At 43.5% G+C, this 129,056-nt stretch overlaps 1 protein-coding gene across 2 annotated transcripts; it reads right to left on the bottom strand.

The window, feature by feature from the left end:
- Positions 1–2,129: 2,129 nt before the first annotated feature.
- Positions 2,130–118,261, bottom strand: sae1 (SUMO1 activating enzyme subunit 1). Of its 2 annotated transcripts, XM_048522570.2 has the most exons (9): positions 118,102–118,261; positions 113,878–113,989; positions 112,574–112,747; positions 84,323–84,465; positions 83,520–83,619; positions 56,244–56,349; positions 9,144–9,288; positions 7,866–7,935; positions 2,130–5,856 (listed from the first exon to the last, which is right to left on the bottom strand). In XM_048522570.2, the coding sequence occupies exons 1-9, from the start codon at positions 118,191–118,193 to the stop codon at positions 5,764–5,766; spliced, it is 1,035 nt and encodes a 344-aa protein (XP_048378527.1). In that variant the 5' UTR covers positions 118,194–118,261; the 3' UTR covers positions 2,130–5,763. The 2 variants fall into 2 exon arrangements, with proteins under 2 accessions (XP_048378527.1, XP_059496871.1); XM_059640888.1 differs by lacking the exon at positions 7,866–7,935.
- Positions 118,262–129,056: the final 10,795 nt, after the last annotated feature.

Genomic DNA, 129,056 nt, shown 5'->3' on the forward strand with positions numbered 1-129,056 from the left:
CACACCTGGAGTACTGTTTGCAGACTTGGTCTCCTTACTTAAGAGATATACTAGCACTGGAGTGGGTGCAGAGGAGATTCACTCAGTTGATTCCAGATTTGAGAGGGTTGGATTATGAGGAGAGACTGAGTAGACCGGATTATACTCATTGGAATTCAGAAGAATGAGGGGAGATCCTATAGAAACATATAAGATTATGAAGGGAATAGATAAGGTGGAGGCAGGGAGGTTGTTTCCGCTAGCAGGTGAAACTAGGACTAGATGGCATCGCCTCAAGGTAAAGAGAAGCAGATGTAGAACTGAGGTCGGGAGGAACTTCTTCACCCAAAGGGTTGTGAATCTGTGAAATTCCCTGCTCAGTGAAGTGGTTGAAGCTACCTCGCTGAATGTTTTTAAGGCAAGGCTAGATAACATTTTGAACAGTAAAGGAATTAAGGGTTATGGTGAGTGGGTGGGTAAGTGGAGCTCAGTCTCAAAAATATCAGCCATGATCTTATTAAATGGCAGGGCAGGCTCGAGGGACCGGATGGCCTACTCCTGCTCCTAGTTCTTATGGTCAGCTAGAGTGTGCTGGCTACAGTTGAACAACCTCCCCATGTTTAATGACTCTCCACCCAAATACTTGCCATTAACAAGGACCATCCCAGTCATGAAGGGGACTAGCTTACACACTCTCCCCTCAGCCCAGATTTGTGGGGTCTGGGTCTTAAACCCTCAACATTCTGGTGAATGAATCAGTGTGAACAACCAGCGGGAAAAGTTAATTTTTTTAAAAAGTGTCACGATTGTTATAAGTAGTACGTCCAGTTCTGGTCACCCTGTCACAGGAAAGATGTTATTAAGCTGGAGAGGGTTCAGAAAAGATTTACCAGGGTGTTGCTGGGAATGGAGGGTTTGAGTTATAAGGATAGGCTGGGACTTTTTCACTGGAGCGTACGAGGTTGAGGGGTGATCTTATAGAGGTTTGTAAAATCATGAGGGGCATAGATAATGTGAACAGTAGATGATTTTTCCCTAGGATGGGGAATTTCAAAACTAGGGGGGGCATTTTTTTTTAAGGAGACAGAAGTATTTAACAAAGACATGAGGGACAATTTCTTTTTAAAAACAGAGTGGTTCGTGTGTGGAATGAACTTCTAGAGGAAGTGAATCATTTATTCAATATAGAAAACAGTGCATAGGCACCGTTCGCATTAACTTAAAATAATTTTTTTAAAAAATGAAGGAAGATAACTTAGGGAATCCAACTTTTCCTTCTCTGCTGCTACAGTCCCACTCCGGCCTTCACCAGCCCACTCCACACAGGAGCTACGTTTAGTTTTCATTATTAGTTTTAGTGACTCACTTTTCCCTTAAAACTACCTGATAAAGGGAGCTCTTTGGCAGAAAAATACAAAGGGGAGAAAAGGATCCAATGAAAACAAGCACGGCCATAGGAATGCAGATACTGTCGACTCTGCCAACGCCATCCTGCCCTTGATGGAAGTGGTGGATGTGGATATGTTTAAAAGATATTTGGACAGGTACATGAATAGGAAATGTTTGGAGGGCTATGGGCCAAACACAGGCAGGTGGGACTAGTTTAGTTTGAAATTGTAGTCGATGTGGACTGGTTGGACTGAAGGATCTGTTGCTGTGCTGTATGTCTCTAATAAATACAGCAAACTAAGTTTGATTAGCTTTGAATTTCCCTACTCTCAGCAATTCTATTTGTCAGTAGGTTGGACACACGTGATTGCAGTCCTTGTTTATGACCAAAGTGGCTCATTAAATCCCTAAAAGGTGCTCAGAAGGAAGCAGAAACTGAGATTACCACATAAGAGTATCTCTCAACCTCTTCAGTTACATTTGAGTAAACATTGCTCACAGGTAAGAGGTGCGTGACAAAATAGACAGGGCATCAATTATAAACCTCGTGAACAGAGGGAAATGAGGTTTACACAAAATTGTAACTGAAATCAAACTGAACTGAAGGAGGAACTTTTCATTGAAGAGAACCACGTGATGGTTAAGAATTGATTATCACTCAGGGAAACCCTTCTCAATTTGATCTGACAGCGTAATTCAGCCACTCTGATGTAACATTATCTCCACCACAGTTTCGACACATGCATAATTAGAAAGTGCATAATGACTTTTAATTGCTTATTGAGTCAAAGGTAAAGAGAACACAGATAGCCTACAACAAACTACTTCAAGATAAAAGGAATACAATGCTGAAAATGTCACAAAATTGAAGTGTTGACTTATCAAAGCCCTCTGTGATGTATAAACTGATGCACTAACCCAGGTGCAATTAAAGGGTTAACATCTCGATTGACAGAGCGGTGACTATGAATGTTTGCACACTGACATTCTGTACAGTCGCTTGTAAGCACTTCAATGTTGAAATCAAGAATTACAACATCACTGCAGTTATACAGTACAGGGTAAAGAACTTGTTTGACATCAAAACATTCAACTCATTCGTAAAAGAAGCAGTATGACACAAGGAGTGTCTTTTTCACGGGGCCAGTGGTTAAGGTCAGGAATACGCTGTCTGAGAATCGGGTGCAGGCAAGCTCAATGGAGGGATTCCAAAGGGAATTAGACAGTTCTCGGAAGAGAAGGAACATTGCACAAAGTGGAATTGGTGGCTTACTAATAATGTCACTGAGGTAAGCAATCGGGAACTCCAGGTTAATGCTCAGGGGACCTGGAGTTGGGATTTGAATTCCACCAGGGCAGGTAGTGAAATTTGGGGGAAAAAAAATGCTAGTTTAATGGTGACCATGCAATGGCTGTTGTCATAAAATCCCATCTGGGTCACCAATGCTCTTTTGGGGAAGGAAATCTGCTGCCGTTACCCGGCCTGACCTAGATCCACGGTAATGTCTTTGATTTTGAGCTGCCCTCTGGGCCACAAATGCCAGCCATGAACAAATTAAAATATGGAGTGCTCATTTGGAGAGGCAGTGCAGACATGATGGACAGAATGGCTATAACAATTCTGTCAATTTTTTTGTTTATTCATTCATGGAATGAGTGTGTCATTGACTCAGCTAGCATTTATTGATCATCCCAGAGGATATTTAAGAGTCAGCCACATTACTGTGGGTCTGGAGTTACATGTAGGTCAGACCAGGTAAGGATGGTAGTTTCCTTCCCTGAAGGACATTAGTGGCCCAGTGAGTTTTTCCAACAACTGACAATGGATTCATGGGCTTGAAATATTAGCATCTTAATTCCAGACTTTTATTGAATTCAAATTCCACCATCTGCTGTGGGAGGTTTCGAACATTACCTGGGTCTCTAGGTTAACACTCAAGCAATATGACCACCAGGTCGTCACCTTCCCTACATGGATGCACATATCATCTCAATTCCTAGTATAACACGGAGTGAATGAGTGAAATGGCAAAGATTTCTTTAAGTAGCTCTATGTCCTTGTTAATTATTAGAAACATTTACATTGATTTTATCTTTAGCTTTCTAAAGAACATTGAATTGTTTAACAGTTTAAAATAACTTTCTTCATTTCTTCTGATTAAATCCTTGACAGTCTCTATCCTCTTTAGGGTTTTCCAAAGATAACTGGTTTGCTTGCTGGTACATTTTAAGCATCTGGTTTCCCAAAATTAACTAACAGCTTCCTGGAAAGTTCAGTGCATGGAAGCTGTCCTTTTTGTTTTCACCTATTTTTCTAATCAACCTGTTCAGAGACGTTACTGCATACCTCTGCAGCAGCTGGGATTTACAGTCCAGGGGTAGGGAAACTCTGCACCACATGAGCCCCTGGAAGCCATCCTTCGATCAGCTTTTAGGGCACAGTAAGTCGCATCCCTGCTTCTAAACCAGAAGCTCCAGGTTCAAGTCCCACACAGGACCTGATGGTCAAGGAAAATACATTCATTGTCAGCCAAAACAGGTTGATGACCAACCTACAAATCATTCTAGCAAGGCAATGGGTGGCACTAACAGTGGGAAACTTTCATGGTCAGCAACGCTTGACATAGAGTGGTGCCCCTCAAGCTATAGTCTTTGCCTTTGGACTAATGATCTGTTCCAGGCAAACCAACCCAAGAAAACCAAACATAAACTTGTGCTTTGTCTGCTTCACAGTGGTTTATTTCCAACTGTTACTCTGTCCTTTCCACCTTGGATTGCATTGAAATAACACGCCCACAACAGGTTTGAGCTCTCAAAAAAATTCCAATATTTCTTTTATTGGAAACTCAGCCTGCCTATTAACATTAAAAAGAGCATTGGATAGTGGGCTACAACATAGAGATAACTCCCTGTTGGTTCTAACTGGTGTACCAAGGACAGATTTGGGCAGCTCATTAAGTGAGTTCAACTAACAAGTTCCAGCAGATTACTCAATCAGAAATGCTCAGTTTTGTTTTCAAATTCCTCCTTGGCTTTTTCACTCCTTATCTCAGTAGCCTGCTCCAACCTTACAAGATCTTTTCACTGTTGCAAATTATGGCTTCTTGCACATCCAGGACTTTGATGGTTCTACCACTGGCAGCCATGACTGGGATCTAAGTTCTGCAATTCTGTGTCTATAGCCGTCTACCTTTCTAAATACCCTCCTCAAAAACCTACCCTCAACTGGGAACTATATCACTTCTTTCACAGTCACTGGGTCAAAATGCTGAGATTTGCTCTCCATCAGTGCTCTAGGCACATCTACACCACAATGAAGGGAGCAGCAGTTCCTAAATCATCACCTCCCCAAAAGGCAATTTATATTTGCCTCATCAGCCCCATGCGCACCCTACATAAGCAATTGGTCACCTAAGCTAATACCCCATTATGTAGCAAGTGCAAAGACGCAAAAGAATCTTCAGAGGTTTCATGTTCAGCAACATGGGTCAGTTCACGGATGGGATGGCTAAGCATTTCAAGAATGACAAAGTTATGGATCCTTGTGCAAAGGTTTAAATGAATATCGATCTTCACATTTTCAGCATCTCACTTTGATATATTTACAGCTGATGTTCTGCCAGTGGGAGCCAGAAACTGGAGAGATGAGAGATCAGTGTGGAATGGACACAACACAGGAACTAAGGACAGAGGAACAGTAGACAAGAAGGTTCGAGGTTTTTGACCGTTAACTTCCTCTTCAGTGCTGCTACTATAAGAACGGACCAGCTCTGCAATTATAATGGCATTATGATTATCAGAAATAGTAATATTCATAACAAAAACAGGAATTGCTGGAAAAGCTCAGCAGGTCAGACAGCATCTGTAAAGAGAAATCCAAGTTAATGTTTCGGGTTTGGTAATAATAGTGTTTGTCATGCTGAGTGGATCAAATGCTTCCTTTTGAATTAGACCTGCCTATAAAAACCTCAGTGATGTGAGTGAGTATATGTGTATGAATTGTGTGGCAGAAACAGCCATGCCCAGCTGTGAACTGTACGGACATGCCAGCTGCATACATCTGAGCAGGATCAACTGCTAATAACCAGATGCACAAGATAACATCAACATTACTCAAAGTGAAACGGAATATCGACAGTGACTTTAACTGCATTTATTTGGATGTGGAGATACCCAACACTGACTTCTTCATTCACTGCCCATTTAACTTGTCAATTTCAATTTTCCAGTTTCATACAAAATTATCTCGCATTATCTAAGTAACTTTGTCTGGACGCTTTTCTTTAAAAAAATGTATTGGTGTTCAACGGTGATTGCAGCCAAAGGCTGCAGGAATGGCTGGGTAGGTGCACTTTGAAGACTCAATAACCATTGCTGATCTTCTGAAGACTTTTCTCATTTAGGTCCAATGCAGTCGACAATTCCATTACTATTCAATCCATCAAAGAAGAAGAAGTTATTGTGTGGAAGATCCCGTTGAGACAAGGCCTGCGGAGAACATACAGAAAGTCATTCCTCACAACATGAGCATTAGCCAGTCCATGCTTAAAGTTATTTATAAAACTGCAGCAGATAGCAACAGCACAGCGCTGTACTTTTTGCCACCACCTTCTTCTGATGGTGCTAATTCTTGTTGCTTGGTGGGCCCACAGACTCTTTCCATTACATCACATACACACCCACTCTTCACCTTTCAGTTTACAGCGAGGGCACGGTCAGTTTATTTGATTATGTAGAGGTTCACAGTCAAGCCTGCTCCAGTCCTCATCCTGGTCCAGCTTTTCAGGCTGGATCACCAGGTGTGATATGAAACCCTTCCTGATTTTCAGACCTTACTTTTTTTCCCCAGGGCAGTGAGACCAATTGCAGCAGATATAAAATACCAGCTGGAGGACTATGTCCAATTCTAGGCGCCACACTTAAGGGAGGACATTGAGGTTAGAGAGTGAGAGCGAGTGCGTGAGAGAGAGAGAGAGAGCGCGAGAGACAGTTTAGATCAAATTTAACAGAATGCCCCAGGGATGAGGGATACTTGGATTGATAGGTATAGTTTTGCTTTGTTTGTTTTACAGCAGAAAAGGCTAAGAAGGCACAAAGGATTTGGATCAAGTAAAAGAAGAGAAATTGTTTCCAATAGGTGAGGTGCTGGTAACAGGACTGACATACAGAAATACATGTTCATGCATTGAGTGGTTAGGTTTTGGAATGCATTGCCTGATAGGATAGTGTATACAGCCTCAACTGCAGCTTCCCCCCAAAAGAGAATTGGATGAACACTTGAAGGAAAAAAAAGTTGTAGGAAACCGGAATAAGCAGGACCAATGGGATGCTCTTCAATAAGATTGGGATGTATTCAATAGGCTGAATGGCTGAATCCTCACTGCTCTGCGCTATTCTAACATCCCATTAAATCAGTTGGCAACAACAGGATAGAGCCTTCTGATGGAATATTACCAGAAGTAGTTTGTTACATGAGATTTGGTCGTGCAAGTGACAGTGCTCAAGGTGATAATTACTCACAGGGTCCTGATGGGAAAAGCAGTTTGTTGAATTACTTCTTCACAGAGTTACTCGGCAGCATCAAAATGGCTTCATCTTCACTATACAGACATTTAACCACCCTAATAAAGCAACTCTGCACACCTTACATCAACACAAGCTGTACAGCATGGTTTAGGTAGGAAGTCAATATTGAAATCAAAAGACCAATAAAGGAACAACCTGAAGGAGGCATTCATAACAGCAACAACCAGAAGTAAAACTGAAAATCTTCACTTTAATCTAAATGTCTGGTAGAAGGTGATGCACAAGTCATAAGAGCATAAAAATAATAGGAAGCAGGAGTTTTCCTCTTCTGTTCTTCAAGAAGGCGAAGTCTGATGTAGTTTTGGCCTTAACTCCATTTTCCTGTCTGTGCCTCAAACCCTTTGACTCTCAAGCCTCCACTGCTCAAGGTCAATGGCCCTCAGAGAGGAGAAAGTCCTCCATATCACCATTTTAAAAGGGGACAGCCCTTATTTCAAAATGGTGCTACCTAATTCTAGATTCCTACATGAGGAGATACATTGTCTGAAAACTGACCTCATCAAACCCCTACCCTGGTCCAGTGAATTGTTTTGAAGTCAGGCAATTCAGCCAGAAAGATCAAGTTGAGGTCTGTTCAAAGTTCTGCGGTCTAAGTTGTGAGTGTTGCACTTCCTTCATTTTATCACAACACAACAAAAAAGGTTGTGCGAATTGAACTAAGATACTCTGACCATACCAGTTGCTTTCCAGGTTTCCAATTTAATGTGGAAACATAAACTTGCTTTTTGAATGAGAGTTAGAGTTAAGCAGTTTTAAGCGACTGAAAAAGTGTGTTATGCCACAGCTTTAACATGGGGACTGGCAGGAACCGTTCCTGTGAATCACACTCAGACAAACCAGGCAGCTCCGTCACCTGAGGGAATCTGTGCATGTGCTTTAGTATTCACGGATACTTTCAGTAATGATCTTACCTTCACAATTTCCTGACTGAGCACTCCACCCACAACAGCACACACTGGTGCTAACTCTGAAAAACACGAGCTGAGGGAGGGAAGAGATAAGAGTTTGTAATCGGTATAGATTAGACCTTTGGCTCATGACATGGAATTCACCTTGAAATTAACTGATTTCATTTTTTTGTGCCCATTTTCTTCGCTCACGCTCTCCCCAGAATGTGTGGGATCTGGATTCAAAAGCATTTTGACTAGTAATCATCACTCACATAGGGACCTGGTCATAGATTTGGGTGGCTCTTCCCGAGAGGGTTTGGACGTGGGATGAAAACCACAGCAGAGCCTGGATTTCCTATACGCAGAGGCCACACATACAGGAGTGAGAATGGTATTGCAAATGGCAGTACAAACATTATATGCTCTTCCCGCTCTCCGTCATGGGCCTGAGGATTATTGTAACAATATCTGGTGCTACACTAAAATTTCATTCCTAATTTCAGTAGAACTAAAATAATAAAAAAAACTAAGGTACGGTCAAGTGACGGAAAATCTTGCAAAGTTTGAATATTTTGTAAAATGATTTGGATTATTCAATAAAAGTTAGGGGAAACAGACACCCTTAACCACCAACAATATTAAACAGACACCTGCCCTTCATGGTAGAAATGGTTTCCTCCTTGGTTTTATCTTACCATCTGTCAAAACCCTCAGCAGACTTGATATTTAAGTAATCCTTTCCGTTAATCTCTTTTTCTCCAGCACAGAAAAGTCATTTGTTTATTCCAGTCTGTACATTGCTATTTTGACAGGTTTGTTGGGGGAAATGGGGGAATACAAGTGGTTTGTGGGTGCTTGAGGACAGGACCAAGCCCGATCTCTGCCTCCTTCATGGTTACAGAGCCTGCATATTGTGATGAAGGGTTGTGGACGCAGATTGAATCTTAAGAAAGGAACTGGACAAATATCTGAAGAGGAAATATTTCCAAGGGAAAGGGCAAGAGGTGACTGGATTCACCAGACAACTCCTACAGAGGGTTAGGCACTGACATGATGGGCCGAAAGCACTCCTGCTGCCAACACAAATTGTGAGACTCAACTTCAACAGCATGTGAACTTTTCCATGAGGTACCAGAGAGCAGTTTGGAACTGCCCTATAAAGAGTTAGCAACTTTGTAAGAGTAAGGGAAATCCTGAGAAACAGGTACAAAAAGGACTTTGGTTTTTATTCGGGACAAAATTGGGTACGTGTGCGCATTTGTATACTTTACCAGTATGAGTGAAGAGATAAGTCTTTACCTGACAAATTCATCTGTAAGCAGGTCACTCTTCACCCCCAAAGAATCCAACACTTTGCTCCTCAGCTGCAGCAGTAGTTCTGAATCTTCTTCGTAGTATTCCGGCAACGGATCTCGAGCCTTCGTGCTTCGGAATTTCAACAGAACTGCCCGAATAAAATAACAGAAAAACAAAAGGCAAAAAAAATCGTGATTCATCGCCTCTTAGAAATGGTAGCTCAAGGTGCATCATTGCTGGTACATTTAAGGCATGTAAGAACAATTATGGGGTGTGCAGATGTGAAGAATTTAATTTATACTGAGCGTTACAAATGATCTAGAATCACTGCCTGAAAAAGGCTCTTGGAATCACCACTCTGATTTGCTTACCACCTCAGACACTAGGCAAAGTTCACTCACCATCACAATGCAACCAGTGTTGCATATGGAGAACCAACAGGTTGTAACCAAACAAAACACTATATTAAATAAAATCTCATTTCAGATTAGTGGAGGTTATCTACTGTGGGAAAAGAAAATCAGTCACTGGTGTGGCAATTAGAATCCTATTTGGGCTGAAAGGTGGCAAATGGAGTTTAATACAGATAAATGTGAGGTGATTCACTTTGGGAGGAATAATAGGAAGGCAGAATACCGGGTCAATAGAGAGATTCTTGGTAGTGTGGATGTGCAGAAGAATCCTGGTGTCCGTGTACATAGATCCCTGAAAGTTGCCGCACAGGTTGATAGTGCTGTTAAGAAGGGTTATGGTGTTTTAGGTTTTATTGGTAGAGGGATTGAGTTCCGGAGCCGTGATGTCATGCTGCAATTGTACAAAACGCTAGTGTGGCCTCATTTGGAATACTGTGTGCAGTTCTGGTCGCCCCATTACAGGAAGGATGTGGAAGCATTGGAAAGGGTGCAGAGGAGATTTACCAGGACGTTGCCTGGTCTGGAGCGCAGGCCCTATGAAGAAAGGCTGAGGGACTTGGGTCTGTTCTCATTGAAGAGAAGGAGGCTAAGAGGGGATTTAATAGAGACATACAAGATGATCAGAGGATTAGATAGGGTGGACAGTGAGAGTCTTTTTCCGAGGATGATGACGTCAGCTTGTACGAGGGGGCATAGCTACAAATTGAGGGGTGATAGATTTAAAACAGATGTCAGAGGCAGGTTCTTTACTCAGAGAGTGGTAAGGGTGTGGAACGCCCTGCCTGCCAATGTAGTTAACTCAGCCACATTAGGGGCATTTAAACAGTTCTTGGACAAGCATATGGATAATGATGGGATAGTGTAGGGGGAGGGGCTTAGATTAGTTCACAGGTCGGTGCAACATCGAGGGCTGAAGGGCCTGTTCTGCGCCGTATTGTTCTATGTTCCTAATGACAGTTCCAGAAATAAAATCCACAGAATTGCAGAAATGATACAGCATATATGGAAGTCATTCAACCCATTTTATTTGTGCTGACTCTCTGAATAACTAGTGCCACCCCCCACCTTCTCCCCATCACCAGGTACACACTTCCTTTCCAGGTAATAAACAAATTCCCTTTTGAATACCTTGACAGAACATGCCTCTACGACACAGTCAGGCAGTACATTCCAGATCACAGGTCTGAAAAATGGTTAGTTTTATTTTAAAATGAGAAGAAAGCAACAACAATCCTGGAATAAAGGAATCCTGTGTCGCTATCTTGAACCCAAAAGATCCCACCACAGGTCACACCAACCATTCTCAGTTTTGTTATGAAATGCTGACTCCCATGGCTGGCTGCTTAACAAACTTTCACAGTGGAAGGCCAATTATATCTGCAGCTTGTGATCCATAACAGTCTTTGTAACGCTCACAGGACAGTTACTTCCTCTTCAGATCTTTGTTTGACTGTTAAATGTTAAAAATAATCTCCAACACTCCTAGTACACGATACATATGTATGAGGTGGTTGCACTGTTGCAGACACTCAGACAGCCATTTGATAAGGGTGCATAAACAATATGAAAAAGTGACACAGTCTCTCATTGGCTGAGTTCCAACAGCTAGTTATCTAGACACTCCATCTTCTCCACTCTGTGGGAGTTGGGTCACCTGAGGCAATTGAGCACGAGTTCACTTCAGGCACAAAAAGACTGGCACCGCATTTGTCTGACTGTTGAGGTGTAATTTTAGAAAGGTAAACATAAGTATACACAGTACAGACATAATGACAGTGCAGTGCTTCCTTGACCAATTATACCGAAAGATCCAATTTTAGACTTTGCAAACGCAATATTAATTAACTTCCAATGTCTTCAATAAGATTAAAAGAAAACTAATTAAGGTTTTGCAGGATGGTGGCACTGGTGTGTGGAATCACTTGTGTAAATGTACAACTAGGTTAAATACCAACTTTCTTCGATCTGCAGATCCACATTCTATGACTAATTTGATCATTTCAGTTGTGGTTAAAGAAAAACATGTTGCTACCTGGTGTCCTTGCTGGGAAAGATTTACCTGTATTTGTTGAGGGATCCAAGACTCTAGAGAGATACCTGTACAATGATCCAGTAGGAACAAGGATTGTTAGTCAAAGCTCAAGGTGGGTGTCACTCACTTCTGGGTGTTTGGGCATTGAGAACTGCTCCAGGGACTTTGAGCTCCAAATCTTGGCTAACCGCCTGTGAGCACGCTGTGCTATCTTTCAGCTGTGATGTTAAACAGAGACACTGCCTGTCCTCCCAGGTGGGTGGAAAGCCACCCCTACATCATCTTTCTGGAAAAACAGCAGGAAGGCTATCCCAGAAGTCATAGCCTATAACTGTTACTCAACCACAAACCACATAAATAGACTAACTGGTCATGGTAATCCTGCTGCCTGCGGCAGCTTGAGTGTGTCAATTAGCTGTCTCTTTTTAAAACATGCTTACTCATGGGATGTGGATGTAACAAGCTAGGTAATGACGAAGTGATGGCTTAGTGGTTTTGTTATTGGACTAGTTATCCCAGGGATTCCAGTAATCCTTTGGGACCTGGGTTTGATACCCATTAACAGATGGTGGAATTTAAACAAGGAATAGCTAGAATGAAAAATCTAACCATGATATTGTGAATTATTGTAAAATCCCATCCAGTTCACAAATGTCCTTTAGGGAAGGAAATCTACCATCTTTACCCGGTCTGACCTACACATGACTCCAGATCCACAGCAGGGTGGTCAACTCTTTATTGATCTCTGAAATAGTTTAGCAAGCAACCCCGAAGTAAGAAACTGCTATAAAGTCTCACAAGAAGAATTAAACCAAATGAACCACCTCCTCTGCAGAGCTGCTACGCCCAGTTGTGAATGGTTGTGGTCAATTAAACAACTCACTGCAGTTCCACAAATATTCCCAATCTCAGTGATTTAGGTGCCCAGCACAAAGTGCAAAATACAAGGCTGACACATTTGCAATAATATTCAGCAAAAGTGCTGAGTGGATGAACCACCTCGGTGTCCTCCAGAGGTTCCCAGCATCACAGATCTCAGTCTTCAGCCAATTCAATTCACTCCATGCAGTATCAAGAAATAGCTGGAGGCTCTGGACACTGCCAAAGATTATGGGCCCTGACATTCATGCTCTTCTCTTCCAGTACAACTACAACACCAGCATTCCACTGACAGTGTGGACATTACACAGATATGTCCTATACAGAGAAAGCAGAAAAATCCAACCCAGTCAGTTTACACTCAATCATCAGTGAAGTGATGGAAGGGGTCATCGACAGTGGTATCAAGCCGCACTTGTTTTGCAATAACATACTTAATTGACAGTATATTTGGGTTCCGCCTGGGCCACTCAGCTCCTGACTTTATTATAGTCAATAACAGACAAAAGAGCTGAAGTGAGAGTGACAGTCCTTGATACCAAGGCTACTTTGACAGTGTGCTATCAAGAAGTCCCAGCAAAACTACTGTCAAAAGGAACCGGGGGGAAAAACCAAATCATATCTAGCACAAAGGAAGATAGATAGCTCTGGTTATTGGAAGTCAGTCATCTCAGCTCCATGACATCTGTAGGAATTTCTCAAGGGAGTGTTCTTGGCCGAACAATTATTAGCTGCTTCATCAATCACCACCCTTCCATTGTTAGGTTTGAAACAGGGATGTTCACTGATTATTGTACAATGTTCAGCACTGTTTTCAATTCCTTAGACAATGAAGCAATTTGTTTACAAATGCCCAATATCCAGATTTAGATTGACAAGTAACAAGTAACATTCATGCCACAAAATGACCATCTCCAATCAGAAAAAAAAATCTAAGTCTTTGAGTTTCAATCAATTCACTGTCACTGAATCCCCCACTATCAACATCCTGAGGGTTACCACTGACCAGAAGCTGAACTGGATTCACACTTTCCAAACCAATAACATCTAGAAGGACAAGGGCAGCGAACACACGGGAACGCTACCACTTCAAAATTCCTCTCCAAATTGCTCATTATTCTGACTTGGAAATATGTCACCATTTGTTCAGAGTCCTGGAATTTCCTCCCTAACAGCATTGTGGGTCAACCTACAAGACACTGACTGCAGCTGTTCAACACAGCAGCTTGCCACCATTTTCAAGGAAAACCAGGCACTGGCAAAAAATGCTGCTCCAGCCAAGGATGCCCATAGCCAACTAATGAATTAACAAAAGCTAACATTTAGTTCAAAATCAACTTAAAGCTTCCAGTGTGCCCATTGCCTCAAAAAACAAACACAGAAAAACTTCAATACATCTCTCTCCCCCCCACTCCTTTTCTCCTCTCCTCCACATGCCATTTCGCAATGTGATTCAGCTCCATGGGATCAGCTGCTTTGATGTGCGTTTGTCACATCTTTGCACAGTGCTGGCATCCTACTGATCTCAGAAAACTGGGAAAAACAGAGAAGAAGCATGAAGTGTGATGCCATGCTTGATCTCATCCTCACCACAATATTACCAGCTTCTGTTCAGGATTGTGTACTCTGGCCAATGTTCCTGCTCACAAAACTGAGAGTGCAGAGACTTACTGCAGACTGATCATTGGCATGCTAACTGAAATAACATTGGCCATTATGTTACATTACACCAATATCAGGAGGGGGAGGAACGATTAAACTGTTCAAGGTCACCTTTGTGATAGCACAACAAAAGATTAATCTCTATTGAGGTTTTTCGGTGTTTGGATTAAAGAGACAATACATGTCAAATACGCATCATTCCACAAAGTTAATCCTTCAGTGTGTTTTTCATCATGCAACAACTGCATGAGATGGCAGACATGGCTGCTGAATGCAACAGAAAAGAACTGAAAACTAAACAAGCTCAATCCACCATAATGTATCGAGGGAATGATTTGCAGACACACAGTTCATTTTAGAGTTCATTTGCAATTAAACAAACTAGATGTTTCAAAATTGAATACCTCTAGGAGATTGTTGTTACGTCAACAAATTTAATACAGAATATAAAACACCATCACCGCAGCAGTTTATAATGGATTAAAGCTGAACAGCAGTATGCAATCAGGATTTGGAACTTTTTAAAGCAGACATCACTATCAAGTACAAGTTATATGCCTTAGAAATGGCAAAAAAGCAATCAGTGCAGTATGGCCCCAAGTAGTTAACTGCATTTACAAAGTGCTTAAGAACTTAGATTGTATGCAATTGAAGTAGTAAATGCCAAACTAACATCTACACCCAAGGTGGTGCTGCAAATGAGGACTTTGTAAACTATTCACTACAGTCATGTGGGTGCTTGTGGCAATAAACTTCATTTTAATCCTAAATGGGCTTCAGCATGGAATAAAAAAGACTGATGCTCCAGTGCAGTAGTGAGGGTCTGTTGCACTGCTGCAGACGTTTCAAATAAGATGTTAGACCCAGAACCTGGCTGGTGGATGCGAAAGGCTCTAAATAGTGCCATGGAGTCTGAGAGCCCTGCCCAGTGTCCTAGTTAATAATTATCTCCCAATATTATCACATAAATACATTATCAGGTCATTCCTACATTAATTCATTGGCTACCACAAACCATTGGCTGTATAGTGCTTTGAGAAATCCAGTGGTTTTATAAACACAAGTGTGTCTTTATATCTTTCTAGCTGCAATCTCTTCAGCCAAAGGAACCAGCCTATCAGTATTGCTCAGAATTGGATATGTTTCAATGCCATCACTTCTCCCCCTTCTAAACTCTCGAAATGCTGAAACATTAAAAAAAAACTAATCTTCCACAGGACTTGGGCACCATCAGCAAGGTCAGAATTTATTGCACATCTCCAATTGCCCTTGAACTGAGGGGCTTGCTAGGCCATCTCAGACAGCAATTAGGATCCAACCACACTGCTGAGAGTCTGGAGTTACATGTAAGTCAGACAAGGTAAAGACCGTAGATTTCCTTCCCTAAAGGATATCAGTGAACCAGATGGGTTTTGAACATTAAACAATCATGGCCAACATTCTTTGTCTTTCATTGGTATAGAAGCTTGAGATTCGTCTATGGTAAAGAACTGGTTGGAACAGCTCTACTCCCTTTCCCCAGTGACCGTCCGAGACTCTCCATCCCATCTTAGAAAAACATGAGAACAGTCCCAAATTCACATGTTTGCTGCCCCAACCAGACTTTTCACAAGGCAAAAGTCAACTATTTTGATCAGGTTGTGTGTTTTCTTGCCTAGGATCCCAAAAGTCGTGTGAACATTTGAACTTTGGTCTTAGAAGCAGAAAAGTCAGGTTTCTACAATTTCCCCCGATACCACACAACTAAGAGAACAATCTTATGAACGCTTCTTCACCTTGTCAAACTGCCAAACTCTGGCCTCAGAAATAGTGTTTAGGCAGGCAACTGAGCTAAGGTGCGAGTAAGCCAAGTTTGAATTTCACCCATCATTTACAGCAGTGATCATTGCAGAACCATCAATCTAAGGCCTTTGGCCACTCTGTCTTTCCAAGTGTCACAGGTAAGTGATGGGGGAGGCAATGTAATCCAGAGGCTCAGGCTCAAATCCCACCACGGCAGAGATGGGAAGGCAGGCAACGAAGATGACATAGAGTCTACAGAGAGATAGACAGATTAAGCGAGTGAACAAATACTTGGTAGATGGAATATGATGTGCCAGGCAGCATTCTTGGACCCATTTGCTTACATAGTTCAGCCATGCAAAACCTTTCACATCAATGCACAACAGAATTGTCCTGCCAAAAAAAGCGCTACTGGCCCACAAACCTGTCTTTATTTACCACTGTTTCCCAGCAACAAATCATGATTACAAGACATGATCAGTCTCAACTCTGGTAGGTGTGTAACCAACCAGCACTGGTCAGCATGAAAGTAGCTCTAGTACAATTGTGAATGCTGCAACCATTTCCTGTGACTTTGTTTGGTTATCTTTTCTCTCATTTAACAAAATACTTCTTTTTTCCATAATTGATATCAGTTGAATCAGCAGCAAGGTTTAGTAAAGTTTCACACAGCTACAGCAGGGCTGTCTTAATTAATTTCCTGTACAGGTTATTCAATGCCTATTCTGCCACACGAACCTGGAGGATCTGTTCTGGTTTTGACTTGTGCCTGCCCTTTGTTGATGCTTTTCCCATTTACCAGCAATGTCATTTCCACACATGGTACTTAATTGAGTAAGTTCTCCTTGAAGGACACTGCATATTGAAGGCACAAATCACTAACACTTTCCATCTTTACCGTCTCTCCAGCAAAACCATAACAATAAGCTCTCAATAGCTCAACTAACATACTCTCTGTTCATATGCAAGATAGCTGCACTGATGGAAAGATAATTATACAGACAGGATAGACAGTTAGACCATTACATAGACTCTCCCATCAACACTGTTGTGGTCTGGATCTCTAGGTGAGCTAGTTCTCCTATCTTCACAACAGCTAATTTGGCAACCGGATCTAAGGGACAGGCGAGAGCATCACCTTACCATGGCCCATCAACCTGCTATGGTGATAAGGCAGCTGGATTTAGTGGTGCAATCACAGGCAGCAGTTATCTAGGATTGGAATTAAAACTACATTTCATTGCTCAGACTGTTGAGTACAGGAGTTGGGGCGTTCTGTTGAGGGTGTACAGTATGTTGGCAAGGATTGTGTCCAGTTCTGATCTCCCTATTATAGGAAGGATATTATTAAGCTACAGAGTGCTCAGAAAAGACTTACCAGGATGTTGCTGGGAATGGAGTGTTTGAGTTATAAGGATAGGCTGGGACTTTTTCCCTGGAGCAAAGGATGTTCAGAAGTGACGTTATAGAGGTTTATAAAATAATGAGGGATATAGATAAGGTGAATGGCAGGTGTTTTTTTCCCCTAGAGTGGGGGATTTCAAGACCAGAGGCATATTTTTAAGATGACAGGAAAAAGATTTGAAAAAGACATGAGGGACTTTTTTTTTAAATACACAAAACGGTTCACAAGTGGACTGAACTTCCAGAGGAAGTGGTGGATGCGGGTACAGTTGCAACATTTAAAAGACATTTAGAAAGTACATGGATAAGAAATGCTTGTAAGGAAATGGGCCAAACGCAGGAGGGTGGGACTAGTTTAATTTAGGATTATGGTCAGCATGGACTGAACGGATCAAAGGGTCTGTTTCCATGTTGTTTGACTATCAAATCTGGAAGGCTGCTTTTATTGCATCAGGTACTAAGACATACCACCAACAGGTCAGAAGGAGTTCAAATAAATTGCTGTTTACGTTCAAAATATTTAATGCCTATATAATTTTGTAACTGTATAGCACTGAACAAGAACAGATGATCAGTGAGCTGTGCCTGAAAGCCAAAAGTGTAGTGGCAACTGCAACCACTTGCAGTTTCAAGTCACATTTTGGTTAAACTAACAAAAATGGCTTGATTGCATTTGTTAAAAGTATACGAAAATAAACTCAGGGTTCCAAGCAATTTAAATATTAAATAATGCAGTTTCACAATTAGAGGAAAACCCCATTTATTAAAACACCAAATTATGGACAGGCAGAAATATGATCAAGCCCCTAGCTTTGCAAAAAATAAAAGTGTGAAATAGCATTTAATACAGGAACCCAAAATTAGCCATTGCTCTTTTATCTGGTTAAACTACCGAAATGGATTAGTAACCACAGACTGCTGTTCAGCTGGCTCAAAAAGTGCCCAGATTTGTGGTTATTTATCCTGTCAAAATACTGTTGGCAAGTAACTGCATTTCCATCATATGCATGCAACTAAAGAACGCACTATGGCATTTGAATGACTACACTTTGAAAGAGGTCTGCTGTGAAACTTGGTCTTATGGATGTATTCACCACATCATGTGGTGTCACAGCGTTTTAAGTTCCAACACAATGACCAAACTCCTACCAAAGCTCAGCCACACCATGCTTTCAATTAGTCAGCACAGTGTGGAGCTGGAGGAACACTGCAGGTCAGACAGCATCAGAGGTGCAGGAAAGTCGATGTTTCAGGTCAGAACCCAAAGCTCCTCTGATGCTGCTTGATCTGCTGTGTTCTTCCAGCTCCACATTGTATTGACTCTGCCTCCAGCATCTGCAGTACTTTCTGTCTCCTGCTTGTAATTAGCCTACTGACTCACTTTCCTTTCTCAATCTAAACATCCATTTCCATCCATCACCTCATTTTGACTTGAATTGTAATAAACAAATATTGGAGCATCAAAGGATGTCAACTACACAATATTCTAGTGGGACTCTGGTGGAGGCACAATGAGGGCTGGAAAGTCCTGAGTGAGACTGCAGCAGTAGAAAGGAAAGTTGTACTCTCTTAAGTCTTTTTTAATCTCATTCCAAGTTAATGTGAATGGAGCAACGTATGTATGGTGAAGGTACACACTTTTCACTGTATTTTTACATTGAATACACATGTAAATGAATGATTTGATTCGATTCAATTCAATTCAATTCAGTGTTGACGGCGCTCTCACATAGTTGCAACACACATTCTACCTGCAATCAATGACCCTGTGATTCTTCTACCGAATTTGATAGGTGATCGTATCAATTCTGTTGCTGTCAATTTTCCAGCTGAGTTGCTGCGTTCTCTCCTATCCTGGATGTCACCAGGACAGCTCCAGTTTCTCTACCCTAGGTTTTTGCTATATGAAAAGTATTTGCTGTTGTGACTTCACATCGGGAGTCAGATTCTGCATGTATACTGATAACACCCAATTACACAGAGCTTGATCTCAACTCCACACAGCTACATTACTGTTGGAATGGTTGAGTTACATTTTTGTTCAGCTAAGCTGCAGGGAAACGCCATAATGGTACTACTGGAACTACGGCTCTTACAGTTGAGAAACCATCCTGCCTCTTCAGCTAGTTCAACCAAACCATGCAAAATAAAACAAAGAACTGGGGTTGCTGGAGATTTGAAACAAACAAAAGCAGAAGTTGCTGGAGAAACTCAGCAGTCTGGCAGCGTCTGCAGAGAGACAGGAGAGTCAATGATTCAATGTCTGTGACCCTCCCTCAGAACTAGAAAATCCTGGTTCCTGAGTTATCCTGAAAATGAGAACTCTGTCCAACAAGTGCATTTCATTGTATCTCTGTACCAACTGGTCACATCTACCTTCACTGCAAGCAAAAACCTTATCTTTGCTTTTATCATGTCCAGTCTTGGTTACTTCAATATAGAAGTAAGATACTGAGAATGCTGGAAATCAATAATAAAATCAGAAAATGGTTGGAATATTCAGCAGGTTAGGCAACAACTGTGCAAAAAAAGTTTTGCTTTCAGTCGATGTTCTACTATTCCAATCTTTCCCCATATTGGGCTTACTTAACCTAGGTTTCATAAACTGCAATGTAATACAATTGTAATGGTTTACATTCTACCTCAGGCTAAACACGTCTTCTGCTTCTTGTTGTTAAGATTTGTACCAGCTGACTGTTTATTTAGAAACTCTAACCTCAAGCATACTCCCAAACTTGCTCCACCTCACTCTTTAGATCTAATATCTTCCTGCAACAAGCACTGGCCTGATTCTAGCCCCTCCATTCCCATCTGCCTCTGCAGCCCCCCAACGTCCAGGTCCTGCTTTCTGAATGCTGACCCAATTAGTTTTCAAATTCCACCGGTTCTTCCAAGCCTTATTTATCCCTTGCTAACTCTTTCACATCATTTATGGCTCAAATTTTGCCTTTGCTTCCATTCTGCAAAGTGCCCAGGGGCATTTTGCATGTTACCGGCATATTAAATGCCAAGTTGTTGTTTCACTTATTTACAGTATGCTGTGGCCTGTGCAGTTTTGCTCACTCCACTGATTCAAGTTCCTAATAACACTAAATATGCATTTTATTCAATTTCCTCTGGTTAATGTATGACCTTTTTGGCAGACAGGAGTTCAAATGATCTTAGTGATGTGGTAAATAGCAAAAATATTTTCCACGATATGAACTATAATGTTTTTTTTGTGGTGCAAGGAATAAAATTGACAGTAGGACTTTCATGCGAAACACATGAACAGTAATCAAGCTTTGTATAACTCTTTATGGTTATACTGTCACTAATGTCTATATGCATCACTGCCAATCTAGGGCAGCAATGTGGCTCATTGGTTAGCAGTGCTGCCTCACAGCACCAGGGACTTTGGTTCAATTCCAGCCTAGGGCGTGTGTGCCGAGTTTGCATGTTGTCTGGGTGGCTTTCGTCGAGTGCTCTGGTTTCCTCCCATAGTCCAAAGGCGTGCATTTTAGGGTGGAATGGTAATGCTAAATTGCCCATAGTGTCCAGGAACGTGTAGGTTAGGCAAATTAGCCATGAGAAGTTCAGGGTTACAGGGATGGTGTATGGGATTGGGTCTGGGTTGGATGATTTTCAGAGGATTGGTGAGGAATTGACAGGCCAAACATTCTGCTTCCACACTGTAGGGATTCTATGACTCAGGTTTTCCTGACCAAAGATTGTAGGTGGGTCCAAATACAGAACATGTCACTACTAATTTTAAGAATATAAAAAATCCTTAAGGACTAATTCTGTATCATCTCCAATCTCACATTTGTAATAAAGCATCTCTGATCCGGGAATGATGCCTTTCCCCAGTTGTACTTTTTAACAGAGATGCTCTGCTTCAACTGGAGACTGGATTTAAACTGTGGACAATCACCCAAGGCAAAACTGGAAACAGGCATCCCATCTTCCTTCTGTAGCCCACACTCTCCTGCCAGATGATTCAACACTAGTATCTTTGACATTTCGAGGTGATGACCTCTACCTTATATTTACCTCCTGAGGAAGTCTCCCTCATCTCATGCTGTACACAATCTTTGGCTCTCATTACGCCTCAGCTATTTACAAGAATCTTCAACTCTTTACTGCTCACGTGCCTGTAGCTGCGGGTCCAGTTAGTTAAAGTTAGCACTGGGACAATTTTTATTTAAAATTTCATGCAATCAAAAAACAAAAAGGAGTCTGCTTTTTATTTATTCTGATACTTATTTATAGAGTCCATTAAAAATGTGATGGCTAGCATGAGCCCACTTTTGCGTGTGTGTATGTATGTGTGCGCATGTGTAGGGTGGGGGTGGGGGTGGGGGTGGGGGTGGAGGTGGGAGATGGTGGAGTAGTGATAAAGTCACTGGACCAGTAATCCAGAAACCCAGGCTAATGCCCTGGAACAAACACAGAATGCTGGAGAAACTCAGCAGGTCTGGCAATATCTGTACAGAGAGAAATGAGTTAATGTTTTGAGCCCAGTTCTACTCCTTTTCATTTTTTGCTCTCAGTGAAGATGGGATTACACAATGGGTTCTCTTACACATCCACAAACTTGAGTGGCTAACTAACTATAAATGCAAATTTTTCAACTTGAAAAGTAAACTAAAGTAGTCAAAAAAGCGAATAGGTACCAACTATAACAGTTTTACGGCTTTTAGTTATCAGTAAAGACGGTGAGGTAAATCAAGGAATTATTTCATAAGATCAGGTTTGGATTTTGAGAGCTAGTAGGAAGGAGGAAAATTAACGAAAGTAAAGATTACAATAATTTTCTGATCATTGGAGATTTAATTGCATTTAGAGGCCTTAACATAGTAAAAGCATCCCAGACTCTTCATAGGAGTGCAAAGTAAATTTGACATTGAGCCACAAGAGGAGATGTACAGCAACAGGCAGATTTTAAAGCACACCTCAATGGTAGTCAGAATATTAGAGTGGTGAAGAATTTAGAATGGGAACATTACAGCCTGGGACAAACATAGCTGCATACACAGCCACAGATTAATTACTGCACAAAGATGGGGAGTTATTGAAAGGGACAGGAACCCATATCTTGGCACGTTACAGGAGTTTATGAGAAGTCATAGACCCTGATTCAGAAGACATCAGTGGGGAGGAATGGGTGTGCATGGTGGACCATGAAAGTACTGTCACCCTATGCGACCTTGCTCCTCTCTGCATTTAACGTGAAAAAGCACTATTTAGGATTTTCAAATATTCATTTCCAAAAGAGCTGCAATAATTGTTGCGATGCAGATGATAATTTGTACAATGCAGTGATTTAGTCTGTGATTGCTGAACCACCAACTGACAAGCATTACGCAGAATGGAAAACTATTTTACAACGTTTCCAGCTGAATTAGTTCAGTCTTTATTGTGCTAGTCTATTCTGCAGATTAAGCAGTTCTAAGCCCTTCAAGCTAAGCTACTTCTGCAAACACTGACCTTTACTGACTGTTAAAGGTCACGTGACAGGGAGACTTCTGCAGAGCTAAAAAGATCAGTGATTTCAGAGTATAATTTTAATCCTTGTAAACAAAAACTGCAAAAGAAAGTTCAGAAAATCTATATGCAGACACAAATTCACGACAATTAGTTGCACTTAAACACCTCACCCAAACATATTTTCAATCTTTCAATATATTGATTATATTAATGGTACTATTGAAGGAATTTGTACTTGGTGAGAGAAATATTTCAAAGTCGCACTTACAGTGAGTAATATCTCAAAAGCTCAATGATATTGCCACCTAATAACTCATTCTGGGAACGGTCTGTTCACTAATAATGGGCACTGAAATGGATTTTAAATCAGAATTAAAACTGAAAGAGCTGCGCATGCTGTAAATGAGAAATAAAACTGCAATTGCTGGAAAAGCTCAGCAAGTCTGGCAGTATTTATGAAGAGAAATCAAAGTTAATGTTTCGGGTCAAGAGGGGGTCAATCCAAAATGTTAACTATGACTTTTCTCCACAGGTCCTGCGTGAAACAAATGAACTAAAAGTGGGAGAGAAGCAGATTTCATCATTACATTCACAGGGAATTGGCTTTCTTCTTCAAGTCTTAATCAAACCATCAGGCTATCAGAAAAGAGCATTTTAAAAGAAATTCATTTGTGGGATGTGGGCGTTGCTGGTCGGCCACCAGTTATTGGCCGCCCCTAGTTGCCCCTTGAGAAAGTGGGGGTAAACTGCCTTCTTAAACCGTTGCAGTCGACCTGCTGTGGATTGGCGTACAATGCCCTTAGGGAGGGAATTCCAGGATTTGAGTGAGCAACAGTGAAGGAACAGCGATATATTTCCAACTCAGGATGGCGAGTGGCTCGGAGGAGAACTTGCAGGCGGGTGGTGCTCCCTTCTTTCTGCTGCTCTTGTCCTTCCAGATGGAAATGATTGGGGGTTTGGAAGGTGCTGTCTGAGCACCTCTGGTGAATTTCTGCAGTACACCTTGTAGATAGTACACACTGCTGCTACCATGTGTTGGTGGTGGAAGTTGGATTAACTTAACAGCTCTTTTAAGGAGCTAACACAGACATGAACAGCCTCCCTCCTTTTGTGCACTAACATCGTTTCTAGCTTTTCAAGTTCTAGAATCAGCAGACTGCTGTAGGCAGCTCTGTCAAATTCGATCCAATCATTCCTCAAGATTCTTTCATGCCTTCTCCAGGTGGGAATATGGAAGCCAATCAGAAAAGGATACCCAGAATGATTTCTCTATTCTTCAACCATGGAGGACCTAACACCAAGCATGCTCAAGCCATGGAGTGAATGTCAGTCCTTCTGGCTACATCTAGCACCGTGTCCAATCATAAGGTGTATTAAAAAATACAACACATCAGTTGAAAATTAACAAGTTGAGAAATGCAAGTGCTCTACAGCAGTGAATCACATTAAAGCAAATAATTATTCTGGTCAATGTGAAGTAAATATTTAATCTTGATTTTTAATCACCTTCCAAGGGCAGGTTCTGTAAATTTTAGTTTGTCTGTTAAGAACCAAGGTCACAGATAGTTGTGAAGTAATCTTAGCAGCAATGCTTCTAACTCAGAAGAGGTGACTTTGGCAACTGCTTCCAAGAAAGGCTGGAAGGAGAAATTCAGTGGCATGGTTCATTTTGCTCAAACTGTACATTTAACATCACAACTTCAACTCAACTCCGGTTGAAGCAAGAGATATGCCAATTCAAATTGAAGTGGTACAGAAGTGTGTTCTCTTATAAATCGATTTTCTGGAGTGCAGGGCTCCCACAGTGTTCTCTGTGCGGGGGTAGGCGCGTGCGTGCAAGAGGGAGCAGGAGGGAGGGGAGTAGGGGGTGAGGACCCAACTGGTGTTGCACGCTCCACAACAGGTCTTCTCCTCCCCCTCCCAAAACTCATGGAAAGTGTCACAGTAGTTTGAATCCTTGAATTAGGATTACAGTGGGAAATGTGGGAAGCACTGCTCCATGGGCTAAGATCTGTAAAAGAAAAGTGTTTAATTTCAGCTGTTGAACATGCATTACTTTCCAGCATAGTCTGCATCAACACAAAACCCTCTTGGAAGTTAAAGGCCCAACAAGGAATGTTGCAGGCTACAGGTTTTACCCAAGTGCTGCTGTTGGAGGTACATGTCATTTTCATGATATTCCACTTTAACTTGGTGGAAACATTTAAATTCATAGAAACGCAAGTTCTCAGTTTGGTCAACAGGTGAGAATTATGAAATTTAAAAGCAATTGTTCTGATATCAAGATCCATAAAGTATAGGGAACCACTCACTGAAACAACAGAAAGTGCAGAAAATGTACAGGTCTGTCCATAGCAACGAAAATCAAGATTATGCAGCAACTTGTTGAACATTCAGCTTCTCAGCTGTTCCATCATGTAACCCAGATCCCATTCTGCTAAATATGGCTCATTTACACCATTGCCTCAAAATTTTCTTTTTGAGTCTAAGATGGGCAGCAAGAGTCAGCCACACAAATGAATTTAACCTCTCTCGTCTTCCCCAATGCGGCAGGATGTCTCAAACAATGAAGTGGTGGCCTTTCAAGGTGGCATCTAATATCAATGGTATTTGACAAAACTAATGGAGCAATTTTATTTAAAAAGCTGAATGGAGCAATTATCACAAGCATGGCAGAGGCATGTAGTACTGAATGGGATCTTTTTGTGCTGCATAGTTCTATCTAATAAGGTAGAATGGCATGAGCTTGCTTGGTGTTAGGGCTCCTCAACTGATGAAATAGATCTATGTGGGAATTTGGCCAAACTGCGATTTTGAAAGTAATTGAACTGGGGATGCTGCACACTGCAAAAGCCCAATGAGTAGATTGTGTAGCAAAGTGAATTGAATTAGCTTTATTGTCACATGTACTCAAAAGAGTACACTAAAAAGTTTTCAAGTTGCCACTTATGGTGCCCCATCAAAGGTACAAACATACTTAGGTACAGATTCTTCAGTGCAAGTGGCAGGATCTGTAAAACTGTTATCTTTGTAAGGATACGAATAGCAAAGAAAAGATTTACTTTCGGTGGTGGTGGTGGAGGGGGGGGGGTGGAGGAAGAGTAGATTAATTGTCAATTGTTAGTTTTATTAAAAAACAGTTCTGTCTGTGGAACATCACGTGTAAATGAGAGCTACAGTCTCATCTGTTTCTTAATTGCTTATTTGCAATGTAAATAAGCGTTGATAAAATCTGGTTTGGGGAAAATAGAATTACTGCATTGTTTTAACTACACTAGCTATCCACTATCTCAAAACAATTATATATTGTTTGAGATTACTACCCCACAACATCATCACATTGACTGATTCTTCATCAGTGAGCTTCTGTGTTAACTTTCCCATCCACATAGCAAGGATCTGTGGGGAAATCAAAGTTTCGCTCTCTCTCTCTCTCTGATGGCATTAGCCCCTTGCTAAGGAATGACTCTCACCCATGTAACATTGTTCAACTGGTTCCAAATCCTTTACTTAAGCTGAGTATGATTCCATGGGTCTTTGCAATCCTCATGGTAGTTCAAGCAACCCATCTTCTGCGATGTAGACAGAGATTAGCAATATGAGATCAATTCCCCATACTGGCTGAAGTCACCATGAGGGCCTTGCCTTCTCAACCTTGCCTCTCACCTGAGGCATGGTGACCCTCAGGTTACACTCACCGGCAGCTGCCTCTCTCACAGATTAGCCCATAGTCCTCTGGGACCATGGCAATATTCAATTCACTTTGCTTTCTTCCATTCTCTCCTAGTCAGTGGTGATTTGGATAAACTATGTAACAATGGGCCTTTTGAGGACAGGTTACTGGACACCAACAGTGAATAGTGGCTAACCACCCCTTTCCTACCCGATGTGCAGAAAGAATCTTTAAACTTCAAGCAACAGAGATCACAGTCACTGGGATCTCTCCATTAAATCTTTCTTGGTGTACTTCAACCATTTGTATTTATAAAGCACTTTTACATAACAAAATGCCCCAAAGTGCCTCACAAAAGCATTCCAAAGCAAAAGCAAAAGTTCAAACTGAGCTTCTTAACAATGACATTTGGACAGATGACCAAAATTTCAATGAGGTATGTTTTAAGGAAGGTCTTAAAGGAGGCGAGAGGTGGAGGCAATGGTCTAGTGGTTTCATTGCTAGACTGTTAATTCAGGGATCCTGGAAATGTTCTGGGGACCAGAGTTTGAAGCCCATTGTGGCAGGTGGTGGAATTTGAATTCAATAAACATCTGGAATTAAGAGTCTAATGATGAACATGAAGCCATTGTCGATTGTCGTAAAAACCCATTTGGTTCACTAATGCCTTTAGGGAGGGAAACTACCATTCTTACCTGGCCTGGCCTACATGTGACTCCAGACTCACAGCAACATGGTTGACCCTTCATTAGGAATGGGCAATAAATGCTGGCCTAGCCAGTGACACCTCATCCAATGAATTATAAAAATGTTAAGGAAGAGAATTCCAAGGCATAGGACCTGAGTACTGAAGGTACGGCCAGTGATGACACTGCCATCACAACCAGTGTGTTCAAGAAGCTAGAATTAGAGACTTTTATGGATTGAGAGGCTGGAGGAGATTACAGAGATAAGGAGTGTCAAGGGATTTGAAAACAGGGATGGGAATGTTAAAATCAAGACATTGCTTAGCCATTAGCCTATGTTGATCAGCAAGATAATGGGTGAACGGGTTAGGACAGGGGGGCAGTGTTTTGAATGGCATTTAAGCCCATTTACTGCTTTTGCATCACATATAACACACTGCCAAATCTAAAAGGTGTCATGATGACAGTTTTCACAATGAATATCTGTGCTTCACTTTCCTCTCTAACTAACAAGGAAGTTTAAAACAGAAAATTCTCTTGCTAACTTCAAACGTTTTAAAAAAGCTGCAATGTAGATTAAACAAGTGAGCAAAACCATGGCAGATGAAACTTAAAAAGCATTTTTAATCAACCTGTTTGGAATATGTCATGAAACACTTCCAGTGAAAGTGGAATTTGGAAACAGGCTTTCTAGCCCAGAAGTGGGATAGTACCACTACACCATATGCTGGCTAGATTGCAGCATTCACTTTGGAACTAAAACATAAAATCTTCTGAATGACAACAAATGAGGAATTGTAAAGGTCAAAAATTTGAGGGTCCCTTTAAGTTATTTAAAGCCAGTAGACTGGTACAAGTAAAGACTTAAAAAAAAAATTTGTTCTCTACCTGTAGAATTAGACTAGATGGAAGAGAGATAACAAAGTGTAGAGCTGGATGAACACAGCAGGCCAAGCAGCATCAGAGGAGCAGGAAGGCTGACGTTTCAGGCCTAGACCCTTCTTCAGAAATGGGGGAGGAGAAGGGGGCTCTGGGATAAATAGGGAGAGAGGGGGAGGAGGATAGAAGATGGACAGAAGAGGGGATAGTTGGAGAGGAGACTCACAGGTCAAAGAGGCGGGGATGGAGCCAGTAAAGGTGAGTGTAGGTGAGGAGTTAGGGAGGAGATAGGTCAAGTCCAGGGAGGACGGACAGGTCAAGGGGGCGGAATGAAGTTAGTAGGTAGGAGATGGGGGTGGGGCTTGAAGTGCAAGTGGGAGGGATAGGTGGGAGGAAGCACAGGTTAGGGAGGCAGGGACGAGCTGGCTGGTTTTTGGGATGTGGTAGGGGAAGGGGAGATTTTGAAGATTGCAAGGTCCACACTGATACCATTGGGCTGCAGGGTTCCCAAGTGGAATATGAGTTACTGTTCCTGCAACCTTTGGGTGACATAGTTGTGGCACTGCAGGAGACCCAGGATGGACATGTCGTCTGAGGAATGGGACGGGGAGTTGAAATGGTTCGTGACTGAGAGGTGTCGTTGTTTAAGTGCAAACTAAACATAGGTGTTCTGCAAAGCAGTCCCCAAGCCTCCGCTTGGTTTCCCCGATGCAGAGGAGGCCACATGGAAACAGCGGATGAAGTATACCACATTAGCAGGTGGGGGCTTGGGATGGGGGTGAGGACGGAGGTGAAGCACTTCCTGCGGTTGCAGGGAAAAGTGCCAGGTGTGGTGGGGCTGGAGGGGACTGTGGAGCTGACAAGGGAGTCACGGAGAGAGTGGTCCCTCTGGAAAGCAGACAAGGGTGGTAAGGGAATAATGTCTTTGGTGTTGGGGTTGGATTGCAGATGGAGGAAGTGTCGGAGGATGATACGTTGGATATGGAGGTTGGTGGGGTGGCAAGGAAGGACGAGAGGGATTCTGTTTTGGTTGTTATTGCAGGGGTGGGGGTGTGAGGAATGAGTTGCAGGAAATGCAGCAGACACAGTTGAGGGCGTTCTTGATCACTGGTGGAGGGCGGGGTGGGGGTGAGTTGTGGTCTTTGAAAAACGAGGACACCTGGGATGTACGGGAGTGGAATGCTTCATCCTGGGAGCAGATGCGGCGGAGGCGAAGGAATTGGGAATTGGGGATGGCATTTTTGCAGTAAGGTGGGTGGGAGGAGGTAACTGTGGGAGTTGGGGGGCTTGAAATGGATATTGGTTTCTAGGTGGTTGCCAGAGATGGAAACAGAGGAGTCCAGGAAGGACAGAGAGGTATTAGAGATGGTCCAGGTGAACTTAAGGTTGGGTGGAAGGTGTTGGTGAAGTGGATGAACTGTTTGAGTTTAGATTTAATTATACAGAACCGCAGCCTGACAGTCTGGAGTACCATTTAGATTTTGGGCACTATAACTCAACACTTCATGCAGCTGGTCCGTCACTTTAGTTCTCCACCTCCTCAAGCTGATACATCTCTTCTGTTTACTGCACAGTTTCAGGGAGGCTCAATGCAAGCTTCAGTAACAATATTTCATCTTTTAACTTCACACATTTCTGGGCTCAGCAATGAGTTCAACAAATTCTGACCATAACTCCCTCTTCCCTGTCTTGCCATATGAAGCATGGGCTGCTTCAGTATCTGAGGAGTCACAAACAGTGCTGAACATAACAATGTTCATCCCCACTTCAGACTTTACAGCAGAGGAAAGGTCATTGACAAAGCAGCTGAAAGTCATTGGGCCTCGGACACAACCCTGAGGAGCTCCTGAGGGGACGTCCTGGGGCTGAGATGGCTGATTGACCTCCAACAACCACAACCATCTTCCTTTGTGCCGGGCAAAGTTATGTCCCCCAGTTTCTAAGGCCTCTAATTTTGGTAGGGCTCCTGGATGTCACACCTGATCAAATGAGGCCTTGATGTCAACAGTAGTCACGCTTAGCTTTCTGCTGGTTTTGGGTTTTTTCCTTTCAAGTGTTCTCTTTGGCACATTTTGTTTTCTTTCTTGTCCTATCTCAATTCTCTCCTGGCTCTGTCTCTCCCATTATTCATCTATCACAGATCTTCCTTCTTCCCTTGCTCAAAATCTATTACATGTTTAACCTTTGAGCTTTGATGAAAAGTTACAGACCTGAAACACCCTCTATTCCTCTCTCTACACAGTTGCTGCGTAACCCGAGTTCTTTTCAGCATTTTCTGTTTTTAATTGTTATTTATTGGCCTTGGAGAGGGTGCAGCACAGCTTTGCCAGAATTGTACGAAGGTTAAAAAGCATAAAAATATGAGGTAAGGATCATAAATCTGACACGCATTCCCTCAAATAAATAATATCAAGGGGTGATCTGATTCAGGCTATTTTTAACCGATTCAATAATGCAAGTAGAGAGAAACAATGATCTCTGGCAATCAGAGATATAATCTTCCAATTATTGTTGAGACATCCAGGAGCAAAAATATTTGGACACAGTCCTTCCACACACCAGACTGCAGGAATCTGGAATTCTCTCTGGCAAAATCTGCGAATACTGGAGTTAATTTTAAAAGTTTCAAATTGGCGACCAATTTTTATTATATAAGTGCTAAATGATTTGAAGCTAATGTGTGTAGATAGAATTGGGGAACAGATTATCCATGATCATACCGAATGTCAACCCACTCTGAGGGATGAATGGGCACGTCCTGCTCCAATGAAAAAAAGTAAGGGGGCACAGTGGCTCAGTGTTTAGTTCTGCTACCGCACAGCACCAGGGACCTGGGTTCAATTCCAGCCTTCGGTAACTGTCTGTGTGAAGCCTGCACATTCCCTCAATGTCTGTATGGGTTTTGTCTGTGTGCTCCGGTTTCCTCCCACAGTCCAAAGATATGCCAGTTAGGGTGAAGTGGCCATGCTAAATTGTCCATAGTATCCAGGGACAAGCAGGTTAGGTGACTTAGCCATGGGAAATGCAGGGTTACAGGGGCGAAGTGGGATGCTCATTGGAGGGTAAGTGTGGGCTCGATGGGCCAAATGGCCTGCTTCCACACTGTAGAGATCCCACAAAAGAATTTTATAACTGATCAGTAGTTCAAATACACCTGTCCTGATGAAAGAAATGTCGAATTTCAACGGGTGGCATGATAGTATAATAAATGTTAAAGGTTGCTGATTGGTTAAGGTGTTGCCATGAGGAATGCACAATGAAACAATTGTCCATCCGTTATTTCAAAAAAGACAATGCCTGGTCATGTTTCTTTTGTTTGCAAAGTGTAGGTTCCTGTGTATGAAACAGTTTTACAACAGGCTGTGCCTTGTTATTAGTTATCAACAGATGGACATGTTCATATTGTCTTTTGCTTACATTAAGTTTACCTTTACAACACAGCTAATTTATAACACACTGCCTGCCTACAACACAGAATGTAAAACCACTACCATGCCAGAAAAATCACAAGATAATTTAAGAGTGTTTCAATTAGAGCCTTCACTCCTAGCTAACATTGAATGCATATACTTCCGTGTTACATTTCTCCAGTTCTCAAGGTATTGAATGCTGCTGACAGCCAGCGTGTTCTGGACATCATGAAGCATTCTGCTCAACTGGTAACTAAACCCAGAAAGTGAGCACCGGCAGGCTATTTGACTACAAGTGGCACCACAGCCAAGGCTGACTGAAAGATGGCAACAAAGTAGGGTAGACACAAATGAACCATTGTGTGGGAGAGATAGGAGGAACTGCAGTTGCTGTAGAATCTGAGATAACAAGGTGTAGAGCTGGATGAACACAGCAGGCCAAGCAGTATCAGAGGAGCAGGAAGGCTGACATTTCGGGCCTAGAGCCTTCTTCAGAAAAATTTGAAGAAGGGTCTAGGCCTGAAATGTCAACCATAGCGTGGATTTGGATAGAGAGAACAAGCAAGACTGGTAAAACAGGTTGGAGATGGCTATCAGGAATATAGGGAGGGGTGAATAGGAAGGGATCAGTTGGGTGGGAATGGTAGAGAAGAAAAGCAGCAAAAGGAACAAAGGCCATGCTGGAAATGACTGATCCAAAATAGGAAAATACTGTGAAGTGGGACAGACTCAGGATTGTAAGAGGGGTTCAAATATGAGGCAGTCAGAAAGATTGGGACAGATTTGGAAGATGACAACATGTTCGAAGAGATTGCAGAGGAAAACTACTGGGAGAGGCAGGCTGAATGTAGACTGGTGTGTAGTTGAGAGATAATGGGAACTGCAGATGCTGGAGAATCCAAGATAACAAAGTGTGGAGCTGAATGAACACAGCAGGCCAAGCAGCATCTCAGGAGCACAAAAGCTGATGTTTCGGGCCTAGACCCTTCCAGGGCTCTGCTTGGCCTGCTGTGTTCATCCAGCTCCACACTTTGTTATCGTGGTGTGTAGTTGATGTAGTTTGTCGAGGAATGCAGCTTTAAAATTGGAATCGTTTGGAACTTTTCTCAAGAAAGGGGATGCAACAATAAAAACTAGTAATTAAAAGGAACAGCTTAGACTAATGCGAGGGCAAGGAAGGATTTGGGAAAGACTCAGTCTTGGGTAAGTCGTTTGGGTTGCTGTAGGATGCTGTCAATACCACCGAGCTCCTTGTCACATACAAAATCAATGTCTTGGTGGCACAGAACTTGAGTATTGCGGAGAAGAAGAACATGCTAGCAAAACCTTCAATCTTGATGCATCAGGGCAAATACAATTGTATTAAATTTCAAACAATCTCAAACCATTTTTACTGCCATGCTCTATATTGCCACTGAAAAACCATGTTAAACTCCCCATGCTCTTGAGTAAGTTTAAAAAAAAAGACACCAGGCTTAAACTTATTAGTTTCATTAGCAAAGAACAACAACTTTTGAGTCAATGACTTTTCTAACAGGCCCAAATAAGCCTTGCTTTCAGCTCAACTGATCATCATAAATCTATTAGTATAGTTATTAGAGCAGTCAAGATTGTTCAGCAAGTATTTTCTAACTCGAGAATCACATCCAAAACTAGATGATTGGTATTGGGTTTTACAAGCTGGGGAGGTTTAGTACAGTCCATACCCTGCCTAATGTAAATAGCCAAAGTACTGAAAAAAAGTTTATTTTTACAAGATAAGACGACATGGTACTGACAGGGAATGTGGGTATTGCCAAATGGATAACTCCACTAAGAAGGTAGCATGATTAGTCCCACTTTCTCCACAGCCCTTCGAAGTCTTCCTCATCAGGTATTTATCCAATCCCACTTTGAAAGTCACCACTGCTGACTTTGTTTCTACTGCGCTTACAGTCAGAATACTTTAAATCGCAAAAACTTGTGTTCTTTTTAAAAACAAACTCATTTTGCTAGGAATTCCTTGCCAAACATTTTAGATACAAGTTTTCAGGTAATATCTTTCTTTACTTGCTTCCTGACAGTAGAATTCCTCTTTCCCAAGCTGGAGTGAGATCACTTCAGCACAGCAGTGAATATCTCTCTACGTGCGAAGCTGGCGACACTGTTCCATTTGTTGACAGGGGACTCCATCCTGCATCCAACGTGTTATTATTCCAGAAGGGGTCACTAGATAGCAATTAGTGACAGACAAGGCTGGCTTCAGCCTTGCCTTGGCCAACTCCTGCATTAGACTTGTTGGTTGATTCAACAAGAAAATAATAAAATAGGATACAATTGTGATGCTCTCATAAATGAGCATTCAGCTAAATGCCATTTCACTGTATTTACTGGAATGGTGTCAAAGGTCAAGGACAGAGCTTAGATGGGGAACGGGACATAGAATTAAACCAACTAACAACCCAAAGGTTTGTAGACTGAATAGGGTTGTTCTGCAAAGTAGTCATCCCAATTTACATTTGCTGCCCCAGGTTTGCACTGTGTGCAGAGGCATAGGACCAAGTCAAAACCCAGCCTATCACAGATTCACCTGGAGGTAGAAGAGGTTAAAAAGAAATGTGGCAACTCTTGCACTTGCAATAATAAGGAGATGGCATTTAAAAAATGGTCCAGGCTGTTGCAGATGGAATGGCCCTTTCACAATGCAGAACGGGCGTGTTTGTAGGGAAAAGGTCTGAACGTTTGCAGGAGGCAGAATTGGCAGAGGAACATCCACTAAATATGGAAGCTGATAGTGTGGAAGGTGTCAACAAGAGGATGTGGAAGGAAAAGGAGAGAGAGCAGAAAGTGCAGAAAATGGAACAATGACAAGCAAGGGCTTTGTTAACCATGGGGAGAATCCTTGAATGAGGAAAAAGATATACGGAAAACTGTTGCATCTGTTCATGACACCTTCAGCTGTGAGAATTACTATTACAAGAGCAGGGTAGAGCAAAGTGAAGTCAAGGGAGTTATCAGTTCTGATGAAAAGATCAGTAATCAGCCTGAAACATTAATGTATTTCGCTCCTAACCAATTTTGCTAGCCTGTTGAGCATTTTCTATGTTTAATTAGTTTTTGCAAGGAATGACTGGTCCCTGCAGTTGAGCTTTTTATCAGCTCAATAGAAGTCATGGCCCATTTCACAAAAGTGCACTAGGATAAAATTGAAATAAAAAGAGAGTGGAAAGGATGAATCTGTATTTGAGAGAAATGCTGAACAGAGAATGGCTATACATTCCATTTGTTACAGTTACCTGTTGCAAACATTCAACAAGATTAGATAATGATCCACCAAACTGGTCAATGCAATGCTCTATATAAAAACAGAGCAAAATAAAATCTATGTATTATCATGTCACAAATATCTGTTATCACCACACTAAAAACAGGATATGCAAATTTGTTTACCCAATCCTTTCTTATCACACTGTAACTTTACAACTTAAGTCTGGTTAAGTACAACCCTGGTACATTGAGTTCCTGGAGTTACATGGGGAGTTTTATGACAGAATAGCTCCTATAGCACTTGTTGAATCGTGATAAAATTTGAACTTGCCCATTAGCTCAGGGAATAGACAGCATGTGAAAATATTATTTGCCCTTCAGCATGAAGTTGGGAGGGTGGCCCAGCTCTGCTATGTGAAGTGTTCAGAAATAGAACATAGAACATAGAACAGTACAGCACAGAACAGGCCCTTCAGCCCACAATGTTGTGCCGACCATTGATCCTCATGGATGCACCCTCAAATTTCTGTGACCATATGCATGTCCAGCAGTCTCTTAAATGACCCCAATGACCTTGCTTCCACAACTGCTGCTGGCAACGCATTCCATGCTCTCACAACTCTCTTTGTAACATCCCTCAATTTAATCATATTTACAAAAGTACAAAATTCTAATTTTGAATAAATTCAGAAACCTACCACTGGGCTCTGAAACTATTGCTAAATAATGACTTTATTTTCCAACTTCACAGATCACAAATGCTTCAGGTTAGTGCTGTCAGATTACTTGCATCACTGTGCAGAAGTTGTGTGACCAAATGCTGTAATCTTTCCTCAGTCCAATCCCATTTTTGCCTGGTCCAGGCGGTATCCAAGACAAAAACCACAATTCTATTGAAGAACTTCCCATTCCACTTCGGAGACACCAATCAAAAACTGGGCAGGAACATGGGCCAGACATCGGTCTGTCACTAACTGCAAGGAGCAAAGTGCATGGCTCATATATTATAGCAAACAAAAACAAGATAAATCAGGATGCAGCTGACATCAAATTTGGGTTTTTGACGGTTAAAGAGTGAAGGAGAACTGTAGAAGGTAAGCTAAGGAGCTGCACTGTTGGATTATTGGGAAATGAACTGGGTAGCAGAGAATGAGACTGCTGTTAAATAGAATCCCCAAGTGTTCACTGAGATAAGGTGGTAGATATTTTATAATTAATCTGTTCAGAGATGTTATTACACATCTCAGCATCAGGTGGAACCTGAGGTTCAGAGACAGGGCCACTATCAATGTGCAACAAGAACCACAGAGATTAGGTGATATTAGTAAACTTCGCTCAAGGCAGGTGGGAACAAACCAAAGGGGAAATATTCAGCATCTTAAATAAGCAAGTGTCTCTGATGAGTTAGTGTTCATAGGAAAAAGTCTGAGTGAACTGGATGCAGGTTTTCGCAGGAAAAACAAGAGCTAAACAAATCTCAGATAACAAAGCATGGAGCTGCATGAACACAGCAGGCCAAGCAGCATCTTAGGAGCACAAAAGCTGACGTTTCAGGCCTCGACCCTTCAAGACCCTTTTCTGATGAAGGGTCTAGGCCCGAAACGTCAGCTTTTGTGCTCCCAAGATGCTGCTGGGCCTGCTGTGTTCATGCAGCTCCATGCTTTGTTATCTCGAATTCTCCAGCATCTGCAGTTCCCATTATCACTAAACAAATCTCAAACAGGTAGAATCCAAAGCATTGACAAATTAAAAAAAACTTAATTAATTAATTCACCATGGCCCAATTACAGGATGCAATTATATAGCAATCTCTGTATATTGATTCATTCTAACCAAGGCCACTGACCTTCCATGTTCTAAACGTTCCTGAATATCTGTGATTCCATGAAATAAAAACAGGAATGAATATAACTTGTATTACAACTATAACATATGAGGGTTTTGGAAATACATGAATTAAGCTCCTCAGTCTGTTGACTGGTTTTGGAGCTGATTTTCCAAACTTTGACTAGGCATGAAATGAAAATAGGGTTGGATGCTTTGGAGTTCAAGTGAATAATTTATTCTTTTCTTTTATTTAAAATAAGTCAGACCTACTTCCTACAGATGCTACCTACTCAAAAAGTTTCCAATCAGGTAAGCTATTTGTAGATAAATAATACTAAGCAAGAGTTCACAATCAATGTGAAGTTCAGCTTCCATATATTTATGATGGGTAAACATTTGAAGCATGATTTTGTATCAATAAGCAGATTAAAATACCATCCTATTTTTAATTCCTTCCAAGTTAGATGTCACTCTTTGGTTAAAAGAAAACAGCTCTTAGACATTAGTAATATGAAGTGAGGAGGACAAGCGTGTTTTTATAAACCCAAAGCTTGCTTTGTCATCCTTGTTTTTTCCTCTCTGCTCGGATGCAAGTTCTTCCTTTCACAAAGTCTGCGGTTTCAAGACACGACGACTATGCAGATCAGCCAAGCAAGATCAGTCACAGATACAAGATATGTGGCTTTAGGTGTCGCACACATTGAAAGTAATATTTTTAAAACAACTGTGGTCAGGATTTAGTCATTTGAAAATTCACAATGATGTATCTGTTCAACTCATTTACAAAATAGCTCCTTCCCAATAGAACTCCTACCTAAAAAGAAATCACTAATCAATTGCTAATTACTTTTAACAGCCAGAAAGTAAAACATATAGTGCTCTTTCCAAACACAGTTACTAGTTTATGCCCCAACATGCTTATTATTGAGAATTGTTTCATTAGTAATTTTATTAGCTTTCCAAGCATAAACTGCTCTGGAGGGGTCAGTGGTTCACAGACTCACTTCAGTCAGCAAGTCCCACCTCGGAACACAAAATCTAGGCTGACCTCCCTGAGCAATGCTGAGGAGTTGCTGCACTGGCAAAGGGATTTTGTAGGGCGAGACATGAAATCAACTGCTCTTCCTGGTGGCCATATATGATCCTATCTGAACAGCATGAAAACTCTTCCCAGCAATCTGAAGCTAATATCAATATCTTAAAAAGAGCATCAAAAATATAGTCTCGCTGCTGTTTGTTCGATCTAATGGAATTCAAATTGGCTTCCATGTTTCCTATATTACAACAGTGGGTCAATCCAAAAGAATCGCTGTCAGGCACTTTGAGAACTTGTGAAATACGTAAGTATTTCCCATTTCTTCAATTTTCCCACACAGGTGGAGTGCTTTTTGAGGTCCTGTTAACATCCCTCAGGATTTTAACTACTTCCTTTTCATCCTATTACCTGCCTTCCAAAGAAAAACTGTTCTACTTGTATTTTAAGGACATAGAACATAGTACAGCAGAGTACAAGCCCTTTGGCCCACAATGCTGTGCCGACCTATTATCCTACTAAGATCAATCTAATCTACATTTTACTATCTTCCATGTACCTACCCAAGAGTTGCTTAAAAGTCTCTAAAGTATCTGACTCTACATCTTGAGGCTACATCTTGCTACTCATCCCCCTCCAATCACTGCTGCTCAAAACCATTCCCTGCCAATATTAGTTACAATTTAGTGAATCCATGAGTTCAATCAACTGAATTGAATCTATTTAGATTTTTGACTGGAAATTTTGCTTTCCCCTGCAGATCTCCCAAGAATGTTTTTCTACTTAATCTGCTTACTGTATTGGACCTGTCGTCTTGCCATTTAAATTTTTCATGGCTAGGGGCAACGGTATTTGCCAAGATTACCCACTGAAGAGAAAGGAACTTCTGGGGATTAGAAGTTTACTTTGTGTCTCCAAAGCCACTGGAAGCATCAATGTGATTGCCTGTAACTCAAGCCCAACATGAAAATAGCTTTGGTAACTTTGCTATATAGTTAATAAGGGTTAGGCAAGGGGATAGGAGGCTGCTGCTCCATGAAGTATCAACTAAACTATTAAAGAGTGCAGCTAACTTTGACATTACACCAAATGACCACAGAACTAACAGCTATATCTAGTGACTGATAGCTACAATGGGGCAATAAAAGAATTGATTAAAATACAAAGTGCTAAACTTCAAACGAACAAAAAAAGAGAAGTATGGCACAAGAACAGGCCCTTTGGCCCTCCAAGCCTGTGCTGATCATCATGCCTGACTAAAGGGAAACAAACCTTATGCCTTATTTGGTCCACAACCTTCTATCCCCTCCTTATTCATGTAACCATCCAGATGCCTCTTAAATGTCGCCAACGTACCTACTTTCACCACATACTCCTCTGGCATGTGCATTCCAGGCTCCCACCACACTCTGCATGAAAAACCTTCCTTGCTTATCTCCCTTCAACTTTCACCCTCTCACCTTGAACCTGTGTTCCCTTGTAATTGAAACTTCAAACACTGGGAAAAAGCCTCTGGCTATCCATCCTATCCATGCCTCTCAATTTTGTACACCTCTATCAGGCCTCTTCTCAGTTGCCATCCTTCCAATGAAAACAATCCTATTCTTTTTAACTGTCCCTGACAGTCAATGCCCTTGAGGCCAGGCAGCATCCTGGTGAATCTTCTCTGCACTCTCTCCAAAGCTTCCACATTCTTCTGGTAACGTGGAGACCAAAATTGCACACAATACTCCAAATGTTGCCTGACAAGAGTTTTATACAGCTGCAACCTGGGTTGGCAACTCTTGTACTCTACGCCCCAGACAGTTAAGGCAGCATGCTATATATGCCTTCTTAATCACCTTTGCCACCTGTATTGACACTTTTAGGGAACTGTGGTCCTGCATGGCCTGATCAGTCTGTATGTTAACGTTCCTAAGGGTTCTGCCATTAACAGTACAATTCACACCTAAATTTGATCCTCCAAAATGCATCATCTCGCATTTGTCTGGATTAAACTCCATCTGCCATTTCCATGCTCATGTTGCCAATCTATCTAACTATATCGTTGTGTATCCTTTCACAATTGTTGGCATTATCAGCAACTCTACCAAGCTTCGTGTTATCTGGAAACTTGCTAATCAGACCATCCACATTTTCCTCCAAATCATTTATATACACTACCAACAACAGAGGAGCTAAGACTAATCCCTGTCTGAAAAACACCCTTCCACCGCAACCCTCTGTCTTCTCTGACCAAGCCAGTTTTGTACCCTCTAGCCAACCCACACTGAATCCCATGTGACTTCAGGTTTGGTACCAATCTGCTATGTGGGACTTTATCAAATCCTGGCTAAAGTCCATAAAAACTACATCCACAGCTCTTTCCTCATCAATTACCTTTGAATTTTTTGAAGAGTGACAATCAGGTTGGCGAGGCATAACCTTCCCCATACAAAACAACACTGCCTGTCGGCTAACTAGTCCATTTTCTTTCTAATGTGCAGATATCTTGTCCCTCAGTACCTTCTCCAAGACCTTCCTCACCAGAGATGTCAGATTCACTGTCCTATAATTTCCTGGATTATCCCCGTTTCCTTTCTTAAACAAGGGAACATTGGGTAATTTCCAGTCCTTTGGAACCTCACCTGTGGTCAAGGAGAATGTGAAAATATCTGCTGAAACCCCAACTATTGCTTTCTTTGTCTCTTGCAGCAACCTGGGATAGATCCCATCTGGTCCCGGGGACATGTCTAACTTAAAGCAATTTGGGATACCCAAAACTTCCTCCTTTAATATTCTGACATTCACTAGAGTATTCACATGCTATCCCTGACCTCAACATCAAGATTGTCTTTCTCCTCAGTGAATACTGAAACAAAGTACTCATTAAGGGTCTCTCCCATTTCCTGTGGCTCCACGCATAACTTCCCTCCTTTGTCCTTGAGTGGGCCTACTCTTTCCCTTGCTACCCTGTTCCTTCTAATATATGCATAGAAAGCCATGGGATTCTAACTGACCCTGTTTGCTAAAGGCATTTCATGGTCCCTTTCAGCCTTCCTAATTCTGCGTTTTTTAAAAATTGAATATTCCACGTTATTTATTGATAATGATCTTGTTAAGCATCCTGGGATAGTGCACTGTGTTAAAAAGGTGCTTTATACATGTAAAGTGTTCTGTCCACAAGCTCTATATTTTAGCTATTTTCTTGGCAACAAAGCTTTTCCTGAATTTTATATTTGACTTATTAGTGAGTATGTCATAATTATGCTTTCTGTCTCCTCTACAAGTATCCCCTGCATATCTACCCTATCAAACCCTTTCAATAATTTTAAAGAACTCTATGAGGTTATTCTTCAGTCTTCCCTTTACCAGGAGGAGAGAAAGAGTGTGTCCGAACTTGTTGCGTCATACGTAACCTCAGTTCTGACATCAGGTTGTGCAGCACCTCTACATCTTTCACAATATTAGTATTAACATCAACAAATGTCACGTATGAAGATTCTATATAAGCTCAACAGAACATTTGTTCTTGAATTCTGTCTCTAAATGAACTCCAGGTGTTTTCTGTTTCTTTTTTTTCCCCAAAATATGGGCTTATAAAAACACGGCTTTACTATTTTTGGTGATGAAAATTTGTACGTCTGGATCCTTCTGCCCCTGTATCCCATCTCCAGATCCATTTCACAGAATCAGATGACCTCATTATTTCAAACAAAACATACAACTGGAATGAATATTGCATTCCAAATTTATTCAGTACTTGATGAGATAATTTAATGCTCACTTTATTTTAGGAAATAGGCGATGAACTGTACACACACCTTGGCTATTACAGACAACGTCTCAATGATTTTCTCTGTCAACAGAGTTGCAAAAATCAGGAGTTTGTGCATTGCCTGCACGGATTGTATGGGGTTTCAGGATTGTTGACAAAATGTGCTTTCATGGGACTAACCCAGCTGCTTTCAAACAAAGGTCCCTCAGCCCCGTGCATTCACGTGTCGTCTCAGACTGGGATTTAAATCTGCAATTTGACAATGATGCACCAAATCCAACCATCTTCAGTGTTATTTCAATCATAGTCTGAGCTCCCTAAAGAAAGGGTCAGAGCCTAAACACATCACATGTTGTTTGTACACAGAGCTGCACGTGATAGATGACAAGAGATTACTTTTATACTTTCATTCATCAAAGCAGATTAAAATCTCATTAAATCACAGGGAGATTTAACTACCCCCGGAGTCAGAAAGTGTTGTGGGGGCAGGGGCTGGTGGGGAGAGGAGGGAGAGATGGGGAGTATATTTATTCAAGTCAGAATAAAATCTCTAGTTTCTTGCTCAGTGATAATTAGTTCCAAATTTTGTTGGCCATTTTGAAAAGTGGCTCACCCACAGACCCCAACTCTCTCAACCAATCACAGGCACAGCAGGCCATTCAGCCCTGCAAGCCTGCTCCATCATTCAAATAGATTATGAGTAATACAATATGTGTTTGTGCATTGGAAGCAATGAGCTCTCAATTCTTCAAAGCTGCACCATTCAAATCCACATACTGATTTCCAGAACAGATACTAAATACCTCTCTCTAGCCAAATGGATACAGAACCCAAGTGAAGCACATGTACCATTACCCCAGCTGAGCTGAGTGAAGATTGAACACAGAGTTACGCTTACCAGGAGCAACATGATTTAATTGTTAGAGTTACCAGTTCTATCTTAGCCTTGATTATACGCAATGATCAAGTATCAACTGTTCTTTGTCAGAATTCTGAAGGTCCATAAACCAGGAAGAAATGTCACATTGTGCCTAAATGGCCAACTATTTATTTGCAAATACAACTGCTTTCAGGAGCGATTTCAATTAGTGTAATGGATATTGAAACTAAAGGAATCTGGTTTGACTATCAAGCATGCTTATAAGGCCTCAATGCATGTTGTACATACTGAAACTCAAGGATACATATAAACAATGTCTATTGACACACAGTTTCTTTAATTATTTAAACACTTACTTGTGTAGCCATTGTAAAGAACACAATGTTATAGCTCATGGAATAAAGTGGACAGTAGCAATGTAAATCCAAAGTTGCTTGCATGACAAGAAACACAAGTAATAGCTAAGGGTTTGTTTTCAAGAGGTATAAAGGTTTGCAGTGGAGTCCACTCTTCCCATCCCAAAATACTTGCAGGGATGAGACACTTTAGTTATGAGGATAGATTGAAGAAGTTGGGTTTGTTCTTCTTCAGAAGGCCAAAGCAGACCTGATAGAAGTTTTCAAAATCATGAAGGGGCCTAGACTTGGTAAACAGGGAGAAACTGTTCCAACTCATAAGGGGGGTCAAGAGGGCACAGATTTAAAATGTTCTACAAAAAAACGTGAGAGAAACAACTTCTAAATGCAGCTCTGGAAATGCACTGTCTGGAAATGTGGTGGAGGCAGGTTCAACTGATGCATTTAAAAGGTTATTAAATGGTGATTTGAATAGAAGCAATATACAAGGAAAGTCAGGAGATTGGCTCATGGAGTAATTTGGCTCAGTGTCAATGCAGACACAGTGGGCTGAATGATCTCCTTATGCATCACAACAATTGAAATCCTTTACGGTTTTAGTGCTTCGAAAGAATGAAGTGATCTTAAGATTGCTCAAACACGAGGCTAGTAGCAGATAACAGACATTTCCCACCAACGTAGGATTCTTTGTAATCAAGGGGTTACTAGGTGATCAGTGCAAGCACAAGTATGGATTTAAGGTTTAGTTAGTTCAGTCATGATTTTATCAAAATGGCAGACTGAGATGAAGCTGGTGAATGGCCCACTCCTGCTTCTTATTTTTATCTTCAAACAGATGAATGAGTTTTAGAACAGATTCCATTCTACCTCTGAAATGACAAAAGTTCTTGCAATTCTAGCACATAACCAAAGAATGCAAGACAAGCATTTTTCAAATTTAGTGCTCATTAAAAGCTTTTTGGCACCACTTAAATAGTATGGTTCAATACTTGCGTTGCAATTAGTTTAGAACTTTCTGGGTGTGAGTTTGCTCGTGAGCTGGAAGGTTAGTTTTCAGACATTTCATCACCATTTTTTAATTTGAAAAAATATACTTTATTCATGGAATGTACAAAAAAAACACTGACACACCTACCCAGCTGCTCCGGGTTACCTGGGGGTACATACACCAACTAAAGGCAAAAACAAAACAAAGAAGGAAAAACAAAGCAAAATAAATACCCCGGCAGTCCTCACCCCGCACAGTCCCCGTTGGCCACCTGACCAGTTGGGGAAGGCGCCAGCTGGGTCCAGTTACCAGATAGGGCCCTTTTTTCTATTCTGGACGAGGGGTTTCATACCGTGGTCTTTCCCCACCGCGCCTTGGTGGCGGCTGCCGCAAGCTTTAGCGCGTCCCTCAGCACGTAGTCCTGGACCTTGGAGTGCGCCAGTCTGCAACACTCGGTTGGGGTCAGTTCTTTCAGCTGGCAGGCCAGCAAGTTGCGGGCAGACCAAAGAGCGTCTTTCACCACATTGATGGTCCTCCAGGCACAGTTGATGTTGGTCTCGGTGTGCGTCCCCGGAAACAGCCCGTAGAGCACGGAGTCCCGCGTCACGGAGCTGCTCGGGACGAACCTCAACAAATACCACTGCATCCCCCTCCAGACCTCCTGCGCATGATCACCTCCTTCTGGAGTGTGCCTGACAGTCTAGTCCCCGCCGCAGCCGCCTCGAGGGCAGCGTGCGGTGGCGCAGAGATTCCAGGCATGCATAAAGGATTTCACTGGCAGAGCCCCTCTCACCGCCAGCCAAGCAATGTCCTTGTGCTTGTCTGAAAGTTCTGGCGATGAAGCATTCTGCCAAACGACTTTGGCAGTCTGCATGGGGAACCACACGATGGGATCACCCTCTCCTTTTCCCGAAGGGTCTTGAGGATAATACGTGCTGACCGCTGCCTGACGGCCTTGTGGTCAAAGGTGTTTCCCTTCAAAAATTTCTCCACGAAGGACAGGTGGTACGGGACGGTCCAACTACTCGGAGCGTTCCGCAGCAACGAGGCCAAGCCCATCCTTCGCAACACCGGGGACTGGTAGAACCTCAGTAAGTAGTGACACTAGGTGTTTGCGTACTGAGGATCTATGCACAGCTTGATGCAGCCGCACACAAAGGTAGCCAGCAGGGCGAGGGAGGCATTCGGTACGCCCTTTCCCCCATTTTCCAGGTCTTTGTACATGGTGTCCCCGCGCACCCGGTCCATCCTCGACCCTCAAATGAAGTGGAAGATGGCCCGGGTGACTGCAGCGGCGCAGGTCCAGGGAATAGGCCAGGCCTGCACCACATACAACAGTACCGAAAGCCCCTTGCACCTGACAACCAGGTTCTTAACCGCGATGGAGGGGGACCGGAGCATCCACCTGCCCAGCTTCTGCTTCAATTTGGTGATACGCTCCTCCCAAGTCTTAGTGCACACCCCAGCTCCACCGAACCAAACACCCCAGCACCTTCAGGTAGTCTGTCCTGACGGTGAAGGGGACGAAGGAGCGGTCGTCCCAGTTCCCGAAGAACATGGCCTCGCTCTTACCCCTATTGACTTTGGCACCCAAGGCCAGTTCAAACTGGCCGCAGATGTCCAACAGCTTACTCACCGACCGACGATCGGTGCAGAAGACGGCGACATCGTCCATGTACAGGGAGGTCTTGACCAGAAGGCCTCCGCTGCCTGGGATAGTCACGCCCTTCAGGCTCACGTCCTTCCTGACAGATGCGGCGAAGGGCTCCACACAGCACACGAACAAGGCAGGAGAGAGCGGGCAGCCCTGCCTGACTCCAGATCTGACGGGAAAACTGTCCGATTCCCACCCATTGATCGAGACTGCGCTAACGATGTTTGTGTAGAGCAGCTGGATCCAATTGCGGATGCCCTCGCCGAACCCCAATTTGGAGAGGACGTCCCTCATGTAAGCATGAGAGACCCTGTCGAAGGCCTTCTCCTGGTAAAGGCTGACGAGGCAGGTGTCCACCCGCCTGTCCTGCACGTAGGCGATCGTATCCCTGATGAGCGCGAGGCTCTCGGTGATCTTCCTGCCTGGCACAGCACAGGTTTGGTCAGGGTGAATCACCGACTCCAGGACAGACCTGACCCAGTTGGCAATGACCTTGGCCAAGATTTTGTAGTCCACGTTCAATAGTGAAATGGGACGCCAATTCTTAATTTGTTCCCTCTCCCCCTTCCTCTTGTAAATGAGGGTGATGATGCCCTTCCTCATAGACTTGCACATTTCCCCTGCCCGAAGTGCACTATCGTACACCTCCAGCAGGTCCTGGCCGGCCAGGTCCCACACAGCGGAATACAGCTCGACCGGTAAGCCGTCGCTCCCGGGAGTCTTATTCCTCTCCAAGGACTTGAGGGCTCTGGTCAGCTCGTCCAGGGATATCGGCTGGTCCAGCCACTCCCTCGTGCCGTTGTCTAAGACCTCCGTGATAGACGACAGGAACGACTCGGAAAGCCGTGCTGTCCGTGGGCTTCGCGTCGTATAGTCCAGCATAGAAGGATCTGCTGATCCTCAAAATGTCGGGCCGCGACGACGTCACCGAGCCGTCGTCCTCCTTCAGCCGGCTAAGCACAGAGCTCTCTTTGTGCACCTTCTGAAGGAAGAAACGTGAGCACGTCTTGTCCTGCTCCACGGAGTGGGCCCTGGACCGGAAGATTATCCTGGAGGCCTCCGTGGCGAAAAGCGAGGCTTGCTGGCCCCTCACCTCATGGAGGTCCTCCGTGACATTGACCCCCATCAACTGCAGAAGGAGCAGGTTCTGCATCCTTTTCTGGAGTCGCAACAGCTTTCCCCGCCTCTCTCTTGCCTTCCAAACACCCTCGAGGACAAAGAACCTCTTGACGTTCTCCTTCACCGTCCCCCACCAGTCGCCCGGAGACTCAAAGAGGGGTTTCATGGTTCTCCAACCGGTGTACTCCCTCTTAAGCTCCTCGACATTCTCTGGGGTCAACAGAGTCGTGTTGAGTTTCCACGTTCCCTTGCCGGCCTGCTGGTCGTCCTGTAAGTGACAGTCGGCCAGCAAGAGGCAGTGGTCAGAGAAGAACACCGGCTCAACGCCAGTGGACCTGACCAAGAACGCCCGTGACACAAACAGGAAGTCTATCCTTGAGCAGATATACCCGTCTGGCCGCGACCAGGTGTATCTCCGCTGTGCTCCATCTGCAGGGGTGCTGAAGACGTCGAGCAGCTTGGCGTCCTTCACCGTGCCCATCAGGAATCTGGACGTGACGTCCAGTTGACTCCCCCCACCCGCTGTCCCCACGCTGGATCTTCCATCTGCATCAATGATGCAGTTGAAGTCTCCGCCTAGGATGACCGGCCTGGACGTAGCCTGCAGGGGTGGAAGCCGCTGCAGGACGGCCAACCGCTCACTCCGTACCGCTGGGGCGTACACGTTGATCGGCCTCAGGGCAGCGTTCCTGTAGGTGACATCTGCCACTAGGAGGCACCACCCCCCACCACCTCCTGAACTTGAGAGATGGTGAAGTTGTGCCCCCGCAGCAGAATAGCCAGGCCCGAGGAGCGACAGCCATTACTCCCCGACCAGATCGAAGGCCCACAGGTCCAGGTGCCGGTCCATTTCCCGTACTTGCCGAGGTGCGGTATCCCGCACTCCTGCAGAAACAGGAGGTCCGCCTTGACGGCGGTCAGGTAGGCCAACGTGGACACACATCTTGCGGTGGACTTGACGCTGCGCACATTAATGCTCGCAACTCGTACCCCCATTGTGGGCAGTGACCGCAGTACCATCCCCAAGTCCAAGGTCCAGCCCCTCCATCTGTCCCTTCATGCCAATTGCCTGGGCTAACTGCTGGACGCTTTCCGGGCTCAGGAAACCGTCCACGCTGCGTTCTGGATGGCATCTCCCCGTCGGGGGTACGGAGGCAGGAGAGTCCGGCTCTGGGTCAGGCTGGGGACACGCTGTTTCCTCCTTCCCGCCTGAACGTTCTGGGGGGCCCTCCCGTCACCTGGAAGCGGGCTGCTGCTTTCCTTCTCCCTTGAGATCTTTAGCTTCTGTTTTGGACGGGCCTCCTCCGAATCTCCCTCGTCAGAGGAGCTCTTATAGCCCCCCTGTAGCTGCCTCTTCCCGCCTGATGGTTGCGGTGCCTGGGCCCGCTGGCGCGCCTTCCTCCTCGGTTTCTGGACCGTCGTCCACTCCCCTGGGTCACCTGTCGCCTCCTCCATCGACTCCGGGTTGTCGGTGGGGGAAGCGGAGCCTGCAGGGGCGCTTTGCTGGCCTCGGGTCTATCCTGCGGGGCTGGGCCCTCCTGCACAACCTGGCCCTCCTGCACATTGGGGGGGCTCCTTGCAGGGCCATGGTGCCTTCCTCTCCTCAGGGGGGCTTGCCCCGCATTGCCCCCACCGGCGACCTGCACGTAGGTGGTCCCCTGCCACAGGCATGCCCTATAGAGGTGGCCTGCTTCCCAGCAAAGGTTGCAGCTTCTCTCTCGTGGGCAATCCTTTGCAAGGTGTCCCTCCACCCTGCAGTTCCTGCAGATGGTGGCTTTGCAGTCGGCCGCCACGTGACCTGACCTACCATAGGCATGGCAGACTTTAGGTTGCCCTGCATAGGTCAGGTAGCCCTTGCTCCCGCCGATCGCGAAGCTGGACGGTGGGTGTGCGACATTCCCGTCTGCACCCATCCTCAGCGTCACCTTGACCTGCCTCTTACTCGTCCAGATGCCAAAGGGGTCCACCATGTCAGTTAGGTCCCCTTCCACCTTCACGTACCTTCCGAGGAAGGTCAGGACATCAACTGCTGGCACATGTGGGTTGTACATGTGTACAGTCACCATACGGCTCCTCTGCGCTGGCATCACAAACAGCGGGACAGCGGTCAATACAGAGAGGGGGCCCTCCTTGAAAACCTCCAGGAAGCGCTCGCAAAGCTTGGCACTCCTGAAGGTTACATCGTAGAAACCTCCTCCAGGGAAATACTGCAGGCAGTACAAGTCCGCAGCAGTGAACCCACAACAGTCCAACAGGACCCTCTTCACGAAGAAGGTGCGGTCCACAGGTGCACCTTCATCCACCTTCTTCATGGAAACGCAGATGGTGTTCTGGACCCCCTGACCTGGGGCACGAGCACTTGCAGCAGCCATCGTTGCAGGTTGGCTGCTCCCCTGAACCAGCGTTAGGCCGAAGCCAGCATTAAGATCCACCGGTTGCAAGGGTGCACAGCCAACCCAACGTCTTCCTTCCACCTCCAACACAGTCGTGCTCTCCTCTTCTCGGTCCACAAAAGAGTGGGTCTTTATTGAGTTCTGGATGTAAGCTGGTTCACAAAGCGGGAAGGTTCGTTCCCAGACGTTTCGCCACCATTCTAGGTAACATCATCTGTGAGCCTCTGACGAAGCGCTGGTGTTATGTCCCACTTTCTATTTTTGTTTAGGTTTTCATGGGTTGGTGATGTCATTTCCTGCTTTGGTGATGTCATTTCCTGCTTTGGTGATGTCATTTCCTGCTCTTTTTCGCAGGGATGGTAGATTGGCTCCAAATCAATGTGTTTGTTGATCAACAAAAACATTGATTTGGAGCCAATCTACCATCCTCTGAGAAAAAGAACAGGAAATGACATCACCAACGCAGGAAATGACATCACCAACCCAAGGAAACCTAAACAGATAAATAGAAAGCGGGACATAACACCAGCGCTTCGTCGGAAGCTCACTGATGATGTTACCTAGAACGGTGACGAAACGTCTGAAAACTAACCTTCCAGCTCAGCGAGCAAACTCACATCCAGAAACTCAACCTGAGCTATAAATCTTCTCAAAACTCGTTAGTTTAGAACTTTTAAAACACACTGCTGCAGTGTCAGACTGCTTCCAACATTAAATCTTGCATAAATCCAAGCAGAAGTTACAATTTATTGCACGGATCCCTTCCCATTGTGAGGGTATGGCAGTCAAACTAATGCTGTCAACTTCTACATATTCACGAAACATCTTGGGTTAAAAGCGCTATTTAAATGCACAATGTTATTTGGTGCCTAAAAAGTAACCTTAAGAGAAGGTTCGAGTGGTAGCTGGAGAGGACTACAAAAATTCCACTCCATTTTTCCTGATGCTGCAGCTGAGGAATCCAATGCTGGAAGCAGGGCAATCCGGCCCTTTGCATTTCACCCGATTCCTTTCCTTATGGGTAAAATTAGGAGGCAGCACTGAGCACACACACACTCTAGAATTGCTGATAAGGGTCTAGGCCCGAAATGTCAGCTTTTGTGCTCCTGAGATCCTGCTTGGTCTGCTGTGCTCATCCAGCTCCACACTTTGTTATCTCGGATTCTGCAGCATCTACAGTTCCCATTATCTCTCACTCTAGAATTGATGCCTGCCATTCTGTGCTTTTCTACTGTTGCAACACACAGAGGCATTAGGCACTGAAAAGGGTTAAACATTAACATCATGGAACAATGGCATGTGCCAGAGAGCTCTCTTTAGATGCCAATCACAATTTCTCTGCCTCATCAGCTTCCTAATTACATCACCTCCCCTAGACTCGTTTCCTGCATGCTGCTCGCAGGCTGTGCACATCAACCTTGAAGCTGTTAGCTGTAACACCCACAGCTTTTTCCACAGGGCAGCTTCCACACAGCAGTGCACTTCATTATTATTCACTTGATACTGTTAATAATAGTGCTGATGTTATCAGCATAGCTGTCACCAGTGTTTCACATGTTCTCAACTAACAAACAAGAAGTTAGCAAAGCAACCTCACCCCTCTGCTAGAGTTTACATTAGTCTGTCACAGTAAAGCTCAGGTACTTTGGTGCTTCCAAAGCTGGACTGGAGACTTTAGACTGAATACACTTTGTTACACTGGTCCCTGCCTCTCCAAAACACAACTGCAATTTACTCTTCATTTTCAGACACCTCACAAAAGACAATAAGACAAAGAAAATACCCTGGAAATCTGAAATGAAAATGAAGTGCTGGAAAAACTCAGGTGTGGCGATGGAAACACAGTTAACCTTTAAAGTCCAGGCTGACTTCTTCAGGATGGAAAGGAGTTGGAAAATACCGTTTGTGATACTGTAGGCAGAGAGAAAGGAGCAGCAAGTGGAACAGATTGAGTGTGCGCCCAGACAAAAGTCAAAGACAGTAATAACGGTGGTAAAAGAGAGATAAAGATGTAAAATAGGTGTAAATGCTGGCAGTGAAAAGGAGAAAACAGATCCACTCAGTGAAGCCAACAAAACACAAACAAGATGCAGCCAGACAAGGTGGGGGGTGTGGGGGCAATGAAAGAAGGACAGAGATCCTACCCTGAAGGTGTGAACCCAACATTGAGTCTTAGAGGTCCTAAAGCACCTGAGAAGAGGTTTTGTTCCTCCAGTTTTCATTGAACTTCACTGGAACGCTGTGGCAGGCCAAGGATGGAAATGTCAGAATGTGAACAAGGTGTTTGTTAAAATGGCAAGCACTTTCTAGTTCCAGCTCCAGCTCCTCTCAGTTCCAAAGAGGGACCACACTGGACTCAAAACATTAGCTCTGTCTTCCTCTCCACATATGCTGCCAGACCTGCTGAATTTCTCCAGCAATTTGTTACTAGTCCACAAAAGACAATTCTTTACAGTACCTTGCCCTTCATCAAGCCTCACGCACTTCAACCAACTTATGATAGCTGCAGGTGCCTCAATAATAAGACTTGCACTAATAAGCAACATAAACAGCATGTGTTGGAGTTGGCCGTTTGGCCCTTAAAGCTTGCATCATCCAATGGTTGATCCCCTGTTTCAGCTCTATATTCCTACCATTATACACAAATTCCCAAATTCTTAGTACCTCACAGTTAATCGACCCCTGCTATAAATCTAATCAAAGATTTTTTGGCACTTTTTCAACGTTTCCAAGTAAGAAACATAGGAACCAATTTCTGTATGGGTTTCTACACACAGCTAGGAAATAAGTGATTAAAAATCTGCTTTCAGTGATGTCGTTTAATGAATGAACAGTGACCAAAATACTGGGGAGAACTCCCTCTGCTATTTCTCACATAATACCATGGGACCTTTTACTTCATGCAGGATTTAAAACAATCCTGAGGCAGTGACTTACATTAGTTTTCAGTAACCCGCTCATATTTCTTGTGACCCTAGACAGCAAGGGTCAGTAGGCTAATCAATTAGAAGGGGTATGACAACAAACCCTGTTTCTGTCATTATTTACCATGGACTTTCTAGTCAAGGGCAATTAGTCCAGGACCAATTTGCTGATCTGAATAAATATCTGCAAACTCAACATAAATCAAGAGTCAAAGTTGCAACCTTCTAGGCTTCATGGCTCAATGCTACACTAATGTTACCATCGAAAAAAAATTACAATAAGCACTTTCTCAAAACTACAATCCAGAAACATAACCTACATTATTGATGCCTTCCTTTCGAAAGAAACTATTTAAACGTTGTCCTTGTAATATGCCCTCGTGCTTTCAGTTTTTATGCAGTTTGTGAAGTGTCTGTTGTAGTATTCTTCACGACTGTACAGAAAAGAGGAGGCTATCATTACAAGTCCTACTCACGTGGCCTGGCCCAATGCCATTGTTTTTGCTTCTGTCCACATCATGACACACAGTCTCTTTCAATAATCAGTCCATCTGGTCTTTTGTACTCTTACCATCTCCTCAGTCCTGACTGGTTCCTCGCCTCACATGCCTAGGCAAGTACCCTTGTGACAGCCTGGTGTGCCTGAACCATTGTTCAGTGTCTTTATTCACTCAGGGTGCTGGCAATAAGACCACTTTGAAAATACTAGAATCCTATGGATGACTGAGCACTCTGTGCAATGTTGACACTTGCAGTGTTACAGATCAATATACTTGATACTGAAAATCACTTGCAATTTGAATTAAGATTAACTTTACTCTCAACAACTGTTCAAAAAAAAGAGGGCCTGATAGGGTAGATGCTATAGGGATGTTGCCCCTTGAGGGGGAATCTAAGACTAGGAGTCAGAGTTTCAAAACAAGGGGTCTCCCATTTAAGAGAGAGAGGAGGAATTTTTCCTATTTGGGCTGTTAATCTTTGGAATTCTCTTCCCAAGAGACTGGTAAAAGATGTGTCATTGTTTATATTCAAAACTGAATTAGAGTAATCTTATTTTAATCAACAAGGGAGTTGAGGGTTATAGGGGATAGACAGGAAAGTGAAATTATGGCCACAATCACATCAGCCATGACCTTATGGATAATGGTTCTCGACAGAGGGGTCAAATGGTCCAATCTTGCACTTATCTCTTTTATCCTTACCATGAATTTTAAAAGATGACAGAAAACACAAATTTGCATGTGGTTATCAGAGTAACATGGATTATTATGCGCATGGTGAAGCAAGCAATCAGTTTCTCTGCAAATCAGCACGATATAAAGGCATACACCCAAGCAAAGGGCAAAGGGCAATGTGCAGTAACCACTGCACCAAAATAAGGAAGGCAGCTGTACAAACTCGACAAAAGAAGAAATGCACCTGATGTCCTGCTGTTTTGGTAAAACTTCAGTGACCTTTTATTTTTAGCACAGGTGGTGTTTTGGTGAGTTGCTTTGGAAGGGTTCGAAGTATTTGTACAAGAGGAAGCAGTGATGTTATGCTGAAGCAGGTGGGATAGTGGGAACACTGTCTGCAGCCTCCAAGCAGCTGAATAACCAAGCACCATGGACAATGGAAATTCAAAAACACTGCAGCAGGAAACTGGGCTCCAGTTTATTTACGGTGGATTCTTAAAGAGCCAGATGAAAATCAAGGTATTATTTGCATTTTGAACAAAATAGCGTTTTCTTTAAAAAAAAGATTTTTGGTACAATTACTTGATAAGAAAAAAAAGTAGAGAAAGACACAAATAAGTTATTTTTCTTTTAATTCATTCATGGTGTCAATGACTGCCTAGCGTTTGTTGCCTGTCCCTAACTGCCCTTGAGAAGGCAGGGGTGAGTATTGTAGAATGTGGCTATTTGTTCCATTACATCTGCGCTGGTTCTTTGCTAGAATAATATACAAGTAATCATATTCTCACTCTATAGCCTTGTGACCTTCTGTGCCTCAATAAAATTGAGCTAATTTTCCCTCAAAGACCCATTGGTTTGTCTTTATGTGAACCACTTCCTGTTACAAAGCATTTCTTGCCTCAACCTTCTACAAAAAAGAAATCTTAACCTCTCTGCATTCCAAAATGCAATTTAGTTTTAAAGAATTGCGCAAACCAAAGCTCAGAGCCTACTAAATTACACCAATTTGATGTTTTTGCCAGATAAAAATATACAGATATTTGAATCAGCAGGCCATTTGGCCCCTTGCGTTCTCTAACATCATAGCTGATTTGATTCTGTTCACAACTGCAAATTCCTGCCTAATCACCTCGTTCTCCCTCCCTTGTCAAGAATCTACCTATGCCAGCCTGATCGCGAGTGCTGGGACTTCGCATATTCCATATAAAACCGTAGCTGCTTGAGGCCAACATAGATATCACATACACAAATTAACACAAAGTCTGCCAATGAGTATTTGCTGGGAAATAATCGTATGGGAAAACTGCTGACATCACAAAATTACTTCCTAAGATGAGACTGCTTTAGAAATTCCCAGGGAAGTGAAGAGTGCTGTTCGATCCAAAGATCTTACTTTTTCGCCCACGTTCCTGGAATCATAAAGGTTGTTTCAAGTTAACCCTCTGTCACTGGTATTGGCTTGACCGTGACATGTTTTCTTCCCCCATCCCCCGTCGCATGAACAGCGGAGATGCTAGGTGTCACCAAGTGTTCGTGCTGCATGAGCAACTCCCATGCACAATGCCTGAACAACTCATCCAGAGGTTGAGGAGCTATTTCTTTCAAAAAACAGTGGAATTAGTTTCAGAGACATGTCAAGTCCAGATTCACCAGAGGTTTGACATGAGGCAAGTACCAGCAGAAGAGGATGTTTTTGGTGCAGAGGAAAAGTTGAGAGTCAGTGATGACGTCTGAGCAACCACACATTCCAGCAGTTTCCTCTCATCAAGGCAGAGAAATCTTGCCAATTCCTATGTTAAAAATCCATAAATACCCTACTGCAGGGGTCTTAAGCAGCACCTTTAGTTGGACGCAGTGGGTTTAATTGATTTTCACACCTTTGTATATCTCCATGATAGCCGTACAATGCAAAAGGAACTGCAAAACTCCAGACTTATTCCAATATGATGCAGCCCTTGGCTTCTGGAATGAGCAGTCAGGCAACAACCACTGTTAAAATAACTGAGGGATGTCAGCTGATTAAAATGGAAGAGACAGCAAACGTTGCAGATACTGGAGTCAGAATCAACACCATGTGGAGCTGGAGGAACACAGCAGGCCAGCCAGCAGCAGAGGAGCAGAAAAGTTGATGCTTTAGGTCAGGATGCTTCAGTACTGATAAAGGGTCCTGACCTGAAATATCGACTTTCTTGCTCCTCTGACGCTGCCTGACCTGTTGTGTTCCTCCAGCTCCATACTGTGTTGACACTGATTACAATGGATGCTGTCACCTTATTTCTCAGGGTGAACTTTGTATTTCTTAATTATAGACTTGAAATGGAGCAAGGGGCAGCTTGTTTTCTGTTTGCATAGAAAATCAACATATTACTGCCATTAGTAGTTGAAGTAGAGATTATTTTGGCAATGAACATTTACCAAGTCAGGCAGTATGTTAGAAACGGAGAAGACAGATTTAATGATGACAAATCTTTGGGAGGAAGACACATCATCACAGACTTGGAAAAAGTGACTATTTTCCACGTAGCTTGATGATAAGGTTGGTGGTGTAGTGCTCTGGTGCTGACTAGTCAACTACCAGCTGGTTGCAGCTAGGAGCTCTCCATTTCTACTGCAAGTTGTGAAATCTCCATTATTTCATGACGGTATGAGGGCTTTGCGGGAATATGTAAGGGACCTTGTGAGCCTTCATTGATACCATTGCTGGAGAAGCACTTCATTTGAAATGGAAGCCAAGCAGAATGAGCTTGATTTGATGGAGAAGTCCTTGTCGCTGCATCAGTTTGGAATAAGTCTGGAGTTGTACAGTTCCTTTTGCATTGTATGGCTATCATGAAGATATACAAAGGTGTGAAAATCAATTAAACCCACTGTGTCCAACTGAAGGTGCTACTTAGGGCCCCTGTTCAGTGTTGAAAGTGTACAATATATTTTTGGCTAACCTGGTTTCTAATTCGTTGATTCTTTTTCTGTTGCAAGGTTCTGCATAAACTGGATGCCATCAATGTCTTTATTCACATGTGATTCAAGATTGTCCACATCTGAGCAGGTTAACGGATCGCAAAGGATGTCACAGCCAATCTTAACGCTGCCCCATCTCAGAGTCTTGCACAAAAACTCCAAGTAGGAGTTCACTGGAGACCAATGCATCCTACACTGACTTCAATCCATGCTGGGTCGTTGACTCATGATCTCTGAAGCAGGCGAGCAAGCCACTCAAGCTGCTAAGGATGAATGACTGGGGTGACAAGTACGGCTAATCCGCGTGCGGCATCAGGCCCAAAATGAACAAAACTAAAGAGAAACCACAGGTGAAGCAGGTTAGAGAGGGGGTGCCCCGAGCCATAATGAGACACACAGAGAGGGCAGAGGTTAGTGTACAGTATTCTAAACGTAAAGCACTTATGAAATAAAACCCCTGAACAGCCACATTCTGCACACGTGCACAATGTGTTGCTCTGTTACCTTGCAGAAGAAAATAATCAGTAGGGGTGCGTTTCAGACACGTCTTTGCCTTTTCGCTGCTCCAATCTACTTCCAGTGCCTCCTTAAGGTGGTAAAAACGCACTGTCTGGACCAAGAAAATAAAGCAATATAAAAGTTAGCTCCCAAATGAACAGAACTTGCTCCAACAATTCCTCATGTTCAACATAATAGGAGTTAAGGGGGTTGCAAAAGTCAAAAAGGTAACTTATTTTAACAATTAGAAACAAACAGAAGCTCTTTAGTCTTCTCAAACCTATTCCACCAACAAGCGTTTGGATAATCTGTAATCTAACACTGCATATCCAATTTTGTTTTATTTCACTTAATATCTCTCAACATGAATCTATTAAACTTGAAATTAAAAGTAACAATCAATCTAGCTTAAGTTTGTGGAGATAAATGCTCCAAACTAACACAGTGGCACTGAAGAGCTTTCTAGTTTCTATTCAAAAAGGTCTAGCTTTATAACTTTCATTCTTTGTCCCTTGTCCTAGATTCTCAAATATCAGAAATAGTTTTGTATTATCAGTTTCCCTTAACTTCTAGCAGCTTTTCACTACTACTGTATTCCCAGCACACATTTCCATTTGATATTGGTGTCTGCTCACTAGTCGAGAATTAACCAAACAATATGAGAAAACCTCACCCAATTCAGTGGGAGAACGGAAAGGACTGATGCAGGATCCCTGGCCAATGGCAGCAGAATGCCAGTTAGGCTCATTAATAAGCCAACTGATACCCATTATTAGGGTGCATCCCAAATTAACAGCCCCTCTGGGATGAGGCAGGAATCTGATATCATTTCTATGCCCAAGGAAGGCTTCCCAGCAAAGCCTCAGGATTGCCAGTGGCTTCCTTGGGGTAATGGGGGTGGGATTCATCACTACTGTCCTAGCATCGGACAGCAGGGGTGTGGGAGAGAGGTCCCTGTTACTTCCTAGCCTGTCCTATAAACCCCAGCTCACCCATGTCTTTGGCCTTGGGTGGGGGGGGTGTTTTCCGTTAACTGTGCACTTGTGTTGTCCACATTCCCACCAAAAACCACCGCCCTCATTCTTACTGGTACCATTGGTCGCCTTTTAGGCTCCGAGTGGGTCAGCGGCTTTTGATGGACTTAGCTTTGCTGTCGACATTCTCAAATTATCAGAAAGGTCTGCCACCAGTGGCCGTTCTGTCAGGTACTTCCCAAACTCAACAACAGGATTTTGTCAGTAGTTTTCTGACCAGTGATCAGGACCCCTTTGGGCTTCACTAATTCTGACCAGATTGCCAGAAAAGACACTGTGGATAAACAGTCTACTCATAATCAAAGTTGCATTCTTAGAAACTATTATTAAAACAGAATTCACACAAGCAATATCCATCCAAATTTTCAAGCATGCAACATGCTTATGTTGAGGTGGAACAGTCATTTCTCCACACGATTCAATGCATTCTATTCTCTGTTTGCAGAAGAAGATTGAGCATGATCAACAGGATTGGATTTGCACAAGTGGCAGGCCCCAAACTTTGCAAATCCACTTTCAAGGTCACCCTTGGAACCATAGTTTTGGAACAAGCAATGTCGACCTGTCAAGCTGGAGGCAGCATGAGTCAAAGCTAGTTCAATAATGACAAGTATTGCCAGAAGTAAATATTGATGTAAAACATTTAGAACACAGAATGTAGAAAAGTACAGCACAGTACAGGCCCTTCGGCCCACAATGTTGTGCCGTGGACTAATCCTAATCCAAAAATAAAATAACCTAACCTCAATTTACTGCTGTCCATGTGCACGTCCAGCAGTCGTTTAAACGTCACTAATGACTCCACTTCCACGACTACCACTGGTAAACTATTCCATGCGCTCACAACTCTCTGGGTGAAGAACCTCCCTATGACCTCTCCTCTATACCTTCCTCCTAACACCTTAAAACTATGACCCCTTGTGGCAGTCAATCCTGCCCTGGGGAAAAGTCTTGGCTATCGACTCTATCCATGCCTCTCAGTTACCTAAGCAATCTACCATATCCTCACTTTTCACACCTGGATCAACGAACAGTTGTGTTTACTTCATGTTTTTAAAGTAATAAGACATATCAAGATACTTTCCAGGAGCATTGCAGAGGAAAACAAAAATCACAAAAACCTTAATCTGCCCGTGACAAGTCGCTTCATTGCACGGTTTGAATCTAGTTTGATCAAATGTTTGCCCCAAGCACAAATGCAATTCAGTGCTGTCGCTGTGTAGCCCTTCTGAAACAAGGGATTTTGAAATCAAAGTCAGTAAATCAGTTAAAATGCCAAGAAATTTAAAAAGTACACTGTGCAAAGGCTATAACTTGCATTTTTCTGTATTTTTGATTGGGGACTGAAATGGGAAAAGGACTGTTTTAAAAAACGAAGATTGTGGAATTGATACTGTATTTTTAAGAGCACGTTATCAAGGCTTAATAAATGGAAAAAAAAACCTGCAAGATACTATAATTCAGAAACAAAAGCAGAAATTGCTGGAAAAGCTCAACAGGTCTGTCAGCATCTGTGGAAGGGTCACTTGACCAGAAAAGTTAACTCTGATTTTTGTCCACAGATGCTGCCAAACCTGCTGAGATTCTCCAGCAATTGATGTTTTGGTACCTTTGTTTCTGTTTCTGTTACTGTTATTGTAAGTTCTATTTACGCTGTTGCTTGTTTAAGCAATGGGGGCAGGTCCCTGAAGATGAGCCAGAGGCAAGGGATTTGTATGAGTGGAGATTTGGCCATCAACAAATAGCTGATTGGTCTGTGGAGTGGTGACCAATTGTCAATGACTTAGGCTTTCTGCCTGTCAAAACCTGAGAGATTGGTTCCCAAGTGGCTGGACAGCATGTGAGTGTGAAAAAGACAGCCAGAAGCACTAGGACTGCTGGAAACGGAAGTGGAATCTGTCTTTCTGCACTAAAAAAATCTAAATCCTGAAGAAAGCCAGTTTATTTCCAATCACAAGTTTCAGTAACCTAGTGCTTCTAAACAAAAAGTCAAAGACTTTATAAGCTGTGAATCAATCACTCTGTGCCTCCTGAGGACAACTGAAGGTACCTAACTGAAGGTAGATCAGGGAGCAGCAAGACCTGAGAAGCCAAAGAGATCAGCTCTGTGCACTGTATAGATACAGAGCATTCAACTGCCTTGTCAGTTTTCACTCATGCATAACACAGTTTTTTTTTGTTTCGTGTGCGTGTTTATGTAGGGAAGGTTCTGTAACAGGGTGAGAGTTTTAACTGGTAGAGTTATATGCCAATAGTTCCCACCTGTTAGCTGTAGCAAAAATCTTTCATTCGTAACAAATACTAGTTCTTGTTAAGGACAAAAACCTGGTCTATGCTATTAACCGGAGTCTTAACAGAGAGGTACGTTGGGGATATTTTGAATAGTTTTGATGACATCTGAAGCTTTTGTAATAATTCCAGGAATAGAAGGACTTGACTTCCAGCACTTATCCCAATGAGGTTTGGCAGCTGAAAATGGCCGACCTGACAACATACTACTTCAGCAACTGAGTAGTCGTTACAGCATTAGTTAATACTCCATGAAAGTATTAAAATATTCTTTGTCAAATTAATTACCACAATTTGGACACAAAACGAGCAACGTCGAAATGTGACTGAAGTAATCAACTGTTTGACGACCATTTATGATGGTTTGGAAGAAAATCACTTGGTCAATGTGTCACTCTGTGTCGACATGTGTCTGAACTGGCTGCTGAGCGTCTTTGATACGTATCTATGATTTACACTTTAATGTAGTATGTTTAGATTGTCCTAAGGTGCATGAAACTGCATGCGACGTATTGGATTTTGATATGTACATGATCAGTTAAGTAAATGTGAAGATTGTTGACTGATTAACATCAATCCGAGTATTGATGACATAAGGTTTCAGTATGTTCTAATTTCATTTTAGTTCAACAGAGAAAGTAGTTGAAAGTTTGAGCAACTTTTGTTTTAAATCATAAAATTGAAAGTGATATACTTTTGATTCCATTTGGTCAGATCTGTACAGGATCATGTAGACGTCTTGACACTCTGATTGTAATGCTCTTCACGGTGACAAATGTTAGTGCTGGAGAAAGATGTGTATAAAGTACACAATATGAACATCATCCAGTTAATGTCAAGGAATAAATGGCTTTGTGAGGGGCAGGTCATGCCTCACAAACCTTATCGAGTTCTTTGAGGATGTGACTAGAAAAGTTGATGAGGGTCGAGCTGTGGATGTCGTGTATATGGACTTCAGCAAGGCATTTGATAAGGTTCCCCATGGTAGGCTCATTCAGAAGGTCAGGAGGAATGGGATACAGGGGAACTTAGCTGTCTGGATACAGAATTGGCTGGCCAACAGAAGACAGCGAGTGGTAGTAGAAGGAAAATATTCTGCCTGGAAGTTAGTGGTGAGTGGTGTTCCACAGGGCTCTTGGTCCTTGGGCCTCTACTGTTTGTAATTTTTATTAATGACTTGGATGAGGGGATTGAAGCATGGGTCAGCAAGTTTGCAGATGACACGAAGCAAGGAGGTGTCGTTGACAGTATAGAGGGATGTTGTTGGCTGCAGCGGGACATTGACAGGGTGCAGAGATGGGCTGAGAGGTGGCAGATGGAGTTCAACCTGGATAAATGCGAGGTGATGCATTTTGGAAGGTCGAATTTGAAAGCTGAGTACAGGATTAAGGATAGGATTCTTGGCAGTGTGGAGGAACAGAGGGATCTTGGTGTGCATATACATAGATCCCTGAAAATGGCCACCCAAGTGGACAGGGTTGTCAAGAAAGCATATGGTGTATTGGCTTTCATTAACAGGGGGATTGAGTTTAAGAGTTGTGAGATCTTGTTGCAGCTCTGTAAAACTTTGGTTAGACCGCACTTGGAGTAATGCGCCCAGTTCTGGTCGCCCTATTATAGGAAAGATGTGGATGCTTTGGAGAGGGTTCAGAGGAGGTTTACCAGGATGCTGCCTGGATTTGAGGGCTTATCTTATGAAGAGAGGTTGACTGAGCTCGGACTCTTTTCATTGGAGAAAAGGAGGAGGAGAGGGGACCTAATTGAGGTATACAAGATAATGAGCGGCATAGATAGAGTTGATAGCCAGAGACTATTTCCTAGGGCAGAAAAGGCTAACATGAGGGGTCATAGTTTTAAGCTGGTCGGAGGAAAGTATAGAGGGGATGTCAGAGGCGGGTTCTTTACACAGAGAGTTGAGAGAGCATGGAATGCGTTGCCAGCAGCAGTTGTGGAAGCAAGGTCATTGGGGTCATTTAAGAGACTACTGGACATGCATATGGTCACAGAAATTTGAGGGTGCTTACATGAGGATCAATGGTCGGCACGACATCGTGGGCTGAAGGGCCTGTTCTGTGCTGTACTGTTCTATGTTCTATGTTCTAATATCTATTAACATTCATAATATCTGCCACAGTTATAACCACTAGAGTGACCGCGTCTTGCTATATCTGGTTCATTAAGGAGAGGTTGAAAATAGCAAGCAATTATCTAACGTCTTTAACGTTAACATAAACACATGTATTATCTGATCTGCTCAGGTTATTTAGAAAGTTTAACAAATTCAGGGAGGAGATTCAGTTGTAAGATTACAGCAATGTGCTTGCTATGAAAATTTAAACAGGACAGAGAGATTTTAAGAGGTTGGACAGAGACAATGCGTCATTCAACATTTCAGAGAAAGGTTCAATGCTTTAACTTCAAAAGAACAAGAACTGTAAATATAACACTTTCCTTCCCATAGTCACACCCACACAGCCACCAAAACAAAATAACTTGCATTAAGAGACTTCACTAAAGAAATGAAAACATAGCAGTCAATAGCATTAGCATTGTTGAATCCACCAATGTTCTGGAGCTCACTGCTCATCAGAAACTGAATTGGGTCAGGTGCTATAAATAGCGTGGCTACAGAAACAAGTCAAAGGCTTGGAATTCAGTGACAATTCAATTCCCCAATGCTTGTCCATTATCTACAAGTCACAGGTCAGGAATATAATGGAATACACTGTTTGCTTGGATAGGAGCAGCTCCAACAACAATCAGGAAGCTTGACGCTGTCCTGGAAAAGGCAGCCTACTAAAATGACATGACTTCTGCCTGCTTAAACATTCACTCCCTTTTATCACTTCTGCACAAATGGAGCAGTGGGTACCACCTACAAGACACACTGCAGATATTCAAAGCGCTTTTGAAAACATCTTCCAAACATGTGACCACTGCCATTATGAAGGACAACCGTAGCAAATACATGGGAACACAACCACCTACAAGTTTCCATCCACATCTTTCACCTTCCTGACTCAGAACTGCATTGCCATTTCATCACCACTGCTCAGTCATAATCCAATATTTCTTCTGTGACAGTACTGTGGGTCTATCTACAACACACCGAATACAGCAGATCAAGAAACACTCCAATGTGCAACACTCCAAACAATTACCTTGAGATATGGTATGCTGCTACATAAATGTAGTTGTTTTGCAATTCTTACCGCCGTGATCATTTGGACAGCTTAGCTGCTTGTCCCCCAGGAGGGAGTTATGGGGAGACAATGGCCTAACGGTATTATCACTGGACTGTTAACCCAAAGGTCCAGGTAATGCTCTGGGGACTTAAGTTTGAATTAAGAATCTAATTGATGACCATTTGTCGATTGTTAGAAAAACCCATCTAGTTCACTAAAGTTTTTTTGGAAAAGAAACTGCCATCCTTACCTGGTCTGGCCTACATAGGACTCCAGACTCACAGCAATGTGGATGACACTTAATTACCCAGAGGGCAGTTAGGGATGGGCAATAAATGCTGGCCCAGTAAGCAATGCCCACATCTTCTGAATGCTTAAATAGAAAAAAAGTTAAAGGGCAGACTGTATCAAACATTTTGAAACATTATTTGCTGCTAAATTGTAATGAATTATGAGCAGTGTCTGTCATGGACTGGCCAGGAGACATGTGAATCTCCTCACTAGGGGTACACTGAAAAGAAAATTCTACAATTGGAGAGATAACATTCTGGCCTAGGGATACATTTACACTTTAGAAGTCACAATTTAACCTTATCAATTATTGTCTCTGCCATATGGAAATCTTAATGGATACATCGCAAAAGGGAACTGGTTCAAAAATTTGGTTCATAATTGAACAGCAGTGAGTAGAAACATCGCAGGTTTTTGTTGAATTTTCAGATCTTTCAGAGTTGGACCGAAACAGACCCTTCGGTCCAACTTGTCCATGTTGACCAGACATCCTAAATTAATCTAGTCCCATTTGCCAGAATACGGCCCATTTCCCTCTGAACCCTTCTTACTCATTTACCCTTCCAGATGCCTTTTCAAAGTTGCAACTGTACCAGCCTCCACCACTTCCTCTGGCAGCTCATTCCATACAGACACACCACCTTCTGCATGGAAAAGCTGTCCACTAAGTTCCTTTTAAATCTTTTCCCTCTCACCTTAACCTATGCTCTCTGGTTTTGGACTCCCATACCCTGGGGAAAAGACATTCTCATGCTACAGCTAATAGCACCCTACAAACCCCACAACTCCATCATCAAGAACCGGGGCAGCACATACACCTGTAAAGACTACCACCTCTAAGAACCTTTCCAAGCCACACATAATGCTTCATTTCACTGGGTCAAAAATCTTGAAAATTTCTCCCTAAAGCAGACTGCCATGGCTCACCATCACCCGCTCAAGGACAATAAATGCCAGCCTTACCAACAATGCTTACATCCCAAAATCAAAATAGAACACTGACTGAAGGGGAGCGGAAAGTAATATAAACCAGAAACTTGCCCAGACCATCGTCGGAAGCACTGCAATCTTTGACACTCCTAAACATTTTATTTGCTGCCTTGCTATGAATATATTACTTATCTGACCTCTACCTTTTTCGCTATCTCATTCTGGAGCCCTGGCTGCTGCGAGCTCCCACAACATTGCTAGCAAGAAGAAAAAAAGAGAACACAAAATAAAATGAAAATGCACTGATTAATTTCCTGGCTCTAATCTCAGAACCCTGAGCTTCTCTCAGGTGCTTAGGCCATTACCTGAACCTCTCACTGAGATTGTTTACCTATTTTTCTGTCCAACTTAGAAGTTGGGTAAATGTATGTTCAGTAATCACCCACCGTCAATATTTATGGTAATGATTGCTAATCTCTGGCCAAAACGGAGTAATACACAAAGGGGGGAAAAAAAAGGGAGAAAGGGGCAAGTAACATCTGCACTATCAATGATGGTTCAAAATCAGACAAGGACAGAATTCCCTCCCAAAATTTAAAGTCAGCCTCTGTGATGAACTGATCGGGGAGTGGCTACAAGCCTATAACCTAATCTGAGCTCATATGGCTGTTATGAGCTTTGCTGCTGGCTATCTAGGTCAACGCTTTAATCTCTCAATCTGATGTTGTGTCATAAACATCACAGCATAGCTATTATTTTAAGTCCATAGACCTTTAGCTTTTAGTTGGAGCTTTTTTCTTCCAAACATGCTTTAAAAGTCATTTAATACCAAATTTCCATGTGCAAATCATCCCAGATGTGGAACACAAGTTGGTTCATAATGGAGGAAGCTCCTTCTGAGCCAACTATAGTCTAGGTGCATTCAAGTTCCAAGGAGTCTAATTTTTCAGCACAGACTAAGTGAAAATAAATTTAATATGCACTTTCTATGGGAACTGTATCTGTGCTGTACTAGCAGGAAATACATTCAGGAAAGATCTTTGCTGTAGAGTGTAACCTAGAGTCCTAACAAGTTTTTCAATACTTCCAATTTTTAACAAAGAAAACAAGGAGAATATAAAAGGAGGGCATTAGTGAATTCTGATGGGAGGTTTTGACTGATTACCTTTAGTCACAAATGCATACAATGTTAGTATTTTTTGTTTTGTTTCAGAATTCCATCATACCTCATTTTCATTAACAATGAACGCTCTTGCAAAGGCTGTATCCAATATTAAATGTCTAATATTAAACTGTAAATTTAATTGCTACATTTGATTTACCAGCTTGGGCATTTACATGGAATAGGCATAGAGTCACAAGACGGAATCAGGTTCTCTGGCCCAACTCGTCCACGCTTACCAGGTTTTCCTAAATTGAACTAGGCCCATTTGCCTGTGCCATGGCAGGAAACTGGCATTGAATCGTAAGACATAGGTCTATAAACATGCCTCCTGAACGTGCAGCTGTACAGAGGTGAGTGCTGGATCCTACAGCAGGGTCTGAGGGCACAGTACTGCCTGTTGTATTCTAAATCTTAAAGGGCACCCACATTTCTGGCAAGTGGAAGCTAAGCTGCTAAGTTCAATTAAATTTCATCAACAACGATGTTGAAAAGCAGTGGTTTCTCTATCAACATCAGCAACAAGCTGCATTTCTATAGCTCTTTTCTACAGCAAGATATTTGAAGACAATTCACAGAAGCAATGAAACAAAACTACACAACTACACAAAGGAAGGAGCTAAGAGAACATAGGTAGCTTTAAGGTGCCTCTTAAGGAGGGAAAGAGATGGAGAGGGTTGGGGAGGTAATTCCAGACCTCGGACCCTAAGTGACTGTAAGGTCACCAACAACATAGCAACTGAAGTCACAGCACCACAGGAGATCATAGATACCTTGGAGGGTGGTACAGCAGGAACAAATTACTGAGATAAAGACAGACAAGGTCATGGGAAATATATGAAAACAAGACAAACTTTTAAAAGTAAGTCATTGCTGAACCAGGAGCCAGTGCAGGGTAGCGAGTGTAGGAGTGGCAAATGAATGGGAGTGCAATTCAAAGGATGTTCTGTTGTGATCAATTTAAAGATGAAGATTCGAGATGAAGTAACACATGTTTAAAGACATTTGCAAAAAAAACTTAAGTTTTTAATACTGATAGCACCTGCCAGGAGGTGACTAATAACAAGTAGTGATGGGAGGTTTCACTGGATTGGGAGTCAGAAACAGAACAGAAATAGATGAAGTGAAGTGGGGAGAAGTGAGGAAAAAGTAAAGTGCATCAGGTTTTGAAGAGTGAATACTGCGTGGGCTTTATCACTTCATCCTGTAATTTACACGTACATCATCTGTAGTTAGCACCATCCCTCAAGAGCTGAACTCTTCAATCGTTCATCCTATAATAAAGTAAATGTACATTCATCTTGGAATTGACGGCTCTTTTTCTCCAAGACAGACAACTGCTGGCCATCTCACAGCCCTGTCGACAGATGCCTCAACACATTGCAGACGCTAAATAACTGCAGTGTTTACAAAAATAAAATACCATGACTGCTGGAAATCTCAAATTAAAAAATACAGAAAATGCTGAAAGAATCAAGGCAATATCAGCAGGACAAGAAAAACAGAGATTTTCAGGTTGATGACTTGATGAAAGATCACCAGCTGAAAAGTTCAGTTTCTCTCTTGCTCCACTGGTCTGGCAACATGCTGGTGGAGAACTGTCAGCAATTTTCTGCTTTTACTACAGCAAAGATGCAAAGAGGAACAATGTCTGGATATGAAGCATTGCTGTAACAGTGACCACACTCCAAAAATGCTCCATTGAGTGCCAATTACCCAGGGTCATTCAGAGGGTGTGAGAAGTGTTCAATAGCAACAAATTCTCTCCCTTTACAGGCACTACGCGATTATGCTGAAACAATACAGGACCCAAGACCATTTGATAGAGTGGATACTGAGAGATAGTTTCCCCTGGATGCAGTCCAGGAGACACATGGCCTCAGTGTGAGGAGTTAATTTCAGACTGAAATGAGGTGCAATTGCTGCACACAGAGTGTTATGAATATTTGGTATTACTGAAACTAGACTGCTGTGGGTGCTTAGTCATGGAGGATTTTCAAAGAGGTGATTCAATTGTGTTGCTCAAGAGGGCATTAGGTAACGATTTAAATATATTCAATGCGCAAGTTTACAGGTAAAGGATAGGAGATTGACAACAAGTTAAAATACTCAAGAGTGTTAGTATAGACATGATTGGCTGAATAGCCTCCAGTCTGCAGCATAACATTTCTGTGATTATGTGACACGCAACACAGTGGGTCAATAGATTTATGGGCTTCGTGAGAATTGTACAGAAGGGGAACTGACCTCAACTCCACCTTCCTACCCAAAGAACCGTCACTACCTTACTGAGGAAGGTTGACTTGCCCACCTAAGTAAAGTCTATGGTCAAGAGGAGACAGGAATCTGTAATTTGAGGGGCTGAATAGCCTACTCTCATTGTATATACTCATGAAGTGTGATTTCTTAGATCTGCTTCAACTCAACGGTGATGCCACAAAAGAAAGTCCATAGATCTGTACAGCATGGAAACAGACCCTTCAGTCCAACTTGTCCATGCTGACCAGGTTTCCTAAATTAATCTAGTCCAATGTGCCAGCATTTGTCCAAAATCCCTCTACATGCTTTCTATTCATATCCCCACTCAACTGCCTTTTAAATGTTGTAGTTGTACCTATGTCCACCACTTCCTCTGACAGCTCGCTCCATACATGGAGTGTTCTCTGTGCAAAAAAGTTGTACCTGAAGTCTCTTTTATAATCTTTCCCCTCTCACCTTAAATTTATGCCCTCTAGTTGTGGACTCCCCTATCCTAGGGAATAGATCCTGACTATTCACCCTATGCATACCTCTCATGATTTTATAAACTTCTATAAGGTCACTCCTCAGCCTCTGACGCTCCAGGGAAACTAGCCCCAACCTATTTAGCCTTTCTCTCTATCTCAAGCCTCCAACCCTGGCAACGAACTCGTAAGTTTTTTTCTGAAGCCTTGCAAGTTTCACAACATCTTTTCTACAGCAGTATTCCAAAGCGGTTTAAACCAATGACCATCTAGAAATATTTAACAGTCTTTCACAATAAAATTCCTCATTTTTCACAAAGTACTGAAACATTTAATTTAAATTAAACACTTCTTTTGTTTCAGAGATGTACAAAACAAGCTCCAAAACAACAGCACCAACTAGTGGCAGAATCAAAATAAATCTAAAGTATGCCCAGGAATGAAAGACTTCCAAAACCCAACAGATCCATGCAGGAATCTTTTTCCATTGACTCTACACATTTTCAGTTATAAACATACTGCAACCAGCAAAACAAGTATCACTACGTTCACTTAAATGTGAAGAGAGCACAGTGAAAAGAGAAAGAAGGGCAAGCACCGACATGGTAAGCAATCTCACAGCACGCATGCACAGAGAGTGCAAGCGAGCAAGCGCGAGAGAGAGAGAGAGAGAGAGAGACACTTAGAGACAGCAAATGTGAGAGAGACACAGTGAAAGAGGGAGGCACACAACAGAGACAGAGTGAGCGTAAGGCAGAGAGCATGAGAGAAAGGAAGGGTCACATAACAGAGTGAGAGTTAGGGAGGGGGCATTGGAGGTGTTAGTTCATGATGGGGGCACGAGGCGTGGGTACAGACAGGAGGGCATGCTATAGATGGTGAGAGGGAGTTCGGGAGGGGTACACAGAGTAAGTGAGGGGTATTACAGCGAAGGGAGAGGCGTCAGTATCCTTTTACTTCCTTTTTTTTTGGATTGTGGACTTTAAAAAAGAAAATTCGGCTTTACACAACAAGAGAGTATAGGAAAAGACCATAAGACATTAGAGCAGATGTAGGCTATCCAAAGCAAAGTCTCGTCTGCTATTATGAGATCATGGGTGATCTGATAAGCTTTAAGGATGGCTCAAGTTCTAGAAATCACATTACTGAAGTGTACTGAGTTGTACATAATGTTGCCTCTTCTTGGAACAGTGAAAGCAAAAGCAGAGACAGCAGAACTGATGAGTTCTGAGGAAACAAATGCCTGATTTGGCTCCTGACCAGGTGACCAGTGCTTCCATGGGGCCAGTGCCGTGTAAGCACCTAGTCTGCAAAGAGAAAGAATTAAAATTTATACACGTCTCTCTTGTGTGGAGAGCTTCCAGAAACTGCAGCTGGCTTCCTATCACCATTCTTTGTAAATTGCTCACTTTACAAATTCCCCTGTCGAAAGAAACACAAGGAAAATGACCTTCAGAATCTCAAAGGGGCAAATTCTCAAAACAATGAATCAAAAAAGAATGAAAAGGAATTGGAAGAACCAGAAAGAAAACAACTCATTGAATCCTGCAGTCTAGACTGGTGCTAATGAACTGCATTTCCCAGGATATTTTTTTCCACTGTTAACATACGTGCCTTGGCTATGGCTATCTTTTTGTGCGCGTGCATGAAGGGTGGAATTTAAATCATAGAATTCTAAATTAGCAATTCATTTTTTAAATTTGCCATTGGTTAAAGACAATTTGTTTGCAATAAACAGTTGATTTCTTATTACGTATAAAAATCTGGTAAGCGTGTTCTTTTAACCAATCAGATGAATTGGGTATTTCGGAGAGCTTGGCTAAATGCTGAATAGCCAATTTCTGTGGTTGGTGAAACTGAAATTCTTCTCTTTAGAAGATAGAAACTCGAGGAGATTTAATGTAGGTATTCAAAATCATAAGCAGTTTGTTACAGCAGAAGAGTCAAAAAACAGGGTATGAAGATTGAAGATATTTAGTGATACAAAAAATACTTTTAGTGCACTGAGTGGAGATATGAACCAACAGTAGAAGCAGACTTAACAGTAACTTTGACAGGGAATTAATAAATACTTAGGAGGGAAGATGTTGCAGAGTTATGTAGAAAACAATAAAGGGACCAGGACTGGTAGGATAGCTCTCCCAGCACAGGCATCGGTTGAATGGCTTTCTCCACTCCTGAATCAAATTATGAAGGGTATGATTTTATAAAACGTCATCCAGAATTAACATCCACTAGGGAACTAAGAACACAGGAACAGAATTATGCCAATCAATATGATCACAGCTGATCAAACACTCCAATGCCTTTTACCCATCCCTTAAACACAACCCTGCCTGCAGATAGTAGACATAAATCTATCAATCTCTACCTTAAGCGTATTCAAAGACTACATATTCGCAGCCCTCTGTGGCAACAGAATTCCAAATGACCATGACAGCATTTTAAAGAAAAATTTTCATCTTGGACCTAAGTGGCACCCCCCACAAGTGTGTATATTGTGTAAATGTCCCCTTGGTTCCAGACTCCCCAAAAGGATGGGGGTCGTGGGTTGACAAGATAGTGAGAGCAAGGGGGAGATCTTGCCTGCCTCTAACCTAATTAACCTTTTCAACATTTTGTAACTTTCAATGAGATCATCTCATTCTTCAAAACTCTAAAGAATACAGACCCCATTTGCCTCATCATTCTTCACATGTCCATGCCATCATCCCAGGGACAAGTCTTTCCTGAATTCCCTTGAGGGCAATATTACTGCTAATGTTGCTGAATACCCTGCACAAATCTCTCTGTTGTTGTTTTTGTAATAAAGTCTCTAGAGGCAGTGTGCATCGTTTCAAATGGCCACATCAAACAAGCCCCCACCTAACAAGACCCAGCCGGAGAGGCATTCGTACGACTCACTCCGGAACCATACCATCCACTTTTGACACACAAGTTTCCACAGTATCTCTCACCTTTATCCATCACAGAAACAGCGTGTGCATATATCAGACTGATCATTCATTTACACTTCCAGCATTTGAACAGTGAAAAGTTTGCCAGAGGAGTTGGGGAAACCTACAATATTTAACATTCTACCTGGTGATGGTCAATTTGAGGCCAATTCACCTCTTGCGCTTTAAAAATGTGAAATTACTTTCACTGCAGTATAAATGGCCTCCTGCAAGCCCTTCAAAATAAAACACTGCTTTAGCAACTCATACTAAACAAGGACAAGATCTCAATAGATCTCCTCTTTGCAATTTTAAGATTTCACAAGTCATCAGGTATCCATAGTTTAGTTTCAAGGTATTAAGACAGGAGTTAAGTTTCTGCCCTGCGATGTGAATAGAATTAGCTTCCCATTTTAAAAAAAATTTAAATCTAAACAAACAGTTTGCTGTTCTTTTTCAAAATAAAATATGCAATGCAAGGGGCTGATAACAATATGCACAAAGCAATTTCATTCAACTAAGTGCTTCAAATGACTGTGATGCATTACAACAAAGATAGCAGCTTATAAATATTGCGTGCCAGCAGCTGATCAGGTGGAAAGGGAGCTCGACAGCAGCAGCCATGTGTTACCAAATGCTGTCAGCCTGCCCTATATTGGAGTCAAGGCTGCAATAACCCAAATCATTTCCCCACCAACTTCAGCTGATCATACAGATTATTCAGTTAATATATATTTGTTACAGTATCCTTCCAGGGACACAAAGTGCTTGACATGCAGCTAACAAATCAAAGTTCAGATCTGGTGTCCTCATACGGTGCACCTTTCCTGATGGCTGGTTCTATCACAAACACCACACATCTTGTTATTCCTGGCACTGGTCCCTGCACCAAGCTGCTGTCACCGCTGGTCACCATGGTGGTACTAGCCAGCCCCCAGAAGATGTCACCATTTTCCATTGTTATTGGCTAGTGTTTCCCAGAACAGTAGAACCCGCAGCATCTGCTCTTGGTATTGCTGTCCAAAACAAAACAGCAAGCTCACAAAGCTCCTGGTCTGTCAGGGCTGTCTCACGTATACTTGTCATGGAATATGGATCAGCGTCCTGGTAGAAACAGTCCAGTTTCCAAGCCACATGGTTACCTTCCTTTGTTTGCAGTACAGCCTCAGCATGTTTTTAAAGAGGCACTGACTTGTCTAGCATCTGTACTTTGGTCACAACACAGGCTGGCGTCGAACAGCTGAAAGCCTATATCATGACATATTTATTTATAGACTTGTGCATTCTATGCCTTGCTGTCATTACTCTTATAAAGCCTCTTTCTTCGGTCTTGACGACTCCGATTTAACACCTCTTCTCAACTCTGATTCTTTCTCCCCATAATTTAGTTTATAATTCTCTCTTTTCTGTAATTTGTTGGCAGGAATATCAACTCCAGCATAGTTCAGATAGAGGTCATCCCATCAGTTTGAACCCCACATTCCACAGTACTGATCAGAACACACTGCTCCTGCACTAGCCCTTGAGCCATACATTCATCTCCCTAATCTGATTTCCCTATGCAATTTGTACATGGCTCAGGTGATAATCCTGAGACTTGCGATTCTGCTTCTTATTCCGCACCTAAATCATCATACTGACTACACATAACCTCCTTCTTTGACCTGCCTATGTCAGTGGTATCTACGCAGACCACAACAACAGGATCCTAGCCCTCTTACTCCCCAACCAGCCCAGAGCTGCCTCCAAGTCCCTGGCACCAGGTAGGCAACACAGCTATGTGAACTAATGACCTTGGGTACAGAGAACATCCAGTGAAGCGGAAAGAATCCTACTGGTCAACTGCATATGCTGATGCTTCAGCCTTTTGGGTACTCCTACCTGCTTCACTCACACTGAGCATTGACCAAATCAAATGACCCAATTCTAAAATCTTGACTGCACACTCATACAAATAAAAAATCTGCAACATTCCCCCTCACTGATGCATCAGTGTCTGAAGTTCAATCTTCAGCTCAAATGGCGCTGATGCTACTTGAACTTTAAACATTTGCTGCAGATGTACTTGCACTGGACCAAAATGGTATCCAGGAACTCCTACATACTGCAACCGTAACACATCATCTGTTTTGACATTCTTCGTGCACTATAATTAACTACTTAATTATTTATTTTATTGCAATTTTTACTTGTTTTCGAATGTTTATTAACTATGGCTATACAATGTTGAACCTTAGGAATAGAATAAACCTCAGTCATTTACCAGATAATAATAACCACTTAATAACAAGCTCCTTCTCCTGTAGCAAAGGAAGAAACAATTCCTGGAGAAAGGTAAAAATAGCCACAGCAACAAAATGCTTCTTTTCTCTCATTCTGATCACCTTTCATTAACACTCTACTGTAAGTCATACTAAATTGTAAGTTTTATATGTGCTAACACAGAAAGCTTAGCTGCCCTATTTAGTAAGGAACTAGTTTGAGCTGCTTATTAATTAATCCAAATTGTTCTTCCACTGGGTCCCCTGTCAACTACAGGAGTTGCCAGAAGGTGCCAACTTGAAGGAAGCAGCAAACCCCTAACAGGACTCCACTCCAAATATTACAGAGTCATATAGCCTGGAAACAATCCTTCGGTTGTTGGGTTTACTCCCTTAAGCACTATCCCTACATGCAAGTGTTTAAATAACTTGATTCACCCTACACCTATTTACCCCTTTCATCAAAATACTGTATCCAGATATATTACATTTCCAAAAGTGCCAGAAAAACCTGATAAAACTAGACACAAACAAATGACCCAAGTGCTAGCCCTCAATGAACTGTGGAATGGTTATGGCAGTCATGTCTGAACCTTTTCTAAAACATCCAAAAGCATTTTATCTAGACACTGAGTTAAAGGCAATGGCGAAAGCAGATTTCTTTTTTCCCTCTTACAAAACCTTGCAGCTAATTACAGCAATTAAATTGGGCACAGAACCACCATCCCCCCAACCAAATTCCATCAAGTACCATGAACAGTCTTGAACATAGCCACAGTGCTACCAGGACGTTCTATTTATAGGTACCAATACTTTGAAATCATTAATATTATGTATCTATTTCTAAATCAGCCCAAGTAAACAACATTGACAAGATTTACTTAGGACAGATGAAGTAAATGAAATGAAGATTGCTGGAGAGAGAGGATATGGTTCTTGAGATCTTCAGATAAGCAGCACAGCCTTCTCCGAAAGGAGAATGATCCACAAAAACCACATTTCCTGGAAAATGTACCCACTTGCGGACACACTTCATAATGGTCTTTACACCAATACCACAAGATATTCCATTCCACACTACAGCACGTCTTTGATTGGTCTACAGAGGATAGATTATAGAATAAAAATAATCTAAACCACACAAGACTTCTGTTAGCTCACTGAGTCTCATGACTTTACTCCAAAAGGCAAATGAGACAGACAACAACACTGCAGAAATTAAACATGGGTTCAATTCGGAGAACTGTGAACAAATTTCAAAAAAAAGACATCAGCAGCTCTTATGTTTTTTTTGAGTCATCTTCATTACCCTCCCCTACAAATTACCTGGCTTGCAAAATAGGTCAAGTTGAAAAACAAATGCAAGTGTCTAACTTGCAGGAAAAGTTACAAGTACAGGGGGGTCTGCTATACTATGACAGGTGCATTCCTGCACAACATTGCATTATAGAAATAATAGGGTTTATGGGAAAAGTGGGGTTAGGGCAGACCACCAAAACATGTCACTTAAAATCATTCAAAAGCCTAACACAAAGGATAGCGCAGTTTAAATAAATGTTTAATTCATACCCAATAATGAAATAAAAGTAAATTTGATACCTTACCTCAAAAAAAAGCTACAATGACTTGATGGGTGAAGAAGGTTTTGAGATTGCTCTGTTGTTAGTGCAAGGTCTAAGGGTCGTCACCATCATCATCTTCAGGTGCAGTTGTGGTTGCAGGGTTAGGGTGAAAAAATAGTTAATCCAGAAGTGGATGGCTGAGGCTCATTGTTTTCTGACTGTTTCGCGGAGGTTGGCTTAAAAGTGGCTTTGCCTTTTTTCTTCTTTCATGAAGAAGCTGTTAATAGGGCGCCAAATAAGATTTTATTCCACGAACTGCCACTCTGCAGCCTTCTGCATTGTAATCATTGTCCTCCAAGAGCTGCAACTGCTTCTCAACTTCCCTCAGGATAGAAGACAAAACAGAAGTGAGAAGATCTCACGGTGCAGCATCCTGGACTACTTCATCTTCTTTCTCATCTTCATCTCCAGCTTCCCCTTCCCCCTCAGGGACAAGTTGTTGTAGATCAGCTGTAGAGAGGTCCTCCCAGTGGGACTCAAGCAGCTCTTCAACATCCTCACTCTCCACTTCTTCAAATCCAACTTGCTTTGCAAGATCAACACAATGTTCTTTGAGTCTTGGGAGCTCTTTTGATGGATCAAAGGTTTTAAAATCTTGAAAAAAAATCTGCGAGAAGCTTCTGCTAAACTGCATGCAACGCAGTCCTTACTGACATCACTCCAGGCATCCACGATAATGTAAATTGCTTTCCTGATGTTAAAGCTCTTCCAAAATTGAAGATCACTGTCTTTATCCCCCTTCAGTGGCTGCTGTCAGCCTCTTAAATGTGTGTCTTAAGAAATCAGCTTTAAAAGCTGCTATTGCACCCTGTTCCATGAGTTGAAGGAGAGAGGTTGTGTTTGGGGGTAAAGCAGATCTTTCGTGTTTTCAGAAAGCTCACCAATGGTGATAGGACAGCTCGGCACATTATCCAAGATGACGGTAACATCGTATATGCTCAGGACAAAGCCCACGAAACGATCATGTGATGTCGATGCGTACTCCTCCATGAACCGTTGGAATCATGTTATAGCCAACACAAGTTCATGTTTTAGAGACAGCGTTCCAGAAATAGCATTTCTGTATTTGTCAGTCGTGTCACAGCCAATTTGTATTGTCAGAACATGTGTAATAGCAGAACCCACTGTACCAAAAGTATAAGAATCAATGGGTTGAATGGTCTTCTCTCGTCTCTAATGAGTATGTTCCTTTAGCAATTTGGATAAAGGTGGCTGAACATTTTTCATGAATAATTACCAAACAATTCTGCTGATCTCCACTTAGCTTCTGTGATAGTTTCCTTTCTGCAAGGCTCATGTGAATGAAGGCAACTGGTCTGGGTGAACTACCGAGGCTGCACAATAAAATAACTATAGCTATCTTCGTCACCTCCACCTAAAAAACATTCTCCCCTTTATCTCTTGGCCAAGGGATCATTCATGTGTTAGTTAACAGCACAACAGCTGGGTCTGGTCATATACAAACATTCGCTTAGATGTTATTCAGCAGCACTCAGGCCAACAAATCACAGGGTCTCTTACTTTCCATCATACTATCCCAACACAGAAGTTCACACTATACTGCCCCCACAGCGACCATGCTCAAAGTTAAAGGTTTGAAAATCTCTGATAAAGGTTTTGAAAACCTGGCTGCACACAACAACATTTCATGGGGAAAGGTTGCTCAGCAGGTTTTGTGGTGATTTATTAAAACAGCAGACAGGGATCTGGGGCATCCTAGTCTGTCTCGTTTAGTCCTGTACTGGATGGCATGTTCATTCATTTTACCTCTGGTTTGGAATGTAGAAGATACAGTAACAAGTAAAATTCTTGACAGTCAGCAGATCATCTGTTCTTTGAAAGAAACTTGATAAAATTTTATCACTGGTTACATTCCAAAATACAAAAGCCAGGCCCTAATGTAAGTGAAAGGCCATCTTCTACTGTGTTTAGTGAGTCAGAGACCAATTTAACTTAACTGAAATAATTTCCTGTTTCACTATATCAGGTATTGGCAACCCCTTCTGAGCAGATGATTCTGTTGAACAATTATATTTAGACTCTCTGTCTGGTACAGGAGGGCCAGGGATTATGAGTAAACTTTGTCATTCCTTTTTTTTGCCCTTTTGTTCATTTCAAGCTAGTCTTCCACTAAGAGCTTGGTTCATCTGAAAAAAGATACAGAGCTCCTTTTATCCTGCAGCGCCCAACAGATCCAATGTGTGAACTCAAGTTTGCAAGGGCCAATAGATGAATACAATCCCTAGTCTGGAGCCAGACAGAAATAGAACATCTTCAAGACCAGAAGACAAAGGAGAATTATCATCGTGTTGTTGCCAATAGGTTGCTTAGAACATGGAGTAATAAACCAACTGAAAAACCAATTTGAGAAATTGACTTCTTGTGCAACATCTAAATACATCTTAAATTAATACACAAAACACTGCCGCAGTGTCGTCTAATTTCTCAGTGAAGTACTGAGGGAATATTGCACTGCTATAGGTGCTATCTTTTGGATGAGAAAGTAAATAATCGGACATTTTCAGGATCACATTTTTGACTAATACCAACTTTCAAGAAGCAGGTATTATATCGTAAGTTAAAATGCTTAACTTCCATTTACAGATTAACCTAGGCCTCTGTGCTCAGCCAGCAATATTACCGATTTTATGGTAGTGGTACTGTCCCTATTGCTGAGGCAGCAGGACCGAGCTCAAGTGACACCTGCTCCAGATTGGGGTCAGAACAAGCCTGCATAGGATGAAGAAAATACACTTCACTGAGGTAATAGACAAGGATTTAGATACTGTTACAATAATCAAATTTGGCCCCTCTGGTTTGTCCAGAGATTAGTTTTGTTTTAAAATTTATTTCTGAGATGAGGGATTGCTGGCCAAACCAGAATTTATTTGGCTATTTCTAATTACGCTGAAGAAGGGAGCAGTGAGCTACCTTAAGATGTAGGTACACCCATGTTGAGGGAGTTCCAGGATTTGACCAAGCAGTGAAAGACTCACAATATTGTTCTCCACTCTGCCACTCAAGAGGACAACTAACAGAGGATGATGTTCCCATTGCCCTATCGCCCCTATTCCTTAAACGGAGGCGGCTGCAGGCTTGGATGACGTTGCAGGAGTCGTCTTGGTTAGTTACAGCAGTGCATTCTTACAGATGGTATGCATTGCTGACACTGAACCGCACTCACCTAGGTAACAGGAGAGTATTGCACCACAGTGCTAACTTTGCCTGTAGATATTAGACAGTATGAGAGGCAGGTGGGTGAATTACTTGCCTTAGAATCCCTACCATCTGAACTGCTCTAGCAACCACAGTATTTATGTACCTAATCTAGTTCAGTTTCTGGTCAACAGCGCCCTTAGGATGTTGACAGTGGGAGTTTCAGCGATTGTAAAGCCATTGAACATTAAGAGGAATAGCTTGATTTCCTCTTCCTGGAGATATTCACTGGCTGGCATTTGTGTGATGCAAATATTAATTGCAATTTACCAAGCCAAAACTGGAAGTTGCCCAGATCTTGCTGCATATGAACACAAGTTGCTTCAATGTGACGAGCTGCAAATGGCTCTGAACATTGTACAGTTAGCGACATCCCCACTTCTGACCTTAAAATGGAAGGCAGGTCATCGATGAAGTAGTTGAAGTTGGTTGGGTGTAGGACACTACCCTGAGGAGCTCCTGCAGAGATGCCTGGGGCTGAGACAATGGAGATCTAAAAACCACAACCATCTTCCTATGTGTTGGGCAGGCTCTCTCCACACTGCCCCATTTCCACTGATTTTGGTTTTCCTGGGGCTCCTTGATGCCATCTTGGCAAAATGTTGCCTTGAGATGTTAAGGACAGCGACTGTCATCACTGGAGTTTTGTCCATGTAGTGAGACACAGACTTGAAATATCTCGGGGAGCATTTGTATTCTGTGCTGTTTTAGCTCATATCAGCCTTACCTATCATTAGGAGGGAAGCCAAGCTAGTTTTAATAATGCTTTATTGGAGGAGAAATAGTGAATGAGCAAAGAAACAGCCAGATTTTAGGTGCAGGTAAGATAAGGCTCACTCCTCACCATGGTCAAACAGTTACTCTTATTTTATTGCTCATTGAAATTCAGACAACCCCTTTTTCTAACAACATTATACCATCACATCCAATCACTGAAAATTAAAGGTTCCTTTTCTTTGCTACATCAATTCCACCTTTGGGAGCACAGGGATTGGTGATGGTGACAACCAGGGCAGGTGGAGGAGAGCAGAGTGGAGGGAATGGAGAAAAGGCACACAGCTATCCTCAAAATTCTGAAATTCCATGCAATTACAGCAGAATTCGACTTAATTCAGTTACCAGTGTCCTCTCTGACCTGGGGTTCATGACCTGCTAGAAGTCAATGCTTTCGGGAAAGGTGGAATGTGATTTTCTTTCCTATTACAAAGAAGTAAAACAGATTGGTTGAGGAGTCATTCCATGTTGCTGAACTGAAGACATTCGTTCAGACAAAGCATGGCATCAGCAGGCCTTTGAGATTAAGTGGAGCTGCAGGTCATGACCAGGCAGGTCAACCACGGAAAAGATTTTGAGACTGAGTTGAGCTTTAGTAAAAGAAAGTGAATTATTGATCTTTTAGAAAAAGAACTCAAACTGCAAGGATTGGAAACGTGTACACAAAGCTGTCGGCTGAACCAATTTATTGATTCCACGACATCTGACCTTCAAAACAGGAGTGGCTGAGCTGCTCTGTAAAAGAATTATTCAACTGGTCCGAATTGCTAACTTTTTACTTCATAGCTCTGCAAAATCTCAACTATCTAGGGCCTGGGGCCATTACTCAACATAGTTCTAGCTTACTACAAGAGCTGCAAATCTCTCACTCTGAAAAGGGGGGAGAGATGACTGCTGTTATTAACAGGAAGAGCCAATACCACAGCATGACTTCTGTCTGGGAAAGAGAAAGGGATAAGCATGAGAAGCATTTTTTTTTGCCTTTAGAAGGCTGGAAGGCCACAAAATGCTCCATCAGAAAAATTCATAACTGCTGTCAGCAAGTTAATAAACCGTACATAAATGTGTCTGGTTCAAACGGACAGCAGTTTCAGAGAGCTGGCACAGGCATGATGCACGGAATAGCCTTCTGGTGTCATTGAATTCAGTAATCTTTAGAGCCAAGATATTGTTTCGACAACAGAGAAATCTTGTTACAAAGGAATTAGACACCAGGGGAATATAAATGCATAAAAAAGAAACAATTAATTCACAATCAGTCTCCCATTGATCAAAGTGAAATAGACCCTTGATTTACTGTCATACTGTGTATTAGTTAATTGACTGCAAGGCAAGTGTGATGAGCTACCTCCATCAAACATACAATCTACAGGCTGCCATTCAACTATGTAGGCATTGCAGCTACCAATTTGGCAGCATTACATCAGTGTGAAGCAACTATATGATGTAATATAAATGAAACAGATCTCACACAGACTTTTTTAAAAAAAAGGTCAATCTCCCTCAGTTATTTAGGTTAAAGACGAGATGGCTGAATTCAGAAAAAAGCCAGTTCATTGTGGTTTAACAATCAGCATGCCAGCACACAACAGCATGATGTGATGCTCCCAGTGGCAGTAGAAGACAGACTTGAGGAGGAACTCCAGAAAAACTGTACATAACTCAAAAGATTCTGGACACAATTATGAATGATAAAAGGTGCCAAGTTTTAAACTGAGAACAGTTTCACAAAATTTGGGTATTCACATGAAGACTGTATCTGCAACTTTTGCAGCAGCTGGAACAAGTCTATGTTCAGCCGGTGTTAATAAGTGATCAGAGTAACCAATATGGTAATGTTAGGGGAATTCCGGAGCACATTCAAATCCCCTGATCAAAGATGCCAGGCTTCCTGGATTCTACTTATTTCACACAAAGAGATGGGACTTTCTCCCCCACCAAGTGCTTGTATACTGGCTCCTTAACAATGCCAATACCACCATTGTTCAGTAATTTTCATCAGCCCCAATTAGCAGCTGTTACTTTAAGAGGCAACACTGTCCTCTCACCATAATTTTCAAAAAAAGTCCAAGCCAAAGAATCAGGAGTCTCTATACAGCTCTTGCAGAGCGAACGTCCTTAAACACTTGATATTGTGGAAATGCCTCAGATTGTCAAGTCCAATTGGTAGCCTCCAGTCAACAATTCAGTGCACTCAGTTTGTTGGTGAGGAGAGAGTAGTCAACAGCCAGAATTAATGTCATAAACACAACTTTACACAGAGATCAGAAACAACACTGCTTATATCTTCGTAAGATCAATTAAATTGATAGCAATTACATTTTAGCTCCTACTCCTTTTTTGTTTTGTCAGCCAAATACAAATATAATCAGGGAGATTACAGCATGCATTTACTAAATAGGCATTCAAATTTGCAACTTTTAGGAGCTTTATTTAGGGGAACACTACCAATAATGATGCAATATATCAGCCCAGCTGCTGGAGGCTAACAAAGAACAATGTTAAAGCAAAGCTGCCCTCTGTTGGTGTGCTTTAACTCCAGCCCTCGATTTTCTTTTTAGTGGAAACTGCTTCTGGAACCATCTGGTTGGGCTAGTACTTTCCTGGAAATCTAATGGAATACAATTAGCAGAAATGTTGGCCAACTCTAAACCTATAAAGCTGTATCATTTAAGGGTTTAGGAATTCAAGGAGTGCAATATGCAGTGATGATCTTGATCAGTAAGAAAGCTAGACAGCGCTCTCAAACAAAAAGTTGATCTGATAACTTGCTGTAACCATTGATAAATATTTCAAAGAGCACACTGAGATTGTGTAACGAAAAATTGCATGGAGTAAGAGCATACAGAGAATGTTGGGTAAAGCTCTTCATTTAAAAAAAAATTCATTCTAACATTTGTGGTCAGTATAAGCTACATCAAGCTCGAAATCTTGCTTGTGTTAATTTCAGTGATCAGTTATAGAAAGGAATGCACATCGCTTCATCCATCTTAAATCACTGAATCCCTACAGTGTGGAAGCCATTTGGCCCACTGAATCTACACCAACCCTCTTGAAGACCACCTCACCTAGACCCACCCTATCCGTGTAACTCTGCATTCCCATAGCTAATCCACCTAGCCTACACATTCCTGGGTAATTTAGCATGGCCAATCCACCTAACCTGCATATCTTTGGGCTATGGGAGGAAACCCAAGCAGACACAGGGAGAATGCACGTGTGGAGTTCACATGATCGCCTCACGGTGGAATTGAACCTGGGTCCCTAGCACTGACAGACAGCAGTGCTAACCACTGAGACTCTATTCTATCCTTAAAATGATGTCAATGAGTCAAAGAGTCCACAATTACCTTAGTAATATCTGAAGATGTTAATATATTGGGAGCAACATGCATTAAAATTAGTGAAAATTATCTGCAGCAATAGAAGCAAGCTGCATACACTGCCTGATCCTGATACAACAATATGAAAATGTATCTAGAGTGTTGTTTGTTAAAAGGATATGCATGTAAATTATTTTATACATGGAAAACAGCATTTTGGTTTGAACAAGATGTGGGAGCAGAGAGAATAAGAACCCAACAGTGGTACAGACTTGGTGCTGCAACGATAAAGAAACGGCTTGGATTGGCCATTTTAACAGTAAATTGTTCCAAGTAAAAGTACAGCAATTTCTAGGACAGGCAAATGAATGTTTTCTAAAAGCGTCCTAATAGTCCAACTGAGTTTTGAAAATTTTAGTATCACAAAATGTTCAGAGACTAAAGTTGAAGGTAAGCACATGCATGTATTTGTCAGCTTGGGAGTGGGCATGGGGGAGATGATTAGTTTTATAATGTACAACATTTCTGGCATTTAGGAAGATTCAGCACAACCTCCTTCCCAGACACCTAACATTTCAGTCTACAAAACTTCACAGGGAGTCTCCTTCACATTGTGACCAGGGACAGCACTGGTCACAGCAAGTCACCTCATAGGAAATAAAGCACATCAGCAGCTTTTCCTGTCATGATTGCCGAGCGAGAGATCAGTAAGTTGCTGCATGAGGCACGCTGTAACATGGTAGTAACTGATAAAGGGGTGATGAGAGATATTCATTAATCATCTCAAGCTGCTTTCAAAAGGATTTTGTCACGTGTATACTGGTGACAAATTAGACAATGGGCAAATTGGTTGCTATTTCACTCAGGTTAAGGGAATAGCATTTAAAAACAAAATTACGTATATTCTGTGTCAAGAAGAGAGCAAATGAGCTATTTTGCTGGTAAAGTGCAACAGTGCACGGTCTTATGCATTCATAAGCCACATAACAGTCGAACTGTGGTGCCTCCAAAGTCAATTAAAAATTAACTGCTCTATGGTTGACTGCAGGACGGCAACCAATAGAAATAACCAATTTAAAACAAATAGAAAATCCAACAGAATCTTTTTTTATGTTGCAAACTACTTTTTAAAATACATTTCAAATGAGTGCAGCATAGAATTTGAGAGTAAGATTCTTTAAGTGACAGATTCATCTCCAGATTTTAACTGAATCAAACAAAATAATCAGAACTACCTCAACACTATTTCATCAAAATCAGGCAGATAATTGGAATAAAAGGACAGAGGGGTATCCAAAGGGTCAAATTAAACATCAACATCCATGTTCTACCACAGCAGACTTGGGAGGCTGAGTCACTGAGATTATTCAAGAAAGAGACTGATAAAATTTTAGATATTAAAAAAAGTGTGAAGTGGTATGGAAAGAAAGCAGCAGTATGGCATTGAGATTAGCCATGATTTTACTGAATGGCCCATTCCTAGTTTCTAATTAAAGCATTGCTTCAGTAAGTAACAGATGCTCCTGATTTGCATACCTTTTTGATCAATGTAGTTTCATTTGGATCAATCTTCACTTTTTTAGCTTTGGGTCCATCTTCCTCACCCGGTCCAACTTTCACCACCTTCTGCTTCTCTCTGAAGAATATTTAAATTGAGATTAACAATCAAATGCTGGTTACATTTTCAATGCTTTCCTGCAGTAACATATTTACGTCTTCCACAAGGACACTCATGATGCTTCACTGTGGAAAACCGATTGGATATTGTTAAAAAAAAATTAAGATTTGACTTAGACATGTTGAGAATAATGCTTGATGAAAGCTACTTCAAAGACCAAGCTTAACTGAAATTCATCCTGAGGGTTCTAGTCAGTGTGACAAGAGGGGAAAAAGAACAAAGAAAAAGGATGTCACTGCTGAATATATTCTGAACATTTTCAGGAAGAGGAGAGTGGGAATCAACTAAGAATGGCTGCCGTGATAAAAACAGAAATTGCTGGAAAAGCTCAGGTCTGGCAGCATCTGTGGAGAGAAATCAGTGCAAACTTTTCAAGTACAGTGACCCTTCCTCAGAACCCCAAAGCAGTTGCAGCGAGTTGGGCAACAGAGGAGAGGTTTGGAGGACGTTGGGGTGGTCCATTATGTCAGATCTCACAGTGGAATCAGGGCAATAATCTACAAGTTTCACAGCTCACCACCATGACCTCAGCTGCTGATAGTACATGATGTGGGGAAGAGGAAAAGAATATTTCATTGGAAACTCATCAAAATCAAGAAAATTCTTTAAGCCTATGATAAGGTGTATTTGTGGAAAAAGCAATTGAATTATTTACACTTACTCCACAAACTCATGTTCTCCCAAGTCAGAAAACATGTAACCATGGTAGCCGAAGACATCACCAGCAAAGAATTTAATGTTATGCGATCGGCAGAACTGGTCAATTCGGACCATCACATCCCGTGGGCAGCAAGTCAGGCAGATCTGTAAATATGAACATATTATAATCGCCAATTATCAAACAGACATCAGTATGGATCAATACATTTAGCATGCTGATTTAGGATCCAAGTTTGGTGTCTCTAAGAGCAGCATTAGGAATGTGCAAGAGTGGAAGTGAAAAGGCAAATGATGCAAAAACATTTTAAAAGCAGATCACGTTAAATAAGATCTCAACATATAAATGATAGACTATCACTTAAAGAATCAGGAGCAGTTGTAAGAAGTTGGGGCCCACGCTCAGACGCCTCCAATCAGACAAAGGCCCATTTATGCAAGTGGTATTTTTTGCCAGCCAAACTTTCTACCCATGCTAATATGGTAATTCTGTAATAACACGAGTTTCATTAACTCGAATTGGCTGTAACGCACTTGATGAATAGTGGATGCTGTTTGGATAACAGGAACTTTCTGCTGTACAGGTCTAGCGATTTTCTACAGTGTGAGGTCACACAAGAATGCAACTATTGTGTTACAGGAGAACCACCTTTACCCATTATTGCAGAAGCTTCTACATTCCGCTTTGATGTGGCACCTTATTAAGTGCAGTCTAGAAATCCAAGTATAGTAGGTCTATAGGCATCCCTTTCTCACAGCACAGGTTATGAAGCAAGGGCCCAAAACAGTTACTGAGCCATGTACTTAAATCAACAAAGAAACCCAAGCGCATTGAAACATCTTTCACTCCTGACTGCACAATCTTTCATTCACAAAAAAAGTTACATTTTTGTTTCCAAAGACAAAGAGGAAGTGTTGGAGATACTTGGGTCAGTCATCAGTCAGTGAAGAAAAAAATGGACCTCACCTATGTGTACTTCGTCATGATTAAAGTGTTGATTTCCTTCTCTCGTCTCTACTTCTTTACAATCAACTTAATGCTTAGAGCAGGTATTGTGCTCTTTGCTGATTTTTTACACCACATCACACGTGCTTACACATTTACACCTGAAACAACTACAAATAAAGGGGAAATCACACTCAAACTCCGAACTTCTGAAATGCTAGGATCTCACCAGGTAGGATAGTGGAGATTGTCGTAGCAGAACAGCACAATGGCTCAGTGGTCAGCACTGCCGCCTCACAGCGCCAGGGACCCGGGTTCGATTCCACTCTCAGGCGAGTCAGTCTATGTGAAGTTTGCACATTCTTCCTGTGCCTGCATGGGTTTCATTTGAATGCTATGGATGTCAGGGCAGATTGGCCATACTAAATTGTCCACAGTGGCCATTGATGTGTAGGGTATGTAAATTTGCAATGGGAAAAGCAGGGTTGCAGGAATAGGGGAGGAGGGCAGGTCTGGTTGGGATGCTCTTTGAAGGGTCGGTGTGGACCCAATGGGTTGAATGGCCAGCTTCCACACTGTAGGAATTTTATGATTCGATAAACGCAAAAGGGCACCACAGCTCAATATCAATTTTTATAGCCTATAAATAAGAACATGTAACAGACAGATGTATTCATGTACAAAATTGGGAGAATCATGCCACTCAATAATTTTGTGGCTAACAGAGATGTGGAGTTGAGGCCAGAATTCAACCTACTCCCCCCACCCCATACACACACACACACACACACACACACACACACACACACACACACACACATACACACTCACAGCCTTTAACCCTGCTGTTAGTCAAGAATCTGTCCCTTTCAGAAAAAGGATGCTCACATTATCAAAAGTTTGACATGGCTGAAAAAAATATAACTACACATCATTAGACTTGGTTTAATTTTTCCAAAGTTAATAATTATAAACAGAAACAGAAATTGCTAGAGACACTCGGCCCATCTGGGGTCACTGGACTCAAAACATTACCTCTGCTTTCTCTCAACAGATGCTGCTGGAGCAGCTGAGTATCTCCAGCAATTTCCATTTTACTTTCTGATTTCCAACATCTACAGTCCTTTTTTTTGTATTAGTAATAATTAGTTTTCAGTTCTTTTGTTGGGGCAAAAGAGGCATTTCTTTTGGAGGGGGGAGCTCCTTACACAATACATGTCTGGCTTGATCAATGATGCAGAAAGCAGTTGATTTTGAATTTAAATTTCATTAAATGTGGGAACCTGTATTCTCATTCCAGACAGCCTAATGTTGCCTTCTGTCAAACCTTACTGAATATAGCTAGTATCTGAAAGTCGTATATCACCTCCCGGATGACATTAAAACCTGGATGACTAACCGTCTCAAATTTAATAAGTTTGCGTCTCCAACATCTGTTTTAGTACAGGCCGCAGCTATTTCAGAGAGGGGGGATTTCCAGGGCTAGGCAGGACCTTCAGAAACAAAGGAAGCTTGACAGTGTGAAATATTGCTTTAGCTCTCTAAGAATCAGTGAACCAGGGAATGACTTCTTGTCGGGCAGTGGGGGAGGGAAGGTGAAGGCCAACAAAGAACAGAAATTGCGCAAGGTAATGTAACTAAGCAAAATGTGGTTTCTACTGCAAGCAACTAGGGAGTTTCAACCAGCACTTTTTGCAAATATATTTTCTCATTCCATCCACAACATAGTGGCCTTTGTATACAAATGCACATTAGTTATCCACCTCTCTCCACCTCCTCTTCCAAACAACTCACCTCCTACTTCCACCCCCACAGACACACACACAGCATAAAAATGATTATGTCCAAAAAACACATGCTGTGCTAAAAGGTAGAAGAATTTAGGGGCTTTCCAAGGCATCAGTATTCTTATCTCAATATCGTGACCACCATCAGTGAATTGATTCTGTCATGTTTGCTTTCCCATACTTTCCTTTGTTCAGGATTTCTTTCTCTAGCACTTTGCAAAAATTAAGAATCTAACCAAAATACACTAGGCCACTAAGAAATAAACTGCAATTCTGTTTTACACTTGTGTAAATCCTTCAGTTTAGAATTAATGGATGTTGACAGAATTTTGGGGACATTGTTTATTTTTACGCCAAATTATACTTGTTGGCGGGGGGGGGGGAGAGAAACAGAGAAAAAGAGAAAAGGGGAAGTCAACACTATCTGAAGTGGTCTGTAACTTAGAGAGAAATAAGTGAATTTGACACCATTGAGGAAACAGATGGAGCACAGTGACAGAACATCGGAAACCATCCAAGTTCTGATGAACTCAGCAGTCAATTGATTAAACTGCAGCTTGAAATTTTGTCATAGTGCAGATAAGGATCAGATCAGACACATTCAGACTGTGTTAACAGTGTGCAGCATGAAATCTGTGTTAAAATACAGTCACAATGAAGCTTTCAATGAATGTTTTTACAGTAGCGGAAATGTGGATTCTAACCAATTTCTGTACACAACAGGTCAACACAATCTCATTACTACCACAAACTACCTTTATGCCAGAACATGGAATTACTGAATCGTGCAGCACGCACCAATTTGATCACTGAAATATTCAATCCTTTCTCATGCCCACCTCCCATGCATCTTCCCTCTACTCCAGGTCCCTCCTGCATGCCTGCCTCCCTCCCCTCACACCCACGTGCCCTCTCCCCTTCTCTTCTGTGCGTCCCTGTTCCCCCTCACACAGCCACTCTCCCACACACCCCTCCCATGCAGCTCCTTCCCTTCTCACCACGTCCATGCAGCCCCTCCCTTCCCAACACACATAAGCCCTCTCCCGTTTGTTCACTCGCTACCTACACCCCTTCCCTTTCCTCCATATGGGCATTCCCTCCCTCCCCACCTCATCCATTCCAGAGCATATCCATCCCCTCCCATCTTTTTAAATATTTTTTCTATCTGCCGCTTTCCACCATTTGTCATTTTCCTAACTTGTTCTATTATCTCACCTCTACCCTTTGGTTTGTTACATCTACCCAAACTTTAGTTTAAAGCCCTCAAAGGAAATCCTGTCCCACAAACTTGACTGAGTTTTTGAGGAAGTTATCATAAAGATCGCTGGGAACACAGCAACAGACATTGTTTACTCAGACTTCAGTAAGGCCTTTGACAAGGTTCCACATGGTACACTAATTAGTGATGTCAGGTCACATGGGATTCTGGGTGATCTTGCCAATTGGACACAAAATTGGCTTCATAGCAGGAGACAGAGACTGGTGGTGGAGGGTTGTTTTTCGAACTGGAGGCCTATTACCAGTGGTGTGTTCCATGGGGATCGATTCTGGGCTCTCTCTTGTTCGTCATTTATATAAATGATTTGGATGAGAATACAGAAGGCATGGCTAGTAAGTTTGCAGACGACGCCAAAATTGGTGGCATAGTAGATAATGAAGGAGGTCTAAGGTTACAAAGGGACCTTGATCAAATGGGTCAATGCGCTGAAAAACGGTAGACGGAGTTCAATTTGGATAAACGTGAGGTATGACATTTTGATAAAATGAACAAGGGTGGGTCTTGTACAATAAATGGTTGGGCCTTTGGTAGTAGTGTAGAACAGAGACCCCCCCAATGGTTCAGCTAGATAATTCTTTTAAGTTTACATCACATATAGACAGGGTGGTTAAAAAGGCATTTGGCACACTTACCTTCATTGTTTAGTCCTTTCAGTATAGAAGTTGGGAAGTCGTGTTGAAGTTGTACAGTTTGGGATTATGTTTGGCATGGACTGATTGGACTGTAGGGTCTGTTTCTGTGCTGGACAACTAAGAATTCTCGGGTTACACAGCTTGCTACAGCATCAGACCCAGCACAGTTCAAGTGTAGACTATACTAACAATGGATTCTACTTTTTCCAGTAGAGAGGCCAGGGCCGATACAGTGAAACCCAATTCTCCCTCACCAGTGTTTCAGCCATGCACTAATTTCTCATATCTTATGTGTTCTGAGGCAATTTGCATGTGACCCAAGTGGTAAGCTACAGATTATTACCATTGGTGTCCTGCTTTATAATTTAGCACCTAGCTCCTCTTAGTCCCTCAGTGCAACCTCTTTCTTGGTCCTACCTATGGCATCAGTCACACGAATTGGAACACCATGCTGAGCTTACTGTGACATCACTGCTCATCTCCCAATCTTTCCCACCGAGGAGGGCAACATTAAAAACCAAATCATTTTACAGCACCATAGTATTCTTAATGGCACGTGTATCACTGTGCTTGCCTGGGGCGTGGCTTAAAACTGTCTACTCAATACCTCTGCCACTATGAACTGCAGTGAGTCAGGATGACTCTCACTCAATCTCCAGATACTTTGAGGCTGCAAATGCCAGTGACGCAGTTGGCTGTTTCCTCCCTTCCCTAAAGTAGGCACGGAATCAAACCCAGCTCCACTGAACTAGCTCAGCAGTTTGGGAGCTGCCGTGCTATTTTTGACCTGAATTGAATGCATCAGTTTACCGGCACAAACCCAATGCTCTTATTTTTCTTCTCCGATCCACAGGAATCTTATCTGTGCAGCGCACAACCCGAGAGGTTATGGGATTGTGACCCACTATTCACACTTAGACAATGCACTCAGACAGTTAACAATCCTGTCATTTAGCTGAACATTTGTGTGCAGCACCTCAGTGGCATTGTTCTCAGATGAGAGATACCTCTAAATTGCAGTCCTTTCTCCTTTCCCCCAAATGAAAGCCCACTGGATTTTTTTTTAGTGAATGCATTTCAAAGTTCCTGTTATGAGTAAAAAGGAATTTCCTGCCAGACAGAAGCTTTTGGAGGCAGACAGTTACTTCAGGCTGTGGAGTGCCACAATACAAGGATTAAAAACAATCAATTCTTTGATTTATCCTTGGGGAAAACAAGTCTCTGACTTGAATCCATTCTTCATTAGATTCTGACACCTGCTGACCTCGGATCTCAAACACATTAAAAAAAACATCCTCAGAATGAACAAGGGAAAGACAACAACTTAGATGTGTGTAGCACTTCTGACATAACCAAGTTTCCCCAAAGAAGAAACATTATCAAGTGTGACACTGATCCACATAAGCAGATATTAGCTTAGATGATTATAAGGTTTGTCAAAGAGGTAGGTTTCAGGAGATATTTTAAAAGGCTGAGTTAAAAAGTGGACGGAATGTTAGGTTTTGAGGCTCAGGTGACTGAAGGTATGACCAACTGTTGTGTAACAATTAACATCGGGAGACATAGACCTCAGGTGAATTTGGCTCACTTCTCAGGAACAGAGGTTAGGGTCTTTCTTTTGCTGTCTAATACATTTAGTTGTGGTTTCAGGTCTGGAGCCAAATGCTGCTTAAGTTAAAGTCCTACAAAAGGAGTTGGAACTCATCAATATTTTAGGCTTTTTAATCAACTCCATTGAGGCTGTCCGGGGCATTGGTGAGGCCACTTCTGGATGACTGTGTGCAGTTCTGGTTGCCCTGTTATAGCAAGAATACTCCTAAATTGGAGAGGGTTCAGAAAACATTTACCAGTATGTTGCCAAAGATGGGAGAGTTTGAGATATAGACTGGAAAGGCTGGGGCTTTTCCCACAGGAGCATGGGAGGTTAAGGGGTGACCTTACAGAAGTTTATAAAATCATGAGGGTACATATAGAGTTAATGACAGAGGCTTTTCCCCTAGGGTGTGGGAGTTTAAAACTAAGGGACATATTTTTAAGGTGAGAGGAGAAAGATTTAAAAAGGGCATGAGGGACAACTTCTTTTTAAAAACACAGAGGGATTTGTGTGTGAAATAGACTGCCAGAGGAAGTGGTGGATGTAGGTACAGTTACAATGTTTAAAAGACATTTAAGAGAAGTACATGAATAGGAAAGGATAGGAGGGATATGGGTCAAGTGCAGGCAGGTGGGTCAGTTTAGTTTGGGAATATGGCCAGCACGGACAGGTTGAACCGAAGGGTCTGTTTCCATGCTGTATGGGCTTTGGTTTCTCACCAATGCCACCAAATTCACCTTAATTGGTCCTTTTATTCCCCACTACCATTTTGATATCTTGGACAATGTGGATGCCATACCAGAAGGCAACAAAGAAAATCAGTTTATTGGCAGAAGCAGGACAAAATGAGAAAACGGGCTTTTGTTTTATATGGTAAAGTGCTGCAGCCAAAATGTGCCATCAGAAAGGGTAATGGAGTCAGATTTGAAGGGGAATTCGATATGTACTTGAAAGGAAAAATAATTGCCAAAACAGGAAAGTGCAGTGAAATGGAATTAATTGGACAGCTGTACCAGAGGTGGCACCGGAACAATGGGCTGAATGGCCTCCACATGCCAGTTAAACGATTTAAGGATTGTACTGAGAAGTACAAATCACCTCCACCAGACTGTGGGAGGAGGGGAAAGAGAAGCCAAAGGAAACCATGAGAAAAACCTTCACTAAAATCCACCATAACAAGGTGTTACAAGACATTAAGGGTCCAGGCCTGAAACGTCAGCTTTCCTGCTCCTAAGATGCTGCTTGGCCTGCTGCATTCATCCAGCTCCACACCTTGTTACGGTGGATTCTCCAGCATCTGCAGTTCCTATGACCACTAAAATCCACCAATCCATTTGAGAGGGAGGCAGGTCTGATTCCATATTTCCTCATTCTAATCTCATTTGAAGAAAGTGTTCTTTTGCTAATCATTTGAATCTGATTCTGGTTTTTTTAAAAATCCAAATTGTCCAACTCTTCAGATTAATTTTTTCAAAAACAAAAATCAGGAAATTTTAATCAGATGACTTTTGATGCAAGATACTTTTAGGTATGCCTAGGGTTAAAAACTGCTTAACTGTAACAAACCATGTTTTACAATGTAATATATGTTGCACATTGTTGAATTGTGCCTGACAATGCTGCTTCTTGGAAATAAGAAGGGGGACGTCAAGAGCGAATGGCACCAAGAATTTTCTGAGTTAAGGAAATATTCAGTCCGGCAACAGCTTTGAGTGGTGGAGCTGCAGTATGTAAAATAGCTGCAAGTGCTAAAAGCAGCATAAAATACAAATAGTCCACAGCCTGCAGACAGAAAGCATCCCTCGCCCTCTTTCCATGAGGGGAAATAGGACAGGCAACCCAAGAAACTTAAAAAGAAAAAATAATCATCCAAGTTCACCTGATTAACCACCAAATCGAAGGATGACTGTCACTGTACAAACAACAGCATCTCATCAATGCTAAAATCAAAAAGGTTGGGAGAGAAGAAGTTTCCCACCTTATAGTCAGGATTTTTGATTACTGGAATTTTGTTTTAACCTGCCCACATTAATGTGTAACTGTGGGAAGTAAAAGTAAATTGCTTGTCTCACATCTACATGTATACATAAACGTAAAAATAAGGTTTTGAAGGATTATGGCTTAAGTTGCATAATTTAAGAATTGTTTCTTTCTCTCTTATTCTTAAAGTTTGTGTTACAGTAAAAAGTTATTCTTACTGATACTGGAGAAACCTGGTGTGAATTGTTTGTATCCTGGCTAGCAAAACCAGGCAAATTGGTTATTTGATGGTCTCGTTAGGATTTTATACATTTGTACATTGTGATAACTTGTGGAATTAGAGCACACTATTCCGAGTTATGTTGTGACATTATAATGAAACCTAAAACTAGAAAGAACCACACATGGGTGACATGCCAGCCTTCTCCTTCATCCCAGTTTCCAAACCTACTCGGAAACCTCATCAACTCCCACATTCCCCAACCAACCTGAATCTTCAGCTGGTACAACTTCATTCCATTTTGTCCTCAGGTAAGTTAACTTTATCTAAATTAAAAAAAGGAAAGTGCATGCTGACCTCTTTCAAGGGTTCTCCCAAGCAGCAGAAAGCTCTCATTGTCCTTTATGATGTACAAAAGATACTCAACATTCACCCTTTGGTGTGCAGCAAATTGGTTCTGAAAGGCTTTGGAATTATATTTATTTAGCAGGGCAAACCCACCTCCCATCTCTCTAGAGTCTCTCACAAGCTGCAAAACTGTGAATGCTCTTTTAAAATTGTAAAAGTCAAGGAATGCAGACTGAAACATCCTACTCCCTTACTTCCGAGGCAATCATAGACCCCGTCTATAATTCTCTTACCTCAATACAGCTCAGTTAAAGTTGGGTAAACCACACATGGGCCAGCTTCCAACAATCAGTTAAACAAATTACAGATTGAAAGCAGACTTGGAAAATCAATTTCTGAGTCTTGAGGCAGACTGACAGAAAACAAACCAGGGAACAATGTTACTTTAATGCAATACTAATCAAACTGAAGTTAATGCCGTTCTACTTGTCTTAACTACTAAAGTGTCATTAAAATGCAGCTTGGACCATCTATCCTAAGGACTCTGAGCAGGCAGTTTAACAATGCAAAGCAAATATCACATTACACAACTACACCTCTCAAAAGACAGATGTGAGTGGAATAACTGCATGCTTGTGATGCTGCAGTCTGTTACAGAAAGCATTGGAGGCCAAGAGCTACAGATAGCATTCCTAAACTAGAGCTTTTTAAATCACGTGTAGATCTCAGACATGTGTCTGTTAAAGCACCATTGTTCCACATTCTAGGTTTTTGCCTGGTTTCAATTTGATCAAAGGGATCAGTCCCACACTGTTGATTATAACACGTTGGCTGCCAACTGCCAAACAATAACAAAACTGTCATATCCCCTGTTCTACACACGCAAATCTAAGACTATGAAGTGGTATAAAAGGTTAGAGGGACTTTGGCTTAACGTGCCAATTATAACTTCAAATCCTACCCCATCTACCCAAGAGTCTACCAGTTTCAAATTTAGCACACATGGCCAGAAATGCAATTAAACGCACCAGCACAGTCGTGCTCCTAACTTAAGTTGTAGATAGATTGTGAATTTTCACCGGGTTTGAGAGTCGAAGTGAGAATTGACCTTTCAGTCTGGTCACAAAGCCCGCAGAGTTAAAAACAAATGCAAATAGGAATAATTTCACCAGGGCCACAACGGTCAGACAGCTGGGCAAGCAATGGTCAGCAATTTAATACTAGATCCATTACTAAAACAGCTGGCGAGATTTGATATGTACAGACTTGTAACTGTATATATTTAATTAGCAGTTCTAGTTAATTTTAAAATGATAACTTTTACATTTTTTAAAAATCTGAGTAATGTGACAGTGTTTTTCATTACTGTTGTGTAACGGTAATACATTGAAATTACATCCATGATATCACCAGATCGTCCTTCAACCTGGGTTTTCACCTCTTCCAGTCTGGCAACGCAGAAAATAACAAATGCTGGATATCACAGCAGGTCAGACAGCATCCACGAAGAAGCAGCAAGCTAATGCTTTGCGTCTAAGTGACTCTTCATCAGAGCTGAAGTGTGAAGGGGACATATTTATGCTATAGTTGGAGGGGGTTGCATGTGGTGGTGGGGTGCAGACTGCTGGTAGAGAAAAGCTGTTGATAGTTCAGCTTAAGTGATTGGAATGTGAGAATTGCAAAACAATGTTGTAACTAACTGCCAGAGTTGAAAGAACAGACAATCCCACTGGGATGGGGGAAGGGAGAGAGGACACAGTGACAGAGAATGTAACAAGTAAAAACTGAAAGAACTGCGGATGCTGCAAATCACGAGCAAAAACAAAGTTGCTGGAAAAGCCCAGCAGGTCTGGAGCAGCATCTGTGAAGGAAAAAAGAGTTCACGTTTCGGGTCCACATCTGAAGAAGGATCACCAGATCCAAAACGTGAACTCTTTTTTCCTTCACAGATGCTGCCTGACCTGCTGAGCTTTTCCAGCAACTTTTATTGTGAATGTAACAAGTAAAGCTGAAGAAAGGGAAGATATGGGAGTGGGTTCACAATCTGAAGGTGATGAACTCAATATTAAGTCCAGCAGGCAGTAAAGTGCCTTGTTTGAAGATGAGATGGTGTTGCTCCAGTTTGCGCTGTGACTCACTGGAGCACGACAGCATGCCGAGAATAGACAGGTGGGCACGCGAGCAGGAAACTGTGCAAAAACGGCCGGCTGCAAGATCAGGGTTATACTTGCGCACAGACCACTGGTGTTCTGCAAAGTGGTCCACAAGTCTGTGTTCGCTTTCTCCAATGTACAGTAGGCCACACTGGGTGCAGCGAATACAATACACAAGACTGGAGGACGTACAGGCGAAATGCTGCTTCACCTGGAAAGACTGTTCAGGCCCTTGGCATTGGTGAGTAGGGAGGTGGTGATGGGGAAAGTGTTGCACTTTCTACGGTTACATGGGAAGGTGCGTTGGGAAGGGGGTTTGTGGCGTGAGTGGTTGATGAGTGGACCAGGGTGTCCCAGAGGAAACAATCCATGTCAAATGCAGAAGGGGGGAGTGAGGGGAAGGTGTGTTTAGTGGTGGTGCTCTGCTGGAGTTGTCCGAAATGGCAGAGAATGATCCTTTGAATGCAGAGGCTGGTGGGATGAAAAGTGATGACAAGTGGGACCTGAACACCCTGTCGTGAGTGATGAGAAAGGGCAAAAGCAGAAGCACAGGTGATGGATGGGATATGTTTGAGGGCCCTGTCGACCACAGTGGGCACGAAACCATGGTTCTGGAAGGAGGAAACCATGTAAGAAGCACTGTTTTGGAAGGTGGCATCATCCAAATAGATGTGACATTGGTGAACTGGGAAAATGGGATGGAGTCCTTACAGAATGTGAGGTGTGACGAGCTGTAGTGAAGGTAGCTATGGGAGTCAGTGGTTTTGCAGTGGATGACTGCAGACAGTTTATCCCCCCAAAACACAGACAGAGAAGTCAAAGAAAGGAAGGGAAGATGTAAAAGTTAGAGAGGTGGAAATTGAAGGAAAAATGAACAAATTTTTCAAAGTCTTGGGCTGCAGGGATCCCCCCAGTGGTATCAACGTGGACTCCACCAGCTTCAAAATCTCCCCCTCTCCCACCACATCCCTAAACCAGCGCAGTTCGTCCCCTCCTCCCACTGCATCACACAACCAGCCCAGCTCTTCCTCTCCCCCCACTGCATCTCAAAACCAGCCCAGCCCGTCTCTGCCTCCCTAACCTGTTCTTCCTCTCACCCATCCCTTCCTCCCACCCCAAGCCACACCTCCATCTCCTACCTACTAACCTCATCCCACCTCCTTGACCTGCCCGTCTTCCCTGGACTGACCTATCCCCTCCCTACCTCCCCACCTATACTCTCCTCTCCACCTATCTTCTTTTCTCTCCATCTTCGGTCCGCCTCCCCCTCTCTCCCTATTTATTCCAGAACCCTCACCCCATCCCCCTCTCTGATGAAGGGTCTATCCTGAGATGCTGCTTGGCCTGCTGTGTTCATCCAGCTTCACACTTCGCTATCTTGGATTCTCCAGCATCTGCAGTTCCCGTTATCTCGGATAACTAGGAGCCACGTGGGTGCCCTGCACCCCTCCTTTGACTTGGCAGAAGGGAGATGAATTAGAGGAAAAATTGTTCAGTGTGAGACCAGAGTTCAGCAAGGTGGAGGAGAGTGGTGGACAGGAGGCAGTTAAGGCCAGGGAACTGGAAATATGAAAGAGGGCATCAGAGGAGTTGCAGATGTAGGTGGGCAGGGTCTGAACAAGTGGAGAGAAAGGAGAGAGTCAAGGTAGGAGGAAATGAGCTCAGTGGGGCAGGGGCAGGCTGATACAATGGGCCTACCAAGGCAGTCCAGTGTGAGGATTTTGGGAAGGAAGCAGAAGCGGGCTGTCCGGGTTTGGGAGACTATAAGGTTGGAAGCAGCGGGAGGGAAGATCAGTGGAAGTGCTGGGGGCGGGGGGGGAGATGTCCTGCCAAAGAAGTGTGTGCGGAGACAGAGTCAGCGGAAAAAACACTTCAATGACATGGCAAGCCCAAAGTTCACTATGGTGGGGACATAAGGGTATGAAACTGAGTTCTTTGTCAAGAACAGTATGCTCAGCCTCTGAGGGGAAGTCAGGAGCTGTGGTGAACACACGGTAAGGGTTGGGTTTGGGAGAGTGACCTCAGGGGAGCAGAAAGTGATTGTATCTGAGGGCTAGAAGAGGGTGGGTGCTAAGGGATGGTCCTCAGCACAGATGTTAGAGACCATATGTTGGTGGAGCTTGCGCACCTTGATGTCCGAAAGAAAGGCTTTTTATGAGGCAACAGATGAGGTGAAAGATGACATGAAACTGGGGAATGGCACTGCTTTCAGACAGGGTGAGTTGATGTTGCTGCTAAGTGGCAGACTACACCCTGAGCAAAGGGTGGAGGAAGTGGGAGTTGGAGGTTGCATGTCCAGCTCTCTCAATTTCAGCTTTCTCATATTCCTTCCGTCCCCTCTCATCTGCATAAACTGTTATAATCCTAGCTGACAGCAACACTGGATTCCAAAATGAAGCCTGACTGGATAGCTCATAGATAACGAAGTGTGTAGCTGGATGAACACAGCAGGCCAAGCAGCATCTCAGGAGCACAAAAGCTGATGTTTCGGGCCTGGAACCTTCATCAGAGAGGGGGATGAAGAGAGGGTTCTGAAATAAATTGGGAGAGAGGGGGAGGTGGACCGACGATGGAGAGAAAAGAAGATAGGTGGAGAGGAGCGTATAGGTGGGGAGGTAGGAAGGGGATAGGTCACTCCAGGAAGGACAGACAGGTCAAGGAGGCGGGATGAGGTTAGTAGGTAGGAAATGGAGGTGCGGCTTGATTTGGGAGGAGAGGATAGGCGAGAGAAAGAGCAGGTTAGGGAGGCGGGGACAAGTTGGGCTGGTTTAGTGATGCAGTGGAGGGAGGGGACGAGCTGGGCTGGTTTTGGGATGCAGTGGGGGAAGGGGAGATTTTGAAGCTTGTGAAGTCCACATTGATACCATTGGGCTGCAGGGTTTCCAAGCAGAATATGAGTTGCTGTTCCTGCAACCTTCGGGTGGCATCATTGGGGCACTGCAGGAGGCCCACGATGGACATGTCGTCTAAGGAATGGGAGGGGGAGTTAAAATGGCTCACGACTGGGAGGTGCAGTTGTCTATTGTGAACCGAACAGAGGTGTTGTGCAAAGCGGTCCCGAAGCCTCCGCTTGGTTTCCCCAATGTAGAGAAAGCCACACCGGGTACAGTGGATACAATATACCACATTGGCAGATGTGCAGGTGAACATCTGCTTAATATGGAAAGTCATCTTGGGGCCTGGGATGGGGGTGAGGGAGGAGGTGAGGGAGGAGGTGTGGGGGCAGGTGTGGGGGCAGGTGTAGCACTTCCTACGGTTGCAGGGGAAGGTGCCGAGTGTGGTGATAGGTTTTGTTTTTGCAATTTGGTTACTCACTAAATATACTCAAATTAGCCTGCCAAAGTACTCTTACACGAGGATAAGTTATTACACTAAAAGGAGAAGGGAGGAAAAAAAGCTTTAAATATATTAAATAAGACAACTTTGATGATCTCCACTATCCAGAAAAAAAAGGAAGATTGGCTTTTTCCCCAGCAATATCCTTTATAGTAACCAAACTGCAGTGAAGCATTGTTCCTGTATACATTCTAAATTTTCTTAGTGAACAAACAAGGTCCCAAGTGTATGCTTTCAGCAACCTTCTGTACATTCACCAGACATGATTTCCTCTGTCTCTTCCACAGGCACACAGACACAGGGTAACTCACTGAACTCTACACAATCTCAGTACATTTTCCCAACAGCCAGTGATTGGACTGCTATCATAACGTAATACTTCTTACCATCTCTAATGGCCAAGAGACTGCCAAAACTTAATTGCTCTTCTGCAGGTTTGGATCTTTTCTTCTTCTGAACTGAACCTGCTTGTGGCCTTTAGACTCTCCTTCTGTAAGTTGTAAAAGCAACTTTGTAAACCTTTCATCTCAGCAGGGTGATTATCAACTCATTTCGTTTAAATCATATGCTTCCTTGAAAGTGCTGTTATAAATTCACTATTCAAAATGACTTTGACCTTTTCACAAAGGTCACTTTCATAAAACAAATTTACCTCCACTTTAGAATATAAGTGTAGCTTTCATTAAAATGGGCCAGTACGGTGGCTGCCTCAGTGCCAGGAACCCAGGTTCAATTCCGCCCTTGGGCAACTATCTGTGTGGAGTTTGCACATTCTTCCCGGTTTCCTCCAGGTGATCCAGTTTCCTCCCACTGTCCAAAGATGTGCAGGTTAGGTGGTATGGTCATATCAAATTTCCCCGAAGTCGCCAGGGATGTGCACACTGGGTTGATTAGCCATGAGAATTGCAGGATTACAGAGATGGAGGGGGGGGTCTGGGCAGGACACTCTCTGGAGAGTCAGTGTTGACTGAATAGATGAAAGTCTTATTTCCACACTGTAGGGATTCTATGCAAATACTCTGGTCTCTGGCTCTTTCATTCACCCCTCTCCTCTTATCTTTGTTCTTTCTGGGGATATGGGTACCACGGGCAAGTCCCACCTTTACTTGATCTTGAAGTGAGTGGCTTTCTTGGTGATTACGAAGCGTCAACTACATTGCTGTGGTTCTAAGGTCACATTTACGGCTGGGCCACACAGGTAAGGACGTCAGGTGTCCTTCTCTAGGAGGGAATTATAGAACCAGATGGGTTTTAATGACAATTAATGATAGTTGTCGTGGTCATTTTTACTGAGACTAGTTTTCAATTCCAGATTTGTTAATTGAATTTGAAGTGTACCAGCAACCCTGGGGGGATATAAACGCCTCACTTGGCCCTCTGGATTACCAGCTCAGTGACGTAACAACTATAGCACAATCATCTCCTTTCTCTTCTTCTTCTGTTCGATCCCTTCCTTCCTTACCTCCTGTCTCTCTGTCCGTACCATTTGACATTTTGTTTTCCACTTGTCACACCTGCTTCTCTTCCTCCCTTTCTTTGCCCTTTCTGTCCCTCCGCTGCTTCACATCACATATTCGTCCTCCTCGCTCTCTCACCAAACTCCCTCGGGTCCCCCTGCATCCCTGCCTTACCCCGTCCTTCCTTTCCACCTGCCACTCCCACCCCTTCCTTTAATTCAAAAAGGGTTCAATTTTAAAAACAGTTAAAATTTTGGCTGTCTCTAGTCACTTAGGACATAAGAAATAGGAACAGGAGTAGACTGTTCAGCCCCTTGGGGCTGATATGCCCTTCAATAAGCTCATGGCTGACCCAATATTCCTCGTATCCTGTTCTTGCATTTCCTTTCAATTCTTCGACAGATCAAGAGTCTGAGCCTTCTACATACACACGGACTTTCCCCAACAGCTCTCTGTGGCACGGAGTTCCAAAGACTCAATCCTCAGAAGTAATTCCTCCTCAGTCTGAAATTGACGCCGCTTTATTCTGAGACTATTCTGGGACAAAACAATTTGTTCCTCTTTCTTCACTCTCAACATGTTGGCCAGAGATCTCAAAGGACACACAAAGGGAGACTGCCAATATTTTGGACCCTGCAGCACGGAAACATTGAAAACAATCCACAGCACAAGTACTTGAGAGCGCTCTGCAATGCAGGCAGGAGACAGACCTTTGAGATTTACGCTGGAGAAGCCTGAGTTAAAGATGTAATAATGAAGCAATGAGCTTCTTGTGGGTTTTTAGACATTACAGGTCCACAATAGAAGACCATCCTGTGTCCAACTGCAGTATCTCTGAAAATAAGTAGCTAATGCTGCCAATGGTTCACAGCAACATGCATTTCCAGCAATGAACCAGACTACCTCAAAGCCAAGATATCAGAGTAAATAATTTCTCTATACTATTCAATCCTTTTCCTCAGGTGGAGTGTGGAGAGTGCTGGAGATACAAGTACAATTAGAATTGAGAAATGCCAGGGCAAGTTATGACTAATTTCTGATCTGGATCTAAACAAAGCGAATTCGGTTGAATACTACAAACGTCATGCAGTAATTAAGCCTGTCTATTTACATTCAGGATAATGTTCCAAATTACTTCTTTAATACCAGCTGTTCACAAAGGGCCCTCAATTAATACGTCTGGATGAGTCAATATATTAGAAGTTTTATCATGTGTCTCCCGATCATCCAACTCAATGTTTCAAATTCTAGCAACTGAAACATTTCTTTAACTTTTGAATGTAGCATCAAAGGAGGACCTGAATAAAGTACTAGAAATGATGAGGAACAGAGGGTTTAGAGAAAGTGAACAACTGAACCACTGAACCAATTCAGTATTAGTACAGAAATGCTGTTGAAGAAATTCATGGGATGGAAGGTTGATAAATCCCCAAGGTCTGATGATGTACACCCACAGTACTCAAGAAAATGGCCCTAGAAATAGCGGATGCGCTGGTGGACCACTGTACGCACTGCATCTTTAGACTGTGAAACAGTTCCTACAGAATGATGGATACAGACAACAAATAAAACGAACGTCATCTACAAAATACCTTGCAAGAACTGTGACAAACACTACATTGGACAAACTGGCAGAAAGCTAGCCACAGGATACATGAACATCAACTAGCCACAAAACGACATGACCCACTATCACTCGTATCCTCACATACAGATGTGGAAGGACACTACTTTGATTGGGACAACACATCCATCCTAGGACAAGCCAAACAGAGACACACACGAGAATTCCTAGAAGCATGGCATTCCAACCGGAACTCCATCAACAAACACATTGATTTGGAGCCAATCTACCATCCCCTGAGAAAAAGAACAGGAAATGACATCACCAACGCAAGAAATGACATCACCAACCCAAGGAAACCTAACCAGATAAATAGAAAGCGGGACATAACACCAGCACTTTGTTGGAGGCTCACTGATGATGTTACCTAGAATGGTGATGAAACGTCTGGGAACAAACCTTCAAGCTCAATGAACCAGCTTACATCTGGAACAAAATAAAGACCCACTCTTTTGTGGACCGAGAGGAGGAGAAAGGAAGACGTTGGGTTGGCTGTGCACCCTTGCAACCGGTGGATCTTAATGCTGGCTTCGGCCTAACGCTGGTTCAGGGGAGCAGCCAACCTGCAACGATGGCTGTGGCAAGTGCTCGTGCCCCAGGTCAGGGGGTCCGGAACACCATCTGTGTTTCTGTAAAGAAGGTGGATAAAGGTGCACCTGTGGACCGCACCTTCTTCGTGAAGAGGATCCTGTTAGACTGTTGCGGGTTCGCTGCTGCAGACATTTACTGCCTGCAGGATTTCCCCGGAGGAGGTTTTTACGATGTGACCTTCAGGAGTGCCAAGCTTTGCGAGCGCTTCCTGGAGGTTTTCAAGGAGAAAGGAGGTGAGGGCCCCCTCTCTGTATTGACCGCTGTCCCGCTGTTTTTGATGCCAGCGCAGAGGAGCCGTATGGTGACTGTACACATGTACAACCCGCATGTGCCAGCAGTTGATGTCCTGACCATCCTGGGAAGGTACGTGAAGGTGGAAGGGGACCTAACTGACATCATGGACCCCTTTGGCATGTGGACCAGTAAGAGGCAGGTCACGGTGACGCTGAGGATGGGCGCGGACGGGAACGTCGTACACCCACCGTCCAGCTTCACGATCGATGGGAGCAAGGGCTACCTGACCTACGCAGGGCAACCCAGAGTCTGCGATGCCTGTGGTAGGTCAGGTCACGTGACAGCTGACTGCAAAGCCACCATCTGCAGGGAGGAGGGACACCTTGCAAAGGATTGCCCACAAGAGAAAAGCTGCAACCTTTGCGGGGAAGCAGGCCACCTCTATAGGGCATGCCCACGGCGGGGGACCACCTACGCCCAGGTCACTGGCAGGGGCAATGCGGGGCCAGCCCCCCCGCCGGAGGAAAGGAAGGCACCAGGGCCCAGCAAGGACCCTACTAATGTGCAGGAGGGCCAGGTCGTGCAGGAGGGCCCAGCCCCGCAGGATGGGCCCAAGGCCAGCAAAGCGCCCCTGCAGGCTCCACTCCCCCCCCACCCCTCCGCGCTCCCCCCCCACCCCCCCCCACCCCTCCGCGCTCCCTCCCCCCACCCCTCCGCGCTCCCTCCCCCCCCGCCGTCCCCCCCCCCAACAACCCGGAGTCGATGGAGGAGGCAACAGGCGACCCAGGGGAGTGGACGACGGTCCGGAAAGCGAGGAGGAAGGTGCGTCGATGGGCCCAGGAACCGCAACCATCAGGCGGGAAGAGGCAGCTACAGGGTGGCTAAAAGAGCTCCTCTGACGAGGGGGATTCGGAGAGGGCCCGCCCGAAGCAGAAGTTAAAGATCTCCAGGGAGAACGAAACAGCACCCCGCTTCCAGGTGACAGGAGGCGTCCTAAGGCTCCCTCCGACACCCAGTCAAGTGCCGCTGGGGCATGGGAGGGCCCCCCAGAACTTCCAGGCGGGAAGGAGGAAACAGCGCGTCCCCAGCCTGACCCAGAGCCGGACCCTTCTGCCTCCGCACCCCCGACGGGGGAATGCCACCCGGAAGGCAGGACGGATGGTTTCCTGAGCCCGGAGAGCGTCCAGCAGTTAGCCCGGGCAATGGGCATGAAGGGACAGATGGAGGGGCTGGACCTTGGACTTGGGGAGGGTACTGCGGTCACTGCCCACAATGGGGGTACGAGTTGCGAGCATTAATGTGCGCAGCGTCAAGTCCACCGCAAGATGTGTGTCCACGTTGGCCTACCTGACCGCCGTCAAGGCGGACCTCCTGTTTCTGCAGGAGTGCGGGATACCGCACCTCAGCAGGTACGGGAAATGGTCCGGCGCCTGGACCTGTGGGCCTTCGATCTGGTCGGGGGGTAACGACTGTCGCTCCTTGGGCCTGGCTATTCTGCTGCGGGGGCGCGACTTCACCATCTCTCAAGTTCAGGAGGTGGCGGGGGGGGCACCTCCCAGTGGCAGACGTCACCTACAGGAACGCTCCCCTGAGGCTGATCAATGTGTACGCCCCAGCGGTACGGAGTGAGCGGTTGGCCGTCCTGCAGCAGCTTCCACCCCTGCTGGCTACGTCCAGGCCGGTCATCCTTGGCGGAGACTTCAACTGCATCATCGATGCAGATGGAAGATCCGGCGTGGGGACAGCGGGTGGGGGGAGTCAACTGGAATTCACGTTCATATTCCTGATGGGCACGGTGAAGGACGCCAAGCTGCTCGACATCTTCAACACCCCTGCAGACGGAGCGCAGTGGAGGTATACCTGGTCGCGGCCAGACGGGTCTATTCGCGCAAGGATAGACTTCCTGTTTGTGTCACGGGCGTTCTCGGTCAGGTCCACCGGCGTCGAGCCGGTGTTCTTCTCTGACCACTGCCTCCTGCTGGCCGACTGTCACTTACAGGACGACCAGCAGGCCGGCAAGGGGACGTGGAAGCTCAACACGACTCTGTTGACCCCAGAGAACGTCACGGAGCGTAAGAGGGAGTACGCCGGTTGGAGAACCGTGAAACCCCTCTTTGAGTCTCCGGGCGACTGGTGGGAGACGGTGAAGGAGAACATCAAGAGGTTCTTTGTCCTCAAGGGTGTTCAGAAGGCGAGAGAGAAGCGGGGAAAGCTGTCGCGACTCCAGGAAAGGGTGCAGAACCTGCTCCTTCTGCAGTTGATGGGGGTCGATGTCACGGAGGAACTCCGCGAGGTGAGGGGCCAGCAAGCTTCGCTCTTCGCTGCGGAGGCCTCCAGGATAATCTTCCGGTCCAGGGTCCGCTCCGTGGAGCAGGACGAGACGCGCTCGCGTTTCTTCTTTCAGAAGGTGCAGCTCTGTGCTTAGCCGGCTGAAGGAGGACGACGGCTTGGTGACGTCGTCTCGGCCCGACATTTTGAGGATCAGCAGATCCTTCTATGCTGGACTGTATGACACGAAGCCCATGGACAGAACGGCCTCTGAGTCGTTCCTGTCGTCTATCACGGAGGTCTTAGACGACGGCACGTGGGAGTGGCTGGACCGGCCGATATCCCTGGACGAGCTGACCAGAGCCCTCAAGTCCTTGGAGAGGAATAGGACTCCCGAGAGCGACTGCTTATCGGTCGAGCTGTATTCTGCTGTGTGGGACCTGGTCAGCCAGGACTTGCTGGAGGTGTACGATAGTGCGCGTCGGGCAGGGGAAATGTGCAAGTCCATGAGGATGGGCATCATCACCCTCATTTACAAGAGGAAGGGGGAGAGGGAAGAAATTAAGAATTGGCGTCCCATTTCACTATTGAATGTGGACTACAAAATCCTGGCCAAGGTCATAGCCAACTGGGTCAGGTCTGTCCTGGAGTCGGTGATTCACCCTGACGAAACCTGACCTGTGCCAGGCAGGAAGATCACTGAGAGCCTCGCGCTCATCAGGGATACGATCGCCTACGTGCAGGACAGGCGGGTGGACACCTGCCTCGTCAGCCTTTACCAGGAGAAGGCCTTCGACAGGGTCTCTCATGCTTACATGAGGGACGTCCTCTCCAAATTGGGGTTCGGGGAGGGCATCCGCAATTGGATCCAGCTGCTCTACGCCAACATCGTTAGCGCAGTCTCGATCAATGGGAGGGAATCGGACAGTTTTCCTGTTAGATCTGGAGTCAGGCAGGGCTGCCCGCTCTCTCCTGCCTTGTTCGTGTGCTGTGTGGAGCCCTTCGCCGCATCCATCAGGAAGGGCGTGACTATCCCAGGCAGCGGAGGCCTTCAGGTCAAGACCTCCCTGTACATGGACGATGTCGCCGTCTTCTGCACCGATCGTCGGTCGGTGAGTAGACTATTGGACATCTGCGGCCAGTTTGAACTGGCCTCAGGTGCCAAAGTCAATAGGGGTAAGAGCGAGGCCATGTTCTTCGGGAACTGGGACGACCGCTCCTTCATCCCCTTCACCGTCAGGACAGACTTACCTGAAGGCGCTGGGTGTTTGGTTTGGTGGAGCTGGGGCATGCACTAAGACGTGGGAGGAGCGTATCACCAAATTGAAGCAGAAGCTGGGCAGGTGGATGCTCCGGTCCCCCTCCATTGCAGGTAAGAACCTGGTTGTCAGGTGCGAGGGGCTTTCGGTACTGTTGTATGTGGCGCAGGCCTGGCCTATTCCCTGGACCTGCGCCGCTGCCGTCACCCAGGCCACCTTCCACTTCATTTGGGTGTCGAGGATGGACTGGGTCCGCAGGGACACCATGTACAAAGACATGGAAAATGGGGGAAAGGGCGTACCGAACGCCACCCTCGCCCTGACGGCTACCTTTTGTGTGCGGCTGCATCAAGCTGTGCGTAGATCCTCAGTACGCAAACACCTAGTGTCACTACTTACTGAGGTTCTACCTGTCCCCAGTGTTGCGAAGGATGGGCCTGACCTCGTTGCCGCGGAACGCTCCGAGTAGTTGGACCGTCCCGTACCACCTGTCCTTCGTGGAGAAATTTTTGAAGGGAAACACCTTTGACCACAAGGACATCAGGCAGTGGTCAGCACGTAGTATCCTCAAGACCCTTCGGGAAAAGGAGAGGGTGGATCCCGTCGTGTGGTTCCCCACGCAAACTGCCAAAGTCGTTTGGCAGAATGCCTCATTGCCAGGACTTTCAAACAAGCACAAGGACATTGCTTGGCTGGTGGTGAGAGGGGCTCTGCCAGTGAGATCCTTTATCCATGCCCAGAATCTCTGCGCCACCGCACACTGCCCTCGAGGTGGCTGCGGGGGGGACGAGACTGTCGATCACCTCCTTCTGGAGTGTGCCTAAGCGCAGGAGGTCTGGAGGGGGATGCAGTGGTATTTGTCGAGGTTCGTCCCGAGCAGCTCCGTGATGCGGGACTCCGTGCTCTATGGGTTGTTTCCCAGGATGCACACCGCGACCAACATCAACTGCGCCTGGAGGACCATCGATGCGGTGAAAGACGCTCTTTGGTCTGCCCGCAACTTGCTGGTCTGCCAGCAGAAAGAACTGACTCCGACCGAGTGTTGCAGACTGGCGCACTCCAAGGTCCAGGACTACGTGCTGAGGGATGCGCTAAAGCTTGGGGCAGCCGCCGCCAAGGCGCGGTGGGGAAATACCATGGCATGAAACCCCTCGTCCAGAATAGAAAAAAGGGCCCTATCTGGTACCTGGGCCCAGCTGGCGCCTTCCCCAACTGGTCAGGGGGCCAACTGGGACTGTGCGGAGTGACAACTGCCGGGGTATTTTCTTTGCTTAGTTTTTTTTTTCTTCTTTGTTTGTTTTTTCTCCTTTTAGTTAATGTATGTACCCCCTGGGCAACTCGGAGCGGCTTGCATGACTGGGTAGGTGTATAAATAGGTTTTATTTTTTGTACATCTTATGAATAAAGTATATTTTTTTTCAAATAAAAAAGTGACAAAACGTCTGAAAACGAACCTTCCAGCTCAGCGAGCAAACTCACTTCCAGAACTTCAACCTGAGCTACAAATCTTCTCAAAACTTGCTGGTGGATAGTTAATGTAACCTCGCTATTTGTAAAGAGAGGGGGAAAGCAAAGACCAGTCAGTCTAAATGCAATAGTGGGGAAGGTGTTAAGGGTGCTTTATCAAGGATTTAATAGCAGAGCACTTAGAAAACAGTGGTCGAATCAGACAAGGTCAGCACAGATTTACAAAAGGGAAATCATGCTTGACAAATCTACTTGAATTCTTTCAAGATGTCTCACAGGACCAGGGACCCAGGTTCAATACCAGCCTCGGGCCATTGTTGGTGTGGAGTTTGCACATTTCTCCCCGTGTCTGTGTGGGTTTCCACCAACACAATCAGGGCGAATCAGTGTATGTGATTAATTTGGAATTTCAGAAGGCCTTCAACAAATTCCCATATAAGATATTAATATGTGTAAAATTAAAGTGCTGGGATTGAGGGGTAGGTGATGGATAGAAACCTGTAGACAGGAATCAAAGTCAGACAGTGATTAACAGGGGTCATTATTATTTGTTAATGCTATATATGAGGGAACTAAATGTAAGGGGTGGCACAGTGGCTCAGTGGTGAGCACTGCTGCCTCACAGCACCAGGGACCCAGGTTTGATTCCAGAGTTGGGCAATTGTCTGTGTGGATTTTATATATTCTCCACGCATCTGCTTGGGTTTCCTCAGGGTGCTCTGGCTTCCTTCCACAGTCAAAATATGTACAGTTAGGTGGATTGGCCATGCTAAATTACGCATAGTGTTCAAGGATGCACAGGCTAGGTAGGTTAGTCATGGGAAATGCAGGGACGGGGTAGGTGTGCGCGTCTGGGTGGGATGCTCTTCAGAGGGTCAGTGTGGACCTGATAGGCGAAATGGCCCATTTCCACACTGTAGGGATTCTATGATAATATCGCAAAATTTGCAGATGACACAAAGCAGAGTTGAATTGTGAGCTGTGGGGTGGATGCAGAGATGTTGCAGTGTGATTTGGACAAGCTGAGTGAGTGGTCAAAAGCAGTATAATGTGGATCAATGTGAGGTTATACACTTTGGTGGCAAAAATAGGAAGGCAGATTATTTGAATGGCTGTAATTTCAGAGACAGGAATGTTCAATGAGACCTGGGTGTTCCCATATACCAGCTGCTGACAGTAAATGTAGTGCAGCAGGCAGTAAAGAAGGTAAATTGTATGTCGGCCTTCAACGCAACTGGATTCGAGTACATGAACAATGACATCTTCCTACAATTATACAGGGCCTTGGGACTACACCTGGAATACCATGTGCAGTTTTGATCTCCTTATTTGGGGAAGGATGTTCTCACCCTATAAAGGGGTGCAGTGAAAGTTTGTCAAATTGATTTCTGGGTTGGCGGGGCTGACGTTTGAGAAGAGACCGAGTTGGTTAGGATTGTAGTCCGTGAAGTTAGAAGAATGGCAGGCATTTGTTGGGGGGTAAATCTGAGAAACCTATAAAATTCTAACAATTCTAGATATGTTAGATGCAGGAAGGATGCTCCTGATGGTCTGGGAGTCCAGGACACGGAATCACATTTTAAGGATAAGCTGTGAACCTTTTAGGACTGAAATGAGGAGAGCTTTCTTCACCCAGTGTGTGGTGAATTCATTGCCAAAGAAACTGGGCGAGGTCAAAACATTGTGAGCTTTCAAGGAGATGCTGGATATAGCTCTTCTGGCTAAAGGGGTCAAGGAGTATCAGGGAAGGGTGAGGTTACGGTCTTGAGCCTGATGGTCAGCCTTGATGATATTGAATGGCAGAGCAGGCTTGAGCCAACAAATGGCCCAATCCTGGTCCGATCTTCTACATTAATTTCACAATCAAAGTCTTGACATTTCTAGAAGCACCACCTAAAAATAACTCTGACCCAAGCAAAAGTTTGTCCTAACAGCGCATCACACTGCTCTTAAACATTCCTGCTGAAAGCTTCAAGGATGCAGGCAGAGGTTGTGCGCTGCGGGAGCTGCAGTACAGAAACAACACTGGCGTCAGAAACAAGGCATCCAAATGGAACGTTTACCAGTGTGTTTTTGAACGAATAAAAAGAAGTGCACAGAAAAGGCAAATTCCCTCAAATCACTGCAACTTCAACAGGTCCACAGACTTTGAGCAGGAAGCATCTTCATTTCATAATACAGTTACTGAAGATTTGACACAAAAAAATGCAAGTTTTTGATTAAACAAAACATTACAGTGAGCTAGATTTGTCTTTCTATTGGATACCTCCGACCACTAATATGTTGTTTCCTAATGGCCAAATACATGTTGTGTAGACTTTAACAAACCTATCCGCAGAATTTGAGAATGACGTTCAAGTTTATTTAACTTTTATCTTTATGCAATAAAACAGACAGAAACACATGTGACATTCCAATCTGTGTACCTAATGAAGGACCAGTATTATTATAAGCCAGTCCCATGTAGTACAGTACATGATTTCTGCCATTGAGCTAAGGTGCAATTGCACCATCTAGTGTAGTACCAAATCCTCCACCAACAGCTCAGTCGCAGCAGAGATAATGGGAACTGCAGATGCTGGAGAATCCAAGATAACAAAATGTGAAGCTGGATGAACACAGCAGGCCCAGCAGCATCTCAGGAGCACAAAAGCTGATGTTTCGGGCCTAGACCCTTCATCAGAGAGGGGTATGGGGTGAGGGTTCTGGAATAAATAGGGAGAGAGGGGGAGGTGGACCGAAGATGGAGAGAAAAGAAGATAGGTGGAGAGGAGAGTATAGGTGGGGAGGTAGGGAGGGGATAGGTCAGTCCAGGGAAGACGGACAGGTCAAGGAGGTGGGATGAGGTTAGTAGGTAGGAAATGGAGGTGCGGCTTGAGGTGGGAGGAAGAACAGGTTAGGGAGGCAGAGACAGGCTGGGCTGGTTGTGTGATGCAGTGGGGGGAGGGGATGAATTGGGCTGGTTTTGGGATGCGGTGGGGGAAGGGGAGATTTTGAAGCTGGTGAAGTCCACATTGATACCATTGGGCTGCAGGGTTCCCAAGCGGAATATGAGTTGCTGTTCCTGCAACCTTCGGGTGGCATCATTGTGGCACTGCAGGAGACCCATGATAGACATGTCGTCTGAGGAATGGGAGGGGGAGTTGAAATGGTTTGCAACTGGGAGGTGCAGTTGTTTATTGCGAACCGAGCGGAGGTGTTCTGCAAAGCAGTCTGTCCGCCTCCCCCCTCTCCCTATTTATTCCAGAACCCTCACCCCATCCCCCTCTCTGATGAGGGGTCTAGGCCCGAAACATCAGCTTTTGTGCTCCTGAGATGCTGCTTGGCCTGCTGTGTTCGTCCAGCTCCACACTTTGTTATCTCAGTTGCAGCAGAATTCACTCAAGGTTGTAACAGCAATGTAAACCCACTCCTTCAATGTTGACACCAGGCAGGCACTGTGTTATGATGCACTCTGCTACTCTGATTCCCGATTAAGATGCGCACATCAGAGTGATACAAATAATTGTACAAATCACAAAATACTGCAGAAGCCGACAAGTTAAGAAAGGGTAAACCACTTTTGTTTGTTAAAATAATGTAAATTCTGCATGAAAATTTCACAACAAAACGCAAAGGGAGCATTTAAAATCCATCAAGAATCACTTCACACAACAATGAGAGAAAGTAAAAAATTAAAACAAATTTACACACAATCCTGCACATACAACCCTGTCACAGAAACCAAGTGCAGGAGTAAGCCCTTCAAACCTGGTCCATCATTCAATATGATGACAGCTGATCCTCTATCTATCTTAATGCCACTTTGCTGCTTTATCCCCATACCTGTCGATACCTTTAAAATCTAAAAATGTATCTCTCTCTTTCTTAGAGTCATAGATTCATACAGCACAGAAACAGACCCTTCGGTCCAACCAGTCCATGCCGACCATAATCCCAAACTAAGCTAGACCCATGTAGGAAGCGTCACTGGACCTGAAACGTTAACTCTGCTTTCTTTTCTTTACAGGTGCTGCCAGACCTGCTGAATTTCTCAAGCAACTTTGTTTTTGTTTCTAGTCCCATCTGCCTGCTCCCGGCCCATATCCCTCCAAAACTTTCCTATTCAGGTACTTTTCCAAATGGCTTTTAAATGGTGTAATTGTGCCCACATCAACCACTTCCTCAGGAAGTTCACTCCACACGTGAACCACCCTCTTAAAAAAAATCTGTTCCTCATGCCGTTTTTTAAAATCTCTCCTCTCACCTTAAAAATGTGCCCCCTTATCTGAAATTCCCCCATCCTGGGGAAAAGACAATTACCATTAACTCTATCCATATCCCTCATTATTATGGTCGGCATGGACTGGTTGGACTGAAGGGTCTCTTTCTGTGCTGTATGAGTCTATTATTTCATAAACTTCTACAAGGTTGCCTCTCAACTTCCTACACTCCAGTAGGAATGAGTCCCAGCCTATCCCACCTTTCTTTTTAACTCAAACCTTCCGTATCCGGCAACATCCTGGTAAATCTCTTCTGAACACTTTCCAGCTTAATAATATCCCTTCTTTATCCTTCCCACAATTGGGTGACCAGAACTGGTCACATCTTGAGTATATTTTCATTTCCTGATATTTTTGGGCAACCTTCCTAGTCCTATTATTTTCCCAACATCTGCCTTGCAAGTTCTAACCTTGCAAATTTTGAATCAAATCAACTTTTAACTCTTGACTTTGTACTCATGATCTCAATGAAGGACAAAATAGAGTTGGCTTGAGGGGCTAAGTGGCTGACATAGCCAGAAAATCCACGAAGCAACAGTTTAGCTTCTGATAAGGCAGGAGGGTGGGATTTGCAGCTCTTTGCAAACAAAATTTTAATGGGGTCAGGATAAGAGTGGTAAAGAACAAGTGGTAAAAGGAAAGGAGGGAGGAAAGTTTATACGCTTTGCCGTTTAAATAATACAATGCCAAAATGACATCTAAGTGTGGGACACCTGCTGGATTCTCGTCACAGACCTGAAATGCTTTACAACACAGGGTTAAAGAATTTCTAACTGGAGAAAAATGCTGCCACACGCAAGGGAGTGCAGAGTACTCACTGCATCAAACTGGGCGAGGAACTCCTGTGACTTGTCTGTAATGTTTTCAGTATCGACCTTCACTTCCACCATAGGGTTCAGGTTTTGTGCACGCTCCAGAGATGCCTTGGCTCGATTTTTTCCCAAAGAGCTGGTGGGAATGAGGAACTGAGATCTCGAATCCTCTGGTGTTGCCTGGCATAACATCCGGGATTAATACAGAAAGAGAGAAATTTAACACAAAAAGATCATAGCTAAAATTGCAGAAATTCACTAAACTCATTCAAATCCTATGGAACAATGTTTGCTACAATAAAAATAGAAAATGCTGGAAATACTCAGCTTAGAGATTTTTTTCTGTTTTATTTCAGTATTCTGCTTTCTACATTTTTACTCTAGGCTTGGTGTTTGATCAGTTGGGATACCACGAGTAGAGTATGGTTTCAGAGTCCAAACAAACTACTGGGAAACTTGTATGTCATGTAGGGAATAGGCATACAAGATTGGATACTGAAAATGTAAAATGGAAACAGAAAAAAAAACTGGAAATACTCAGCAGGTCTGACTGCATCTGTGGGGAGAGAAACAGTGTTAATGAACATCAATGAGATAACAAAAACATCAATGTGAAAAATCGATTGTTTCTCCTTTCACAACATGCTGCCAGCCCAAACCTGTTGATTATTTTCAGCTTTCACTTAGGAGCAGGAGGAGGGTGCTCAACTCCTCAAGCCTATGCTGCCATTCAACATGACTGAGGTTAACTCGCAACCTAGTCCACAAATCCCTTTTTCCTCCATTATTCCTTAACTCTGGTCAACATAAAAAAGGGATTAAAATTAATAAGTGATTGAACATCGACTGCCCTTTTACCTGCAGCAAAATGCCCTCCTCGTACTCTCAATTATAAAGGCTATCATTCCCTTAAACGTTTTGAACATAGCACACGTGTCACATTCTGACTGTTGAAATTTAATACAATGCATCGCTCCTGCAAGCTTCACTATAATAAAGGGGCTATTTAAATGCCATTTGCAGTTGTTACTGTTAAAGTACTATCTGAACAGACAAGCTGGAACCAAAGCTGTATGCTATAATAAAGTAGTTACTGAATGATTACAAAAGACTATTTATTTAGACAGTGGGAAAGTCCAAGGCAGCTGGAATTATTAATTACTAAGCACTCAAAGAATTAAATTGAGAATTTAGGAATATCAACAGGTGCAAGCAAAAACTAAAATGTTTTGAAATCAGCATCGGCTTGACAGTAAATCTAAAACCAAGAACACCAAACGCTACCGTGTTTCAGAATATCAGTGGAATACCTGCTGATGGTCCAGTAGAGTCAGTGCCTTGACACCTGCCAAAATGAGGTTTTTTGCCACTTCAGCGCCCAGTCCCTTCATTCCCACCAACAGCACCCGGGAAGCACGTAACCTGCAAACATCAGTAATCCATTCACTACTTGTAGCAGCACCAGCAATAAAACAAAAGCATCTCGCACTGCGACAAAGCTAAATGAAGCCATCACATTTTCCAGACTTCTGACCTTAGTTCAACAATTCTGTCAAAATGCTGAGACCATGCTGGGAAAACCGTGTGCAGCAAGTGCTCATTTAACATCATCCCACTTGATATTTCGACTTAATATTGTGCAGTTAATAGTGACTGTAATTTCATTTGAGTGCGGTGAGAACCATTTTAAGGCCATTGTATGTACACCCCATGGTCGCCTCTGCTCTGTAACTCTACCAATTCAGCCTCTCTGAGCACCTGCCCTGCAAGTTAAACCTCTCCTAAGTCTTGCTAGGGGTTGGCTGCGAGCGGTGTTGGTAAAGAGACAGAAGCAGCTTCAGAATGGTATTGGGGAAAGAAGTGGTCACAGCAAAGTCTGTGCTAGTAGGAAGTTAGATTTTTGTCTTATGCTTTAAAAGTTATTTTGCTAATTTCCTACATGTTATGTAGTGTTTCCATTTACAGGGTATAATATTTTAATGTTTTCCGTACAAAAAGTAGGGCGTTACACAACCTTAAGTCTAGTTTTAACATGAATTCCTATTGGAGTTCCTGTGGCATGTCATTGCCTGCAGATTTTGTCCCAAACTGGAGAGATATTGTATGTTTTCCTCTGAAGAATACACAAGGACAAGTTACTTGCGTGGACAAGTGGGACTGAACACTTGTGTGTACCAACCAGGGGTTTAAATGTTATCTCTTAGCTCGATATGAAAGTTGCAGTTAATCTCCTAGTTACTTGTGTTGCAGGCAGATCTGTCTGTCTCTCTCTCTCTCTATGCTACAAACCAATTAAAAAGGAAAGAAGAAAACATTCTCTCACTCTGAATGCTAGAATTCAGTCATGGTTGAAAAGAATCAAAACTACAAAACCTCAACTATTCTGTAAAATTAAGGATTTTGACAATGACAGTTCATCTACCAATATCAACTCTATCAGTATCTTCTACTGCAATGGCCACAGCAATTCAGAGGCTGATGCATCATTTCTAAACTTTTCCCTCTTTGGGCTCACCACTCATTTCATTTGTGTGAGGGTGCATGCATATGTTGAATGACTAATTTTTCTTGCATCCAGCAATTTAAAAAAAAACTTGCTCTTAATTATTTCAACAAATCCAACTTCACTTGACTATTTTCAATGATTCATTTGGGTGCGGGAGAAAGGCAAGGAAAGGGATCATTTTAAATTCACATTGTTACATCCAATCAAGGGAGTAAGGGAAGGAGAATTTAGTTTATTCATTCCTCACTTGGAAGCTTAATGATAACAAACCATAACAAATTGAGGAAACTTGCCAGGGGTCTGGACATAACAGAGTAGAGATGATGTTGCCCATTTCAGACCAAACAAAAACTAGGGGCCATAAACAGAATCCATTCACTAATAAAGTCAGCATGGAATTCAGGAAAAAAAAACATTTCTACTGAGGACATGGTAATAACATGGAAGTTGCTACCGAGGAAGTGGTGAAGGGATTAATATTAATGCATTTAAGGGGAAGCTGGATGCCATGTAAAAGAAATAAAAAACTCAGCATATAGGGCATATGGAAGGAAATTTACGTGGAGCATAAATAAAATATAGATGAGGCGGACTAAAGGGGTTAAGGACCAATACTTTTACGTATAGAGTGGTGCATGTTTGGAATGAGCTGCCAGCGGTGGTGGTGCAAGGTGGTACAATTATAACATTTAAAAGGCATCCAGATGGGTACATGAATAGGAAGTGTTGAGAGGGAAATGGGCCAAATGCTGACAAATGGGACCAGATTAAATTAGGGTACCTGATCAGCATGGATGAGTTGGACCGGTGTCTGTTTCGGTGCTGTACATCTCCACGATTCTAGGACTGAATAGCCTGTTTCTGTGCTCTAAATACTGCATGAAATGACATGTGAAAAGTTGCGCCTCTCCTTAAGAGATCTGTTGGCCTCTGTAACCTACTTGGTGCATACTGTAAAAACTTCCTATGGCAAGCTTTTTAAAACTCTGGATAAAAACAAACCTGTTTTTCTTCTAACTTTTAATTTCTCAACATTAAAAAATGCACAATAAAGACAATTGTACATACTGGAAATTGTTTTTAGATATAGGGCGCATATCAAAGGAAGAACAAATCATAGGACAAACTTCACTGGACTAATTAAGTATGCACCAAAATAATTAACCTGCGTGAAAGTGGCATTATACTAGAACAATACAGCATGGACCATTCAGCCCATCATGCACATACGAATCTGATGAAAGACCATTTATCAAGTCTCACTCTCCCCCTATCCTCCCATGCAAAGCTTCCCTTACAAACATCCATCCAGAATTTTAAAGTTTTCTGCTTCTATCATTCTTTCAAGCAGCACATTCCTTATCTCAACTCACTACAAAAATGATGTTTTGCCTCATGTTTTACCCATGCAGCTGAATGGCCTGAATCAACAGGCTACTGTTTCAAATTCCACTCAATACATTTGGTGCACTTGCCTTTATTGGTGAGTGCATTGATTATTGAATTTGTAATGTTATATTGCAGCTCTACAGGACGTTGATTAGGTCATTTGTGGAATACTATGTTCAATTATGGTCTCCCTGCTATAGGAAGAATGTATTGAAACTTGAAAGTGTTCAGAAAAACTTTACAAGGATGTTGCCAGGCTTGGAGGGTTTGAGCTGTAGGGAGGGACTGAATAGACTGGGACTTTTTTTCCTTGGGGCATTAGAAGCTGCGGAAACTTATAGAAGCTTATAAAAACATGAGCCTCGTGGATAGGGTGCATAGTTAAGGCATTTTCCCAGGGTAGGGGAGTCCAAAACTAGATAGCATAGATTTAAGGTGAGAGGGTAAAGATTTAAAAAAAACTAAGCGATAACCTTTTCAAGCAGAAGGGTGGTGTGTGTATGGAATGAGTTGCCACAGGAAGTGGTGAAGGCTAGTATAATTACAACATTAAAAAGGCATCAGGATGGGTATATGAATAGGAAGGATTTAAGAGGGATAATGGGTCAAATGCTGGCACATGGGACTAGATTAATTTAGGATATCTGGTTAGCATGGATGAGTTGGACCGAAGGGTCTGTATACTACGCTATACAGCTCTATGACTCCAAACCTGAGCAAAAGATCAAGCATGGCTGCAGTATCAAAGGTGACTTTTTACGCATGACAAAGTGGAGGTTCTAACCTCTTCACCCTTTGGTATATGTAAAGATCCCACATGAATATTTCAGAGAAGGTGAGGTAGATTTATAAACTGGAACATTTATAATGGGGTAAGGTCGATGGACAATCTGTGTGTGCACGTGCAAACCTTAAGATCAAGAAAGATTTGCATTTTTTGAAGTTGAGCAAAACAAGAGTCATCTTGTGCACAGCAAGATCCAAAGTGACATTACCATGATAATAATTTCTAATGTCCTTGAAAAACAACTTACTCGATCATAAAACAGGACAGACAGCTACTGATGCTTGTATCAGCAACCTGAAATGTCTCCGCAATGGTACCTTTAATTTCAACATAAGAATGTTCAGACAGAACTCCTTTGCCCATCCCTGAATTCCGTATAAAATCAATGAATCAATAAAATGTACCCTACAATGGCCTATACATAAACTAACTAAAAAAATAAGTCCCTGTGCCCACCTGTTTATTTCCCAATATAACAGTCTAACAACAGAGATTGCTTGAAAAAACCCAACAGGTCAGACAGCATTTGTGGAGAGAAGGTCCATGGACCCTACTGAATCTGGCAAAAAAAAGTCAAATTGGTTAAAGGTTCCTGCGCCTGCCCCTTTAATTTCCAATCATGAAAAGTCTGACAAACTCATTAAAGGTTCCTGCACCTGCCCCTTTAATTACAAATCATGAACAGTCTGACAAACTCATTAAAGGTTCCTGCGCCTGCCCCTTTAATTTCCAATCATGAACAAATTGCTCCAAGGTCCGTGCCCCTTTAATTGGCCTGGCTGTTGATACCCGTTACCCGGGGACATTGATCGACTGCCATCCCCAAGGGGAAGGGATGGCCTCGGCCATTACCGTTTCTGGGCGTCGAGCCCCCAGAGGCGGATCTGGCGGTCATACTGAGCCGCCTCCTCCTCACTGATCACCGCTTCTTCCTTCTCCACCATAGCGCTCACCCCAGCTTGAAACCCGCGCACTCCGCCGGAAACGTCGCCAGAACATGCGCTCTCTGCGCGATGACGTACTCACAACCCGCGCTCCGTGCGCGGCGACGTACCAGCGCAGGCGCAAACTGCGCGCTGACGTAAAACAAATCGTGCACTCTACGTACTGACGTACGCACAACTCGCGCCACCTTCTCTAAGCCACCGTCCGCCAGGCTCACGTGACCCCATCGCCAACCTTGGAATGGATGATGTCTCGATCACTCACCCAGGCCATTCAGCCCGTCCTGCCTGGACTAGCTCACTGAATGAGCATCATAACATAGTGCAAATCCTCCTGCCTTTCTCCCTTGATCATGAATATTGGCCCAATTTAAATAAACTCCAAATTTGCCTTTGTCTTCGTTAATTCAGGAGACATAGGTGTCATTGTCTGGACCAGCATTTATTGACCATTCTCAATGGCCCCTTGAGAAGGTGGGGGTTAGCTGGCTGTGGAACTGCTGCAGTCCATGCGCTGTACGTAGACCCACATTGCTGTTACAGGACAAAGCAGCCCACTTGACTGGCACCACATCCATAAACATTCATTCCCTCCATCACCAATACTCAGCCACAGCAGTGTATACCATCTGGTTAAGGTGCCACTTGTTCCAAAGGTGTGTAATAACATTACTGAGTAGATTGATTAGAAATTAGTTTTTGCCCCTTGAGAATGTGGTGAGTTGACTTTTTGAACCACTGCAGTCATGGAGTCACACTGCGAGGAAACACACCCTTCGGTCCTACCAGTCTATGCCGACTTTAATCACGAACTAATCTAATCTCACCTGCCTGTACTTGGTCCATATCCCTCCAAACCTTTCCTAATCATGTACTTATTATGCAAATGTATTTTAAACGTGTTAATTGTCTACATGTCTACCACTTCCTCTGGAAGTTCATTCCAGACGTGAACCACCCTCTGTGTAAAAGAAATTGTCCCTCATATCCTTTTTAAATCTTCCTCCAGTCCCCTTAAAAATATGCCGTTTGGAGTGCAGGTACATCCAGAGCACTGGTGCAGCATTTTGATCCAGCTAAGTCGTTGAACAGTTTTAGGGCAGAGGTGGACAGATACTGGGAAACAAAGGGATTGAAAAATTGTCTAGGGTAGATGAAAATGTGGATTTGATGTTACAATTAGATCAACCATGACCTTATTGAGAAATGAAGCACTCCTTTTGCCTATGAATTCTCCCGTTGAACCTATACTGTCAGGTGACATGTTCTAGAACCTAACTGCTTGTTACAGGAAAAATATTTTTCTCACACAACATTTTCTCCTTTTGCAAATTACCTTATGCCTGTGTCCTCCCATTCTCAATCTTCGTTAAGAGAGGGAAAAAAAGTCTTCATATCTATTTCTTCCAGCTCCCCTAATAATTTCGTAAAAATTACTTGAATTTCCTTATAACCTGGTTCTTTCCAAGGAAGACAGGCCCAATCTTGCTAAACTATCCTCGAAGTTTCTCATCCCTGGAATTCAAGAAAAAGCAAGCCGAAAGGTGACAATGTAATCATTGCTAATTGTCCTAAGAACCAATCAGATTCACCAAAGTTTTGTATTGATGGAAGGAAACCGCCATCCTGGTCTGACTTACGCGTGACTCCAGGCCAACAGCAATGTGATTGACTCTTAACTGCCCTTTAGGTCATTAGGGATGAGAAATGAAGGTTGGAGTATCCAGTGATGCCCATTGATTAATAATTTTTAAATTCCTATAAACTTCTCCTGCACTGTGCCTGGTAAGTTTGCTTTCCTCTGAAAATGTGGAGCCTAGAACTGTAAGCAATACTCCAACTGAGGCCTATTTTGTGTCTGAAATGAAAGCAAACTATAGTAGATGTTGCAGAGCTGGGGTAAAAACAGAATGTGCTGGAGATGATGAGAGGTGACTTGATAGAGGTGTACAAAATGATCAGAAGTGTAGATAGACACACAGAGACTTTTTCCCGGGGTGGAGGTAGCTTTACGAGGGGGCATGGTTTTAAAGTGAGTGGAGGTAGATTTAGAGGAGACATCAGAGATAGGTTCTTTACTCAGAGAGTGGTCGGGACGTGGAATGCATTGCCGGAGAGGGTAGTGGAGTCGGCCTCATTAGGGGCATTTAAGCGGCTATTAGATAGGCATATGGAAGTCAGTGTAAGGTAGGGGTGGAGGTTAGGTAGACCTGGGATTAGGATAAAAGTTCGGCACAACATCGTGGGCCGAAGGGCCTGTACTACGCTGTACTGTTCTATGTTCTATGTTCTAGGACAAAATAACCTTTTAAAAGTGACAGCATCATCACAACATCCCACACTACCTTTAACACATGCATACACCTGATTCTTTCCACTTCTGCATGCAATTTAGGGTTGTGGCCTTTATTTTATAGTATACTTCCATGATTTTCCACCAAAATGTATCACCTCACACCTCTCGGCATTGAATTTCATCTTCCATCTACCTGCCCGCTCCACTAACTTGTTGATGCCCTTTTGTAGATTTGTATTGTCCGCCTCGCAGGGGACCGTGATTCCCAGCTTTGTTTCATTCACAAACCCAGAAATTGCCTCCTGCACAAAGCTGATCCATGAGGAACCTCACCTCCAGTGAGAAAGGGCCCAGCCTCTTCTTATAACTCAAACCCTCACACACATTCCTCAACCTGGAAAGTAGCCTTTAACCATTTCTCTCTGTTTCCTGTCACTCAGCCTATTTCGTATCAGTATTACTACTGTCCTGTTAGATTGCGGTGTGGAGGTGCTGGTGTTGGACTGGGGTGGACAAGGTCAGAAATCACACCACCCCAGGTTATAGTCCAACTGGCTTATTTGAAATCATAAGCTTTTGGACTGTAGCCCTTTGTCAGGTGACTTCACAAAGGGGCTACTCTCTGAAAGTTTGTGATTTCAAATAAACCTGTCAGACTATAACCTGGGGTCGTGTGATTTCTGAGCTTGTTAGATTGTAACTGCTGGGCCTACCTGTGCGACCATTTTCAAACAATGGTATTAAATTTGCAATTTTCCTGTCTCCTGACACCACACCTTTAATCGCTATCTCCGCAATTTCTACTGTCACTTCCTTTGATATCCCTGAATGCATCTTACCCAGTCCCAGTACTTTATCAACTATAAGTATCAATAGATAAGCAAAAGCCTCTGTAGAAATTCTAAACCTGTCTAGTGACTGTGTTTCCTTAGATGGCCCCATGGCCCAGAAAACCTAACTTTCCGGAACAACGACAGATGCAAAGTATTTATTTAACATAGAGTCATACAGCATGGAAACAGCCCTGTTGGTCAAACCAGCTCTGCCAATCATAATCCCAAACTGAATCAGTCCCACCTGCCTGAGCTTCGTGCATATCCCTCCTAACATTTCTCATTCAAGAACTTATCTAAATATCTTTTAAATGTAACCATACCTGCATCCAACATTTCCTCCAGAAGTTCATTCCAGATGTAGATCAGCGAGCAAAGAGGCGATAAGCATTCAAAATCTCCCCTTCCCCTACTGCATCCCTAAACCAGCCCAGTTCGTCCCCTCCCCCCACTGCACCACACAACCAGCCCAGCTCTTCCCCCCCACCCACTGCATCCCAAAACCAGTCCAACCTGTCTCTGCCTCCCTAACCGGTTCCTCCTCTCACCCATCCCTTCCTCCCACCCCAAGCCGCACCCCCAGCTACCTACTAACCTCATCTCACCTCCTTGACCTGTTCGTCTTCCCTGGACTGACCTATCCCCTCCCTACCTCCCCACCTACACTCTCTCCACCTATCTTCTTTACTCTCCATCTTCGGTCTGCCTCCCCCTCTCTCCCTATTTATTCCAGTTCCCTCTCCCCATCCCCCTCTCTGATGAAGGGTCTAGGCCCGAAATGTCAGCTTTTGTGCTCCTGAGATGCTGCTTGGCCTGCTGTGTTCATCCAGCCTCACATTTTATTATCTTGGAGTTGGGGTGGGTTCATTCACAAGCCACAGAGATTTGGTGAACCTGAGGTTTATGGAATGTGGATTGTTGGATTTGGGTGTGCTGGGGATTAGCCAGTACTGCATTGGGTTCATCAAGGCTGTGGTAATGAATGAATAACTGAGGGATTGAGAACTTTGGAACCAGGAGATGTTATGGAATTGGGAATAGGTGTCCTTGGAGATGGTACAAGTACATGAATTGAAGCTCATCAAGTGTGACACTGTGTCACGAACCACGTGGCTCAGTCTCCGAGGGAAAGGGTTGAAATTGGGAACTAGGGAGCAGAGGAGTTTGAAGTCGAGATCGAAAACAATAGGTTCAGTCTTCCAAACATTTAACTGGAAAAGATCTCTGCTCATCCACTATGGGATGGTGCATCAGAAGAGCTGGCACAGTGGTACACAGTTGAAAGGAAGTTATTGGTGTCCTCAACAAAGAGTTTGGATCCTAAGGGGACTTATGGCACCACATCATTAATGGGCGAGGAAACCTTCTGCAGATTATCACTCTAACCCCCAGATGATGAGTCAGTCCGTCCTCCACATCATCCACCACTCAGCTGAAGCACAAAGGGTGAAGCAAGGGTACAAAATGCCCGCTGAGTGTGGTGCAGGGATGTCCAAGATCTTCAACAAGATTTCTGAAGAAGGGTCTAGGCCCAAAATGTCAGCCTTCCTGCTCCTCTGGTGCTGCTTGGCCTGCTGTGCTCATCCAGCTCTACACCGGGTTATTTCACATGGAGTGTGATGGATGAGTAGAAATCCCTTTGACAATCAAAAGCTGTATCTGCTGAGGGTCAACATGTAATCAAAATGTGAAATCACCAAGCGCTTGTTTGACATACTTTAATGGGACATGGATTGTGGCAGCTGGAAGGAGTCAGGAACCTGACGTGGACCATCTTCAGATGTGGTGGTAGCCTCCCTACTCCTGGATAGGGAGGCCAGGGTTCAAGTCCCAGCTGCTTCAGAGGTGAGTAATAAAATCTCACATCAGGTTGGTAAGGAAGCATCTGGGAGGGATGATAAGTAAGATTGCAGGTGACACAAAGATTGGCATAGAAGTGGACAGAAAGGACAAAGGTGTCAGATTACAGGAGGGTTTAAACTGATCAGATGGGCAGATCAGTGGCGGATGGAATTGAACCCTGAAAAGTGCCAGGTTACGCACATTGGAAGAAGGAACAAGACAAAGAGGTGCTCAGCTGGACATGAGGAAGGTCAGACAAATGGAATGACCTTGGGGTGCTTGCCAGATTGGGAGGGTAGCTAAGAAGATCTCTGGGACACTTGTTTATCAGTTGAGGTGAGGGCACTGAGTATGAAAGTTGGCAACCGACGTTGAAGCTGTATAAAACAGCTTTGTGGTATTCTCAGTAGATTGTAAATCTAGAGACCCAATTAATGTTCTCGGGATCTGCCCACAGCAGATGCTGGAAGTTGAATCAATAAAAACCCAGGATTAAGAATCTAATGAGGGCCATGAATCCATTGTCAATTGTCAGAAAAACATAGCCATTCCCGGCAACATCCTGGTGAACCTCTTTTACACTCTCTCCAAAGCCTCCACATCCTTCCTGTAGTGTGACGACCTGAACTACACACAATTCAACACGGCCTAACTAAAGTTTTGTACAGTAGGAGCTGCAGATGCTGGAGAATCTGAGATAACAAGGTGTAGAGCTGTTTGAACACAGCAGGCCAAGCAGCATCAGAGGAGCAGGAAGACTGACGTTTCGGGTCAGAGATGAAGAAGGATCTAGACTGGAAACATCAGCTTTCCTGCTCCTTTTAAAGTTTTATACAGCTGCAACATGGGTTGCCAACGTTGATACTCAGTGCCCTGACTGACGAAGGGATGCATGCCATGTGGTCTACTTTACCACTTTTTCCACCAGTCTTGTCACTTTCAGGGATCTATGGATTTGCACGCCAAGATCCCTGTGTATATCAATGTTGCTGAGGGTCCTGCCAGTATTGTGTACTTTTGCACTTGACTTCCCAAAATACAAGAATTCGCATTTGTCTGGATTAAGCTCCATCTGCCATTTCTCCGCCCAACTTCCCAACTGTTGCACCCTTTGACAAACTTCCCCATGATCCACAGCTCCACCAATTTTCGTGTTGTCTGAAAACTTCCTAATCAGGCACCTATATTTTCATCCACATCATTCGTTTATGTTCCACAGACAGGAGATTCACCAGGATGTTACCCCGGCTGTAAAAGTACATCTATGAGGAAAGGCTGGAGAAGCTAGTGTTGTTCCCTTCGGAGAAGAGAAGGTTGAGGGCGGACTTAATGGAGGTGAACAAGACAGTGAGGGATTTGGAATAGAATGGATGAGTGTAACGAGGTCAGCCAGCTAGACCTCACACAAGCTCCCTGATTGGGACCATTAATCTGGTCCAATCAGGGAGCCCTGACTGACGTTGTAAGGGTGAGTGACAGAGATATTGACACTCATGCCTGGCTCTGGATGAGGCAGTCCCAAAGTCAAGGACTAGCCTTGCCTAAATAAAGGGTGAATTGGTGAGGGGATACTGACCTTTGTGGAGTTATTCTAATGAGAAGGACTTATTTACCTAACTAGGGAGGTGAGTGACTCAGGAGGATAGATTTAAAGCAATTGGTAGCAGGACCAAAGAGGAAATTAAAAAAAACCTTTTCATCCAGAGAGTTTGGAACTCACTACAGGTACTTCTGCTGTAATGTGGGTTTTGTTAATGTGAATTGGTTGATGAATAGTGGATGCTGTTTGGATAGCAGGTATGGTGATTTCCCTATAATGTGATTATCTATGGTGATTTTCTGCAGCACATGGTCTCCCAAGAATGTTATGGGAGAACTACCTGCACCTGAGAGTGTAAGAGAGGCAGAGACCCTCAACTGATTGGAATAGGCATCTGGACCTGCATTTAATTCCTGTAGCCTGCAGGAAAATAGGATCAAGTGTTACAAAGAGATTCGGATGTTCGGCCTGTAGCTTAGCCAATGCAGACAAGATGGGCCGAGTGGCCTCAGACCAATGTTGTCTATTTTGTTTGTTTTTTAAAATAGACTGATGCCTGAGGAATGTGGGGGTCCTGGGCTGGGGTAGGGGGTGGGGCAGTATGTTAAATGCTGCTTAGGAAGTCCAACACAGGCATGATGGATTGAATGGCCTTGACTATGCTGTAGCGATCCTGCGAAATGTAAGGGATGGTATTAAGTCTGTGCTCCACCAGAGGGCCCCACATACCATCAGGAAAAAATTAACTCGCTTGTAATGTTTAAGATAAACACAGTGCCGTATCCCCAAATGAAGTTTCCTTGCATTCAGTTTGCTGTCAGACTGCTGGAAGTATGTCACAGCTGGACACCATTCAGTCCATCATGTCTGTGCTGGCTCTCTGAGTGACCAACTCAAGTGTCATTCTCTGCTGCCCTTTCAGAGAAACCTAGATGTAGGCCCTTTGGCCCTTTGGACTCGCTCTGCCTTTCAAAATAACGTCATCACCAGGACTCTGTTTCCACTTTCTCCCTTTGACCCCTTTAGCCCAAAGAACACTTCTTCATCCCCCCCCATCCACCGTGGCTCATAGGTGTCACTGTCTGGGCCCAGCATTTATTGCCCTGTCCCTAGTTGCCCCTTGAAAAGGTGGGAGGGGGGGGCGGTGAGCTGCCTCCTTCAGCTGCTGCTGTCGGTGCCCTGGGTTGACCCACAATGCACTAGGATGTGGGAGTGGAGGGGCAGGGGAATTCCAGGGACACTGAAGGAACAGTGATATATTTCCAAGTCAGGATGGAGAGGAGCTCAGAGGGGAACTAGCAGCCATAGTGATACAGCATGGAGGCAGACCTTTCAGTCCAATCAATCCATCAACCATAATCCCAAACAAAACAAGTCCCACCTGCCTGCGCAAACTCATATCCACCCAAACCTTTCCTATTCACACACTTACCCAAAGAACTTTTAGATGTTGTAACTGTACCCACACCCTCCACTTCCTCTGGAAGTTCATTCCACACACTAACAACTCTGTGCAAAAACCTTGCCCCTCAAGTCCTTTTTAAAATCTTTCTCCTCTCACATTAAAATAAAATGCTGCCTAATTTTGAACACTCCTGCTCTAGGAAAAAGACTTGTCATTCAATGTATCATTGATGCTCATGATCATAAACCTCTAAGATCACCCCTCTGCCTCCTACACTACAGAGAAAATAACTCTCGTAATATCTCAAACCCTCCATTCCCTGCAACATCCTGGTAAACCTCTTCTGAACTCTCTCTCCAGTTGACTTGCAGTTAAACTACATATATCACCTCCTTGAAAACATTCAATGCTTTGGCCTCAACTCCTCTCTGTGGCAGAGAATTCCACAGGCTCCCCACTCTCTGGGTAAAGACGTCTCTTCTCATCTCAGTCCTAAATGGCCAACCTCACATCCTTAGACACTGACCCATGGTTCTGGCTCCCTGGTTATTTTGACCATCCTTCCCTCTATTTGCCTGACTTATCCCATCCGAGTTTTATAAATCTGAGATCCGCACCACCCCCATCATTCTTCTAAACTCTGGTAGATATCAGAATCCCCAGTGTGGAAGCAGGCCATTTGGCCCATTGAGTCCACACTGACCCTCCAAAGAACATCCCACCCAGACCTAACCTCCTGCCTCACACCTGTAACCTTAAATTTCCCACAGCCAATCCACCCAAACTGCACACCTTTGGACTGTGGGAGGAAACCCACACAGACACGAGGAGAATGTGCAAACTCCGCACAGACACCAAAGGTGTATTATATATCCATTTGGCTTCCTTCCTTGGGAAAGCACATCCTGCCACTGGAGGGGGTGCAGAGGAGGTTTACTTGGTTGATTCCAGAGTTGACAGGGTTAGCTTGTGAAGAGAAATTGGGACTGTGCTCAGTGGAATTTTGAACAATGATAGCGGGGGGATCCTCATAGAAACACAAAATGTGAGGGGAATAGATAAGATAGAAGCAGGGGGTTGCTTCCACTGGTGGCTGGAGCTAGAACTAGGGGCATAGCCTCAAAACAAGGGGGAACAGATTTACGACTGAGTTAAGGGTTGTGAATCTATGGAACTAGTCCCACCTGCCTGTGCTTGGCCCAAATCCATCCAAACCTTTGCTATTTGTGAACTTACCCAATGAACTTTTAAATGTTGTAACTGTACCGACAGCTACCACTTCCTCTGGAAATTCATTCCACACACGAACCGTGCTCTCTGTGCAAAAATGTTGCCCCCCCCATATCCTTTTTAAGTGAAACAGTTCAGGTTACCTCTCTGAATACTTTTAGGGCAACAATAGGTTTTTGAACAGTGCAGTGATTAAGGATTATAGTGAGTGGGCCAGTAAGTGGAGCTGAGTCAACAGAAAGATCAGCCATGATCTTATTGAATGGCAGAGCAGGTCTGATGGGTTGGGGGCCTACTCCTGCTCCTGGTCCTTATGAGGATGGAATGAAACCCAGGTCCCTGGCATTGTAAGGCAGCAGTGTGAAGCTCTGAGCCACTTCCAACACATATAGCCCTAACTGGTACTGTCTCTCTTTGTCTGTGAGCACTACGATGCCAGGAATCAAGCTGGTGAACTTTCGTTGTACTCCCTCCCCATAGCCAGAATTGCTGGAATGTGGAGAAATAACAGCGAGATGGAGGGTCACTGTCTGAGTGGTTAATATTGTGATCAGTCACAGGGCGGAGGGGATTGTCAAATCCCCCAGGCCTTGTGATGTCTCTTACATCTAAGGACTGTCACTTAGCTCTGCTGTTTCTGCCGGAATCCACGGTTTAACATTCAAACTCCATCTATCATGCTCACCACCAGCAAATCAGTAACAAGCACATCAAATGTAAGCAGAATGTTGACTGAAACTGAAATTGCTGGAGCAATTTGGCAGACCTAATGGGAGGGAAAGTGGAATTAATGTCTTGGGTCCAGTGACCCTTCCTCAGAAACAGCAATTTTTTTTAAAATGCAGAAATAGGACATATAAATAAAGATCGAAGCTTTAACTTTTAACACCCACTCTCTGAGACAGCTGGCCAGAGGATATGATATGTGTTACTACACCTCCGACTGCATAGTGAATTAGAATTCCATTAACTATCTGGAATTAAGAGTTTAATGATGACTGTGAATCCATTGTCAATTGTCGGAAAAACCCATCTGGTTCACTAATGCTGCAGTTGAGTTATCCACTTTGCTGTGGGCCTGGAGTCACATGTAGGCCAGACTAGGTAAGGATGGCAGATTTCTTCCCCTAATGGACATTAATAAACTCAATGGGTTTTTACAATAATTGATTATACCATCGCTGAGATCAACTTTAAGTTCCAAATTAATCAAATTTGAATTCCTGCATTCCACATTATGGGATTTGAATTCACACCCTGGAGATCTGGATTACTAACAATGCCGCATTGTCCCAGTGTGGGGTGGGGGAAGGTTGGGGGTGGGGGAGAACACAAGCTCAGATCTTGAGGGCACGAGGTGAAGTGAGCATAGAAATGAGTCATTCAGGCCTCAGTATATGGGAGGGTGGCTCAGCGGTTAGCCCTGCTGCCTCAGTGCCGGGGACCCAGGTTCAATTCCACCCTCAGGAGACTGTCTGTGTGGAGTTTGCACATTCTCCCCGTGTCTGCGTGGGTTTCCTCCCACAGTCCAAAGATGTGCAGGCTAAGGTGGGTTGACCGTGTTAAATTGCCCCATAGTGTTCAGGGATGTGCAGGCTGGGTGGGTTAGCCGTGGGAAATACTGGGGGCCTGAATCTGGGTGGGATGCTTTTCAGAGTGTCAGTGCTTGTTGGGCTGAATGGCTTCTTTCCACACAACAGGGATTGTGTAACATTAA

The sequence above is a fragment of the Stegostoma tigrinum genome, chromosome 39 (genome assembly GCF_030684315.1).
Source record: "Stegostoma tigrinum isolate sSteTig4 chromosome 39, sSteTig4.hap1, whole genome shotgun sequence".
Classification (NCBI taxonomy): domain Eukaryota; kingdom Metazoa; phylum Chordata; class Chondrichthyes; order Orectolobiformes; family Stegostomatidae; genus Stegostoma; species Stegostoma tigrinum.

Coding starts and splice junctions, on each gene's coding strand:
- sae1 (XM_048522570.2), bottom strand. CDS start 118,193: ATGGTGGAGAAGGAAGAAGCGGTGATCAGTGAGGAGGAGGCGGCTCAG. Junction 112,748..113,877: donor CTCTACTGGACCATCAGCAG/GTATTCCACTGA, acceptor ATGTTATGCCAG/GCAACACCAGAGGATTCGAG. Junction 9,289..56,243: donor TGATTATTTTCTTCTGCAAG/GTAACAGAGCAA, acceptor TTATTCGGGCAG/TTCTGTTGAAATTCCGAAGC.